Source organism: Solea solea, chromosome 2 (genome assembly GCF_958295425.1).
Source record: "Solea solea chromosome 2, fSolSol10.1, whole genome shotgun sequence".
Classification (NCBI taxonomy): domain Eukaryota; kingdom Metazoa; phylum Chordata; class Actinopteri; order Pleuronectiformes; family Soleidae; genus Solea; species Solea solea.
The window spans coordinates 34566937-34692858 of NC_081135.1; the positions used below are offsets into that span (position 1 = coordinate 34566937).

The 125922-nt window shown below is 39.6% G+C and overlaps 6 protein-coding genes across 11 annotated transcripts; 4 read left to right on the top strand and 2 right to left on the bottom strand.

Annotated features, from left to right (window-relative positions):
* Positions 1–3728: 3728 nt before the first annotated feature.
* On the top strand, positions 3729–8282 carry gpr45 (G protein-coupled receptor 45). 3 transcript variants are annotated; one of them, XM_058622295.1, is made up of 3 exons: positions 3729–3872; positions 5620–5740; positions 7029–8282. In XM_058622295.1, the coding sequence occupies exon 3, from the start codon at positions 7140–7142 to the stop codon at positions 8280–8282; it is 1143 nt and encodes a 380-aa protein (XP_058478278.1). In that variant the 5' UTR covers positions 3729–3872; positions 5620–5740; positions 7029–7139. The 3 variants fall into 3 exon arrangements, with proteins under 3 accessions (XP_058478278.1, XP_058478279.1, XP_058478280.1); XM_058622296.1 differs by having other exon boundaries at positions 5620–5719; XM_058622297.1 differs by lacking the exon at positions 5620–5740.
* Positions 8283–13073: 4791 nt separating this feature from the next.
* On the top strand, positions 13074–16188 carry c2h2orf49 (chromosome 2 C2orf49 homolog). 2 transcript variants are annotated; one of them, XM_058623026.1, is made up of 4 exons: positions 13074–13208; positions 13371–13537; positions 14228–14468; positions 15382–16188. In XM_058623026.1, exons 1-4 carry the CDS (start codon positions 13098–13100, stop codon positions 15436–15438), a joined length of 576 nt encoding a protein of 191 aa, XP_058479009.1. In that variant the 5' UTR covers positions 13074–13097; the 3' UTR covers positions 15439–16188. The 2 variants fall into 2 exon arrangements, with proteins under 2 accessions (XP_058479009.1, XP_058479010.1); XM_058623027.1 differs by having other exon boundaries at positions 13096–13208; positions 13371–13528.
* Positions 16189–16836: 648 nt separating this feature from the next.
* On the bottom strand, positions 16837–20531 carry fhl2a (four and a half LIM domains 2a). Its single transcript, XM_058623025.1, has 6 exons — positions 20428–20531; positions 18439–18613; positions 18174–18348; positions 17431–17600; positions 17162–17348; positions 16837–17069 (listed from the first exon to the last, which is right to left on the bottom strand). The coding sequence occupies exons 2-6, from the start codon at positions 18592–18594 to the stop codon at positions 16918–16920; spliced, it is 840 nt and encodes a 279-aa protein (XP_058479008.1). The 5' UTR covers positions 18595–18613; positions 20428–20531; the 3' UTR covers positions 16837–16917.
* Positions 20532–34822: 14291 nt separating this feature from the next.
* nck2a (NCK adaptor protein 2a) lies at positions 34823–73189 on the top strand. The gene is made up of 4 exons (XM_058622089.1): positions 34823–35096; positions 61131–61372; positions 71159–71970; positions 72448–73189. The coding sequence occupies exons 2-4, from the start codon at positions 61147–61149 to the stop codon at positions 72640–72642; spliced, it is 1233 nt and encodes a 410-aa protein (XP_058478072.1). The 5' UTR covers positions 34823–35096; positions 61131–61146; the 3' UTR covers positions 72643–73189.
* On the top strand, positions 72746–91626 carry ecrg4a (ECRG4 augurin precursor a). Of its 3 annotated transcripts, none has more exons than XM_058622107.1 (5): positions 72746–72887; positions 78358–78538; positions 82604–82651; positions 82747–82916; positions 91306–91626. In XM_058622107.1, the coding sequence occupies exons 2-5, from the start codon at positions 78367–78369 to the stop codon at positions 91453–91455; spliced, it is 540 nt and encodes a 179-aa protein (XP_058478090.1). In that variant the 5' UTR covers positions 72746–72887; positions 78358–78366; the 3' UTR covers positions 91456–91626. The 3 variants fall into 3 exon arrangements, with proteins under 3 accessions (XP_058478090.1, XP_058478082.1, XP_058478091.1); XM_058622099.1 differs by lacking the exon at positions 72746–72887 and adding an exon at positions 75024–76058; XM_058622108.1 differs by lacking the exons at positions 72746–72887; positions 78358–78538 and adding an exon at positions 79051–80568.
* Positions 91627–92164: 538 nt separating this feature from the next.
* On the bottom strand, positions 92165–115847 carry uxs1 (UDP-glucuronate decarboxylase 1). Its single transcript, XM_058623201.1, has 15 exons — positions 115079–115847; positions 110803–110830; positions 110429–110477; positions 109018–109061; positions 107557–107617; positions 106979–107159; positions 103102–103206; positions 100433–100492; positions 99749–99870; positions 95801–95920; positions 95639–95682; positions 94042–94102; positions 93850–93907; positions 93600–93703; positions 92165–92840 (listed from the first exon to the last, which is right to left on the bottom strand). The coding sequence occupies exons 1-15, from the start codon at positions 115167–115169 to the stop codon at positions 92709–92711; spliced, it is 1260 nt and encodes a 419-aa protein (XP_058479184.1). The 5' UTR covers positions 115170–115847; the 3' UTR covers positions 92165–92708.
* Between the last annotated feature and the right edge of the window lie 10075 nt (positions 115848–125922).

A 125922-nucleotide genomic window follows, 5' to 3' on the forward strand; every position in this document is an offset into this window, starting at 1 on the left:
GTACTGCAGCTTTAAACACTTTTAACTGAATTCCAGAGCTTGAGCGCCCCCTGTGGTCCATCTGTGCACGTCCATGCTTAATTTTAAATGCACACTTGGACCGATTTAAACACACAAGTGTCCATTAAAACTGCTTTGGACATTTTCCTCCTTCTGTGTTTCCATCTCCCAAAGAAGGAAATAATCCACTCACCTTTTTTTACTTTTAAAGTTGTTGGGTTTTTTTTTTACGACTGCTCAGCAACCTTCTGCATTTCTCTCGACATTGTCCTGCTGTTGTAAACACATCTGACCCGAGAGGAGTCCCTGCTGTGTTCATCCTAAATGTGAACGGCAAATATCTCCACCCAATTCTACAAAAGATATAATATACACTGTTTTATGTATAAAACAAAACGTATTTAGAGCCTCTTTCACACTTAAATGAATGGGTGTACCTCGGTTTACCTGGGTGACGGTGGTCGTTCTAACCTGTGGTGTTCTTTTCATACCTGCATCACCCGTGCACGACTGCCGGCCACAGATTGGTCAGAGTGTGTCGTCACTGGAAGAGTCATGAGCGCGACGTCCAACACAAGGATCAAACTGAACAATGCCGAACTGCAGATCAGTTAAAAACGACTTAAAAATCCATGAAAACATTTGTTAATCTCCAACATTTAGAAAAGGAAATGTCTAAAATCTCAATATTTAACAGAGGAGTCTGGTGTATTTAGCACCAGTGTGTGTGTGTGTGTGTGCTCCGGTCGTCCAGGACGTACTGAACGATTCTGTGAACAAATCTATTCAATGAACTGATTCTAATGATTCAGTTACACAAAAAACAACTGCTTTACAAGTCCCGAGTTTGTGTCTTTGTGTCACGTATAAAAATGATGTCACGACAGATTCATGCAGCCGTGCTATGATGACTCCGCCCATGTTGAGGAGGTACTTTATAGCAATGGTAAACGATTTTATCTCAAGTGGGCCGGAGTGATGAAATAATAGCATAATAACCTATACACAACAAGAAATCCAATTTTTTTCCCCACTATGTTTTACATTTAATGAAGTAAGTTCTTACAACTTACAGGTCACAGGTATCAGCAACTGAAAAATATAGTATTCATTTTAACAAATTCATCTTGCGGGCCAGACTGGACCCTCTGGCGGGCCGGTTGTGGCCCTCGTGCTGTATGTTTGACACCTCTGGTGTAGAATCGTGTTGTGCCATGCCGTGCCAAGACTATATAGTAGAAAAGCCCCCCCAACATCAAATTCATTTTAGGGCCCCATAAAGGCTTGTGCCGGCCCTGGCTTCCTGGATCCGGATTATTTGAATCAGCAGCAGCAGCCTGCGGAGCCGAGGCCTGTGTGGCATCCACGTGTTAGAGTACAGATAATCGTTTCTTACCGTTACCCATTTAAAAATGTTATTACCTCCTCCTCCCGTAACAACTGCTAATATAATTGCCCGTAATTGCCCTTAAAGCTCCTTCTGTAGAGGGTGCTTTACATAAAGCAATTACTGCTCGACGATCCCGTCTGCAGTGATGGCTGTTTGTGTCTCAAGGTTCACTCACACACACACACACACACACACACAGGCTCAGAAATGATTCAACAACAGCAAAAGTTTTCATCTATTGCAACTCTTGTCACCGTGGCTTTGCACGTTATCCGTTTCCAGGGTTTGCTGTTAATTATTTTCACGTCGGGGAGTTTGGTTAGCGGCGAAAGTCTAACACTGATTAACACGTCGCGGCTTCCTCGGTGTGAACACAAACTCAGGAGACGCTCGCACTCTGAGCTGCAGTCAGACACACAGAGCAAAGAAAAGGTGCATCTCATGTGTCACACCTGTTAAATCTGAACGTGTCTGAGGTCTTAACCCTCTAAATCTATCCATCTTCTTTTTTTTTTACACTTTTCTGGTGAGAACATACTCATTTATGAAGAAATTAAAGGAAACATCTGCAGAATAATGGACAGTGTGTGTGTGTGGGTGCCAGTGAACGTGACGAGCATGCATGTGCCAGACTGGTGGAGTGGAACTGGTTTGATGGGCATGTTCGACACACGGGCATGATGCCAATTTAGACAAGCGTGTCCACGTAGGGAACCTCAGCCCTGCATACTAAGTCTGTGAAGACGCAGCGTGTGTGTGCGTGTGTGTGTGTGTGAAGACTGAGAATGCAACAGATTTCACTGTCGTCTGTGAATTCGTTGAATTTCCTGTGAGGACAAAACAAAGCTGCGCTCACAGTGCGTGACTTTCTCAGTTATCTGTATTTATTTTTATGGACAGTTAGAGACGCTAACTGCAGCTTTAAATCAATGTGACTCAAACAAACACCTTTACTTATAAATACCATAACACGTGACTGTGGCTCACAAAGTACATGACTTAACAGTGTGATGCTGCCATCTGCTGGACCTGTTAGCTAATGCATACTGATCTGAAAAGTTGAAACTCTAATTGGGACAAATGTACACTGGAAATGACATCAGCGGCACATATTTGAGCTATACTTAGGCAGAAATAATATTCATTTACAACAATATTTGTTATTGTCATATAATGTACATCAGTTAAATCCAGTGACTCTGAATCCTACACAATTTTAATATTAAAATGTATATATATTTATACAGATAGTGTTGAGCTGAAATGATGTGGGTTTATTTTGAAATTGTATATTTGCTAATTTACTGCACATTTAGGTCACTTTTGTGACTTTAGTGTCCTCCATGTTTAAAAAAAAAAAAAGAAGTGTGACGCTGGTTTGGTGTAAATAATACAACTGTAATTAAGGCAATTTATCATGTTACATGGTGGTGAAAGGGGGGCCCCCCAAATAAAATTAATTTTAGCGCCCCATAAAGGCTTGGGCCGGCCCTGGATATGTACCTAACCTCAGTAAAGTCTATGCATTTATGGAGTTTCTACATAAATTAATCTTTTTTTTTAAAGTTAAATCCAACATGATTATATGTTTCCAGCATGTTACCCTGCCAACACACAACATTCAAGAACGTTCCCCTAAGGTTCTCCTAAGGTTAGTTACAACCAAACCAAACATTTAGAGAATGTTCTCTAAAGGTTTTATGAAGATTGTAGAAAAGTAACATTAGGGGAACCTTCTGGGAACCTTCGGAGAACGTTCTCTAAAGGTTGTAAGAAGTTTGTGGAAAAGTTACATTAGGGGAACGTTCTAGGAACCTTCGGAGAACGTTCTCTAAAGGTTGTGTGAAGTTTGTAGAAAACTAACGTTAGGGGAACGTTAGGAGAAAGTTCTCTAAAGGTTGTGGGAAGTTTGTAGAAAAGTAACGTTAGGGGAACGTTAGGAGAAAGTTCTCTAAAGGTTGTGGGAAGTTTGTAGAAAAGTAACGTTAGGGGAACGTTAGGAGAAAGTTCTCTAAAGGTTGTGGGAAATTTGTAGAAAAGTAACGTTAGGGGAACGTTAGGAGAAAGTTCTCTAAAGGTTGTGGGAAGTTTGTAGAAAAGTAACGTTCTGGGAACCAAATGTGCAACCAAAAACGAACGTTGGAGGAACGCTAGGAAAACTTTCCATATCAACTACAGGACAACCTAGAGGAGAACGTTCAGGAACCCAAAAGGAAACGTTCTGGGAACCAAAATGTGTCTGCACTGCTCCTTTAAATGAGCGACCACCTGCTCGTGTGACGTCAGCAGCAGCAGCATCGTCCTCCTCCTCCTCCTCCTCCTCCGCTGGCGGCCCGGTGGTGGTGACGATGATGATGATGATGATGATCAGTGTACGGCAGTGAAACGCTCTCAAAGTGGGATTATTTTTTTTAGGGAAAAGCGCATTCACTGACGATGAGTGACGGGATTAAAAACACCTGCACTGGGATTAAACGTCAAGGTAAGACTGGAGATTTTCTGTATTTCACACATGTTCACTGACAGAGAAATAAAGACAGATTATTTACGTGTGTTTTAACGGAAATTTGCATCGACCTGTTTTTATCCCCCTTTTGGGATGGTGCAGAGGGAGAGAGAGAGGGGGGGGGGGGGGGAGGGAGAGAGAGCATTGGAAACACAGGTGTGAGAGACTCATGTGTGTAAATGTGAGGAAACACAGTGTCACAGTGTAAACAGCCTCAATGGAAAGACTCTTTGATGTCACCACATGTAAAAAAAAAACAAAAAAAACAACCACAAGGTATGAACTGGTTATTATGTGTCTCACACACACACACACACACACACACACACACACACACACTCACACACACAGCAAAGGCCTGTTTAAATGTTACCTCACCATACTCTACACACGTCGTTCTTCTTCTATTGTCACACCAGCCTCACACATCAACACAAATCATTATTTTTTGTAATTAAAATGAGCAGTTCACAGCCTCCTGCAGTGCAAACCTGACTCATTTTCATTTGTTAATTATTCATTTAATTTAAAATATGAGCATACTAGAATAACAATATCTCATTTATCTCATTCATTTCTCCACCTATAGCTGATTTCTTCTTACATTTAACTTTATAAAAGCCCCGTGTGATTGATTAAAGCGTGATCAGAATTATTTTGATAATCCATTCATAGGTTTGAGGGTAACATTTTCTGGTATTTCCAGCTTCTTAATGTCAATATTTTGTAGTTTCTTTGCTCCATATAACACAATAAATCTTTAAAATTGATACATTTTAGTTTGTGTACAAAACACATCATCATTCCTGAGGTTTGGCAAACGCTGACCTGCATTTTTCATCAATTTATGATGGAACAAACGATTCCAGATTCATGGATGATGACAATAATAATTGTTAGTTGCATAACTCGAGTCAGCATCTACAACATGTTTGATTTGGTGTCAATAAGAATAAAAAGGCTTGTGGTTTAAAGAAAAGCAGCTTAAATTTGGAAGAGTAATAATATATGAAACATTTCCAAAAACAGACACTAAAATATGAAAACAAAGCTCATAAAATAAGAGAATTATATACAGTTTACACCATATACTTTGCACACACACACACACACACACACACATGAATATCTATATATGTGATGCAGTACAGAACATAAACTGTGTGTTTTGGTCGATTTAAATTCCTTCGTCAACGCTGTGAAAACATTTTGTGAAGACACTTTGCACAGCGGATGAGAGTATGTACACCGCCTGTTACCATGGAAGTGGTGACCTTGTTACCATGGCAACAACTGGCAAAGCCATAGTCAGCAAAGCTTACAGGGGGATTTTGGTGCAAGAATGTGGCTTCATATTCTGTTCACTCTCATTACCTGTGTTTGTCTCTTTTAATTATTGAAAGGTCAACGTTTCCTAGACTAAAAATACAGTTTATAACCTGTTTTTGACACAAATTAACATCATTTAATCAGTGTTTTTGTTATTACTTATGTTTGTCTCTTTTTTTTGTGAAAAGTCCAAAATTCCTGCACTAAAAATACATTTTACAACCTGCTGTCGACACAAAATAACAGAATTGAGTCAGCGTTTTTGTTATTATCTTTTTCTATTGTGAACAGTCCAAACTTCCTGGATTAAAAATACCTGGTGGTGACCCATATAGTACAAATGCACTTTATCTGAGACCATGTTCCCCTGTCTCACCACTAGGAGGAGGAGGAGGAGGAGGAGGAGGAAACCATAGCAACAGACGTGTCCAGTGTTTGTGTCCCAAAGATGTCCCCCTGTTTTATGGAGTGTGAAGTGAAGGAGGAGGCAGCAGGTGACGACGGCGGCACCATGGGTGCGTGTGTGTGTGTGTGTGTGTGTGTGTGTGTACTCTCCTCTCTGCTGTCTCTGAGTGTGTTTCTGTTCATGTGTGAAACACAATGAGCTCAGCTGTTAATCATTGACCCTCACACACTCACGTCTCTGTGTCTCTGTGTCTCTGTGTCTCTGTGTCTCTGTGTCTCTGTCCTCCATGTCCGTGAGTGAGACACGGACACGTCATTGTTTCATATTTATAGAGCAAGTGTCGACGAGTAATAGATCACAGAGCAGACACTTCTTTTTAATGTTTGACTCATAAACACAGAGTTGTCAAACGGGCGGCCCATGGGCCACATGTGGCTCCCTGAACAGCTACATGTGTCCCACCATTAATGAAAATATTGTCCCTTGACCTTTAAACCCAACACATGTGACCAAGGCAGATTGTGGTCGGAATATAATACTGATTATGCAATATTTTTTTACAATTGTTTGTTACATTCAACATTAAATGACATATATATATAAGCTTGTTGTCCACATTATTACTCAATTTTTTTATCTCTGACAGAACGAGACTCAAAGATGTGCAGCATCTGCCTAGAGGTTGGGTTGAAAGGGAAAATGGGGGACAGAGGAGAGGTGGGGGACAGAAAGGACAAGAGGGAGGCGAGGTAGAGACAGAAGAGAGAGAGACCAGGAGCAGAAATACAACAATTGTATCAAGTTATACGTTTAGACAGGACAGTTCTGGATGTGGATCCTGCAACCTGCAAGATGAGGACACAGAGAGACAATCTCTGACACTGTCAGTCATTTATACTCATATTGTCATTATTCTATTTCATGTATTTCATTGTTTTATCCTGTTTAAACTCGTTTAAGCACTTCCTCTGCTTTGAAACAGTTGATATTATTATGATTATGATTTATTGAGTATTATTATTATTATTTGAAATGATTAATAGTTTGGCCATATCTAAAACCTTTGGTGATTTGCTGTTTTTCTGCGTTTATTTGGTCTTCTGGTGAACAGAAATGATTATTATTTGTATGCTGCCTTACATCTGAAAACAGGCTCTGACAAGCAAAACTATCAGACCCGAGTTTTCCCTCTTCAAACTGCTGAAGGAACCAGGTTTTTTTTCGCAGTAGAATTTACTTCAGAATCACTCCATTAAGCTTTTTTGGGATAACACTCGTCAGCATTCTGTGAACTCATGATAATGATTTAAAAATAAGGTCACACACGACTGCACTACTGTTAAAGTACATTTTTATTGAAATGTTTTGGTTGAAATTCTTCCCCTTCTCTGTCTTAGATATCACCATGGCAGACCAGCTGCTGAAAAACAACTCCATGTGCACACGACAATAACAGAGAGCCATGTAGGCGACGTCTCCTGGGCTGAAATCCAGTCAAAATCGCTGCCATGGCGTTCTGTAACGAAAGCCTGCTGGAGAACTGTGACTTCATGGAGCCGGAGGAGAGTCTGCCGCCAGAAGCCGCGACCCCTCTGATATCGGTCACCCTGCGCGTGACACTGGCGGCCATTATGATCTTCATGATCACCATCGGTTTCCTCGGCAACGCCATCGTGTGTCTGATCGTCTACCAGAAACCCGCCATGCGCTCTGCCATCAATCTCCTCCTCGCCACGTTGGCCTTTTCAGACATTATGCTGTCCCTGCTCTGCATGCCCTTCACCGCCGTCACCGTCGCCACCGCCGACTGGAGCTTCGGCAGCGGCTTCTGCCGAGCCTCCATCATGCTGTACTGGCTCTTTGTCCTGGAGGGCGTGTCCATCCTCCTCATCATCAGCGTGGACCGCTTCCTCATCATCGTGCAGCGGCAGGACAAGCTGACGCCGCACAGAGCCAAGCTGCTCATCGCCGGGTCGTGGGTGTTGAGTCTGTGCGTGTCGCTGCCGTCTGTGGTCGGGTGGAGGGCCGGCGCGGCGGGCATCGGTGGCGCCTGGGCGCCGCAGTGCGTGCTGGGATACAGCGAGTCCGTGGCAGACCGTGGGTACACGGTGCTGTTGGCAGTGGCCGTTTTCTTCGTGCCGTTCACTGTCATGCTTTACTCTTACATGTGCATCCTGAACACGGTGCGCCACAACACCCTGCGCATCCACAACCACACCAACGAGCACTCGTGTCTGCCGGCCCTCAACCAAGTCAGCAAAATGAGACTCACCGGGCTGCAGCGGCCCCCTCAGGTCAAAGTGGACATGAGCTTCAAGACCCGGGCCTTCACGACCATCCTCATCCTCTTTGTGGGCTTCTCGGTGTGCTGGCTGCCTCACACCGTGGTCAGCCTGCTGGCCGTGTTCAGCCGGCGCTTCTACTACAGCTCCATCTTCTACCCGGTCAGCATCGGCGCCCTGTGGCTCAGCTACCTGAAGACGGTGTTCAACCCCGTCATCTACTGCTGGAGGATCAGGAAGTTCAGGGAGGCCTGTCAGGAGTTCATCCCCAAACGCTGGAGGCTGTGTCCCAGAGTGCCGGGCCGGAACCAGAGGAGAGTGAGGCCGAGCAACATTTACGTGTGCAGCGAGACGCAGTCAGCTGTGTGAGAAACAGGGAGGAACACGCAAACCAGCAGCTTTCACACCTACAGTACTTTCAACTGTTTTTAACTCAGAAGCAATGAGAGGCCACTGAAGTACCTTAAAAGAACACAGTATACAGGTTGTTTCCGTCTCAACTTTTAAAGCGATAGCTCAGGTTCTTTGAAGTGTGGTTGCATCAGGCACCGACAGAGACTGCTCTTACTGAAAACATGGCTTTTAACCACTTAATAAAAGAATAATTTAGTATAATACACGCCTGCTTAAGCCTACAATGTCATAAAAATGTGTTTGATGCCCTTTTCTGACCAGAAACTGAAGTTTGTATCATTTTATACCAAAGTTCATAGAGAAAATCAGTGATTTTACACCATGGCATACAGGAGTCGTCGAAGCACTGCCGCCTCCATTACTAAGTTCAAAAGTGGTATTTTGTCACTTAAATGTTTGAAACCCTTTGTTAAGATTTACTTAAGTGACACAAACCTGACAAATGAGGCAGCAGCAGACCGGCACCTCCTGTTTACCCGTGAGCTAAAAGCGATGATTTTCTCAATGGACTTTGGTGCGGGAGAGTGAGCCTCGTACAAACTTCAGTTTCCAGTTAGAAAATGCTAGTTAAAGAGTGCATATGCAAGATATGGATCATGTTATCCAAATTAATAATTTGGAAAAGTGTTGTCGTACAACACATTAATTAATACAAACACATTTATTACATATGGCACCTTTAATGCCAAGATAAAGACGCAAACCTACCACATGTCAAACAACCACACTTTAACAAGCCTGAACCATCCCTGTGATGCACTTAGAGACACACTTAAAATAAAGGGTAACTACTACTTAAAGTTATGCACTAAGCCTTTAAAGTGTTTACAGAACATCATTCAGAATTGTACATAGCTCCATGGCAACGCCGTCTGCCCAGGAAGCTTGTATATGGAACAGCCTGAGAGCTCCAGTAGCTGCTGAATGGACCTCTATGGTCCCATTGTTTTATGTAAAATATATGAGCCACTTGGCTCGTACTCGTTTGAAATGTGTTAATATTAAGGTAAAGAAATATCCATATATCCATATTGTAATTGTGTTGCTTCAGACTGTTCAGTCTTTGAGTCGTGGTGATGAGTTCTGTGATGAGTTTAAAACACAATGTTCTCAGAAGAAAATCTTTTAAAGCAACACATTATATATATATATATATATATATATATACATATATATAAAAAAATAATAATAATTGTACATAAACCAAAGCTTTTGTCACTTGAAAACTCTTGAGTGTGTCATTAAAGTTACAGTTACTGAGTGTTTACTGGACTGTACATAAATCTAGTTCTGACAGAATGACGTTGCATCGATGTGTTCGCTCTCGTCAGCAGGAAGCTGATTTTATATGGGGTCAAAAAAAAGAAACAGTTTGCATTTTGACTATATATACAGTAAAAAAATGTTAAATACTTTATTGTCGTATCTTTCATTGTGTTCAATCTTAATGTCTCGTTACACACTGAAATTTTTTCTTTTTTTTTATGTGATTAGGTGCGTCACCTAGTGAATACAGCACTACTTTATGAATAAACAATAAATAAAGATAACAAATTCAGCAGTTCATCGAGGAATTACCAGTAATATTCATGGTACAAACATATAGTGAGTATTTGAGTTCATCAGGAGTTCGCAAAAACAAATATTGCACACATGATAAATTTACCAACAAAGAAAGAAGACCCAAAGGCAATAAAAGCAAACCAAAAATAATAATAATGATATAATTATAATGGTAACAATAATTACAATTATGAAGCCAAGATCAACTTCTGTTTCATTATGTGTCTTAACAATACTAATATAAATATTAACAAAATAAGGTCCCTGTGCTTTTGACAAGACATTATTATTTTTCCATTTGATAGTAATAGGATAAATTTAAGTTAAGTGAGATAAATTAAACAATTTCCCCTTGGGGATGAATAAAGTATTTCTATTCTATATCATATTACTGATGTATATGTTGGATCATGTCTCTCCATTTGTCTATTTGTGTGCCAGTGTCTTGTTATCTGTTCCAGTGCAGTTATACACACTATTTTTAGCGATCACTCTCATTTTTCATGACTATATATTTACATTTATCACAGCATTCCCAGATTAATCAGATTAAGATAGTTATCTGGATAAAACGCTGCCGTGTAGCAGCGTTGTTCATGATTATCGTAACAGGAATACAGTCATTTTGGATAAGACGTAATCAGATAAAGACGTAGAGTGCCGAGTATTCTGATCTGAATCAGATTATGTAGACAGGCACAAGTCTTAATCAGATTTTAACAGGAGTAAAACATTAAAGGAATATTCTATCAGCTCGTCGTTATCTGAATAAAGTCTTAATTAATCAGACTAATTCAGTTACGATGGAAACATCTCAAGGACACGAGGAGTTTTCTTCTTTTATTATCGATAAATAATCTCAACATTGTACTCTTATTTCTTTTTACTGAGACTCACATGATGTGACAACACATGCAGGCAGCTTCAGCTGTGCGACCACACGCAGGCGCTGTAGAGCTCAAATCAGAGAGAGATGGTGCTGCTTAAAATAATTAAATCAGTGCCATTTAACTCTGAATTCAGACTGTGTGAGTGAATAGACATATTGTTTCTTTGAAGTAATTCACTTAGATTGAATTACAGAACACGGATTGTTGCAGGTTACATAACCCGAGGTGGAGAAAAAATCCCTTAAATGGGTTCAAAGCTCAGCTGACTCAGAGTAGATCAGTGAAGGCACCATATTGATTTCTTTTAATTTAATTAAATTAAATTAAATTTAATTAATCAAATGTTGCATTGAAAGCAGTGTAATTAAATATGTGTCATTGTTTTCACTCCTTCTCACCTCCAGACATGTTTTCATTCAAAAAAAGGGAATGTTGTCTCAGAATATGTCGATTTCTTTGTTTAAATCAAGTCTTTTTTTTTTTTTTTTTAAATCAGATCAGTTTTATTTATGCTTACAGCCTCGGTTCGGGTGAGAAGAACCCATCATTTACTCGGATCACTTACATAATCTGAGACAGTGGTTGATCCTCAGAAAAGCAGACATGGTTCTCTTGGTCTCTGCCTATTTTAGTCAGGCACGATCTCTTTTCCATGAAAGCCCTGAGAACAAAGAACAAAGAGGGGGAAAAAAGTATAAGTGAGGGCAACAGTGTCAACAGTCTGTGTGACATTTATCCTTTTTCACTTCATACATGGAATTGCTATGAACGGTTTAATATTATTGTTTTGTTGTCGACATAACCCCTTTATGTTGTTTGTCTGCTCTGATTCTTTGCAGCCTCTTGACCAGGTCGTCATTGGAAATGAGAGTTGACTCATCTGGTTAAACAGAAGGTCAAATAAACGGCACAATACAAATAACAGATTTTATGACAACCGTCATCATTTTAATTTTAATATCTTATGTTTGAGTTCACTCCATTTTAACAGTGGATAGTAAATGAAAACTGGTTATGTGAAACCACTGCGCACATGAGTGTATACCAAAGTAATCCCTGGATCTCGTACTGTAGAAACTGGATTAAAGTGAGATTAGAGATTGTTTGGGAGCTAAATAAACCTGCTTTCACAACTTCTTTGAGACCGTCCGCTCATACTGTTGGTCATTGAGGGCAGAGCCTTCAGGCATAGGTGTTTGTATAGGGTGCCATCTATTGGAGGAGGCTGGAAAACCACAATATATACATATATATGGGGGGGTCAACAAATCCCAATCTCGCCCAGGGCACCAAAATGCATCAGACCGGCCGTGATCGAGACGAGAGGAAGGAAAAGCTGGGGTTGTTATTCTTTGAAGTTGTCTGATCTGGTAACACAATTACATCAGTGTTAGAGTAATGTGATATAACAGATCTAAGTTAAGGACAGAAACACCAAAAGTTTTCTATCTTAAAAAAAGTCACGTTTTTTTCATGTTTCTGACTTTTTTTCCTCAGCATTCTAACTTAAAATCTCAGTATTGTGACTTAAATCTTAAACTTCTGACTTTTTTCTTAGCATTCTAACTTAAAATCTCAGTATTGTGACTTAAATCTTAAACTTCTGATCTTTTTCTCAGCATTCTGACTTAAATCTTAAACTTCTGACTTTTTTTCTCAGCATTCTAACTTAAAATCTCAGTATTGTGACTTAAATCTTAAACTTCTGACTTTTTTCTCAGCATTCTAACTTAAAATCTCAGTATTGTGACTTAAATCTTAAACTTCTGATCTTTTTCTCAGCATTCTGACTTAAATCTTAAACTTCTGACTTTTTTTCTCAGCATTCTAATTTAAAATCTCAGTATTGTGACTTAAATCTTAAACTTCTGATCTTTTTCTCAGCATTCTGACTTAAATCTTAAACTTCTGACTTTTTTTCTCAGCATTCTAACTTAAAATCTCAGTATTGTGACTTAAATCTTAAACTTCTGACTTTTTTCTCAGCATTCTAACTTAAAATCTCAGTATTGTGACTTAAATCTTAAACTTCTGATCTTTTTCTCAGCATTCTGACTTAAATCTTAAACTTCTGACTTTTTTTCTCAGCATTCTAACTTAAAATCTCAGTATTCTGACTTAAATCTTAAACTTCTGACTTTTTCCTCAGCATTCTGACTTTAATATCAGACGTCACGCTGTTTTATTTATTCATTTAGACACGTGGCCCTCGTCCCTTTCCGTAGAAAACAAAGATTTCAGTTGCTGTTTATTTTTTTGTAGCTGTCACGGGTTGTGACCTGGCGCGGTGCATGCTGGGAGCACTGAAATATCCAATATGGCGGGTCCCGTGCTGAAGGATGGTGAAGGTGTTTCTTCGCCGAATGTTGATCTTTTACTTCACCCTGAGCTTTTGTCTCAAGACTTTATGCAGCTCATTTTAAACCAGGTGAGTCAGTGCTCGCAGATTACGGTCGTTGAATGTGGGTAAATGGTCCGTGTACGTAGGTTTAAGCTGGCTGTTGAGTCTCACTATGATACTCCGGTGTTTTAGTGTTTCTAACTGTTTACCGTGTGACAACACTGACCGTTATTTCTGTGTCTGCGTCAGAAAACTGTCACTACCGGAGAGTGCCGGAGTCGGGACCGGCTCACGGAGCTCTACCTCCAGCATGTCATCCCGCTGCCGCAGAGGAGTCTGCCCGACAGCCGCTGGGGCAGGAGGGTGGCGAAGAGCCGGGGGTCAGTGACAGATCACAGGTCACACAGGTCACACAGGTAACCTCTCTCATTTACATGACTGTGTTAAAGCTTAGGCTATAACTGTCATATTTAGATTATCATCAAACCTAGAAAGTGTATACTTTCAGATTTATGTGTAGTAAGGCTGCAACTAATCGATTAATCTGTCAATGTTTTTCTGGATTAATCGAGAACTTGTTTAGTCCTGATAAAAATGTTGAAAAATGTTGACCGTTGTTTCCCAAATCTGGAAATGTCGGGTCAGTGGCAGATAACAGGTCACACGGGTCACACAGGTAACCTCCAGCATCAACATTACTGTGTTAAAGCTGTGATTTGGTGATTAGTCTATTGTCCAGTTTATACTATTTAATGTTGATGTCTTGTTTTGTCCACAAACCAAAACTATTCAACTATTGACTTGTAATGATTTATTTGTTTATGATTTACAAGTGGCAAAATACACTGATGTGTTACTGATCGTTGACCTGCACAGAACAAGTCCTGAGCTGTTTTCACACACAAACACAGGAGAATGTCCACTAAATTAGATCCAACCCTTTTCCAGAGGGATCTGGGTCAAGCAGGCAGAAGGCAGGACACGTGTACACTGTTCGTTCTTATTTATCTTTAGGAAGATGTCTGAAAGCAGACGTAGACAGCCAGATAGCTGACAGTGATTTCCTTTTACAATTAATAATCTCATGATTGTTTATTCATCTCTAGTTCCAATAATGACCATACTCGGAAGAGGCCTCTAATCGTGTTTGATGGCGCTTCTCATTCCGGCCCGATAAAAGTTAAGAAACCAGAGGGAACCACTTTGTCAGTGGTGATCTCCGACAGGTTAAAACCTCCTCCAGCTGCAAACGCGTCCAACCCCGTCCGCAAGCTATCGGGAAACTCGTCCTCCTCGGCCAGTCACAGGACTGACGCGACAAACCTCAAACGAGAGGCTGACAGCACGGTAAGACAAATTCTTTAGTACATGGAAATGTACTGCTTTATTCAAGTAAAGTCAACATGTGGCTGATATTAACTGTTTTGTTACTGGAATTGTAAATAAAAAATAATAATACCACACTGTCATTATAGAGTTTTATATAATTTCATATGTTTACATTTCAGACTTTATATTGTCATATGTTCCCACAGGCCTTGAAAATGTATGAATTTGAAAAAAAACATGAAAATAAAGGCCCTTGAAAGGTTTTGAAAATCACCCTAAACAGACACAGGTCATTGAAAGTGCTTGGATTTTGAAAGAAGTGAAGTGGATTTTTAGGTAAATGTCTCTCTTGTTTGTTACGACGCCACCTACTGTTTCATGCCCTGCATTGCTTGATGTACGTAGTCTAGGCCTACGCAGAACAAACGTGGACACTGTCCACTGTCTTTCTCTCCACCGTTGACGTGAGATTCCACGCAGAACAAGTAGCGAGTAACGTTAATCAAGAGAGAGTAATTGACGACGACGTGCTGTCTGGGAAATGAAAATTCCAAGATCTCTGGCTCACCAATGAAAATTAAAAAAAAAAGACTGACATTTGACCAAGATCCCAAGGACAACCACTTGTCCAGATGCAGAGGACGCCTTGGGCGAAGCGGCTCACACAAGTTGCCCTCCCATCTTAAACTGTGTCGGCGCATTAAGTCCTTGAATTTCAGGGGAATTGGTCCAGGAAAGTCCTTGAAAAATCATTGAATTTGATGTGGACCAAGGTGTGTGAACCCAGTTTATAGTTGCAATTTTGTATTCTAATCTTGTCCACCTTTTAGGTCACAGTGTAACCCTAACCAAGTCTGTCTGTCTGCATTCAATGTTGCAGTAATCATTAGTCTAATATTATTTGAAATCCCTGTTGTTTGATTTTTTTCAGGGTGCAGTGAAGTCTCCAGATTCGAAGAAAAAGATCCAGCATGTGACGTGGCCCTGACATCTGACCCCTGCCCTGTTTTAGAGCGTGTGGCTCCAGAGGACAAACTGCCGTCTCTAAACACTCAGATGAGATTTTTCATTTTCTTTCTTTCTTTTTTTTTTTTTACTGCCTTTGTTCTTCCCATCTCAGTGTTTTCCAGCAAAGAAAGAGGTGAACAGAGTTTACCTGTGCCGCCTCCTAAGAACTCACATGGTGGAGCAGTGTAACATTCCACAACCTCAAGTGCCCTTAACCTCAATCATCTTCTACAAGTCATGGCTGTCTGTATGACGTTTATATGATAACAGGGCCTTGAATACTCGTGTGCAATGATTTTAAGGGTGGATTTCTTGGATTGGTTTCGCTAAGGACTCGGCAGCAGCTCACGTGGCAGCGTTACAAACACATCTGCTCTGTTTTATGTAAATAATAACACTGACTAACACCAAGTTTATGTTAGAAAGTATGTGTTTGCTTGAGATTTTTTTTATTTATATGATCAATTCACTTTATTGCAACAACACACAAGCTGTTCAGGGTTTTCGGGGGGAAAAAAAAAGCAGGTACGTTTGTTATTATTATCTTATAATGATTCAGAAAAAACAGAACAAAATAGAAAATCATCTTTGTGAAATAGATTTATTTGGAATTGAGGATGAAAACTGTTGACAAACAAGGTTCATCACAAAAACACTGTCACGATGTTTTGGAATCTCGTGTCGTATTTGTACTAACAGTGTTTTCTTTTAAATAAACCATTGAGTACAATGAATCGCTTTTTTTCTATTAATTTAATTGAAGCGCAAAAGTAATTTGTGATTATGCACTTCCCTTAAATTAACCACGGCGTGACCATTGTGATAATAAATAAATCTAAATTCCTTTAATCATGCTCAGATCCAGCAATCCGTAATGGTTTTTTTTTTTGTTTAATTTAAATGTATGATATAAATTTCTGCTACAAAGTTGCAAACAGATACATATTTGACCTCGTGGTTTTTTCTTCTTTTCTTTCTGTCTTTCTGTAATCATAGACGATCAATCCCGACATTTCTTTCTTTCTTTACGCACAGCTACGATTAGCATTTCTACGAGTAAAGATGCAGCTCTGATATTTCTCTGGTTATAGTAGAACTCACTCACACACCTCATACTTACTACAGCATCAAGCTAATTCATGCACAAAGCAGTAATTCTGGCAAATTTCACAAAAACGAAAAGCGACATTCGGGGTGCAGTGTTGCTGTTTCACGGGCAGCTACTCTGTTAGTTATGGCCTCTTTTTTTTTTTTCCTCAAAAGTGGGAAAGTTTAACGTCAATAAACCTAAATTCAAATAACACCGTTTGTAGTTTTGAGTTCAGTGTCGTAAAACAATTCACATTCGTTACGTAGTAACGCTACAACGCTATAACTCTGTGCTTGGATAGTATTTATTGCATGTTCGTCCCGTGTCCGATCGGGGTGTTCGTATTCGTCTTCTCTCTCCGGGTTTGAATCAGATGTCCTTGCCGCACTCCGGGCACAGGATGTCATCGCGCTCGGTGAGGAAGCCGCGTCCGACCAGAGACACGGAGCACTTCTTACAGTTGAAGCAGTCGTTGTGCCACTGGCGCTCCTCAAAGGAAATGTACTTGCTGCCTCCCAGACCTGAAAGAGCAAACGGAGTATTAGTCGGCACACGATGCGAGGATGTGAGAGGTCACTTTTTTTTTTAGCGGGAGTTAGTCTTTGGCGATTACCGCTGATGGGTGTGGTGCAGGAGGCACACTTCTTGGCGTACAGGTTGCAGAAGCAGTTGAGACAGTAAGCGAAGTCGTCTCTCGAGGTGAACCTCTGGCCGGCCAGCTGCTGCTTGCAGCTAGTGCACAGGAAGCAGTCCTTGTGCCAAGGCTGGTCGCGGTAAGTCACTCCACCGGTGGTGATCGGCTGCCGCGAGAGACGTTTGTTAATGAAGTGAACATGGAGGAGAGTTTAACATTTTAGGATGCGTGAAGTCGGGCATTTGTACCTTCTTGCAGTGCACACACTGCATGGCAAACTGCTTCTCGTAGCAGGGCACGCAGTAGTTGTGGGTGTCCTTCGGGATGAAGCTCTTGGTGCCAATGGGCTGCTGGCATCTCTGGCAGGTGAAGCAAGTCTCATGCCAGCTGTTGCCCTTGTGCTCCATTTTCCTGGAGCCTTGAGAGGAAGCAAATGTTTAGAAAATGAATAGAGGGAAATCAGACTCGGAGTAAAGGAGCTTAATTAAGTTCTAGTGTTGTTTTGTGTGATCTCCTAAAAACAATTAAACATTAAGAACAACCTGTTCTACCTGGTAGAGCAATTCAAGCTATAATATACAGCTCTTTTAGTGTGTCTATTTTGGGCCATCTGCAGAATTGACACAGAGGTTGTTGTTTTTTTTGTAGCTTTAGAATCTGTCTTTTACATGTTTCTAGCAGCCCGAAGAGTTAAAGCAATACTTTGCAAATGAAGAAAATATGTGGAGGCCAACGTAGTACCCTGATGTAGATGGAAAAGGGTGTGGTGTGCAAAAGAGTACTATTTTTTACCACTTTAACTGTTAGATGTCACTAAACTGGACCTTTTAAAAGGTTAACTTGTTCTGTTCTGCATAAACCTGATGCAGAACAGAGCCAAGAATCCCCTTAACTTGTAGGACTGGTTATGTTCAGGAGAATCCAGCGACAGAATGGTTGGACGCCTCCTGTCTTGGCCCAATGCCTTCTGTGTTTCCCCATCTTTCCTTACCTGGCATGATGGTTTTCTTGCAATCATGGCACTTGGAGGAATACTCGTTGGAGTAGCACTCGGTGCAGAGGAGCTGCTCGTCCTTGGTGGAGAAGGGCTTGTCCACCAGCGAGCGCTTGCACTGGAAGCACTTAAAACAGTCCTCGTGCCAGTGGCGGTCCTTGTAGGACAGATCCTGCAAAGAGCATCGACATGATGAGTTTAAAGACAGTCGCTGGCAGAGAGACAGTGTGCGGAATGTTGGGAAAATGGTGACGTCTCCCACCCTGGTGTTGCAGCCGATGGGCTTCTTGCAGTCCTCGCAGGTGTTGGAGTAAAGGCTCTCGTAACATTTCACACAGTAGGGGTTCTCCTCTCTCAGGACATACTTCTTCCCAAACAGGGACTCCTTGCAGTAATGGCAGTCGTAGCGCTCGGTCATTTTGTCCCAAGGTCAGGTCCTGGATGAACAATAAAGAGACAATGGACATATTTCTGTCAAAATATGGGCGTTTAAGGACAATTTCACGTCTACATTTGTTGTTTTTACGATTTTCCAGGCCACAGCATCTGTGTCCACTATTACCATTAACATTACAGAATTTCTTCCAACGTTGCATTTCCGCCACTTTCATCCCCCGCTCCCCATCTCTCAACAGGGCCTTCGTTTTGTGTCAGTGTCAGAAGTTGGAGGGTGACCGATGAGGAGGCTATAAATATCTCCTATCAGTCCTGCTTGGAGACGGGTCAACTTTTGACCCAGTGCATACCAACACCCCAAATGCCACTGTAGCCTGAGCCCATCCATCGCCTCACCTCCAGTTGTCAGCGCCAGATCACAGTATCCCTTGTCATCGTGCGAGCAGGCGAGTGAGTGAGTGAGCGTGCCTCTGTGCGTAAGCAGGTTTGACGGGCACTTGTAATAATGACTACACACAATCTGCAGCTGTCTGCGGTCTGGCTGTTAAGCCCCCTGGTTATCCCAGCTGTGCCTAAATACTCTCGACTCTTTTTGGACCAAGTATAGCGGAGGCTACATAGTTGACTGTGTGCGTCTTTGTGAGTGATTGTAAATGAGAAACACGGGGAATATAAAAGTGCGGTTGTCCAGTATCTGTGTACGTATGGGCCTCACATACGATCAGCAACGCTTTGACCTTATAAGGAGGCTGGGGGTAAATCAGTCCCGTTACACCCAGTTTATTTATCTTATTTATCAACACTTCTTTTAGTGGATCTATTTGTGATCGCAGCAGCAGATCCGTGCGTGATATGTGACGTTCAAAAAGGTTATTATCTTCCCTCTGGTCGAAGTTAAAGACATTTAATCCCGTCCTGTCCCCCTCTCTGCTCAGAGCCTTTCGCGACCCCTCCCACATTCCCCCCTACATTGTCTGTTGCCCCCCCACAATGACTCACTTTGCTTATACAAGGATTTATCCGAGCCCTAAAAATAAAAAACGATAATCTGAACTGCTGCAAATAAAAGCTCCAGCCATTCAGACGTGCCACGCAGCTGTTTTCCCAGCTTCTTTGATGCCTCGAGCAAAGTGCACTACCTATCCCTAAAATATTACACAGCTTATTCTGTATAACACACTTACAGCACAAAAATGCGTGTTTTATTACAAGTAACTCATTTTAAGGCAACCTAGCAAGGTAATCTCCTCATCTCGCAAAGTTTTACACAACAATGTCAAGAAATGCAAACTATTTAACGACAAGATCTTTTACTGAAGCAAAAATGCTAACAAAAAATAAGTTTATACAACATGTAGTCCCTCAGCTACTGGATTAACACGAAGAAAGAGAAGAAAGAAACCAGTTTGCCAAAGTTACCACTGTGTAATGCATCACCTCGTAATGAGCTGACACCTTCATAATCACAGGTTTTCTAAAGGGAAGTGTGAGGTTGATGAGGAGAGATGAAAGAAGGATGGAATGCACTCTGGGGTCAACAAGGGCTGGGCTGTTTCTCCTGATGTTTGACAGAACGGAAAATGAAATGGTTTGGACGACAGAGGAAGACAAAACTGTCTGTGAGACAAAGACGTGATGGTAGAGGAGTGAAGGACACTGTGCAGGTGGGAAAGAGGTAGGACGTGAGCAGGTGGGTGGGGACGCAGACAGGAGGATGCAGCGAGCAGCTGTGCACCAGGGGATGGAGGACATGGTGAACGAGGACCAGTGAGGAGGAGGGGGAGGATGAATGGAGATGACAGATGGAAAAGGGAATGGATGGAGAGTGGAACAGCTGAGCAGAGTTTGGTCTTACCTTCCTGTGTGAGGAGTGTGTGGCCTGTGCGGAGTCTGTGGCAGACTGAGGGAGGGAGCTCTGGCCGAGCTGAAGTTACTCCTGATTGCATTACTCCACCCATCGTGGGCTAATTGAAAACGGGGGAGGTGCCGTGGAGGGAGTGGTACCAAGGGAGCAGGAAATCTTTTTTGAGACCATCTATAAATACAGCAGTGCTTCACAGAGATAACCCCGAGGCCCCCTTTCACTTGGTCACTCAGTCACCAGTGAGGCCGCGTGGCCTTTTAAGGCCACTTACTTGTTCTTCATTCACACGTATACTCACCCAGTGAATTGTTTTCTGACTTTTTTTTAATACCTTAAACTACACTAAGTAACATTTCCGCACTAAAATATCCAAAACGACAAGACTAGTATTCTACAGCCAAAAGGTTTCCCGACACTCTTGAAATCCAGTTTTTCCAATCGATTGCAAAGCAGCAGCCCATTTTATTATGGTCAACTTTTAATGATGTCATCAAATTTTCCAATCTCTGCTGTCACTTTCAGGGCAAAGCCCCCATGAAACGTCAAAGTGCCATGTTTTTTTTACATGTGGCCAAAGCTCTCCCTGCAAAGTGCAAACACACAGAGGAACCGAAACAAGATGACAAGACAACAATTCCCATAATCCCTTGCTCATCTCCACTATCATCAAAGTATTTTTTTTTTTTTTTTGAGACCACATAAATTTTAAGTTTTTATTTCCCTCAGGCATCAGAGATGCCACATTATCCCGTCTGTTACATAATGCCTCGCTATTCTTGTGGCCTTTCATGCCAATGGAAAGGATGCCAAGGGTCAAATGTTAAAAGACCATAGCTCCTGTGAGATTTGTGCATACTCGTGTGTCTCATCTGTCTCTACCTACCTATATTACTTCCCCCTGGGGAAGAAGCTTCCAATCCCCAAACATCCAGAGTGTTGGATATGCTATCTGGGCCTGGTAATGACAGACGTCCACATGGATTCTGAGAAAATTGTGGCACTATTTTCCGCCCCTCCACACTCTCTTGTTCACACAGCTATATACTGCAGTGCAACTCTTTATCGTCCCCTCACTGCTCTCAGCTCTTTCTTTCCTCACCCACCTTTCCCCATCCCTTCACCTCTGCCTCTCTTTGAAGCTGGTTTTACTAACCTGGAAACAATCCAGTGAGAAAATGCGTCACCAGCGGTCTATTAAGATTCGCTCTCACACACACACACACACACACACACACACACACTGTCTCGCTTTCTCTCTCTCTCACCACCCACTTTATTAGGTACACTGGACACCCAGGTCTTCTGCTGCACCCCGTGTGCGTGTTGCACGTTCGAAGATGGCCATCCACATACCCATGTGGAGCAAGGGGTTATTTGAGATACCGTTGCCCTTCTTTCATTTGATACGGCCATTCTCCTCTAACTTCTGGCATTAACAAGGCATTTCTGCCCAGAGAACTGACGCTCACTGGATATTCTCTCCATTTTGGATCATTCTCTGTAAACCCTACAGATAGTTTTGCATAAAAATCCCAGTAGATTTGCAGTTTCCAGTTTACCAGCCTGTGTATGCCATGGTCAAAGTCACTTAAATCAGATTAAATCCAGATTAGCAGGTTTATTGTACATGCAAAACTCGGTGCACATGTGTAGGAGGTCAGGATGAAGCAAAAATTACATTATGACCGTGATCCAAACCCAAAGAAAGGAAGGGAAAGCCACCGTTTTGAAATGAACGTTCACTTTTTGGTGATTTCTGCGATTTTGCACCAACGGTATAATAGAACAAACAAACTTGTCCTAGTTATTTTTATAACCTTTGTTTAACCAGGAATAAAAACTCACTGAGATTAAAAATCTTTTTTGCAAGAGCATCCTGGCCAAGACAGGCAGCAGAACATACAGCAACATAAAGACACAGACACAACCACTCAAGCACACAGCATACACAAAAAGTATAAATAAAATAAAATATACAGCAAATTATTAAATAAAATCAGAAGTAGGAATAAGTCCTGTGATCAAAGAAATGCCTAAATGCTGCTGCCAGGTGATTGGCTGATGGCCGGATGGAGAGTGTGTATGGATGGATAATTGTACATACAGTCACGTAGTTTTCTGCCTACACTGTACTTTGTCTTGTTCAACCCTAGATAATAGCACAGCAATGGCTCTACGAATACCTCCCTAACCAGATTTAAAACTGGTAGCTGGGAAAAACAGGAAGCTGTGTCAGCTGGACTTGTGGACCCAAGATTCAATTAGTCTGACTGAACTGGACATGTGGCGTCTTTTCATTCATGTGTCCAGTGTAAAAAAAAGGAATTTCCCACATGAGACGTGGGCATGTGCAGTAAATGAATCCTTTGTGTACACCATGGTAAAAACAACATTAATACTGTATTACTAGCATGTCACACGTCCATGCTCAGGGTTGCTTTTGGATCACTTTAAAAATCAAACTTTGAATTTTAAGTTTTACACCACCTAATGCAAATAGAATGTACTTAGCATATTTTACATTTGTGTGTTAGTCAATGAGCTAAGACGCTAACTGTAACCTTAGCTAATGAGCAAAGCCATTAGCTACGGTATTAGCTGATTTAATGAGCCAGTATCAACCACATACGCTACTGTGGTGAAAATGGGTTAGAACAACATTTAAGCTAATGGAAAAACAAAAGCTCAAAAGCTCAAACTCAAGCTAAGAATCCCATCCAAGATTGTTGTCTGTATTGTTATTAGTTGGCAAACAGAGAAAGAAACTTTAAGCCAAGAATTTGAGGCAAAGCAGCAGCTTTCAGCTTGCTCACACGGCATCCATTTTATACTCTATACTTTTAAGAATGCCACAAAGGGAGCACTTTGCTACGTAATCCTGTTTTAAGATGAACCTTTCCTTAATTAAAGGTCCAGTGTCAAAGAATTAGTGATATTATAGGGTGTCATAAGTGCAAAGTCTACCACAAGAATCAAAGTGAACAATGTCAAACTGTAGATTAGACTAAATAGACTAGATAAAGACTTAAAAATCCTAAAAACGTACGTTAGCAAGGACATTTCTAAAATCTCAATATTTAATAGAAGAGTCTGGTGTATTTATTAGCAACAGCACTGCCGAAAACTGGCAATCGTGAGCCGAATCACAACCCGCTCCGTTAGTTAAGGCGGTACTGGAAAACGACGTGCCTGATACCAAACTCACTAGAGGAGAGCCAAGTAGTGCGAGAACTGTATATTGTAAAAGTGGCATTAATGGTGAGACTGCAGTTTGTCACAAATGGAGAACTTCTCCGCAAACTTCTCCCTTCCCCAAGCACATCAGCAAACTAAGCATGTTGGTCTTCTTTGCAACCAAATCATGGAATTCATAACAACTGAATTTGGGTAACATACTTTTTGTAATTTTATTACATAAGTCAGGCATTTGTTATTATTCAGTCCTTATAAGTGTGGGAAATAAACTTTCCACTCCCCTTAATTTCAGACAAGTGGTCTAATGTGGTACTTGGAGGGAAATCAGAAATAGCGTTCTACTGTATATACCAGGGAATGTGATCTGAGTGGAGTAATAAATAGAGTTATCTCTTGCTCCATCTTAATCTAATTTCACTATACCAGTGTGTGAAGTATATGTGAGGAAGAGGAGGATGTACAGTCTGCCACTGTATTTAACATTGGCAATAATGGTGTTACTTGTTACTCTCAGATGGTAGTTGGTATAAAATTTTACTGAATTTTACTACTGGAATCCTTAAGGGACAAATCTCTTGAGACATTGTCAAAGACAGTCCCAGCCTTTGCCTTTGCTTCCCCCCACCTTCAGTTGGCACACAGTCTTCCCTCCCCTCCCCTCCCTTCACTCCACCCCCTGGACCGGGGCCTACCACTCAGCTGCTAAGGCCGGCGGATAAAGGTGCAGCTGTCCGGGCACTGGACGGCTATCGTGATGCTAAAGCCCGGCGCTTACTTCTGTTGCAAATACAGCCATGTGGAAAGGTCAAGCCGGGCAGGCCCCATCATCACTAGTCAACCGTTAATCATTTATACCGCAGCAACCAATTGGACTGGAATTTCTCTGAGTCACCCAAAACCCCTATGATCCTGTGGAAGAACTTCAATGCACTGCCAGGGAACCAGCCCAAAATGGATCCTAGCAATTTATTACAAAATATGTGCAACGTCACGATGGAGATCTCAAATTAGACGATTAGTACTGATGATAAGAGTGAACATGCAGCTTAGCAAGTGTACAGTGTTAGTCCCTGTGAGATGATCACATGTCTCAAGTTGGACAATTAATACTCAAATTATCTTAATTAGGGGACATTTCTGGAGATGATTCGCTTCCGTGCTGGGAGTTGGGTACCGTGTTTTTCACATTAGTTTAGTCTCGCAGCTTAGGTCTGTAACGTGGGCATCGTTCCTGATGCATAGGCATAGCTGGGATAGTAATGTTTCCTCTGAAGGGCCATATACTTTATGCAGTTGCTTTTAGCCAATGTCCTCTCTCTGAACTGCCACCAGATTGGATAAAGTTTTCCATCACCCAGGTTCTATATCAAGACTACTTGTGGCTAAATAGTACTAAATACTGTATGTTGCTGTATATTGATTATTGAGTTTTACAGGCAGATTTATGTTTGCTTGGTTTGGTGATTTTTTGTTATTTCTGGCACATGGGCATAGTTAGTGGGATTGATCCCACGATATGTTGTTCTTAAGGACAGGGTAGTCCTTGGACAGGTCGCCAGTCCATTGCAGGGCCAACACACAGAGGCGAGCAACCATTCACTCTCACATTTACACCTACAGGCAATTTCGAGTGTCCAATTAACCTCTTCATGTTCTTTGGACTGTGGGAGGACACTGGAGAACCTGGAGAAAACAAATATACACTCGGGGAGAACATGGGAAGTCCATGCTGAAAGCTCCTAATTCTGACCGGGTCTTTTTGCCTAAGACAGTTTTGCATTCATTCAAATTAAATGAAATTTCTACAACTTTACTTGTTGAAACATTCATAGCTAGAGTGGAGAGAGGTTGGTCAACTTTTGAAAAGTGTTTTTTACAACTTTTTTACTTCTTCAGATCTGATTTTCTACCAGAAGGCAGACACATTTCTCTGCTTTCATACAATGTGACTGCCAAAGTACAGTGACTTACAGAATTTGTGTTAGTTTCCTTGAGCTTTAGCAGCAGTACCCCTCTCTCTTTGACGTGAGGGACAATTACAACAAAGTTTGAAAACAAAAATGTTGGCGAGAAAATTGTGAGCATCACCGTCTACGCTTTGGTAGTCATGATTGACAACTCTTTGCCCCGATGACCTAGATTGTTCGCGCCGTGACACAAACGATGGTCGGTTAGGGTCATCCTTGTTGTATTGCCAGTGCCCCGAACAATACACGGCAGTAATCTGTGCTGCTGTGATTGATAATCTGACATGGTGACCATTGAGGAAGACAAAAATATGAGGTAGTCTGATCTCGGGTTGTGATGAATTAAATAAAACATGTGTACTGCACTGTATGTCTAGTGGATTGATAGTCACAACAAAAGTCAGTTGAGTTGTGGTAGTGAACAATGGTAGACACCAAGCAATGGCAGTCACAGAGTGACACAATATGTTGTCACAGCTTGTCACACACTGGTGCTATTAAAGGGACACAGCGTCTGTTTTGTAATACGAGGTGACATCATATGTGGTTGTGCGGTATCTTGTCCTCCCCTGCTGTAGTCTCGTAAGTCCTTTTTGCGATTACATGTGTTCAGATTTTGGATATATGCCCTCATTTCAAACACATTTTCTAAACGTTCAGACTTAATTTCATCATTTGAATTTCTCATTCTTTCTAGTTCAGTGCAGCATGCCAGGCAGCACTGTGATTTTTTTTATCAGTAAATGCCTTAAAAAATAAAACTACCATTCTACTCTGTACTGACACTATTCTAGCCGGAGCTACTTTTAACTGCTCTGTATATGTAAGAACATAATCCTGCAACAGGGTCCGGCCCTTCCAAAGGTTCACACGATAAAACATTAACTTCATTGGTTGAGGAGAACAAAATAAATGCTATGTTAAACTTCAATACTGGATCATTTCAGAAAGACAGAAAAAAAAATCCTTAAAAAACACAAATTAAAAGTATATATGTAGCTACTTTGTCACCTAACTTTGTATTTATGACAAAGATTAAAAGCCTCCTTTGCTCATTCTCACTCTTTCTTCGATCGGTGCCACCGCACTGATGTGGGTCTATATATGACACCGCAAAGCCTCAGTCATTTAGGCTGGTGTTGTGTTCCCAGGCTGCTAAATCCCTGCTGAGATTGGTGACATGCTTCAACCCCAGCCATCACTGGAACATTTTATTTAGATGCTGAAGTTTCCTTTTCTCTTTGTCCTTAGCAGCGATGGAGACAGTACAGAATCCCAATGACTTTCTTTTCTTGAGAATCTTATTAAAACAGCTTGGCACAGGCCTTGAGGAGTGCAGCAACATCCGATGTTCTTCTCCTCCCCCTTACAAGTTAATTTCCTTCTCCCGCCCCTTCTCTGATCATGCTTTAGTTTATAGTCCGGCTCTTCTTAACGAGTTTACATGAAAATTCCCAGTCTTGATAATTTGGTTATTCTGCTCTGACTGTTGCAGTCTCATCTGATCTCACTTATCTGGACAACAACTGGGCCCCTCTGTCTCTGGCTGTGTTTATCTTGCTAATTCTGTCTGCTGCAAAGCAAGGACAGCTGTCATGGTGGCACTTTGGCCGCTAGTGCCAAGTCCATGTGTCTTAGAATACAGATCCAAAGGATCTGTGGGCGAGAGGAAAGATTGAGACTGGAGGTGTGGTTGGCAGCTGGGAGCCAAATGTGCACTGTAATTCCTACTCTGTCATGCATGCTCTGCAATAGTATGCTCCTGGATATTTAACTATTCCGACGTGGAATGGTGGAGGGGTAGTAGTGAAAAGCCTGTAAAAATAAAAGAAGAAAAAAGATGCTACTTGGCAGGTATATATATATATATATAGAACATACCAAATAGTCAAAGGTTTAGTGTGTAGGATTAAGTGACACGCTACGTTGATGATGCGTTTTATAGCCAGTTTAATACCTCTTGCATTACCCTCCCAATCCAAGTGGGAGAACCTACAGTGACCTGGCAGGTAGCCAGCCAAAAAAGCTGCCCTCTGTAGAGCCAGTGTTTGGTTTGTCAGTGCTGGGTTACTGTATAATGCTTACTGCAGGATTTGTTTTCCCTCTGGCTGCTCCCCACCACAGCAGATGATCCGCATATTTGATTTGGCAGAGACACAATTCCGACACAATTCTACCATTTATCCAGACTTGCCGGGGTCAATTTAGAGTGTCCGATTAACAATGAGCAACGGGGATCGGGTACCTTGCTCAGGGGTACCCCAGCCCTTGACCTGGTGGGGACTACAACTTGCAACCCTTCAATTACAAGCCAAGTTCCCTTTCCACTGGGCGGACAAAGGCCTTACTGTAGGATAACAAAACCAAAAGGGGTCAACATGGGCGATCGCATATGTTCTCCCCCTACACTCCCCCTTCCCTCATAGTCCTGTAGATTGGGGTTTGTTTGATGGACACTCCAAGGCCTTAGATGGTCCACAGAGACCTGCCATATATTGCTCAATGTGCATACATGGCTGCCATTGAGTCCACGTCAGAGAAGCTAACATTCCTATCCGGTGGACTTCGGTTTCTCACCAGTAGCTCAATGGCTTGTACCGGTGAGGGTAACTTGCTTGACATGGGTAACTTCAGCATGAACAGTCAGCTTGTATGATCCAGTGACATGGGTTGGATGATGACCTTTTTACGCGACACTTACGTAATGGTGGTTTGCCTTTGTAGCCCCGTGATTGACTTGCAATCTGTCTAGGGAGTGAGCTGCCTCTCTCCAACTTTTCCCTGAAGCCCGCAAGCGATAAGCCATATAGATTATGGATGGATTTAACCAGCACCATGTTGAGGTTTCGCAACTGGAGGTTCACAGAAGACACCTGCAACCAGACACCTACTGGACAATGCTTTCTGTCAATCACACTGGTGTCCATTTGTGCTTTAGTATCTATTTTCCTCTTTATGGGAACATCATTTACAAATGTGTCATTGTGTTCTGTTGAAGAAGACCTGAAACTAGCTACTGGGACCATTGACTTCTTAGATAAATGTTTACTGATGTTATTAATCAAGTGAGAAGAAGCTCATGGAAGCTTTTTCCTTTTGTTCCTACTTTCTGATTTGCCTCAAACCAAAAGTCTATGTTTACTTTTTATATTTGTTTTATGGTCCACGCTGCTCTCTGAAGGTGCAAATATTATTGAGAAGATGAGTCGTGCAACACTTCAAACTCTTCAAACTTGAGGTTCGTTGTTTTAAAATGTGAACAAAGCATAAATTATGTTTTTTTTATTTCCAGTAACCTTTAAAGCCCCACACACACTGTCCTCCCTGATGGGCTACAGCGAGGAAAGAAAGGAGGAGATTCTGTTTTATGGTGTAAATTTGGAAGACCATGCAGGAAGATTTGGCTAAATGCCCTTGAATTAATGCGAAACTGCCCTTGAAATAGTTACATTTGTCCAGATAGGCATCCACAGCACACTCAACTATTACCCCTTCCTCCTATTATTGCCCACGGCATTGTTTGCACTGAGTGCCTATCTCAATGAGATCATTAAAATGATGCCTCCAGCCAAGGATGAGCAGGCCTTCTCCTGGAAGAATTGACTGGAGAAACAAGCTGAAGTGAACCTTCAGAGGTTTACAGCAGGACTTACAGCCAAAACACTGGATGTGCTCAATCATACCATATTGCAAATGACAATCGACTGTTGGTGTAATACGTCCTTTAAGAAATAAAATATGTATATATAGGAGTCATTGAATCCATGCTGATTCTCTACGATACTCTATAAACTGTTATGGTACTGCACTTGGCCCTGAAGGTGATGTTAATAGATGGCATTTAAAAGTGTTTCATTTGATTTGGAGAACCCCAACCACAAGGTATTTTCCAACATCCCTGGAAATGATCCAAAATGTCTTTGAAAATCATTCTTCACGTGGGCAATAAAGCCCCTTTAAAACAATTTTAGATTCAAATTAAAAAATACACTGTTGTAGATACAAAATATGCGTTTAAGAGCTTTGGTAATTGGTTGTTTAAATTGGTTAGCAGCGCACGTGCTGAACAGAAAGTCTCTAGCTGTGTGTGTGTGTATCATGTGGTCAGAATCAGTGTATTTAAGTCTGCCTTACTCGTTCATCCTTCGAGTTTCCACCGTGTACGGTAGAATAGTATGATAGTGTTGACATAATCACACAGTTTCTCTGTCTTTTATTTTTGTTTTAGTTCTCATTATCTACTCGAAGGAATAAAAGGGGAAGTGCGTAACGAGTAAAGCAGACTTAAATACACTGATATACAGTATTATGGTACTCAGTATCAATACAAACAAACAAAACCATATCCCATTTTTTTACCCATTGAGTTTATAAGAATGTGCAATGTCCTATGTCCTTTTTTTTCAGCACAATCTAAGCAATCTATATAAACACACCTGAGCAAAAATACTCAAAATGTTTAAAACCGGATTGAATTTGTGAAATGTGGAAATAAGTCACAGTTCAAAGTTCACCTGGCTCGTTTTTATGAACAAAAAGAAAAGGAAAATGGTCTCATTTTGTGACTTCTGCACAATTATCGCTACTTTATATCACTACTAAAAATGCAATATAAAATGAATCATAACTTTGACTCAACGACACATAAGAAGACGCATTTTTAAAGCCTGAATATGTGACCTATAAGCACACACACACACACACAGGTTGTCCATATAAGGAGATCTGTGCTGAGCACTGTGTGTGTTAAATTACAGGCTCCAAAAATAACAATAAAACTGAATTATCATCTTTATAAAAGAGTTTCCATGAATTCTAAATATATTTTGGAATATTTCTTTTTGCAAAAATAAACACACTTTTCACGTCACAGTTCACAGGCCATAGGACAGCAAACATGGGCGTCCTCGCGTACATCATCACCTCCAGTCACGTGCACGTGGAAGGCCGTGAACGCCTCTCCTACCAAAGCAAACATCCGGTTTGATCAGCGCTGTAACCGTAGAGCTGCCCTCAGCCCTCAGTGGTCACTCAGTGGGAGCCATTTGCCGTGGGAGTGGCTCCATGACGACGGACAGCCCCGGTCACAGTGAGAGCGCGCTGACAGCCGCAATCAATAATACTTTAGCTCCCATATGAGAAAGAGCACGAGGAGCATCCCGGCAATGTTGCACTTTTCACAGCAGCTCTTAATCACTTACACTCAGCTGTTGTATTCATTTATTTCTTCTTCTTTTTTTTTTTTAATATACTGTAACACAACCTCAGTCACAAGTCAACAGAAAAAACCTCCTGGTTGTTGTGTTCAATTGAATTTAACCATGAAATCCAATAATCCCAGATTCTACGTCTAGTAGTGTAAACACGGACCTCAGCTCTTTCCAATTATCCCCCCGTGTTCAAGTGGGCTTTACTGTAAGAATGTGAATGTGCATGTGCCTGCAATTACACTCATCATCCAAGCGCTTTTTTAATCAAGGGTAATTGTCGGGGTTTGCGGGAGTTGAATGAGAGTCACCAGTGAGTTGGTTATTGTAACATCCTGACAGCACAGTAGTAATGGACTGGAAAATGTGTGACATGCACATTTAGGCTCTTCTGCAGGGGATGCTCTGCCCCCTGGTGACCACACACACAACACGTCAGTGATACAGTATGTGCAAACAAATATGACTTTACTCTGTTGCCTCAGACACAAATGAATCATCTCACCTTTAAAATTTGTATAGTTTCAAAAACAAGATTTGCAGTTACGAGCCATAATATGTTTTACAAGGAAGAGTAATTAATATGATTCATAAACAAGGCTGATGTATGTATACATATATACATATATATATATATATATATATATATATATATATATATATATATATATATACATACATATATAATAGACTAGTTTTGGCGAGTAGTTTTGAAGTGTACAAAATACAATTACGCTTCATAATTTGAATTATGCATATGTGTATGATATGTGTAAATATCACTGCATATCACACAGTATTGCAGGATAATTAAGATATTTTATATGGTAGTGTGGAGTAACTATAGAACTTTCATTTTTATCATATTTATTTACTTTAAATGGTCATTTTTGTTTGATTGATTTCAATATATCATCTATTTTTTTTGTTTTGATGTTTATATTCTTTTAGGCAGCCCGTGGCCAAGTGGAAAGGGAACTAGGCTTGTTGCCGGTTCAAATCCCCACCAGGCCAAAAAGGGCTGGGGTACCCCTGAGCAAGGTACCCAACCCCCAGTGCTCCCTGGGCGCTACTCAGTGTGGCAGCCCACTGCTCCTAATTCTAGGATGCGTCAAATGCAGAGGAATACTTTCCCTAAGGGTATTATAAAATTAAATTCAATAATTTTACCGATGAAACACCCTAATCATTCCTGAAAGCCAAAAGAATCTGATTGAAATCAATTTAGATTTATTAATTTAATTGATTTCAATACATGAAATCTATTATTTGTATTTGTATTTTATTTAAATTTTATTTGGTCATGTTGCTGTTATATTTGTATTATATTATTCCTTCCATGGCTGATGTTAGAAGTGTCCAGCAGATGAGACTGCATGTGGAGAAACCTTGATGATCTCACAGACGGTAGAAGACGCTCAGACAGAAGAAGAAAAACATGAATTATTGAATTGTTCACCCGCGTTGCCAAGACAACCCTCGATGTTGATCTCAAATGATGGACCCGGATGATCATTGACCTGGACGACGACATCGAACGCAAACACGCTGACCTTCAGCAGGTGGAGCACAGCTATTGATGATGATGATGATGATGATGTCATCCTGGGGTTCACGTCGATGTTTTATTGATATTTATTTTGTGTTTTACGTCAGTGCTTCATGAAACGGTGATGTGATTATTGACCAACGCCGTGAATGCAAATATGTTTTTCAGATGTAGCTCTTCTTTTTCCCATGTCTGTCTTCATCTCACCAGTTTAAAACCAGTGTTGTAATGTAATGAAGTACAAATACTTTGTTACTGTACAAAATTCACATATCTGTACTTCTAAAGGACACGTTAGACTTAGCAGGAATTGAACCCTCTTACTTTTACTTAAGTAATATTATAAAAAAGGGACTTCAACTTCTACCAAAGTCATTTTCTGGTAACATGCTTGTACTAGTCATTTCAAAATAAAAGTGTTTTAATACGTATACAGATACACTACATGGATGAGTAGTTCAGGTGTTTCATCAGGCCCCTTATCTCCAGTGAAGGACAATCTTAACACTTCATCATACCAAGACATTTTTGGACAATGCTATGTTTGTTTCAAGAACTATAAAGACATGGTTTGACTTAGAGTCTGGTGTGGAGGAACTTGACTCCTGACCCTTAATCCCATCATGCACGTTTGGGATGAACTGGAACATGAACTTCTTGTCCAGCATCAGTGAACTGACCTCATCAATGCTCTACAGAATGAATGAATGGACAGAAATTCACATATAAACACTTTAAAATCCTGAGGAAAGGACAGTGGAAGCTGGTATAGCTGCAAAAAGAGAGACCAGCTCCATGTCAAAGCACTGTATATGTCTTTGAATTTGAGTGTGGTAGAAACCATTCCATTTACCCTGTAGGACACTCTGGCTGCTGAACCTCCTTATTGTCCCTTGGGGACATTTAGAAACAAAAGTTATTTTTGCTTTTGCCCGGTTCGTGTGTGTCCACAGAATTTAAAGAACACCATTCCCTTTTGTTTTTACGATCATGCAGCAGCCTCTCTGTCTGTTTTTATACAAGCTTTTTCATCACCTTAAGCTTTTAGTGTCTGTTTGTGTTTATTTGCCTGTGTTCTTTCTTTTGCCTTGTTTTTTTTTATCTATTTGTTATTGTTTTTATTGCCTTGTTTTTAATGTTTGCACACACATAAGGACAATATAGAGACTGGGTGTTTGAATTTTACTCTTTATTACTTACTATTTATTATATTACATTATTAATCAATGTCATGAATGTATTGACTCAGAAAGAAAGAGTTCATACCTCAAAATAATCACTTGTACTAAGTGTTATAGTCTGTGTTTATATATATATGTATATATATATACATATATATATACAAAAAAAAAAAAAAAAAAAAATATATATATATACATATATATATATATATATATATATATATACAGTATATATATGCATACGTGTGTGTGTGAAGTTTTCATTGTGGACAGTAAGGGGCGACATCGCTGTGTCCCTTTTTCCTCTGCTGTTGGCCTGGACCAGTCCCGGTGTTGGTGACGTCACACGCTGGACCGGCAATCAAGCCGGCGACAGGACAAGACTCTACCGGAAATCGTGTAGTGTTTCTTCTAAATAAAAGTCCAAAATCTGTGTCATCTGAAATTGAGCAAGGGACATAATACCCTTAACCAGGATGATATAAATGATTATTCTGCCTTCATAAAAGTGTTTGAATATTTTTGCATGAATATATGTACTAAAAGACAGTGGAAACAGGAAGTGTCATTCTCTCTTAGATCACATGTTTGATATTATGCTGCAAGGTTGTTATTTTGATCAACAAAGCCAAAAACAGAGGGAAATGTACCTTTAAGCAGAAATATAAACCACTCATTGACATATAGTAATGTTTGTGTACATGATGTATAAATGTCATGTGTGAAAATATGGGAACGAGTTGAGACTTATTTCACATGTTCAAAAAATGTAATACCAAGTTATATAAAAAAAATTCTTTAAAAAAATATAGAACTTATACTTTGTAGAAAATTATGTTTATATACATAAATTATTTTTTTATGTGATAATGTGTGGACATTCTTACAGTGTCCTGAATAGACTACTTCACAGCAAAATTGTTGTTTAGGCACAATCTAATAACATGTTTCTTAAATGAGTATAGAACAAAATGATATCAGGATATTTCGGCCTGTTGTTTCGCAACTATTTCCCTTTTAGCTTTTGCTATTGCACTACACTGTTTGTTCTAATTTCTTATTTTGTTGTTGTTGTTTATATTTCCATTCAATTGTGCATTGCTATCCTCTGTCCTTCAACCGCTGTAACGTGTGAATTTACGTGACTCGTTACATAAATATGACTCCTTTGACTACTAACCATGAGGAGGTTAGTTTATGAGGAGGTTTACGCTTTCAGGTTTTATTCTGAAAGCGTAAAGCGGAAGTGCTCACTGCCATGTTCCGGGCTTGTAGTGAGTGGTTGAGGTGGAGGCAGTTCGTCAGTTAGTCAGTCAGAGAGAGTCAGAGTGAGCCTGCGACAGAAAAACAAGCGAGGAGAGAGCGAGTATTACACGCTCCGTCCGGGATTGTAAAGAAATAAAACAATAACGACACAGAAGGACATGTGGATTTAAACGTCACTCGCGTCGCGTTAGCTGCTCAGTTTTTTTTGGCTAACTGCTTTGTTTTTTTATGTTAAATTTCTGTGGCGTGTTGAGTGTGTCGCCGTTGGTCCATTCTCTCTGGAGTGAACACTAAGGTAAGAACATGAAGTGTGTGTAAGTTGCTCCACCAGTCATTTAAGAGTCAACACGAACCCTTTTAAAGAAGGTTTTATGTCATGAAAATGTACATTTAAACTGTGACTAACGCCGGGACCAAAAAAATGGCACCTTACTCGTGTCACTTTGTTGATTTTGACGCCGGGTCTTTGTCCGCTCACTTGTGGTTTGATATAACTAGACATTGTTCGAGAACCTCCCGTTTGCGTTGTTATTGCGGTTAAATAACGCAGTGTGCGTGGCTTAATTATTATTATTTTTTAAATGTGTAAACGGATACATCTTATTTAAATAATTTCACTCACTATTTTTGATAACACGCTCAGTGTGCTGGAGCAGGTCTTCACACATCTGTTCTGTCTGATGACTTTTGCCTTATTCATGTTTTTTTTTTAAACTTGAAACTTGCTTTTATTCATAATTAACATTAATAGAGACCTTGTCATTTGTCGTATTCTTTGTTTTAAAAAAGAAGAAGCTCTAGCTCGCCCCAGGAATGTATGATACACGATGTCATTGCACATTGCAGTTTAAATCACTTAAATTAAGATGATGGTGGTGGTTAATTTCAATTATTGGGATAATTGTGAATGGGAAAAGTCATCAAATCTTCATGTGAGTGACTTGAAGATTCTGCCACACTTGCTTATGCTGTTTTGCCATCATGGCACGGTTATGTTTGGTCCAGTCCAGTACAGTTTGGAATGGTAAAGATCTGGATCAGGCTTTGTGCCTTATGGGTTCGTAAAGTGACAATCAAACATCAAACTCGATTTTTCTGTCGCCCAATCGCTGACTGTTGTGGGTGGAGTCAGTCTATCTCCACCCTGACCATACCATACTCTGGTACCGCAATAGAAGGGTGCCAAAAAATGGACCAGTTGGGGCTGGTTATTTTGGTACTGTTCCTAATAGTAATGCAAAAAAGAGAACTGTAACAAACCAAACCTAGCGAAACACGGCTTTACAGTACTATCGATTTATTCTTAAGTGCCACAAGGGGGAGCCTGCAACTTCTCGCGTTTAATGTGTAAGAAGTAGTGACACCTATTGGAGAAATTGCAGATTGTCCCGGTGATTACATCATTATTCTTCGTATGTCAAAGTACAAAATGCACCCTCTGACTAGTTAGGCTTAGGGTTAGTGGTCATTTTGATTTGTGGACATAACGAGACATTTGAGAACATCATAATTTCCAGGTTTGGGTTTCTCACATTTCATGGGCCGAACAATTACCTGATTTATCAAGGAACAGATTTAGCGATTATGAAAATAATAATCATTAGTTACAGCCCTAATCTGTAAACTTTAAGATATTTTTTTTTTACAAGTATTTGTGAACATTTTGTGGACAAACCTTTGTATCTGTGCACACTTTCTCAAAGCTTTCAGCCACAAACCTAATGGTGGTCCAGAAATGAACAGAAAGCTCTGCTGTGTCTAAAATAATGATTTTTTTTTATTCTTTCGGACAGAGCAATTGAGAGAGAACATTTTCATAATCGTCTTATGCCTCGCTCGCCACAATTGACCACATTTACCAAAAAAAAAAACACCACATTGGCAAATGGGATCACATGCAGCAGAGCTTATACTAGGCTCATCACAGCAACTTAACCACGTATACTTCTCTTCATGTGCCGCACTGCATGATGGGATGTTTCTATACGTGTTCAAATGTTCCCCCCTGAAAATTCAAATTTTTATTTGAGTATGGAAAGGCATAAATGAGTGTGTTTTTCCTCCAGCTCTGTTTTCTGCATATGATACAAGTGTATTTCACTACTTGCATGGCACACCTATGCTGCAGACACACCCTCTTTTGAGGGAGCCATGGTAACAGAGTAGAGTACAAGGTTCACTCAGAATGACAGGTATGTGGAAGTCACTGCTCGGCCTGTATTACAGAAACCTTTTTTTTTTTTTCTCTTTATCTTGCATCATATGATAGGAACTCTCAAAGCAATAAAAAGTTAGTCAAAGTCACTGTATAACTCATAATTATACACTTTGAGTGGCTGTGAGTTACTACTTAAACTACTAGTACTTCAATCTTTGTACTTAAAAGTACATTTCTTTTGTAAGGAAACATGCTTGTTATTTTGCAGTCTTTGCTTTTACATTTAAAAAATACTGTACAAGTTTAGGTTTTTAATGAAAAGCCATTTATTTTAGCGCCATCAGATATTAAGACAACAGTTATTCAAACATGAATCTATGTTGTAAATTTAAGTCTTTCCTGATAGTATGCTGAATATTTTTAAGGCATAACCAGCTTGTAAACCATCCCTACATTAAACATTAATGGAATATCTGTATTATACAATGCATATCTACTGCTTTTAGCTCTACAATAAGTCTAAAGGTTTAAGTCTCAAGACTCGTTTGGCTCTAAACCACTTATTCATTATTGTGTGTAAACACTTAGACTCGGGGAAATTCACCGTTCACTGGAAAACGTTCAATCATACAATACAAGTAGTATTTATTCAATAGTGTTAGCACTTATCTGCAAAATGTACTTTCTGCTATACAGTAGATTGATTGGATTACTGTGCTACCAGAAATAGAGCTCATTGATAAATGAGTGGGGACAACTTTTATTAGTATGACTTATCATTTCATGCCAGTTAATGGTTAACTAACTGAAACACCCTTCATGTTAAGATGAACAACATGTCCGGGCTGAGTAAAAAAATAAAAATGTAAAATGCCTGTTGCTCATAGCCACACTTTGAAGTGTCCTGTCCTTTTAAATTGGTCCAGTACTTATGGTGTTTATTGTGTCCTACATATTACGATATTTTCCCAATTCTCCACCGTGATGTGAAGGATTTGAATGCACCGTCATTCAGTGGTTTGTTTTTCAGGGAGATTAGGTCAGCACAGGAAACTCTGCTAGACTGGAGGATGAGGCTCTGTGTTATCTATTGGTAGATTCCGGCTGTTTAAAAATGGATGACAAAAAAGGTTGTCATTGGTTCTCATTTCCATTCACTTCACACACACAAATTTGCAATTTGGGCCCCACATCTTATTATTCACGGATGAGATAACGAGCCTAATCTCTTATCTCCTTTATGTCTGATTGCACATTTATGAGCTGAGACAAACTGCTCTGCTTGTCTTTGGCTCATATGACGCTTAATGGGCCTCAAATGTCCTCACATGCTGTGTTTAAAAGTCACACAGTGGCCAGAATGTTTGGTTCAGCCGTTGGTCTGAGAAGGAGGAGATGGAGAAAGATGTTATCAATGTCATTTTTGCCAAAAACTAGGGCTCAACATAGCGTAGTTCCAGTGCCAGACTGCGTCTCAATCTCTGGCAAGGGTGTCGTCTAGAGCTGCAATGTTTATTTGATTAATCGATGACTAATTGAGTAATCAGCTATTTTGATTATAGATTAATCGTTTTTTTGTTTGTTTGTTTTTCAATAATTATAACAAGCTTTGGGATTTTTTAGCTTCTTGAATGTGAATATTTTCTTGGTTTCTTTGCTCCATGTTAACAAAGAAACCATTAAAGATGAATATTTTTTGATTTGTGGACAAAACGAGACATTTGAGAACATCATTATTCCAGGTTTTGCTAAACACTGATCAACATTTTCTGACATTTTACCAACCAAACAGGTACTCGATTAATCGAGCAAATAATTGACAGATCACAAAATCGTTAGTTGCGGTCTTAGTGTAGTTACCTCCAACTTTCAAGAGGCGTGATTAATGGATTTAGATCAAAATGCCCCTGTATCCAGTTGTAGTTTTGGCTGTCTAGCAATGGTATCCAGACTTTTGTACAATTATATATTTTACCCAAATGGGCAAGCCCTGTTAAGAATAGATTCTGATTATTCAACCTGGTTAAAATGGATCAAACATATGGATTTGCATTTTTTTTTTAATTAAAGCTCAGTGACCACAAATCTCTTATTGTAGCTTTTCATTAATGTTCTACTCACTGAAGGCAAGGGCAAAAGAAATTGAAATGACGATGACTGTTGACGACGCTGTTAACACACACTGTGAATGGGAATGAAAAGTCTTTTAATTAAGTATTTATCTTTTGTGAAAGTATTAAAGGAAGAACTGAAAAATGTTTTCGGCAACGCGAGTTAATGAGTTTTCAGAATTGGCCGACCGCTGTGTTACGCAGCGTTCTGTGACCTTGTGCAATAATTCCAGCAAAAACACCTGCGGTTTATTTAATTGGTATTCACAAAATGATCAAGTAGAATTAATATTATTTTCACTTTTTTGTTTTTTATGTTAGTGGTCGTGGCGACTGCATCTGCAGCATAACATGCCCCCGAAGTGAAGAGCAACACTATTTTCCTCTGGCAGCAAATGGAACATTGAGAGAGGAAATGACAGAGAACATAGAAAAAACATGCATTGTCTGTGGTTCAGGTTTGATAGTTAATAATGATTTTCTCAAATCTGTTCCATTTGCCCTTCATTTTCAATGAATGTTCCTGCATCTTATATTAGATCACAGATTTAACTAGAGCCACTGATTTCTCTATTTTGCTATTAATTGTACAATCGTGACGTCTGAAAAGCATCTGAAAAGGGATCTGTGTAAATATTTCTGGTTCTTCAGCATAGATGGCGAAAGATGGAACAAATACCGCTGGCTTAATTGTTACCAGTGATTGTTATTTCCGGGATCAGACTACACAAATTCATGCATTTTCGTAGTGACCGAAACATTTCCAGATTAAAGGGTTGGGAATGATGGACGATGGACATGTAGTGTAACATAGATTTAGCATCTGGGATGCACTGCGACACCCCAACGAGAAGTCCAGCATGTTACAATTTTTTATATTGTCTTGCCTAGTCTGACATGCCCTACGATGTTGCTCCTGGACGTTGACCAACAGGATAACAGAGTGCTCTGACGCGGCGTAACGTACAGATGTAACCATGGCGTATAGAGAAAGAGGGATGCTGCTACTGCTGTTACCTCAGCTTCTCTCTGAAGGACAGACGTCCCCTTTGTGACACCCAGGAACTGGTCCACAATTCTTTTTTGGAGCGTCACCTGCTACTCTTCAGTAGCCATGATTGACAACTCCTTGCCACGCCCCCACCGATGACCTATGAACTCTTGTAGGGTCGTGAAAAATGATTGGTCAGGGTCATACTTGTGGTGTCGCCAGTCCCAAAAACAAGACACTGATTGATAATCTGACATAGTGACCATCATGAAAGACAAAAATATCGCTTGGTCTAATCCCGGCATTAGTTTCACTTCACTACGATAATCTGAAATTAGTGCAGGAGATACAGCATATAGTGAAAGATGGATAGATCTAACCCAGCCCTTGTTGTAATTGTCTGCTCTGAGCAGCTTCTTTTTGTTCCCTTAGTTTTTCTTTACCTCCATCATCACCTCAGCCCCCTGCCACTTCTGTCTGAGTGTTCCTACATCGTGGCCAACAACTGAACTAACAGTGAGTTGGCCTCAGTTTCCCTGTGTCACCACTGGGCACGGCGCCTAATCCTTCTCTGGGACACTGAGGGTGAAAGTGTGAAGGGAAGGAAAGTGGTGAAACGGAGGGATAAAGGGAGGGTGCTGGTTACAGCACAGTGGTACAGTATCTCACCATTACACTCGCTCCGTCAACAAAGGCACAGCTGTGGACTTTGTTATCTGTGGACGTTGTCAAGGCCTGAGATAGTATGAGAGGCAATTACTGAAACAAGAGAGTTGAAGCATTTGAAACATGATCATGAGGAAAAGGGCAGTGCGGACGTTAAGGGTGTATTAGCCATTGATCAAGTGAATTCCGCTCTCTAACTGGCTTTATCTCTTAATTTGTGGAACGAGCCAAGACAAGATTTAAGAAAAACTGTCTTGAAGTGTTCGGGAAGATCGCTTTGGTGATTAAGAATGTGATTTGCCCTCCCACCAGAGAGAGAGGCATGATTAGAAATTCATAAAACGGACTGAGAAGTGCTCGTTAATTCATAATCAAGGGTCTGCTGCTCCCCTTCCCTATCCATTTGTCTGTTTGAGATTCATGTTCCATAGCCGAAAATTGGTACTTTGGGCCATTAGGAGAGACAGAGTGAGCAGTGAAACCCCAGCATTTCTGGGGCTGAACGAAGAATATAAAATGTGTACAGAAGAGTATCACACAATAATAAAAATACACACAGACACATTTAGACACCAATCAGGAAATATACAGAATCATTTTGATGTTTGATCGTATTTTTATTCAACAATTGGGAATATTCCCACCAACATATGCTCACTTTGTAGTTGGTTACACTGCTAATTATGAGTAAGCTGTGATGTATTTCCCCCAAATGTTAAATGTATGTGTTGATAAGTAATTCTTAATAAAACAGGCCATTGAGACAAAGAACCTCTTGTCAAAGACACACAAAAAAGCTCCACCAAGTTGCTGACATTGAAGACGACACTAAACAAAAACATTTGAGGAATTTTACTTAATGACTAGCTCAACTTAAAACAATGACGTCTTTGGGAACCCATATCTGTTACATTAAATCAACAGCTTAACCACAGACACAGCCATTGCATAGTTTGTTTCTTTCGTCTTCCTGTTTAGTGACCACATATAGACTGAGAGGCTATGACTTTTACCCAAAAGTCCAAGTTCAAACTGGATATGAAATTCATTCATGCTCACCACAGTGTAGCGCGATTGAAGGTGTCAATTAAATGCTAATGTTTAGAAAGACTAGAGGGTTCATCCTTTGTCACGTTTGCTTGCTGTTACTCAGAATTCCTGGCTTCACAGTATCTGAATAAATAGCAATATTTAAGTGAGTGGGTCTTTGGGCTTCTTCAAGGTGAATATTTTTCTGGTTTCTTTGCTCTTCTATGAGATTAAGTTTTAGATTTTTGAAGTTTGGGAAACACAGGTTGACATTTTTACATTTTATTGACAGAAGAGCTTATCAATTAATTGAGAAAATATTTGACTGGATGATAAAAACTTATTATTTGTTGATTTTGTGATGCTTGAATGACACCTTCTTTGTCTGATTTGGTCAATGTTGGATCAACATGGGTGCCTCCCCAGAAAAATAATCATCAGTTTAATTTATGAAGATGTTAATAACAATAAGTGAAGACAAGTTGACAAGTTGGCAAATAGTCTAGCAACTTGTTTATGAGGCTTTATAGTTTCATAAACTGAATTTTAAACAGAGCGGTAGTTGAGAGTCTGTTAGAGTCTGTTACTCCAGAATTGGGCCAAACTATTGTTGGTGTGTGTGTTTGTTTGTGCTCGGGCTTTGACAAGCCCTTCATGCTCTAATTGATTTAATTAAGTGGACGGTTTCCCCCGTTGGCTGTGGTGATGCTCAGAATGGCAGTTTGCAGACAAACACTTGAGTTATCTCTAGCAGAGTGCAAAAAGCTGTGCTTATCTGTGTTTCACAGAATGATTCATTTTCACAACTTTCCCTTAAGCCAGTGTTATACTTTATGCATCTGTGAAAATGCAATGAGTTCAATGGGTTTAAGCGAGTCTCGATGCAGCATCACTAATTTAACTGTGTCTGTTCCATGAGGACGGAGAGGTCGCGTCTGTTACGCCACTTTCCTAACACTGGCAAATCGTCTTATAACAGACGATTAGCTAAAAAGCTAACAAAGCTGTTGTTGTTTCATGTACAGCATGTTGACATTTTGATCTGATTTGTACAAATGTAAGGTATGGTGCGAATCCACTGCACATGTTTTGAAATGTGCGGTGTCCAGGTGGAGTTTAGTACAAGCATAGCCGTCCATTGTATCTGCAGTTTTAAGTTAAACTTTGTTTCCGTCATGGTATGGTTCAGTTTGGTACAATGTGATACGGTTTGGAATGGTAAAGCCCTGGGTCATTGTGTGACATCATACCAGTGTAATGACAACGAACGATGATGTTAAATTTGTCTCAACAAGATGTCAAGCTTTGTGTGAAGATAGACTGCAGCGTTGACGAGAAGAACAGCAAAATATAACACTGTCGTGGGTGGAGCCACACCTTATCGTACCATTTTACTCTGGTACCCCAAGGGAAGGCCGCCAAAAGAATTGAATGGTATGGGCTGGCTATTTTGGTACTTTTCCCAATGGAAATGCCAAACCGACCCATTCCACTAGATAGAAACACAGCTTAAATGTGTCTGCATTGCAGTGGGACTGAGGCTTTATAGATCATCACAACCCTCATCATAAAAATCTCTCTCCAGTGAGTTAATCAAATAATCATAACACCTCTCTTTTGTCATGTCGGGCAGACACGTCCACTTGTTTCCTTGATTTCCTTGAAATCCTCGTCGCATCAATTACACTCATATTAATATTAATTTTAGTCAAGTTATTTACATCACCTCTTTTTCAGGGTACCTCAGTTAAACTGGGTTGATAATGCTTTGTTGTTTCTGCTAATTGTATCAAATTTTTCAGGTTTTAGCAAAGTGAACAAAACAAGAGTAAGCATTAGTATGACCCTTTTTTTTTACAGTGGGAAATGGCTTTTGGTAAAGAAAAGAACAAAGTTTGATGCTGAACTTGCTCTGTTTTGTAAGAGCAGTTTTGTAGGGATGTGTATTACACTGGAACAACTTTTAAAGAGGTTCAGTAACTTCAGGTGAATTTTAAGTGATCTGAAATTAAATCTGTGAGATTATTTGACTGCAGATCGATTCCCTAACAGGGCTCTCTGTTCTGCATTGCATGGTGCAAAAGAGCTGTGGGTTACAGAATCAATGTCCAGCAGCTTGCTTATTTTGAAGTTCAGGTGTTGCACACATTCAGTATATAATTATGACACTCCCTTGAGGGCATGCTCATTTGGTACTCGTGCATCTTAACTACCACAAGATTAAGGAACGTTTGTGCCTTAATGGAAATGCCTTTCAAACCACAGAAAATGAGAGTGACTTCTCATGGTGTATCAATAGTTGATGTGTTTGCTAGGACATGTATTATAAGAGGGATGGAATTCAGCTCTAGTTAAAACCTGCCACCGGCTCTGTTGCTTCCCTTTTGATGGAGATAAACAATGTTGATGGCGTTACACAATGAGCAAGACGAGACAGAACACAGAGCAGCTCGCTCATAGCAGCTGCATATCTGAATCAAAAGGCCTGACATCTGAACTGCCAGGCTGTCTGTCATCTATCACTGGATAGTCAGGTTTTCTTATCTGTTTTTGTACTGTAAGCAAAGACAGTGGAAGACTACATTCACACTGACTTCGCCCACAGTTTTGCTTCGTCATTAATCCGGCAATGGTGGTAGTTGTAAATCTAGATTGATGTCTTTGTAGACACAGTTATTATGGAGGATGGAGGTTGATAATTACATTTTTTGTGGCCCATACATTTAGCCAATTTACCCTTTTCCCTTCATAGAAAAAAAGTCTACTGGTCTGTTTCTCCACATTGCTGCACATTTTGATCATCGATTAATTGGTTTGAGTGTTTTTTTTCTGTTTTTTTTGCTCCATATAACAAAGAAATCATTAAAACTGAATTATTTTGGTTTGTGGACAAAAACAAAACACTTGTGAACGTCATCTTTTCCAGGTTTGGTCAACACTGATCAATTGTTTCCAGCATTTTATGAACCAAACAATATCTGATGATCGGCCAGATTAATCGATTGTGAAAATAGTTGTAGCCTTAGTGATGAAAATCAATAAAGTTATAGTGATTTGTGATAATCAGCCCATTAATAAATAATAATTGGCCAATGCCAGATATGAAAAAATTACAAATAATGGTGGGAACAGACACCAAAGATGCTTTGTTTAAATGTCACACCTCTGATTCCTGAACTCCTACGCGATATGCAAAATCACACAACGTAGCAACATTCTTCTTTTCCGCCCGTGTGTTTTGGCTGCTCAGTATCAGATGAGCTGCAGTTAGTCCTCAATCATGGGCTGTCATTCATTTACAAAGTCCCCAGGTGATTGTCCTGACTTGAAATATTGACAGAAGAACAAAGGTCCACATTTTCTCATTTTCGAAACCGTCTTTATCTTTTGTGCCTCGAGATTCCCCCGCATAACTTACTGTAATGTTCAGATTGTCACATTGATTTGTCTTTCCTCCTTTGACGGTGCTGACTGAGCCGCTACTGAATCTAATCGACCTGTGGAATAATCAGGTTGCCACTGTGGTCCAGTGAAGAAGTGCACAATTAATCACAAAATAGCTGAAATTAGGACCGAAACAATTACTCAATTAATCAATTACTCCATTAATCGTCACCTATTGTGATAGTTGATTAATCGGTTTAAGTGTTGTTGAAGAAATACAATTATTGTTCCGGTTTTTCAACTTCTTAAATGAGAAGACATGTGAGAACTATGGGATGGGACAATACTACTTTTTTGTGTCCGACACCGATATCACAAACTCGAGTATCTACCGATACCAATATCAGTCAGATACATTTGTCATTTCAATGGCATAATTCTCCAATGTGTATAACAAATATTGTTCTCCCAAAAAGAATCAATAAACAGCACCAAACATGACTCAGCTAAAATGCTTTTGCTGATTTTTATTTACATTTTTACAGTGGATTGTCTCAGATTCTACATTTTTATCTGTCCGATATCCGACAAGACAGTGAAGATTATCAGTCATACCGCATGTAAATCATATTTAATCTCAACCTCTTAATCTTTTCCCAGGCTCCTGTCTTATATTACATCATAACAAGCCGCATTCAAACAGAACGACCGCAGTTGAGCACAAATATATTGGTGATCAACAAGGACGAGTCATATGACAAGCTTCCATGAACTTCAGTCAGCATCAGTTCACACCAACCATCTGGACAAGTTTGTGTCTAATCAAACCTGATAATTCACGGCTCATGAATTTTTATGAGGACAAATGAATGCTTGGGAAAACAAGCTGAAGTTTAATATTTCTGCTCTCGATAGTTCTCCAATTATTTATGGAGGACGATCAAGTGAAAGAGCCACAGTTCATTTAATCTGCAGACCGTAAAAAGCGTGCATTTCCCCCCAGTAAGTGTGTCCTACTGTTGCGTGCCGCGGAGTTGCTGAATAAAGCAATACGATAGTCTTCTTCTTATAATCCATTTGCACCCTTTCCTCTCTGGACGTTGTTCTCTCTCACACGCACACACATGACTGCAGCCCAAGGAAATCCTGCTTTATTTATGAGATGTATGGCTCAGAGTACCACAGGCTTCCCCTGAGAACCCAACACTGCACACATGCACAGTATTTGGCCTTTGGAGATTTTGTTTTCTTGGTCTCTCTCTCTCTCACACACACAGTTATATACACTAGACATCTGTTTACCCTATCTGGTGTTCTCGGGTCTGCAGTTGTTTTAGTGTGACCTCTTGTCTTCTTCGGCATCTTTCGGGAGTGTGGTGCTTTCACTGTTTTATCTTGCAGCAGAAATGCAATCCGGTGCTCGGGTCGCGCTAAATCACGAGCAGCATCCGAGTGCATCTTAAAATGTCAACCTCCAGAAAAATCACGATAGGTAGAAGAGGACTCAGGCACGGGAGAGAGAAGTATTTAAATAGTTTCAATTATCTTTGAAAGCATCACGCATGCAAGCTTTGTTTTAAACCATCAGCTGAAATGGATGAAATACCATTACCGTATCATGATTGGTCACAATAAGCCGTAAATCACGTCTCGCCTGTTATTGGTTGCAGCAGTTAAATCATTACTACACTACATGACATCATTTTCTGCCGCCAAGGAATGACATCATTCCTTCCACGCGATCATAAATGATATATTTCCATATTTAAAAGCTTGGAGTTGCATGTGTAGTTCTACATTATTCAAAAAAAGGCAATTTTTTTTGTGTTGACCTTGACCTTTCGTCGATCAGCTCCAAGTGCTAATCATCTGGAAATAATATTCCCATCGAGTTTGTCGAAGTCGCTCATGTGTTGTTTAGCTATTTTGGACACAAACTCGCAGAGACAGCGATGAAACCGCCGCTTGTCAGTTTAATTACACCCTCTTTTAAAATATGTTTCCAAGAGGAGATGGAGAAACACAGTACACACAGGGAGAGGAGAGAAGATCTTTTGGGGTTTGTTGTTTCCCTTTTACACGTTCCCATAACTTTTCTGCTGGTGGAATGTCATCGCAGAGGTCACCACCAGAGGTTTGTTTTTGATACTGGGAATGAGCGAGAGCAGTGAAGCGGTTTCATGCAGTGCCTTTAATTAGCCCCGGAGTTCAAACTTTGGCTCCCAGGATCTGACGTGTGGACCTATGTGGTCCGCAAGAAAACCCGTATCTTTTACATTTGCCATTTCCACTTTCAACACAAACTGCTCCGGCCCCCCTGAACAGCTCTGACGTCAGCACGGAGGGTTATGTAACATAGACAAACAAACATGTGCAAGAAGGACAAGCAAAGTAAAAAAAATCTGCTCATGCTCCTTAGAGAGTGTTCCCATGTGTCCTGGAAAACTTGGGTAAATTTAGATTAGCTGATCGTGGAAAATAACACAAATTCATGGATGAATGTTATGGAAAAATGTCATCTTCTCCTCTTTGTGGCATTTAATTTTCAGTGAAGTTCTATAGTTTTTAAGCCAACAATAACATATTTATTACATTATTTTGCAAGCTCTTCAAAGGTGTGCGAAGAAAAAGATAAAACTAGAGTGGAATGAGTGTCTGCCCCTATGAATCTGGATGAGGATATGCAAATCTACTCTATCTGCATAGTTACAGTATCTTATATTCATTTGGATGTGATGGACATGATTTAGTTTGCGGCAGCTGAACCATTCACTGTGACTGAATGGAAGTAAACGGCCTGAATAAATGGTCCAGATATGCACTTGGCCGAGCACCGAGGTTGAACACATTCAACAGGTCAACACGGAATTGCCCAAGTCTTCCCGCATTAACTTTTCAACCGAGCCATGCGTCATTTCTCAAGTTTCTCAACTTCCTCAAGTGCCTTGAGGAAGTTTGCGTGTGATCAAAGAGAATAATTCAGGTCTGGAGCTGAGAGAAAGGGAGCGAGGAGTAGAAGGTACAAAGAGAAGCTAATGCTCAAGGTAGGATAGAGACTCAACAGTGGTTTGTGTCACGCGGGGAAAAAAAAAAGGAGATTCTGCATTTCCACATGAGCTAACCACACTTTTACTACATATTCTTTCACAAGTGGAGTTGTTCCCAGTTTTAAAAACAAAGCAGTGACTCTATTTCCTCGTGTGATGAAACCTTTTTGAGACAAATATGTAAAAGTCTACTAATGCCTCAGTACCCTTTCAGCTCAATAATGGCATCCATTCATTTCTCCTGAAAAGTAAAAACAGCCAGTGAGTTGATTAAGGTGCAGACCTCCGAGCTTGGAGTGGTAAAATAAGACATAACTGTCTCTCTGTAATGAGGTGTCATCCTGAGCAATTGAAGCAGCACAAGTAAAGTGATTTGATATTGATTCCTCTCGTCTGTGTTTGTGTGTAAGGAGGACAAATGCCTCCCCAACAGAACACATTTATTCCTGGATGCCGGGAAACTAAAGTGCCTTATCGGAACACCCAGCCAATGAAGAATGACATGACATGCTTGATTATGATCCATGTTTTTGTCAAGAGGTTTTTTGATGCTAGTAATTATTATATTTATTTATTTGTTCTTACACTGCAAATGCTGTGTTTTTAGTTTTTTTGTTTTTTTCTTGAATTAAAGCAGGTTTACTAGTTTTTATTATTTTTAATTTTTTTGTAAATTCTTAGTTTTAGTTTATTTTTTATTTTTTGTAAATGCTTAGTGTAAAAGTGTAGTCTCTAGTTTTTATTTTTATTTCAGTTAACGAAAATGTTTTTTCAATTTTAGTTTTTGTTATTTTGTGAGTTTTCATAACTTTAATAACCGTGCTCCAAAATGCACCTGCTCTCTACTTTACGTTAGTGTTTTAGAGCTCCAAAAATTAAAAACCTATAATCTCCATTTTAGTTTGATAACTCACTTGTCTAGATGTAGAAAACTATAAAACTGTGTTTACTCAGTGGAGGGTAAGAAGCTGAAATACACATTTGTCCTGTTTGGCTCATGCTTTTTTTGTTTTTGATTCCACAAGCGGCTCCATTTCAACAACATTTACAGGCCAATAATAATATTATACACTGTAAATAGTACATGTTTCACACTGCAAGTCTCACAGTGCTCGATACAGTATAGTACAGTACAGTATACGGCTTGTTCTCTGCACCTCTTGCTGCACAAATAACTGCAGTGAGAGAAAACTCCAAAACAGCTAACGTTTGTTGTTCTTCTCAAGACCCGTATTCACACGAACAGCAGAAGAAGTCAGTACATCTGCCAGGGGGGTGGGTCAAATATCTATTTGGTGGTATATCATCGTCCTTCCCCCAGGCGCTCAAAAGTAAATGGTTGTTATTTGATGTCTCCTTGTGGCGGCGCTGCTCAAATGAATGAGTGTAAACTTGGGTGGAAGTTGCCTGAGTTAACAGCGGGATAATGGTGGAGAAAGTCTACGTTAAGAGATGCTCCATCTACCTTCAATACATAGACTTACTGCACTTTGTTCTCTATGTTGTGAATAAATGCGAGAGAAATCCTGCACTTTTAACTTTTCACGGACGTTTTATTTTCTTCAGTTAGACAGATATCGTGAAGTATCGTTAAATTGATTGTCACAGAATCGTTGTATCATGATATTATTGGTGTTGTGGGCCATGTATCATGTACTGTATCATATCGTGTGGTACCCTGTGATTCCCTGTGGTCATTGCTGTTACATAAGTAGAAGGACGGCCATTACGTGTGTCAATACAGCTGAATAAATGATGGAGTTGTCATTTTTTCAGTTTCTGCTCTCAGACAACTAAACAACACTTACCTTTGTGTTAGTGACACAGTGTTTCCTGGACTGCTGAGTTGACATGTCAATCAAATCTTGGCAAATTTTGAATGGAAAAGACAACTGATAAGAGAAATCACAACATAAAGATGGCTTTTTGGCTGTATGTTATTTTCTTGATCAATCTGTGATTTATTTTGTCCAGAAAATGTTGAATAAATTCACATTTAAGAAGCTGAAAAACCAGATAGCTTGTTTTGATGATTAAAAAACACTCAATCAAAATCATTGATGATTACTTTAGTAATGGATTCCTATTTGATTGACCAATTAATAGTTTTTATATCAATATTAAAGGGTAAAACATTTCTGATGCAGATCTGTCAGCAGAAAAGTAATAAAGACCACATAAGCAAATGTTAATGTGCTGTGCAAACGCATTTTGAGATAAAAACGCATCTATATTCATAGAGAGGGAAAGAAAAGATGGGCGTTTGCCTCCTTAAAGGCAAATTCTGACCCTAAGCGAACTTTAAGCATCATTATTTTCTCCCCCCAGAAAAAGCTCTGTTCTCACCGGCATGTGAATAGATGTGGGATTTTTAAACCCCCAGTTTTGGGGGTGTGAAAAACAAACTCATGGGATTATAAACGCTTGGAGACATGCTTTATAATGAGGATGTAGAAGAGTGAGTTCATGTGAATAAAATAATGGAGCTCATAGACACAGCTGTGGTTTGTTTTTTGACCTGAGATTGACTCTCTCTCTCTCTCTCTCGCTCTTTCTGTCTCCCTCCCTCTCTCTCTCTATCTATCTATCTGTAACAAATACACAAACACAACATCACCTCAGGTATTTCCTCTTTTCTGCCGTTGAAGAAAAAGCCGAGCAGCACTGTGTACATCAAAGATGTGTTCACTGCATCTGCCCTGCTCTGCTTTACAGTGCTTGTCTTTTGTTATTCCACCATGGGACATGGATACTAAACTCTCACATATAGAATAAAAAAATATACAAATTTTACTTTAGAATGAATTTGTTCTTAAATTATAAAAAAAAAAAAAACCCTGCTAATAGTTTAGTACAGAGAAGTCTTGTCATGTGATGCACCTAGGCACATTTTTGTGTTTTTGGATTTTAATTTCTAGCACATTTCATCCTTTTTCATGCATATTGTTGATAATTAATGCTAGGTTGTGCGTTTGTTTTTTTTCATGTATTTTTATTTTTTGTTTATTGTAACATACCAGCCTGCAATAATCAAACCAAAAATAATCCAGTTTGCATGAAGTATATTGTGAATATATACTTTATTGAATTTTTAGACCATAGAATGAAGGTTCTTCGTGACAAAAACATGGCAATTTAAGGGTTAAAAATTAATATGTATGTGCTTTTTTTTAAGAACATGTTCTTGTACTTAAGGGACATTAATGTGAGTATTTTATGAATGACATATGACATTGCTAAAAATTAATTTAAATGTTTGAAAAAAAAAAAACAATATATACAATTTTAAACCCATTTTTGTGCATCTAAGGGTTAAGAGTGGAAAGATGTGAAGAGTAAATAAACATTGCTTTGTCACAGACAGGTGTAAAAGGCACATCAAGAAGAAGAGAAATTACTTTGTATTCCTACTTGGTAATAAAGACAAAATAATTACAGAGCAGTCATTGTGACAGGGGGAGGGAAAAAAAAATCTAATTTACATGATCTACTACCCTGTATCTAGGTTAAGCAGATGAATTAAATGAAATGGCAACTCAATAACATGATTGCTGACAAATCAAGGACTGGGCTTTGATGCCTGAGTTGCCAAAACAAACCACACCTACCATCTGTCTTCACAGAGAATGTATGTAGAACAGATTAAATAACATGCGTGCTACACAGTCACACCCTGCTGTTGTCAGAATAAGACGTTAAATGCAATTTGTCAACATTCTGTACATAAAATATGTTGTTAATGTCTTTTTTAAAAAGGATATTACCGTCATACCAAGGAGATAGTAAAACGACTATTGGCGATAAAGGCTGTGGAAAAGGGAAACCTTTGTGTAAATCACCACTGTAAATCACCGCTGTGGCTGCAGAGTCTTCATTCACTTCTGTGTGAAGTGAAATTTCTGTCAGAAATTGAAGAGCAGAGACATACAAAGTGAGATTGTTTGGGTAACGCCCCCGTCAGTGAAAGTCGGACCACCCACTGACTGTTGTCAAAGAGACTCACTCAACAATGTGGACCCTTCCCAAGAGATTAATGACAGAAATTGAAAGTGAGCTGAGAAATTGGCCAGGGGTCATCGTCTACTTAAGGGGAGGAATCCCTCATTTCTGTCGTTAAACACTTTATACAGAGATTATTAAGGATTTTAATGACTATTGTTTTTGTATTTGTAATTCCTTCTCAGCATTTAACCCTTCCTCTACTAGAAACCTTCCTAGAAGTAGGGGCAGTGGGCAACCACTACTTCTAGGAGCAATGGGGGTTGGGTACCTTACTCAGGGGTTCCTCAGCCTTTTGACCTGGTGGGGACACGAACCGGCAACCCTCCAGTTACAAGCCAAGTTCCCTTTCCATTTGGTCCCCGGTTATGAAGCTTAGGATTCTGCTGGAGTGTCTAACATGAGCGAACCATTTCCATACCTACTTTGTTACATTAGAAAGAAAAACAGCAAATGATCACAGTTCAGATACTAGATGAGGGATGTGTTTGTCCATTGGCTAACTCATCATGAAAGCTTTGTTGTGGTTGGCTGGATAGCACATGTTTTTTGACTATTGCCACTGCAAGTTTTCCACTGGTAAATATTGTCAGAATTACCATTATTTCCCAGGATTGGTCGATCTAGTAGAACTAGTGCAGTACCCATACAATTTCTGCTTTTTGTGTGTGTTTTTGTGCTTGCAGGAGGAGAAGTGGCTCTTTTAGTGATGTATTAGTCAGGTTTAATGTCAAAGTAGGCGCTGGACACACTGGCGCCCTTAGTAAATCACCTACCAAGTTTGAAACCTGTCCAGCGAACCATTCGGCAGATAATGTGATGAGAGGCTGTAGAAGTGGCTCTTTGCCATCGTCATAAAGAGTAATTGATCACAGTTTTGGTAGATCTAATAATACTTGTGCAGTACCCGTTCGGTGTGTGCCTATTTCTTTGTGTATTTTTGTGATTGTAGGGGCGGAAGCGATTACATCTGTTGCTTCTCTACGGATAACTCTTACATCTCTTATCCAAACACCACTACACGCCTAGTAGTAAGTCACCTGCCAAGTTTGAAGCCTGTCAAGAGAAACTATTGTACAGTTATGTAATTAACAGAGAGACAGAGCAGACTTTTCTTGCATTTATAGATGGGTGGTGGCTGGTGTAACTGTCACAATTTGACCAGGATAGAATGAGCAGATAAGGCAAATCGCAAGGTGAACCTGTGTGGAAACCGTTCCTTAATATGGCAACAACTGGCCTGTGTTAATGTTAGATTTATTCAAGCTAATATTTGCTCAACATGAGGGCGACGGATGAAACTTCTGAGCAAAGTCCCCAAAAGAGACGTACAGTATAAGCACGCTTTCTTGCACATTCTGAGAGGCAGGAGCAAAAGAGAGGACCGGCAAAAACTGGTTTGTACACAATAAAAAAACACACATTCTTTTGCACAAATTATAAAAACATAACTATGAATAGAAGGGAGGACAGATTGTTGGATGTGTATAAAATTGTACTGCACGAGTTAAATCATGACCTTGAATGTCTCTCAGCTTGAAAGATGTCTAACATGGCTCTGGGGGAAAGTATTTAAGTCTGAAAATTAACTTTACCATGGCATCATCGGTATCTTGAGACCTTAAATATTTGGAGCCAGTATTTTTGAGGTTCCTAACTGTTGGGATGTCTTGGCCTCTGCTGCTTTCTTTTAATTGGTCTCTCACATTTCTTCCAGCTGAGATGGAAGTGGAACACTGCTTACTCGAGTGCTTCTTACAAAACCTCAGACCTGAACTGTAATTTTTTTGCCATCAGTAGTGGACACTTATATGTTATTATGAATGTCTGTTGGTCAGACTGAATGTAAAACCTAGTTTTTCAGGGATATTATTATTACCATACTTGGTCATGTTTGCCCTCTGGTTTGGTTTTGTGCTTTGTAGCGAGTTTGAAATAGTTGAGCCTTGAGTTGAGTACCAGAAACAACAATGCAGACGCTCACGTTTGTTCCCTGATTTGGTAGGTTTTTTTCATGTAAGCATTGCTTGTTTTGTATTTTTTAATGCCATCGTACACTCATGCTTAAGCCCACCGTTTGGTGCGATAAAAATCTTTTTTGCATTTCCATTGGGAATAGTACTGAAAAATAACCATCTCCAACCGTTCAAGTTTTGGTATCCTTCCCTTGGGGTACCAGAGTAATGGCACAGTACAGGTGGAGCTAGACCCACGACAGTCAGCTGATTGGGCGACAGAGAAACATCACTCTCTTGCGACCGTTATTTCTTCAACGCCAGCAGTGGATTCTCACACAAAGCTTGACATCTTTTTTGAGCCAAACAGCCACAAACTGAGCAGTTGCTCCATTGTTGTGTTGCGTTCAACGTCGTTGTCGGCGCACCGGTACAACATCACGCTACGTATCTCGCTGACGTGGCCATATTTCTTACCTCATTGTCGGACTCGCAGGATTTATAATTTATAATTCATGTTTTAAAACTGTAACAACATTAATATTTGACTAAAGCTTTGTCTAAATAGTTTTATCTCTCTCTATATGCTAGATATCTTCTCAAAATCCTTCAGCCCCATTTAAAATACTAGAGTGAATAAACATTGATTTTGCATCATTGATGTTGTCCAGCGTGAGTGACAGGACATATGTGTCCATTCATTGCCTTTGAATTTACTTTGTATACATTCTTATTCCCCTCAACAATACTTTGCATGTGCTGTGAATGAACCAGTGAGAATAATTATGATAAAATATCATATTTGCCTTTGTTTGGAACACAGGGGAATGTGGCAACAGCAATAACCATGTTTTTTTTTTGTTACAAACCGATCGCGCTGTTGAGAGAAACCCGGGCCTCCTAAAAATCCCAGAAGCTTGTCCACAGTGGCTAAAACACTGAGTCTGACTCCCACATGTTTCCTCTGTGTACTTCACTCCAAATGCTTCACTCACTGCCAGTAGGGAGTAAAGCAGTCCTCGTCCTTCCTGTGAGAAAACTACTACTGCAAATAGTGTGAAGTGGAAGGGGGAGGAGGAAGTTTTTCCCCATTGGTTGAATCGTGGCTGTCTTTGACCTGAATGCCAAACACAGAATGCTTTGCCAGACATTTTTTTTCTTCTTTCAACATCCTCTTCTTTTTTATAATCCTCTTTTTCTCTTTGTGTCCTATTGGATTGAAAGAGCCTCCCAACATCCCCCCCCCAGTGTGGGGAGTTGTGAAGTGGTGGTGGTGACGGCCAGCTCAGCAGTCTGTCACTCCTTTTTCCTCTTTTTAACTCGCTCAGCAGTGGAATCAGGAGGTCATGAGGAGCGTGAGCTCTCAAAGCTCTTCCCTTTTTCCAAAACCAACTATCTCTCCCAAGATCTGTTTGTGCCATGTTGTGTTTGCGTGACCCGTCATGGGGAAAAGCTGTGTTTGATAAACCGCCTGATATTTATTTTTTAGTACAGATATCACGGAAAGAGTTCAGTGTTTTGTTTTTTGTTGTTACTGTTATCATTCTGCCTCTGTTTGGTCTTCATGCACAGAAATTATGTTACATTATTTTAGGGCTGCAATGATTAACCACTAATTATTTTGAAAACTGATAAATTAAAACGAGTTCTTTGATTTTTCTGCTTCTTAAATGTCAACATTTTCTGGTTTCTTTGCTCTGTATAACAAAGAAATCATTAAAACTGAATCAATTCGGTTTGTGGGCCGAACAACAAAGCAGTTAATTGGAGAAATTAATACACAGATTAAATTAATTATGAAAATAATCACCCTGCATTATTTTTATGCTGTGTCCATCTGGAAATGGGCTCTTTCAGGCAATACTATCAGACCTGACCAAGGGAGCATTTGTATGTATACGCCAGCAGCACAGTGTGGGCGGGGACAAGAGGCTGCGGAATATACACATTTTACAACAGTACAATTCACTTCTGAAACGTTTTGTGTTTGGAGCATCTTGCTTTGTCTCGACATGAAATTAATCACTTCCTGTGTGCAGCGTGGGAATGTCACCGGGTGACATGAGATCTAAACTCCGACATACTGAGAGTCGTGTGGAGTTGACGGGCTTCATCAGCATCGTGTAAACTCGTTTGACACTGGTTTTGAATGTTAATATATAGAACTAATGTTTTAAAGAACAGTCGGGACATATGATCTTCTCTTCCACGGCTGATAAAAAGAAACAAAACAAGAGTTTGAGATTGATTTCTGCGTTTGCTTGATTTCATTTGCATGTTTTCCGAGACTGAAGGCACATTTTCGGGCGGCGTCTGAATATGAGCAACGGTATAGCTGCCACGCTGGCATTCATGATATCCCACAAAGAAGGATCAACTTGAGTTGGAGTGGCATTCCCATCAGTCTCCCTAATGAGCAGGGTTGTCATGGAAACAGAAATTGGTATCATGGATGAGGGGAGAAGGAGAAGGAGGAGAAGAACTGGTAGGAAAGGCGTTATTCTGCTGATTTCCTTTTTTTTCCCCCACCAGGGAAAAGAAGTGTCTGTCAGGAAGATGGTTCGTCAAAGGGTTTATTGTGTGGTGAGATATTTTTAGTCGACTCTTGAAACTGCAGTATTGGTTTCCACAGTGTGTGCTGCATCATTTTCATCTAGGAAATTATGATCAGATGGACACTGAGATTAAGGCCCACAGCTACTGATTGAATTTTAAAATAACAATGTCCTCAAATGTCTGTTTCTCTTGCTACATATTTTATCTTTGTTACATGGAGCAAAGAAACCAGAAAACATACACATTTAAGAAGCTGAAAAAATTCTAAAAAAAATTGCCTACGGAGGATCTTGGACATTTGGCTGTCTTGATATTCCAATTATTTTACTCCCTCAAACCAAAAAAGATAACCTCAAAAGCTTAAAGAAGAAAACTAGACTTCTAAAGGCCTGATCATCAGTTGGGAGTGGCTCAGGACAAATAGCCTTGATCCCAAAATGTGCAGCTCTTAGAACCGTCCCCCCTGTAATTCAGTAAAAGTTGTTTTTGTTTTATAAATAGGTCTCCAGGGTAAAAACGCCTTCACATGGCTGCACAAAGTGCTTAAGATTCAACGGTGCAGTCGGCAAAGTGTCCAGTGAACGAGGAACCTGTCAATCCATGTGACCTCATGTTCACAGCTCTCTGGTCTGTGAGTGAAAAAGCCAGTGTGAACATAAACACCCATGTAATTGCTTCTACTTTGGTCCAGAATCGAGCTACAGGTGTGAAAGTGACCTTGAGCTCAAAGGTAAAGTCGCTCCTATGTAGAGGAGGAAAATGAAAATGGCAGGATTATGACCCCTGAATTTTTTCCCGGCTGCTTTATTTTCCAATACCTCAAACGCCATGGAGCATATTCCTGAACGAGCTGCACCAGATTGTCTCATCCATCCGTCCACACCAGGAGGAATAAATGTAATGAAAAGAAAAGAAAGAAGTAGCCGAGTGTAATCCAGCAGCTGAGGCGCCCTAGGTGGATAGAGACTGCAGCGTGCTCGCATACCTCCTGTCTCCAGGAAGAGTTGACGTCACCGTCGCTCATTTAGTCATAAATCTGCCCTTCCATTTCTGCTGCATGCACATTTCCACACAGTCACAGCTGCTGCGGTTTTGTCTCTTCATAAATGTCCGACTGACCCCTGCGTCATCGCTGTTGTGCTGCCGTTTGTTGCCGCAGTGAAAGTTGTCACATCTCAGAAATCCAAGTAAGTTCACTGACAGCCAACTTAACAAGAACGCTCCTAGTGTTGCACAAGCTCTCTCTCCCTCCCTCCCTCCCTCCCTCCCTCCCTCCCTCTCTCTCTGCCTCTGCTGTCCCTGTCCTGGCCTGCGAAGAAATCCAGTTTGACAGCTTTATTGACGGCAAGCAGAGGCACATTCATAAATGCCATGCTTTACTCTAGAAACTGTTGCACTTGAGTGTCTTTGCTCATGGTAGCAATAGAAAGTTACAACCCTGCTTCTTTGGACCTGCTGTGTCTTCAAATGTGTTCAGAATGTCTGTGCTGCCTCTGTGGTTGTGCTGTAATTGAAGCAGCATTACAAACAGCTGATGATAAACAAAAAAAGCAGATGATAATAATCCCCCCATGAGTCATATGGAGCTTTTCCACTGTACAGTTCAAGCACGACTCGGCTCGGCTCAGCTCTACACTACTTGCTTTTCCATTCGAGATAATAATTGGTATCTTTTTTCGTACCTGCTCTGACGAGATTCCAAGTAAGTTGAGAGCCGATACTAAAATGTGACGTCAACAGACTGCTGGCCACTGAGGAGTCTGGTGTATTTAGCAACAGCACTGCTGAAAGCCGGCCATCGCGAGCCGAATCACAACCCGTTCAGCCATATTTCAGTTCTGTGACATGCAGGAAGTACTGAACTAATCTTTTTAATTCAACAACTGCTTTGCTCGTCACTAGTTTGTGTGCTTGTGTCGCATATAAAACGACATCACAGCAGTTTTAGTGCAGCCGTGCTATGACGATCCCGCCCATGTGTAGGAGGTACTATAGTAATGGACTTAATGAATAGTAACTCACAGAATTCTAATTTTTCGATCATTAATGTTTGCGTACGTGAGTAAACTTAACCAGCGACGACTCTCCTGGCACTAATGCTAACCACAACCAACTAACAACAGTGTGACCAACATCTTGAAACAAGTGAAACACACAGTTTTGGTCCTCGCACTCTCACCAAAAACTCCACATTTTTCCATATTTGTCATTCTAGATCTGTAGAGGTCACAGTGACAGTGAGCGTGATGACGACCTGTGTAGCTCTCACCTCCTCCTCTCTGCGCCACTGTGGCGGTTAATACGGAAACCCGTCCACAACAACTTTGTTTCTCAGTGGAAAGCTGCTGCTGTTCTTGTAACGAAAGCCAAATATGCGTCCCATTACTGACCCCCACCTGCTTCCTGGATGTTTTAATGTGGAAACATAAAATGAGAAATCTATAAATGACTATTATACCCTCATTGAACAGTTCCATTGTGTGAAACTGTGCTGTGGAGGATGTTTTAAATATCAGTTTTGCCTCCTGAAGGGCATTTTTGCCATAAATCAGCGCGTCAGCTTCTGAAAGACCTGCATGAGATGAGTTAGATTATTCAGGCTGAGCAATACGCGAGACAAAAGCGTTACTATGTGCCACTTCCTTCTGTTTCTGCTCTACAAACTCACCCTTATTTTCACCAAACCTTTATTTATTGTTTCTTACTTGGCAGCAGGCTAAATATAAACTGAATTGCTCAGATGGTTCTCATACCGCTTTCATCACAGGTGAGAAAAAAAAACTATAATCCCAGAATAGTCTGTTTCTGATTCGACTTTCTCTCCATCATTTGAGGAGGTGACCCTGCAAACCCGCGCTAAATCACCTCACCTAAGGCCCGGGTGAAATAGAGCATGCAACGGCTCACTGTTTGTCTCCAAAACTAATATGCAAAGCTGTGTGTGTGTGTGTGTGTGTGTGTGTGTGTGTGTGTGTGTGTGTGTGTATACACCAGCTGGGAAAGCATGCAGAATGAGCACATAAATTGATTTTGCATGTTTGTGCTGCTCTCGACCAAATCACATTTCCCAGATTCTTTGTCATTATTATTATTTTGAGGGTTATTTCAGTGCTGCTGTTTGCCCTTTGTGCTTGAACACATTATCTGCTGCTGTGTCTCTTTGTTTACACAAAGGTGTGATCATGTGGTCAGCATTTCTTTTTTTTAATCTTAATCCAAGGAATTATCAGTTTTAGTGCCAGTCAAGGCACTGCATTTTTAACCTTAATCTCATGTTTAGGTTGGTGATGTAAGTTGGCCTTGTGGTGGTGAACTGGCAACCTGTGCCAAATATAAGTATCCAGTCTAATGCACCATGTGAGCTGGGATTAATGGTTGGATATGGATTATTTTGGAATTATTTGTCACAGCAGTTGATCCTCACATGTACACAAACACTAAAACACGTTTTAAACATCAGTTTTCTGTCGGAACGAGATTGAACCGGAGGAAAAACTAACCCCATACATGCTCCAACATGAGCCAGGCTAACTAAGTAACTCACTACTACTACTAACCTAATAACTGAACAGGCCATAGACAGAAAATCTATCAGTTTTATTTGTCAAAGTCACTCAGAAAGCTGATAACCCAGCCAAAATGACTGAACACAGCTCAAACCTGAATATAATCTCAAGAATTGTGTCCAAACCCAGCTTCCATTGGCTCTTAATTGACTCGTTTTGAAATGTTTATTAATATGCATTGTCCCTTTTCCACACGTCCACCCTCGAATACACTCACATTACTCACAATTACTCTGCACATAAGAAACAAGACAGTAATGCTTGCATATTTCATTATTGTTTTAATTGGCATATTGTTTGTCTTTTTGTGTCTTTTTCATATTTTCACATCCTGTAGTAAGGAGCAATTATATGATTCATGTTAATCATCGGATTCAGCTGTCGATCTATTTTAAAAGCTCAGGCTACAATGATTGATCACTTACTGAGCAATTCTTAAATTAATTGGGAACTATTTTGTTTTATTATCTGGTTTCTTTGCTCCAAATAAGAAAGAAATCATTCAAATCGTAATAATTTTGGTTTGTGGACAAAATAAGACATCGGGGAAACACTGATCAACAATTAATTCAGCCTTATTTTGATTTCTAACAATTACGATTAATCAAGAAAATAAATAACAGTTTAATTGATTATGAAAATAATCGTTAGTTGCGGCCCTATAAAACACAACATTTCTTATTTAGTCGATAAAAATACCCTTTATCTAACAATTTGCCACCGAGTGGCCTGTTTGAGGACTGACAATGTCTGTAATCGGCTACAATTGACACTAATTACCGCGCTGACACTGCTTTACCTCTCACCATGACGCTTTACGAGCCGTCGTTTGACTTTTACTCACCCCCGTCTCCTTCCTCTCCACAGGGGGACTCCATGAAAGATGACAGAGGAGGTGATTGTTGTAGCCAAGTGGGACTACACGGCCCAGCAGGACCAGGAACTTGACATCCGTAAAAACGAGCGTCTCTTCCTGCTGGACGACTCAAAGACCTGGTGGCGCGTCCGCAACGCCGCCAACCAGACGGGCTATGTGCCGTCGAACTACGTCGAGCGCAAGAACAGCCTGAAGAAAGGCTCGCTGGTGAAGAACATCAAAGACACTCTGGGTAAGAACGGCCGCGCCCTGCTCGTCTTGTGCTGTCAGTGAATCTTTTTCAGGTGATAAGGTGGTAAGATGTTGGTCAGAAGCAGCAGTTAGTGTGTGTGTGTGTGTGTTAATCTGACTCTTCTGAGAAGTAAAACGATCTCCTCGCTGTGTCTCTCACTCCCCACTGGCAGCTTTCACTCTGCTCTCCAGGGATCCTGTCGAGTTGGCCGCTGCTCTCGGCTGTTAGCTCTCAGTGCCCAGTCATGACTGCAATATAAAGGACAGTGTATGTAGCCATGGCTACCGACATGAGAGGAGTATGAGTGGATGTCGCTCAGGAAGTATTTAAATTGATCTTAAATTGATAAAGATTGAAAGGAGCAAAACGGGGCTTTTATTGACGCGGGGGGGTAAAATAATCAGGATCAATTTGCTTTCACTTGCATGTAGCGAGTGTCATTTAGACACAGACACACCCTTCATTGTTGCCTCGGAGGTATACATTTCTGTTTAAAGCCGTAAAAAAGACATAAAACTAAATCAGGAGCAGGATTTCAGGCACGTATCTCCTCCAGCATCTGAAGGGTTCCATCTTTGACCGTGACCCTCCTACACCTCCAGAGTTAATTGTGCTAAGAGACGGGGAAAGAAACGACGGCAATGAAAGCATAACCTCCTAATCCTTGCCCCTGTAATATCATTGCAGTTTAACCTTTTCCTTCAGTTCAAGGCTGATCCGAACACATGACTCACTCCCTCTGAAGCACTTATTCTTTGATGCCGGGAAACCGTGACGAGCCCTTTGCTATCATTTCCTGATATTTTATTCATCAAACGAAGGACATAAAGAAGTAAAAAGTGTAGCTGTAGCTTCATTCTTTTTTATTAGCAATTAATAGTAATAAAGATAATCCAGCCAGCAGTGGCATCATGTCATAAACAAACTCTCACTTGTCAGTGAGCAGCGGCTTCAACCTTTCCTTTACTGGTATGATGATATTTTTTTTTTGACATTTTGTTCATCCGTCTGAAGGAACACGTTGCCTCTGAGCCTCTGACTATACTACAAAATAACTTCAAGCATGTGGGGCAGCGTGGCACAGGCTGCCACTGTCACCCTCACCAGGGCTCATTGTGTCAGAGACCACATGCATTTCAAACTTCGCTCCACTGCTTCAGGACAGTTCCATTAGACCCTTCTCCACACAACTGTCTGACTTTTTTTGAAATATGGCAAAATAGAAGGTATCGTTGAGCTGTAATGAACAGATAGGAGTAGATTTAGTAATTTTGACCTATCCTTATTACACACAAGCTGGGCAAAGGAGCAGTGGGCAGCATTTACTTGTGCCTGGGGAGCAAAGGGGATTGGGTGCCTTGCTCAGGGGCACCCCAGCCCTTGGCCCATCGCAGGATTGAACCAATAACCTTCCGGTTAAAAAACCCAATTCCTTTCCTCTTGGCCATTGCTATAATAGAAGAAAAAACATCTTTCTCACCAATTAAAGGTCAAGTTTTATTATTTAGGATGGTTTCATGGCAGAAATTGGATATACAACTCATGAGAATGTTTAAATTACTGCTTTATCACTTAAGAATAAAAACAGTTTGGCTTTTAGCCTCAGAAAAAGCCTTTTATTTTGACCTTAGACAAAGACCTTGCTTTATACACCATCACGTTTCTACGTCTTTTCTGGTATATAAAGGGACACACAGATGAGTCTCCATTTCATATAATCTGCAGTCTCACATTAGATGTCTTACACTCAGAACCTTAAAAAGAGACTTGTGTTTGTCCAAACTGAGTCTCATTTTAATTATTAATAATAATAATAATAATAATAATAATAATAATAATAATAATAATAATTAATAGTAATGAATCAGATCTATGTAATATTTTCCAAAAAATAGCTTCATAAAGACCTGCACCTCTCTTCTCCCAGGCTTTAATGCCCAGTCCTACTTTAAGCAGAGGTCCTTCAGGTTGCGATCCGTCCCTTTCCTTAGTTCGACAGTACACACCGAGTGCAGATGCTCCCTGTAGCAACACATTTACCTGTCAAAGTAGGTAGCACGCCCTTGAAAGAAACTTGCTTGAGGTCATGTGAGTCGGTCTGCCAGTGCCCACACATGTATAACTAAATGCCCGAGGAAATACAAAATAAAGCAAACTTCTGAGTGAGAAATTGCCACTACTGGAATGTAATGTGAGATCAAGAATACACAAGCACGTAAAGTGGAAACTATGTCTCGGCACTATCTCGAAACATCCTATTCAGTCTGTGTGTTGTCTGCATTTTCATAATGTGACAAAACAGAGAATCAAAACACTTGAAAGCTGTGATTTCTCTTTTAGGGAAGTTTGTGAGATAATCTTTACTGTCAGATTATCTTCTGAAACAAGTGGCAGAGCTGAAGATGCTGGGATTTTGGTTTGTTTTTGGAGTGACCAGGATGAACAGGATTAGAAATGAGCATATTTGAGAGACAGCTCAGCTCGAGCGGTTTGGAGAGTCAAGGTTGAGGTGGTTTGGTCACGTGCAGAGGAGGGATAAGAGATTATACTGAAGGTGGAGCTGCCGGGCAGGAGGAGAAGAGGAAGACCACACAGAAGGTTCATGGAGGACAGTTGTTGTAACAGAGAGGACAACAGGGGAGAAGCTGAAAGAAGAAGACTCTTTATAGACATTTTAATAGCACAGGATAATATTTTTTAAGCTGATGTAGCGTCGCTGCTTTCCTGTGATCACTAGATTGATTAGCGGGAGAAACCAGCAGCCTGCACTGGAGTGATGGATCACCTCGCCGTCCCAGACTATGTTACACATCGACTACAACATTATGGCCTAGTTTCATTTTCAGTCTCAGTAGTCTGATTCCAGCCGGTAGCTCTGCGTGGTGTTGAAAGCCCGAGTAAATCCAATAGGCGAGAGAACATTTTCATGATGAGGCGATGAGCAATAGGTGAGGTCATGAGGCTAATGGAACTTACTCACACGCAGGAGTAGACAATGTGATTGGCAGAGAGCGTGATGACATCACCCCCCCCCCCCCACCACCCATCTCCAGTCTCCCTTTGTCCCTCTTTCAGCGCTCCAGGAAGTCAGTGTTGTGATTATGGACCATGCTCTGTGATTAGTGTTATCTCCAGCCTTTTCTTTTTTCCCCCCTCCTCATTTACGGTGCTTTAATGTGGCCTTATCACCCACATTCATCCATGACAGAATTGAATTGTAAATGGCTGCATGCTGCTTTGTGTCCCAGTTTCCTCGCTCAGTGATGGGCAAAATAATTCAGCCGAAACTGGGCCAGTACGACACAATGGCAAGTTGGATTTCTGTCCAGCGATAGTTGTTTTTTTTTGTTTTTTGTTTTTTTACATGGCAGCTGTGTGACTGTGAGTGCATGTAGGTGAGTATGACGGTGTGTAAAGCGCTTAATCATGTCCTCCTGTCAAGAGGAGTTATATACCTGTCTACCCGGTCTATTTTTAAGTGTTCCGGAAAATACCCACAGTTCCATCTCAAAGAAACTCCAAAAAGAACAAGCAGTTGTTTTAGAACATAATGTAGTTCAGTCAGAAAGCAGATTTCCTGCTTTAGTTGGAGCCTTTAAAATCCTTTCTATCTGTAAAAGAACAGATTATTCAGCTGTGTGTTAGAACTGCAACTACCATAAATTCCATAAAATGTTAAAAAACTTTGCTCAGCGTTTCTCAGACCTGGAAATGATTAATACTGAAACTATCGATTGTTTTCCCTATTAATCCTGAACCCTAGAAATTGCGATTTTCTTGAATTTCATGTTTTCTCAAACCAAAATTATTCAGTTTTAATGATTTCGTTCTTACATGGAGCAAAAAAAACGGGAAATATTCACATTAAAGAAGTTGAAGAACCAGAAAACTTGTTTTTAATAACGAGAAAAACCCTCAAATTGATTATCAAACTAATGTCGTAATCGATTAATAATGGGTTAATCGAGTCATTGTTTCAGCTCTACTGTGTTGTCCCTTTGGAACTCACACTCCACTGGTTCAGATAGACACTGTTGATGTTTAGAGCTGCAACTAACCATTATTTTCATCATCGATTTACGGAGCAAAGAATCCAGAAAATATTCACATTTAAGAAGCAGAAACAATCAGAAATCTTGTTTTAATCATGAGAAAAGCGTCAAACCGATTTGATGATGAAAATAGTTGACGATTAAGTAATTCTCGATCTCTATGAAACACCAAAATTCTTTTGAAAGTATTTTAAATAAACATTTATTTATAAGTGTATTGTATAACATAAACAGAATCTTTATAAATGGTAAACAAAACATTTTTTTCGGGATATAAAAGTAGAATAAAATGAGCCTTCAAGAAAGAACCCGTCCAAAAACTGTGACCATATTTCAAGCGATGGACTATGAGTGTGTTTCATCCCTAGTGTAAGTAAAGATCTGTGTTGTGACCCATATGTAACAGCCTCTGCAGGTGTTTGTACCCTGTGTGGTACAGGTCATGGTAAAGGCTCTGTGTTTGTCTGAGAATTCACACACTCCATACAGTTCATACAGACGGAGATGGTGCTTTTTTTTTGTCTGTGTCGATAGTGGCTCCTGTTAACGAATCCTCAGTCTCTGTTTAGTTATTAACAAACACGTGGGAGCGCTGCTGCTGTGTGCAGGGAAATCTGAATATGTTTTTCTGTACTGGTATTTGTTTTGAAAGGAGATGCTGAGAAAGCGATTGGATCAGTGGCGCCACAGACACAGAAAGCAATTATCAGTGTAATCTGGTAGCTGTGTGCAGTCTGTGCAGCCAAAGAAACTCATCCGTTCATCTGCTTCTCCTCAGCAAAGATGAATATGAAGGAGGGAAATCAAAACAAAATCTTCCATTTTTTTATAGCCAGATTCAAGCCCCTGCTCTCATTGACTCATATTATCTTAGTGGTTTTAACACAGCAGTGCTGTGAAAGCCTGTGGTGTGCACTCAGGGAATGCGCCACTGTTATTAGGGTAATTGCTTTATTTTAAGGGTTGTGTTGAAGCTCATCTGTTCATTCACTCTGCACACACACACTAATGCTTCATTCAAGAGCCAGGGTTACGTGTAATTTCATTACCCTTCACTCAAAAATCTCCCAAAAAAGCCCATCATGTGGGTGTTATGCTATTGTACAGAATCATTTAATACAGAGCCACACACACACACACTGTAAACCCAGAGAGTGAAGCAATGTGCTGCAACACGGAAGCCTTTCATCAAATCACTTCCCTCTGAGTTGACGTGCTCTGGGCCCGAGAGTCTAGTGTCCTTCTGCGAGGATGAAGAGCTCCAGTACGTGTGGGATGGGAGTGAATGTGTGGGAGGGGAGACAACCAGCAGGTCAGTGCCTTGAAGTGGAAATTAGTGGAGAAGAAAGATATGTATGAGACTGTGCATCTGTCAGTGTGTGTGTATGTTTTCCCTCTCTTAAGGAAGTGTGAGGCTACGTCCACACGGAATGCATACATTCTCCTCTGGATATGTCAGTTATCCACACGACCTCTGCATTTATAGGCACGAAAATGGAGTATATAAACTATGATGAACACTGCAGGCTCTGTTTTAGTTTGAAAACTCCCGGGCTGTGTTTTATTCTGAAGGAGTAAAACTGTAGACCTTTGAAAACGATGATGCAGTTACACATATTCAGCTCCTCAGCTGTGTATGAAAAGCTCTTACACTTACTTACTTTGAGTCTTTACCTCGTCGCCGTTGTTGTTTCTAGTTTGTAATCCTCTGTGAGATTATGTAAACAACTGCAGAGGGAAGAGTCAGTTTACATGTGTAGTTTACCTGAACGGTTATTATAATACCGTATATGTTTTTTAAGGGTACACAAATGGCTCCTAAAATGGAACTAAAACACTTCTGATGCAGATTGTTTTCATTTAAATGGAAATGTAGTGTGCATTAGGGCTGCAAATATCGATTGATTAGTACTTGTTTGGCTCAAAACGTTTACCAAACCTAGAGATTGCGATTTTCTTGAATTTCTTTTTTTCTCAAACCAAAATGATTCAGTTGTAATGATTTCTTTAAAAAAACTGAAAAGATTCACATTTTAAAAGCTGAAAAATTAGAGAACTTCTTTTTTATTTTATTTTGTAATCGATTAATAATCAATTAATCGAATAATCACTGCAGCCCTTGGGTGCATGTAGCCTCAATTTAACTTCTGGTGTCATAAAAACAACTCCTGCTCTTTCTTTTTTTTTTTTAATGAATGTTGTTTCAAGTCAGTCATACTTTCTAACAACTACAGAAGGATTACATTTCCTGTTTCCACTGACACGAGCATGGCATGGAAACACAATGGGACCTGATGAGAAACGACAGGAAGGGTCAGGTTCAGACAAAAGTGATCATTTCAAGTTTTTGTGAGTGAGTAAAATTAAAAGTTTAAATTTAAAGGGCATTGAAAATATGGTGTAACGCGTAAAAATAGGTGATTACCCTGGTGTTTCTGTTTAGAAAGAACTCAAGGTTACAATTTACGACAGGACAGTGAACACAACACACAGCTCAACATAAACCATGACGGCTGCTTTATGTAAACAATCATTGGCGGTTACAGTTCAACAAGAGCCAGTAAAGAAGAGACAGACTGTCGTTTAAAAGTCTGACATTTTATTAAACTCGTAAGTGCTGGTGATAACTCGTAAGGTCTGTGACTTGTGTGTATCTGTGTGTGTATCTGTTTGTGTGTGTGTGTGTGTGTTTTTCCCCCTGCATGCAACAATAACTTGTGTCATTTTCCGTTAATCATCGATAAAGGCTACACCCACCTGTGAGACCGTCTGAGACAGAATACACTGCAGTTTACTGCAACTGTATTTGTCAGGTTCGGACAGAAGATTGCACCTGAATGGTCACGTGATATAAATGTTTGGGTGTCTTAGTATTGACACAGCCTTTCTGCATGGAGTTTGCATTTGTGTGTGTTGGAGTTTTCTCCAGGTTCTCCCAAAAACTTCCCCAGATTTGGCTGATTAGGCCAATTGGACACTCTAAATTGACTGTGAGAGTGAGAGTGAATGGTTGTTTGTCTCTCTTTGTGTCCCTGTGATGGACTGGTGACCTGTCCAGGGTGTACCCCGCCTTTCGCCCAGCTGAGATTGGCACCAGTGCTCCCCTGCGACCCTCATGTGGAGGATAAATTAGTCGAAGATGAGAGTCCGAGCTCATCTGGGTCACAAACAAATGAAATGAGAAAGCAATAACATAGTTGTAGTTCATGCCTTTGTTTCTCTCTCCTCTGCCCCATGGCAGCCATGGGTCAATTTTATTTTTCCCCAAGCGAGCACCTGAAGTCGACCCAGGAGTCGGCCTTCATCTCTGGCTCAAGGCCAGAGAGATACAGACTCTTCTCAGGCCACGCACACACGCACACGCACACACACACACACACACACACACACACAGAGCGATCAGATATGTAGGATACACGCCGCTATCCATAAACATGATCTGCTTGTTATTCCCGTCTCATCCCTCGTCTTTGCGTTTTTGTCAGCTGTGGCCTCTGATGTGCTCCCTCCGCTGTTTGTGTGGGAAACAGCTGCCAAGGGACCCCACATCTTTTTTCCTCTCCTCCTCTTCCTCCTCTTCCTCCCTCTGCCAGCAAGTTTCATGCTACTCCGTGTGAACCCTGCAAACAGAATTCTTTTTCTTTCTTTTTTTTACAAACAATGCAAATGTTCTTTCTCAGCAGTGACATTTCTGTGGCATTTCCACCGGCTCTGAGGCGCAGACCCGGGGGTGATTAGCTGTCAAGGAAGACACCTTCAGTCATTATTACCTCACGTGAGCACACGCTGACTCCAGCCTCAGCTGTCAAGTAAAACGCTTTAAATCTTGTCAGCCACACAGTGAGTCATTATTATTCCACCGTGGAGACCTCCTCACTCTCTTCTCCAGCTGATATGCTTTGGAAACGTACTGAAGTGTGCAAACACGTGTTTTAAAAAGGCTCTTACTTTGAAAGTACACAAGTCAGGTAAGACGGCAGCCTGACTTTGATCGTGGATATGCCTGTCATTATCAAGCCCATGGTGCCTGCTCCACTTTTCATCCCCCCTCCCACAGCCTCCTCCCCGTCTGCGCCGCCTATTTTCAGCCTTTTGATAAGTATAGATGTTGTGTGTGTGCAGATGGTGTCGATGGAATACCAAGGAGATAACGAGGTTTGATTTCAGCGAGAGGAAGGGGAGTGTGTGGAGCTTTCAGGCTGAGTGGATGTGTGCACCTGTGTTAATGCAGCCTTCCAAACGCATCGATCTACGCTCACCTACTGAGATTTCTGTATCCTTGGCCTCCAAAACTAGTTTTTTTTCCCCCCCTTTTGCTTTTTCATGGTCCATGAGTATCAATTAGTGTCCTGCTGACCTGAGCTGCCTCCTCCTCCCTCTCCCTCTCTCTCTCTCTCGCTCTCTGTGGAGTTTTCTTTAACAAGATTCCTGTCGTCACAGTCTCTCACTGCTGCTTTATGTACCGACGTTCCAGGGCTACAGTCAACGATTAATCGCATTAATCGGCTTCTTAAATGTGAATAAGAACTGTGACAAAGGCATGTGAGAAGAACAAGGTTAGGGGGAAACACTGATCGACATTTTCTGACATTTTGTCGACCAAACAAGGAATCGATGTTTGATTATTCCTTTTTTTTTTTTGGTGCTTTTCAATAAATCACAGTTAAGTCTTTAATATCACTTATCTTTAAGCAACTTACTAAAAAAGAATTGGCTCATATTTGTTTATTAATAAGAGATAATACGTGTCAGGTGCAGGACTTATTAATTAATTAATTTGGAATCAACCATTAGATATAGATTTTAAAATTTATTTTCAAATTTGTTTTGTTTTCTTTTTCGCTAAAAACAAGTTCTCTGATTTCAGTGTCTGAATATCTTCGCTTTTTGGAAACAAAAGACATTTGTGGGTCAACCACGACTATTAAATCGCTTGATCAAGGAAATAATTGATCGATTAAGGACAGGAAATTGCACTTCTGTTTGGGGCTGTGCACTTAATCGAAAACTTGTGTATGTTACGAAAAACAAAACCCAAAACAAAACTGAAAATGACACTTTTAATGTCGTAATGATGTCTGACTTCCTGTCCCACGTTATAAAACATGCATTCAGTGGAACACGCAAGGCGAGTAAAGATATACTGTATACAATACACTAAAATGTTAACTTATTTTAAGGTTAATTTTAAGGTAATTTGATGTTCAAACTTAAAACAACTTTTTTATGTGCAATAAATTCAGTAAGTTAAATTTTGACCCAAATTATCGTGATTATTATTATAATTTTTTTCGCTACTTCTGGTATAGAATTGTGCGTTTCTCCTCAGCTCTGTTGAGGAACAGCTCGTTGTTTTTGATTTGACAATAACTGTTGCCGCTCCTCGCCATCATCGCCCACCGTTTAATAAACCAGAAACAAACAGCAGGTGCACTAAATGAACAACAGCACGCTGAAACACTCAGCAGCTACAAACACTGAGGTTTCCCCTCAGAAATCTGGCGGCAAGAAAAAATAAAGGCAGAGTGAATATTGGGACTCATATCAGGTAAACACAGCTTCAAGTTTAGTTTAACACATTATAAACAACAATTAGGTGCAGATATGTCAGGGTTGTATTTCACTGTTTGCTGGATTACCTCAAGTAAAGCACTGTTGATTTATCTATGAGTCAAAGTGACAAGAAATATGTAAATATAGAAGTGTAAATTGTAAAATCTCTTCATCCTTGCAGGTTTGGGAAAAGCCAAGCGGAAGCCGAGCGCCCGCGATGCTTCCCCAACACCGAGCTCGGACACAGAGTATCCCTCCAACGGCAGCGGAGGAGGTGGAGGAGGAAGAGGAGGAAGAGGAGGAGGTGGAGGAGGTGGAGGAGGTGGAGCTGAGAGAATCTACGACCTCAACATCCCCGCCGTGGCCAAGTTTGCCTACACAGCAGAGCTGGAGGACGAGCTGACCCTGGTCAAGGGATCCCAGGTGGTAGTGATGGAGAAGTGCAGTGACGGCTGGTGGCGGGGCAGCCAGGCCGGCCACGTGGGCTGGTTTCCCTCCAACTACGTCCAGGAGGATGTGGGAGGTCCAGACGACGGAGGAGAGGCAGATGCCTCGCGGGGCTTCCATGCAGGCCCGCAGGGCACTCTGCTGGCCAACGGGCGCGCGGGCGGTCACGCCGCCGTGCTCCACCTCGTTCAGACGCTCTACCCCTTCAGCTGCGTCACGGAGGAGGAGCTGAACTTTGAGAAGGGAGAGGTCATGGAGGTGGTGGAGAAGCCCGAGAACGACCCGGAGTGGTGGAGGTGTAAGAACTCTCGTGGCATGGTGGGCCTGGTGCCTAAGAACTATGTGATGGTGGTGGACGAGCTGCCGCCCGGCCGGCCCCCCACGACCTCCAGCTCCCCGAAGAACCGCACCTTGGCGCCGGCGCGCTCGGGCAAGTTCGCCGGCAGGGACTGGTACTACGGCAACATCACCCGGCACCAGGCCGAATGTGTGCTCAACGAGCGCGGGGAGGAAGGCGACTTCCTCGTACGAGACAGCGAGTCATCGGTGAGTCAGTGGTCAGGTGGTGGTGACATCACAGAGCCGGGACAGGAGGAAGAAGAAGAGGTCGCATTAAGTTTGTTAAAGCTTTATATTTTAGAAAACTTTACGAGCGACACAAAAGGAAGACATTCAGGATTATAAATAAATGATTTTGCAAAGCAAGAATCAAATATCTTAAGTATTACACAACTGGCAAGAGAATCAGTTTGTAACGGGATGAAAAACATCACTGAATCATCTAAATGTTGCTGATTAACTTAATGTTGATTAAATAATTATTAACATAATAAAAATAGTGATGAAATAATTGATGCTGGCTGAATTTAAAGCAAAAGGAAAGTGCAGCAGTTTGAGGGTGAGCTTCAAATATATAGAATTTGAGACTATACTGCCCTCTGCTGGCGTAATTTAAAAGTGAGGAGAACCTCTGTGTTTTCCCACGTGTATATTCACAGACTCTCTCTCTCGATTTTTTCTCAGCCCAATGATTTCTCCGTGTCCCTGAAGGCAACGGGGAAGAACAAGCACTTTAAAGTGCGTCAGACGGAGGGAGTTTACTGCATCGGCCAGCGCAAGTTCGGCTCCATGGAGGAGCTGGTGGAGCACTACAAGAAAGCCCCCATCTTTACCAGCGAGCACGGCGAGAAGCTGTACCTCGTCAAAGCGCTGCTGTGATTCCCGCGTCCTCACACTTACACTGGATCACACACACACACACACGCAAACACACGATACTAACACCCGCTCCCTAACTTGTCTTAACTCCAGCCTGAGCTCTGACTCTTGTTCGTCTGAGGACGTCTCCGCGGCCACGTCCCTCCCCTTGTGTGACGACTGAGGCCTTGGCGAGGGTCCCGCTCTCCTTCTGATGTCATAAAAACACAACAGAACAGAAACGGATGCTTTCTTCCGCAGACGTTGTAAGTTGAAACCATCGCTCTTCATCCCACACAGACATTATTAGACGCTGGCTATGGTTTTTACTTTGTCCACTTCTTCTAAATGTATGTTCCTGACGCTAACTTAAATCCCTCTCTGGAGGTTTTTGACTTCACAAAGTGACCAGAATCGCTCTCTTGCCTTTTATTTTTTTTTCTCCTTATTGTGTTCACCATTCCTCATAAAAAAATATAATTTCTTACACGATGTCTTATCTGTCACCGTCTCCACTCATCATTATGATTCTTAATAAAACCTGGTCACAGCACTTCAATCATTCAGTGTGGGGAAAGTGTTAAAATGCAATAGGGGAGAAGAGCTCTTGGTTTTTTTCTGTCAAGTTTGAATGTTAATCGATGTAACCAAATGTGCCGCCCTGTGCCCGTACCTGTACGACTGGCTCCAGGTCTGCACTGCACTCACCGCACTCCACCGTCATTCACAGCTCTGTGCTCACGCCTTTATATTGTGTCACGTTGAACATGTTCTCCCGTTATGTGTCTGTAGCATGGACTGTATATGAAAACGGGGCGTAGACTTTCTGTGGTTCGTTTTCTTGACGCGTTAATGGTCCAAATTGCTCGTTTTAGGTCCTTTTATCCGTGGAATATGATGTCAAATTTGCAAATTATGCTCACGTTTAGAGTCATCTGAGTGGACGCCAGTGAGATTGACGGCCGGTATCGTCCAGTAGAGCTCCGGGTGTCAGGTTTTTGCAAAAGCCTCGAATGTTCACCAAACACTTTTAATCCCCAGAGATCGGGAAATAATATTGATTGAATATATCGGAGCGGACGTTATTCCAGTCCAGTTATTCCCCTCGACTTTGGTTCGTTTGCAAATCTCAAAACACTTTAAAGATGGGAATTATTGTGTGTGTTTTTATATACAGTCTATGGTCTGTGGCTGTGTGAGGATGCTGACTGAAGAATAACGTAAAGGAAATCACTTTTTTCGAGTATATACACTTGGATCTACTTCAGCTACCGTTAAAAAAAGAATTAGGACCTTTATCGATGTAGTTTCTGTTAACGGTGATTCTTTCTATCTCACCACTCCACAGAGTTTTGTTGGAAATATTAAATATATTCAATTTAGTGATTGATTGACATTCTGAAAGTCTGCGTTTATTGATTTGGGAAAAACTGATTAGTTTGTGAAGCTGGATGCTAACTTTTGCTAAGCCCCGCCCCCCGAGCAGTGACCGTCCAATAGTAGCGAGGCATTACACCAGGTACAACCGCTCCAATCATAACAGCGATCTAAACAATTTATAGAATGTTAGGTTAGATTTTGTCCTTTGTCCAAAATCAACAAATCACTCTTTCTGTAACTGGTTTAAAAAAATTAGCTTGCTTTAGGGGGAGGGGCTTAACAAACGTTAATCCATTTTTAGGTAATGTCCTCTCTTCACTGTTCGAGCAAACCAAATAACCAGGTTTGATAATGAAAAACGATTGAATAACCAAACAATTCCCTGTTTTTTTTGCAATATGCGTTTGTTTACCGATGGAAGTGTTGATCATCATTGAGTCCTCAGCTTTTATATGATATGTGTATATATATATATCTATATAGATATATAGATATATATATCTGAATGTTATTGAGCATATTGTTATTTAATTCTTGTCTCCACTGTATGTATATATTCAAAAAATAAGATGAGGTGCATATACGAATCGCCGAGATCCAACCATGGTACTGTATCACCGACAACATGATGAGAATTTAAATACTTTTGTTCAATAAAATCTTTTTTGAAGAATACTAAGAAAAAAAAGAAAAGCACTTGTTTGACAGTTAATTGTCTTTGAATGGTTCATTTAATCAGAATTAAAGGGTCAGTGTGTAACTTTTTACAACAGTTTACTGACAGACTTTCTTAACCATCATGATAATGAGTTGGCTTGGATTTATGTCGATTTTATGGCTGTAAAAATGTTCAATGAGTGAGTGTTTTTGCCACTTTTAATACCTTTAATAACTTTCACTTTTTCCATATCTGGTAGTTTTTCAACCGTTTAGGGATCACAAGAAGCTGACGTCACAAATGTGTGACGTGCCGGTGAATCTGGTCGTTCCAAGGAATCCTGAGGTTCTACCGTAATGACAAGTATATGGGTGCAATTAAAGCTCTATTTCTCTCCTTTCCCGTATCCATCCATCCATCTTCTACCACTTTATCCTCCACATGAGGGTCACAGGGGCGGAGTCACACCCTAGACAGATCGCCAGTCCGTAGTTTTTGAATTTTCTAAATATCACAAACGGTCTTAGGAGTTATGGTAATGAGAGGTGTGCATGCCGGTGACGACAGGATTGGTAACAGGGGTTAAATGTCTTTGTATAGGTGTTTAATCGCTTTAAAATAAAAAATTGTTTTGTTTTTGTTGCCTTAGAATCAGCCTTGTGTGTACTGTACTGTAGGCAAGGGCCCTGTTCTACAGAGGTGGCCATCTACAGTAGCCTGAAAGGACAAAACCAGAACCACAGATTAGCATTTCAGTTTGAGTGTTTTCTAAAGAATTAAGCCAAATTTTCTGTTTTTGTTTTTTTCAGCTTATTAAATGGGACTATTTTCTTGGTTTCTTTGCTCCGTATAACAAATACAATCATTAAAACTGAATCATTATTGGTTTGTGGACAAAATAAGACATTATTTAACTTCATCATTTCCAGGTTTGGGACCTAACCATTACTCTATTAATATGGAAAATCATAGACAGATTAGTGCAACCATTGGTACATTTACTTATTTATTTGTGTATTTTTCTGTCATTTGTCTCATTCAAAACAGTGTGAGCTGTGGTAGCTTTAGATGTCCACATGGGGGCAGTGTTGTGCCTCTTGTCTTGTCAGTGGCTAGTGTTTGTTTTTCAACGTCACAGCAGTTTGGGTGTTTTTTTTCCAGCAGAAACTGTAATATAATTATTTATAATCATCCTTTCTACATTGTAAATAATTGCACTTGAGTCTTTATTTATTTTTCCTCTTTCATTTTTGCACCAGTGACCAGAAAAAATGTTCCTTATGTGATAAAAAACAATTCTGACTGTCGTTTAAATCGCAGAGAAACACAAACGCGTCCGGCTGATTGGACTGCAATGGGAGGAGGTTACTGTGACAGCTGGAATTCAAAAGCCCCCCCTGTAAGTGCGGCCGTGTTGACCGCAAACCGGGTTCTTACTGATTTATTGACGAGATAATTTTATTTGTCCGCTCTGCTCTATTCAGTCGTCATTAGCTTTTCACCTCGGTGGATCCGCTAAAAGCTCAGCATTCGCACAGATGTCACACGTCCACAGCTTATACTGATGGAAATGCTTTAATCTCGTCTTTTCCCCTTCATATAAAATGAAATGATGTCTTTCTTACAAAAGCACAAGGCTGGAGATGCTCTTCACTTTTATTACTGTGAGCAAATCCCCTGAAATCTCCAGTTGTCTCTTTGTAGTCATGGCTTTTGGTCCTCCACCGGGGCTTCAGATAATCATTACTTTTCATTCTAAAACCTCCCGAGAACACGAGGCGACGTCTTCTTCTGTTTTGTTTCATTCAAACAACACTTTCGAGGATAAAATGTGCAAGAAAAATACATTTCCTGTGTCACTTCTGTTTTAAAATGATTCATTTGTTAAAAGAAAAGTTGCCGATTGAGTCATTTTTGTCTAATCGATCATTAATTAAATGTTATTTTTCTTTGTATTATAATGGTTATTACTCTCATAGGAGTAGGAGTCACGTATAAGTTGTAATCTTTCTGTAAAAATAATAATACTTTCAAATCTTAAAGGGACAGTTCAGGCATAATTTGAAGTGTGTATTTGAAAACTTGAAAATGTATGATACTGTTCTTTTAAAGAAGATTTTGACCATTTATTTGGCATAAATAAAAAGCTAATTTGCGTGGGTTAAATTGCAAACATACACATGAAATAACTCTTTACATGAAAGTGAAAATAGTAAAAATGAGTTCCTTGTTCTGATTTGATTCACTGTATATCGCATCAACAAACATGGCGACCGTTGAAGAGGCCGTTTTACTGAAAGAAGTCTAAAAAGCGGGCGGATTTCGTGGCGCTGGGAATGTGACACTAATGTGAAATGCTTCTAATGAGAGAGTTTAATGACGAGCGGCGTTTTCTTGTTTTAAACGTCCGTATACAGAGACCCTTTTTTGTCGTTTTCCTGATTATTGACTCTATACTGCCCCCACGACTTCCGGTGTGGTATTGCTCCGTATCATACATCATAGTAAAATACGTAGAACATGCGTAAACCTTTGAGTATAGAAACAAGTAACATAATCTTTGACATGAGAAATTGTTTTCCAGGGAAGTTTTTGACGTAATTTTCTGCTCTGACTGACGATGTTTCCTCCAAGTCCCTGATTCCCACAGTGTCATAAAAACATACAGAAGACTGAAAACACATATGATGGGATTATATTTTATTCTGCCTCCTCTAAAGGGTATTTGTGGGCAAATAAAAGAGAGCTTTGTGTCTGGACACACACACACAGCTTCTGTGTAGCTTTGCATTATTTTTCATCTCAGTGTTTTGAACACTTCAATTCTTCATCTTGTTCAAAATGCCATGTCTGGGATTTTCATGATGATGATGATAGTCTGTGTGTGTGTGTGTGTGTGTGTGTGTGTGTGTCACAAGGTGTTTTCACACTTTAAAGCAAAAGCTTAATAAATAGGAACCGACTCAGAATAGGAAAAACCACAGAGCTTGATATACAATTCAAATAGTTACATTTAAGAAACTGAATAAAGTTAAATACTATAATATACAGTGTCTAAAGAGTCTCTAAAAGTCTACAAATGTTGTAAATCTGCATATAAGGCAGTTGGAATGCACAATGTAAGAATGTAAATAAATGTAATACCATTATAACGGGATTATATTGTTCCAACAGTAATAATTACGGTCTTATTTAATGTGTCTGACACAGCGAGGGATGAGGAGTTATATACAATGTGATCTGTGTGACACTAAACTCCTTTGTCTTCAATTTCAAAACTTAATTTGTCCCCAGGGGACAATTCAAGGCACAGAGAGCAGCTGTCAACAAACACAAACATGAAGTCAGCTGAGGTCTGAGAAGTTATGTCAGCGCTGCCCGTGCTTGTTATTCTCTGCTCTAAAATAAATGTTGTTTTTATTTATAAGGTGCAAATGGTTTGAGGTTTGCTATATTCAGACGTGGAATAAAAATAGAAAGAAGTGTGTTGGCAGCAGTCTTGTGTGTATTAAGTACGTTAACGGTGATACTTGAGTAAAAGTACATTTGAAAAGAAAAGAAAATCACTTTGGTAGACATGGAAGTTACTTTTTTATAATAGTACTTAAGTAAAAGTCTTCAGTACTTCGGTTTTAGAAGTAAAATTATAATAAAAAAAGTTTTCTTGTTCATTGTTTGTCTCGTCTTCTTTCCTTCAGTAATTCTTGATGCAGCGCCGCCTCAGGCGAGGAGGGGAACACGTTATTCTGAAGGTTCGGCTCGTTTCACTAACGTGTGAAAGCAAACTTGGACCGGCTGAATGTTGCAAACCCACAATTGAACCGAGTCTAACGGACTCCCACTCTGAGTTCTCCCAAGTTCTGGTTCTACAGAAATCAGGTATATGTGTATATACACCTGTATGCCACGTAGACTTGAAGCACTTATCTTCTGCATTGAATACAAACTGAAGCTTCTGCAACACACTTAGAAAGGAAAGGAAAGGAAAGGAAAGGTGAGGCTTCAGCACACATCACGTGCCTTTTAGTTCTCCTGATAAAAAAATCCATTCACTCATTCATTACAGTACACCAAAGCTCCTAGCATGAACACGGTGCGTGACTTGTGTGGTGAACGGTCTGCACTGTTTATCTCATCTTAATAACTCGCAACACTTTACCCCGCGTGTCAATGCCACCGCTCATACAGTGCTGCACTTAAGTGAGTGCTTCACACATCGTCTTGGACAATATGAGGTTCAGTATTTTGCTGAAGGACACTTAGAGATGTTGATCTATTCACAGATTCTGATAAGTGGACAACATGCCTCTACCTCCTGAGCTGCACACGGCTTCCAGATCCCCCTCTGACATCTGCGTTTCTTCCTCTTCTTCTTCTTCTTCTTCTTCTTCTTCCTCCCCCCCCAGTAATTCATTCCCCATCTGCAATGGAAATATAATCCAGATGACTGAGCTGTGGGTTAGACTCTCAGAAGGCTGGTAGGACTCAGCCTCCTCCTCCGTCAGTCGCTTGTTTCTGCTGAGAGTGAGGGCTTGTGCCTTTCACTGAGCCATGCAGGTGTTACGCGCGTGCGTGTGTGCGTGTGTTCCGGTGAGAGCGTGCACAGCTGTTTAAATGTGCTCTTCACGCAGAGCCCACCTCGGCCGGTTAAGCGAGGAAAAAGGCTTCAGAGCATCTTCCTGCTCTTATGCATTCAGCTGCGTTTCTCGCTCCCACTTTCTTTCTGAATTCCATCATGAAAAGAGGCTCCGACATCTGCCGGCTCTTAGTTCCCCACATTCCAGCTGTACTCACGGACACACACAATTTCCGACCATTTCTGGCTAAGTGGAGGATATAATGTAACATTTCTGCATTTAAATGTTGAAAAATGTAAAATAATGTCATGTATTTTATTGAATCGGCTCAGCTCATGGAACCTCGTCAGAGCAGAACAAACACTCTCTTCAGGTAGTTCGAGGTCCACAGAAGTATGTTTGTATAAGTGTATAATCACTTTAAAATAAGACTCATTTGGTTTCTGTGACCCTAACATAAGACTTTTACGTGAACCTTAGGCAACAACCTTACAACATCCTTTCTGGTCTTTAAATATTAGATAAATCTAAACTCACCAGACGCTATCATCATATTTGTTGTTTTGCTGCAGCTAGAGCTGCAACCAACTTACTTTCTCGATTCATTGAGAAATCGTTTGGTCCATAAAATGTCAGAAAACGTGAAAAAAAACGTTGATCAGTGTTTGTCAAACCTGGAAATAATGAGGTTTTGTCCACAAACCAAAATGATTCAGTTTCAATGATTTCTTTGTTATATGGAGCAAAGAAACGAAGAAAATAATCAGATTCAAGAAACTATAACAATCAGAAATCCTGTTTTTCAAACCCATTCACTGATTATCAAAAGAGCTTCTGTCACCCGGTGACACTGCTGCACAGGCAGCAGCAACACTGAGCCAGTAAAGCAAAAGAAAGTGCCCACAAAAAGTTCCTCACTTCTGCCCCTTGTGCTGCCACTGTATACAGCCCGCGCTGATAGTTTTGCCTGATCCATCACCAAAGGTTACACACCGCAGCTTTAATGCGGCACATGCAAATTATATTCAAATCCTTTCATATTGTGCTGTTTTAAAGCTGACGCTCCAGTGTCGTGTAGGTGCAGGAGACGGGAATAAGTCTTGTCTCTGTAGGCTGTCAGAGGTAAAGACACATTCCTGAACCACACGCCAGTTTCCACATGGAAACTTTGTGTTGCCGCCCACTTCTGCTGCAGTTGTGCGAGAGTTGAGCCGCGGTTGTTCCCTTCACACAGCTCTGTGAAGACTCTGAGTGGGCACAAAATGGCTCCGGGGCAGCTCCACCTGAGGTTAATAGCGCTGACAGTGGTGGTGACACTGTTGGCTCTCAGAGGTGAGATCATTCCTGTTATCTTTTGCTTTGCTTGCTTCAAATATTGTATTTTATATTCACCACTCGCTGCCCGTCCTTCACATCCATCAATCAGGCTTTGTGAAGTGCTCACTAGTTATCTTTAAAAAGAGTTTCTCTGCCTCCAACCTCTTCTCTCTCACTCCTGCACGTTCCTGAATTTAACAAAGACGAGGAAAATGTAACGAGAACAGAAACTCATCTGTCTGCACTAATACTTTTTGGATGAATTAACTTATAAAAGTGTAATTTCCATTAATTACTCTCTCTTTTCTGGGAATTCTACTTCTGTAAATGGAATGAATTCATTCAAAACCTTGGCTTCACAGACTTTAATCTCACTCTTGAATGACAAATCCATCCTTTAAGCACCTGCAAGTGACTTTTGCCACATTTCTTTAACACGTTGGCAGCTTCAGTTGATGGTTATGTTGCAGATATTTACTGGGTGAATCATCTGGAGACCAAGAATGTCTGTTCAGAGGCAACTTTTGCACATTTTGATTAAAGTAAAAAGAATTTGTTTAAACCCCTAAATCTTTTGTTCATCCTTTGTAGGATTTGACCTTTTCTAATTTCATCTTTACACATACTGTGTGAACTATATGCAGTACAATAATGCATTATGCCCGTTTATCTCTGACTCATCTTTCAGCTCATTAAGTATGCAGAACATTGTTGATTATGCAGGAATGCGCTCGTCATAGCTCATTTGGAGAAAAAACTAAACACACGCAGCCAATTGTCTCCTGAAGTTTCCTTTCACTCCAAACCACAGTGTTTTTTCCTCTCAAGCTGAGAGAAGGTCGAACTTAAAATATGGACTGGATTCTCAGGCGTTCAGACAATTATCTCGTATTCGTAGTCATAATTTATCCATACCTCAGTCATGAACCTCGTGTTTAAATAAATGCAATCAGTTGCTGCCAGATGATCCCAGATGATTTGATTTAAAGACGCTATATGCAAGATATGCAACCAGAGTTTAAGACGGTTACTGCAGTCAATAATTAAAGTTTAGGGGTTGCCATGACGTTTGAGGAAGCAATGCTGCACAAACTGAGAGAATGATGTGGAAAGAGCTATTCTTTTATCCCTTTTCCACAAAATAAACATAAACAGTCTATGCAGGATTTTGCAATTTCAACATGTTTCTTTCATTTCCGGTGAAATTTCATAAACATTTTTTTTTATTTTGAAAGCTGTAGTGTTCCTTTAAACACACAAAAAACACACAATTTTGCTGTGTTGTTTTCATGTCTGTGGAGACACAGAGTCATGAGATTATTTCACCAAGGATGAAAGTACAGCAGAAGCAAAAACAGCTGTGCGAGTCAAGTGAGACAGCAGAGAACTTTAGGTTAATGTATTACTCCCTCCCAGTTCTCTGAAACTTGAGTGTAGTGAAAAAAAAGTTGAAAAAAAGCTTTAGGTTAAAGAATTAACCCCGGATCTCTGAAACATCAGTGGATTTAACTCTGGTTCCCTGAAACAGTGAAGTGGAACGAATGTTAGAAGACAACTTTAGATTAAGGATTTAACCCCAGTTCTCCGAAACATCAGTGGATTGAAACTAATTTAGAAAAAGAGCCTTATAGTTCTATGAAACACAAGTTCTCAGGGAAGACGTATTATCTCTAAATAAATCATCTCCCTCAAACACACAGTCATTGTTTATGATTGTGCATCATATTCATCGAGAAAAAAAACCTGGCAACCATTTGTATTCTTGTAATCTCTGTGTACATTTACAGTATAAGGAGTATGTGACTCTTGTTTTATAGACGTAGTATGTATGTATGGGTCTTTACTACTGCTCCGGTTTTGAAAATGAAAAATTATATATTTTTTGAGGGAAATTTATTATATTGAAGTGTCTTTTCTCCAAACCAATTTCTCTTGTATTTGTATTTTTTTTGATTTTCAACATAAAAAAGAAAATATACAGCAGAAAACCGTTAGAAATTTGTGAGTATTTAACAGTAAATAAATCCTGTCTGTTGTTTCACATTCACAGATGCAGCAGGTGACAGCAAGCTGTACAAGATCTTAAAGAAGAGAGAGGGTAAAGTGGCTCTACTTTCACTACAAAAAAAATCAAAAAAATCAAACCTTTTATTAAATGTGTTTCATCTCCTCTCTTGTTGTGCTTCCATCTAGTGGCAGGACCTGGTACTACTCTGTCAAAGTCCTCTATCGCCGTCCCTCCCTCTAAGGCTCGGGAGTTCCTGGCAAAGCTGAGCAGAACCAAGAGGAACATCTGGGACCGGAGTAGACCCGACGTGCAGCAGTGGATCATGCAGTTCATGTACATGGGCTACGACGAGCAGGTGAGTCGCCTAAAATGTATCTATAATCCATAAAGACGACATACTATGACTTTTTTGTGACATTTTGGTGACATACTAAAGTATTACTTTTTTGTCTAATTTTGGATGACATACTAACCTATGACTTTTTTGTAGCATTTTGGATGACAAAATGCTACTTTTTTGTCTAATTTTGGACGACATTCTAAAGTATGACTATTTTGTCACATTTTGGACGACATACTAAAGTATGACTTTTTTGTCACATTTTGGACAACATACTAAAGTATGACTATTTTGTCCAATTTTGGACGACATACTAAAGTATGACTTTCTTGTCACATTTTGGACAACATACTAAATTATGACTATTTTGTCACATTTTGGACGACATACTAAAGTATGACTTTTTTGTCACATTTTGGACAACATACTAAAGTATGACTTTTTTGTCAAAATTTGGACGACATACTAAAGTATGACTTTTTTGTCACATTTTGGAAGGTGTACTAAAGTATGACTTTTTTGTCACATTTTGGACGACATACTAAAGTATGACTTTTTTGTCACATTTTGGACAACATACTAAAGTATGACTATTTTGTCCAATTTTGGACGACATACTAAAGTATGACTTTCTTGTCACATTTTGGACAACATACTAAATTATGACTATTTTGTCACATTTTGGACGACATACTAAAGTATGACTTTTTTGTCACATTTTGGACAACATACTAAAGTATGACTTTTTTGTCAAAATTTGGACGACATACTAAAGTATGACTTTTTTGTCACATTTTGGAAGGTGTACTAAAGTATGACTTTTTTGTCACATTTTGGAAGGTGTACTAAAGTATGACTTTTTTGTCACATTTTGGACAACATACTAAAGTGTGACTTTTTTGTAGCATTTTGGATGACATACTAAACTATGACTTTTTTGTCACATTTTGGACAACATACTAAAGTATGACTTTTTTGTCAAAATTTGGACGACATACTTAAGTATGACTTTTTTAGTCAAAATTTAGAAGACATACTAAAGTATGACTTTTTTAGTCAAAATTTGAAGACATACTAAAGTATGACTTTTTGTCACATTTTGGATGACATACTAAAGTATGACTTTTTTAGTCAAAATTTGAAGACATACTAAAGTATGACTTTTTGTCACATTTTGGATGACATACTAAAGTATGACATTTTTAGTCAAAATTTCGAAGACATACTAAAGTATGACTTTTTTGTCAAAATTTCGAAGACATACTAAAGTATGACTTTTTGTCACATTTTGGATGACATACTAAAGTATGACTTCTTTGTCAAAATTTGAATGACTTACTAAAGTATGACTTTTTTGTCACATTTTGGATGTCATACTAAAGTATGACTTTTTGTCACATTTTGGATGACATACTAAAGTATCACTTTTTTGTCAAAATTTGAACGACTTACTAAAGTATGACTTTTTTGTCACATTTGGACAACATACTAAAGTATGACTTTTTTAGTCAAAATTTCGAAGACATACTGAAGTATGACTTTTTGTCACATTTTGGACGACATACTAAAGTATGACTTTTTTGTCAAAATTTGGACGACATACTAAAGTATGATTTTTTTGTCTCATTTTGGACAACATACTAAAGTATAACTTTTTTGTCATTTTGGACGACATACTTAAGTATAACTTTTTTGTCACATTTTGGACGACATACTTAAGTATGACTTTTTTGTCACATTTTGGACAACATACTAAAGTATGATTTTTTTGTTGCATTTTGGACGACATACTAAAGTATGACTTTTTTGTCACATTTTGGACAACATACTAAAGTATGACTTTTTTGTCACATTTGGACAACATACTAAAGTATGACTTTTTTAGTCAAAATTTCGAAGACATTCTAAAGTATGACTTTTTTGTCACATTTTGGACGACATACTAATGTATGACTTATTTGTCAAAATTTGGACGACATACTAAAGTAGACTTTTTTGTCACATTTTGAACGACTTACTAAAGTATGACTTTTTTGTCACATTTTGGACGACATACTAAAGTAGACTTTTTTGTCACATTTTGAATGACTTACTAAAGTATGACTTTTTTGTCACATTTTGGATGACATACTAAAAAGTATGACTTTTTGTCAAAATTTTGACGACATATTAAAGTATGACTTTTTTCAGATTTTGGACGACGTACTTTAAGTATGACTTTTTTGTCAAAATTTGAACGTCTTACTACAGTATGACTTTTTTGTCACATTTGGACTACATACTAAAGTATGACTTTTTTAGTCAAAATTTCGAAGACATACTAAAGTATGACTTTTTTAATCAAAATTTCGAAGACATACTAAAGTATGACTTTTTGTCACATTTTGGACGACATACTAAAGTATGACTTATTTGTCAAAATTTTGGACAACATACTAAAGTATAACTTTTTTGTCACATTTTGGACGACATACTAAAGCATGACTTTTTTGTCACATTTTGGACAACATACTAAAGTATGACTTTTTTGTAGCATTTTGGACGACGTACGAAAGTATGACTTTTTTGTCACATTTTGGACAACACACTAAAGTATGACTTTTTTGTAGCATTTTGGACAACACACTAAAGTATGACTTTTTTGTAGCATTTTGGATGACATACTAAAGTATGACTTTTTTGTAGCATTTTGGATGACATACTAAACTATGACTTTTTTGTCACATTTTGGATGACATACTAAAGTATGACTTTTTGTCACATTTTGGATGACATACTAAAGTATCACTTTTTTGTCAAAATTTGAACGACTTACTAAAGTATGACTTTTTTGTCACATTTGGACAACATACTAAAGTATCACTTTTTTAGTCAAAATTTCGAAGACATACTAAAGTATGACTTTTTGTCAAAATTTGGACGACATACTAAAGTATGATTTTTTTGTCTCATTTTGGACAACATACTAAAGTATAACTTTTTTGTCATTTTGGACGACATACTTAAGTATAAATTTTTTGTCACATTTTGGATGACATACTTAAGTATGACTTTTTTGTCACATTTTGGACAACATACTAAAGTATGACTTTTTTGTTGCATTTTGGACGACATACTAAAGTATGACTTTTTTGTCACATTTTGGACGACATACTAAAGTATGACTTTTTTAGTCAAAATTTCGAAGACATACTAAAGTATGACTTTTTTGTCACATTTTGGACGACATACTAAAGTATGACTTATTTGTCAAAATTTGGACGACATACTAAAGTAGACTTTTTTGTCACATTTTGAACGACTTACTAAAGTATGACTTTTTGTCACATTTTGGATGACATACTAAAGTATGACTTTTTTGTCACATTTTGGACGACATACTAAAGTTTGACTTTTTTGTCACATTTTGGACAACACACTAAAGTATGACTTTTTTGTCACATTTTGGACAACACACTAAAGTATGACTTTTTTTTGGCATTTTGGATGACATACTAAAGTATGACTTTTTTGTAGCATTTTGGATGACATACTAAACTATTTTTTTTGTCAAAATTTGAACGACTTACTAAAGTATGACTTTTTTGTCACATTTGGACAACATACTAAAGTATGACTTTTTTAGTCAAAATTTCGAAGACATACTAAAGTATGACTTTTTGTCACATTTTGGATGACAAACTAAAGTATGACTTTTTTGTCAAAATTTGGACGACATACTAAAGTATGACTTTTTGTCAAAATTTGGACGACATACTAAAGTATGATTTTTTTGTCTCATTTTGGACAACATACTAAAGTATAACTTTTTTGTCATTTTGGACGACATGCTTAAGTATGACTTTTTTGTCACATTTTGGACGACATACTAAAGTATGACTTTTTTGTCACATTTTGGACGACATACTAAAGTATGACTTTTTTGTCACATTTTGGACGACATACTAAAGTATGACTTTTTTAGTCAAAATTTCGAAGACATACTAAAGTATGACTTTTTTGTCACATTTTGGACGACATACTAAAGTATGACTTATTTGTCAAAATTTGGACGACATACTAAAGTAGACTTTTTTGTCACATTTTGAACGACTTACTAAAGTATGACTTTTTGTCACATTTTGGACAACACACTAAAGTATGACTTTTTTGTCACATTTTGGACAACACACTAAAGTATGACTTTTTTTGGCATTTTGGATGACATACTAAAGTATGACTTTTTAGTAGCATTTTGGATGACATACTAAACTATTTTTTTTGTCAAAATTTGAACGACTTACTAAAGTATGACTTTTTTGTCACATTTGGACAACATACTAAAGTATGACTTTTTTAGTCAAAATTTCGAAGACATACTAAAGTATGACTTTTTGTCACATTTTGGATGACATACTAAAGTATGACTTTTTTGTCAAAATTTGGACGACATACTAAAGTATGACTTTTTTGTCAAAATTTGAACGACTTACTAAAGTATGACTTTTTTGTCACATTTGGACGACATACTAAAGTATGACTTTTTTGTCTCATTTTGGACAACATACTAAAGTATGACTTTTTTGTCACATTTTGGACAACACACTAAAGTATGACTTTTTTGTAGCATTTTGGACGACATACTAAAGTATGACTTTTTTTGTCACATTTTGGACAACACACTAAAGTATGACTTTTTTGTCACATTTTGGACAACACACTAAAGTATGACTTTTTTTGGCATTTTGGATGACATACTAAAGTATGACTTTTTTGTAGCATTTTGGATGACATACTAAACTATGACTTTTTTGTCAAAATTTGAACGACTTACTAAAGTATGACTTTTTTGTCACATTTGGACAACATGCTAAAGTATGACTTTTTTAGTCAAAATTTCGAAGACATACTAAAGTATGACTTTTGGTCACATTTTGGATGACATACTAAAGTATGACTTTTTTGTCAAAATTTGGACGACATACTAAAGTATGACTTTTTTGTCACATTTTGGACGACATACTAAAGTATGACTTTTTTGTCAAAATTTGGACGACATACTAAAGTATGACTTTTTTGTCTCATTTTGGACAACATACTAAAGTATGACTTTTTTGTCACATTTTGGACAACACACTAAAGTATGACTTTTTTGTAGCATTTTGGACGACATACTAAAGTATGACTTTTTTGTCACATTTTGGACAACACACTAAAGTATGACTTTTTTGTCACATTTTGGACAACACACTAAAGTATGACTTTTTTTTGGCATTTTGGATGACATACTAAAGTATGACTTTTTGTCACATTTTGGATGACATACTAAAGTATGACTTTTTTGTCAAAATTTGGACGACATACTAAAGTATGACTTTTTTGTCTCATTTTGGACAACTTACTAAAGTATACATTTTTTGTCATTTTGTACGACATACTAAAGTATAACTTTTTTGTCACATTTTGGACGACATACTTAAGTATGACTTTTTTGTCACATGTTGGACAACATACTAAAGTATGACTTTTTTGTTGCATTTTGGACGACATACTAAAGTATGACTTTTTTGTCACATTTTGGACGACATACTAAAGTATGACTTTTTTGTCACATTTGGACGACATACTAAAGTATGACTTTTTTAGTCAAAATTTCGAAGACATACTAAAGTATGACTTTTTTGTCACATTTTGGACGACATACTAAAGTATGACTTATTTGTCAAAATTTGGACGACATACTAAAGTAGACTTTTTTGTCACATTTTGAACGACTTACAAAAGTATGACTTTTTTGTCACATTTTGGATGACATACTAAAAAGTATGACTTTTTGTCAAAATTTGGACGACATATTAAAGTATGACTTTTTGTCAAAATTTCGAAGACATACTAAAGTATGACTTTTTTAATCAAAATTTCGAAGACATACTAAAGTATGACTTTTTGTCACATTTTGGATGACATACTAAAGTATGACTTTTTTGTCACATTTTGGACGACATACTAAAGTATGACTTTTTTGTCACATTTTGGACGACATACTAAAGTATGACTTATTTGTCAAAATTTTGGACAACATACTAAAGTATAACTTATTTGTCACATTTTGGACGACATACTAAAGTATGACTTTTTTGTCACATTTTGGACAACATACTAAAGTATGACTTTTTTGTAGCATTTTGGACAACATACTAAAGTATGACTTTTTTGTTGCATTTTGGACGACATACTAAAGTATGACTTTTTTGTCACATTTTGGACGACATACTAAAGTATGACTTTTTTGTCACATTTGGACGACATACTAAAGTATGACTTTTTTAGTCAAAATTTCGAAGACATACTAAAGTATGACTTTTTTGTCACATTTTGGACGACATACTAAAGTATGACTTATTTGTCAAAATTTGGACGACATATTAAGTAGACTTTTTTGTCACATTTTGAACGACTTACTAAAGTATGACTTTTTGTCAAATTTTGGATGACATACTAAAGTAGACTTTTTTGTCACATTTTGGACGACATACTAAAGTATAACTTTTTTGTCACATTTTGGACGACATACTAAAGTATGACTTTTTGTCACATTTTGATGAGATACTAAAGTATGACTTTTTTGTAGCATTTTGGATGACATACTAAACTATGACTTTTTTGTCACATTTTGGACGACATACTAAAGTATGACTTTTTTGTCACATTTTGGACGACATACTAAAGTATGACTTATTTGTCAAAATTTGGACGACATACTAAAGTATGACTTATTTGTCAAAATTTGGACGACATACTAAAGTAGACTTTTTTGTCACATTTTGAACGACTTACTAAAGTATGACTTTTTTGTCACATTTTGGATGACATACTAAAGTATGACTTTTTGTCAAAATTTTGACGACATACTAAAGTATGACTTTTTTGTCACATTTTGGACGACATACTAAAGTATGATTTATTTGTCAAAATTTGGACGACATACTAAAGTAGACTTTTTTGTCACATTTTGAACGACTTACTAAAGTATGACTTTTTTGTCACATTTTGGACGACATACTAAAGTATGACTTTTTTGTCAAAATTTGAATGCTTACTACAGTATGACTTTTTTGTCACATTTGGACAACATACTAAAGTATGACTTTTTTAGTCAAAATTTCGAAGACATACTAAAGTATGACTTTTTTAATCAAAATTTCGAAGACATACTAAAGTATGACTTTTTGTCACATTTTGGATGACATACTAAAGTATGACTTTTTTGTCACATTTTTGACGACATACTAAAGTATGACTTATTTGTCAAAATTTTGGACAACATACTAAAGTATAACTTTTTTGTCACATTTTGGACGACATACTAAAGTATGACTTTTTTGTCACATTTTGGACAACACACTAAAGTATGACTTTTTTGGCAAAATTTGGACAACATACTAAAGTATGACTTTTTTGTAGCATTTTGGATGACATACTAAACTATGACTTTTTTGCCACATTTTGGACGACATACTAAAGTAGACTTTTTTGTCACATTTTGGACGTCATACTTTTATGAATATTTTATCAAAATTTGAACGATTTACTTAAGTATGACTTTTTGTCAAATTTTGGATGACATACTAAAGATGACTTTTTTGTCACATTTTGGACGTCATACTTTTATGAATTTTTTATCAAAATTTGGACGATATACTTAAGTATGACTTTTTGTCAAATTTTGGATGACATACTAAAGTATGATTTTTTTGTCAAAAATTGGAAGACATACTAAAGTATTTTCTATCATGGCAGACAATACAGTTTCTCTGATTCTGATTAAATCTGATGTAAAAAGAAAATAGTGTAAATAATGCACATAAAAAAACAATAAAAGGTATCTGTATATTTATATATGACTCAATATTTCATCTATGCAGGAGGAAAATGTGGCAACTATACATTTTTTTTACGTCTGACTGAATGAATGAATTCAAGTGAGATATTCATGAATTGTCTCTCACACACAACAAGAATATAATACGACAGAGGCGGTGTAAATTTTCCTTCAGGACAGTCTGTCATGTAGAATCCACCAGGGACAGGAAGCAGCAGATAAAAAGGGGAAGAAGAAAAATAACTCCCCACACTCAGGGTTTGTGACAGCTGCCTGTGTTTGCGTTTTAGTCCCTGTAGCCATGTTCCTCCACCACACTGGTACACGAACGACGCCCTGTGCTTATACCATTTGCCGTTGCTTCCCTAAAAGGCCAGAGCTGTCAACGCACTGGCATTTCCACTGATTGCCTGTGTGTGTGCCACAGCTGTGTCTGCTGTCTCAGCAGGAGCCTTTATCAGCTGCTCCACATCTATTATCAGCCTCCTAATGAGTCACGTCTGTGTTGTGCTTTTTTTTTCTTCTTTTCTCCACCACCACCAGAGGCTGGAGGCTGACCTGTCCTACTGGATGGACCAAGCACGCTCCAGTGACCAAGGGCGCCAGCATCATTACGATGAAAACGCCCCCATTGGCCCACGGGACCACAGCACCTACAGACACGGAGCTAATGTCAACTATGACTACTATTAACTGGAGTCCAGATGCAAACACTGGATTTCTGAGCGATCAGTTTCTTCATGTAACTTTGTGATGGTTGAGTTGTCACATCCTCCTAAAGTAACACAGTAATCTCTGTATCACATATTAGAAACAGACAGTCTCAGCTTTTATCTCATTGTAAATAAAAAAACAAGTACCGAATGTGCTTTTTTTTTTTTTACACTAAACAATCATTGAAAAACATGTTTCTATGTCTTAGTGAGGACGCATCATTGACATTAATGCATTCCCTACAACTGACACTGACCTTAACCATCACAACTAAGTGCCTAACCCTTAACTCTAAAACCAGGTCTTAAATCAATGGGTAGATCTGTGGCACAGCGAGTTGTCCTTGCTGCCAACGTGTCCCTGAACAAGACACCTGAACTAAAATGACAGGTGTGACGACAGCGTGAGTGGGTGAAGGTGTGATGAACGATGGCTGCACAAAGATGCAACTGTATGAATGTGTGAAAGTGTCATGTAACGCAGCTTTAACTGGTCAAGATCAGAAAACCACCGTATACAGAACTGTTTTTTGACGCAGTTGTGTCCACGTTGTCCGACAAAATCACTGCCAAGAGAATGCTGTTGATCTGAGGGCGACTTACCCTTAATCCTCACATTACAGAAACAAAGACAAGTGAACATAGACACACACAAGCTTTTCCCTGCCAATTATCACATGTCCACAAAATATTGAAAATATTTTATTAAAATAGCATCTTCACCTGAAACTGATAATGCACATCTTGAAATTTGACAAAAGTAAAACACCCGACAAAGGCGACGATGATGATGATGCTGATGCTGTAACAGTCTGATTGCACGAGCGTGACGCGCCGATGACGAGAGGACGAAAACATCCAGAGGAAAAAAAAAATCAAATCAAATAACAAAACAACCTTGAAACTGATCGACACAAATCACTGCGAGATTCTCACATCTGCGATTTAGAACAGCAAGAGCACAAATTCACAAAAGGCTGTGTTTTAGATTTTTCTTCTTCTTTCTTTCTTGATTCGGGTTTGTCCGTCCAACAAACAGCAGCAGCAGCAGCTCCAACACAAGGCAACACAAACTTCAAGTTTTTGAAAGACGCAGAAGATGCCTCTGCTTCTCGCAGAGACTCCATATCCCAGAATGCTCTGCTTTGCAGTGTATATAAACATGTGTCTCCTCAGAGGAGCCTGTGACGTCCTTCTGTGAGGTCCGTGGTGGAGTCAGACAGACACACGGACTCAGTTGTGTCTCGGTCTGCCCTTCTTCATGCGCGCCGCTTTGGGTTTGGGGATGTACTGGTTGTTGGCCTGGTGCTCCAGCTCTCTGCTGAAGTACTGGATGGTTTTGTTCAGTCCTTCCTCCAGTGGCACCTGTCACAACATGTGATGAGTTAGTTACTGAGTAACCAGGTTAATCTGCTCCGATGATGACAGAGTTAAACTCATGTATTCGTGTCAGCGGAGCCTCTCGCTGATATATGATGACGTTTTAACTAAAAAAATCATGAATACTTGCCGTATTTTAATCTTTTTCTTTTTCCAGGTATTATGTGAGGACGTTAAGGATGAGCTGATTAAGAATAAATCTGTTTTTCACCATTTCTGAGGAATAATATGCACATGAGCGTGTGCATGTGAAGGTGCAGGGACGGCAGAACAATGTCCAGAAGGAGGTACAGCCCAAGAAGATTCATTGATTAATCGAATATATACCGATTACTAAATTAATCTTTAATTAATTGTCTCTCAAGTGTCTTTAATAATTAAAACAAGTTCTCTGGTTTCCCCAGCTCCTTAAGTGTGAAAGAGTTATGGTTTCTTTGCTCTTTATAACAAAGAAATTAATAAAACTCAATAATAATTTTAGTTTGTAGATTCTATTTTCAACATTTACGGACATTTTATGGACAAAGCTAATTGATTAATTGAGAAAATAATTGACAGATTAATTGATTTTGAAAATAGTTGTTAGTTGCAGCCAGACTGAAGAAACTATTTTTGAACAGATGTGAATCTTCCTGTCAATCTCAACACATTTTTAAGTGAACTTAAATATATTTCCAGTCAAATCTTTTCCCCCCGTTGTGCTTGAGTTTTGTTGTGACACGTGACGGTTTATCTCAAACATACCACTGGCTCCCAGCCGAGCATCATCTTGGCTTTTCGGATGTCGGGTCTCCGCCTCTGTGGGTCGTCCTGCGCCTCTGGCAGGAACTGGATCTGACTGCCGCTCACTGTGAGTGTGTGAGTCACAAGAGCAAGCAAACAGAATTCCTGTGAGCACCGACTGAGCCACACAACATGCATCCTGAACAGTTTCCTGAACAGTTTCCTGCAGCTGGAGTCGCATGGTAACTGCCATGATAATTGTGAACCTTACCGACGAGACTTTTGATGAGACGGGCGAACTCCAGGATGGTGTGTTCCTCTGGGTTGCCCTGGAAACGCATGATACACACTTTTAATCACAGCGCGGTCAGCTGGAGACTTGGGCTCAATTTACATGGAAACACAACTTTCCTTGTTATTATTTATATTTAATATATAAAATAAATGAATGAGATGAACTTACCAGATTGACTGGACTGCTGATGTTACTGTTCATCAGCAAAACCAGGCCGTTCACCAGATCGCTGGAAAAAACAAATGAATGTGACATTAACATAATGTTTGTGGGAACATGATGATCATGAGACTAAAGGAGAAAAGAAGAAGAAGCTCTGTATTTTCTCCTGGACATCAGTCACGTTAGGCTTATCAATGAATCGGTTTGAAGATTTATTTATTTTTCATAATTAAAACTGAATCATTTTTGGTTTGTGGGCAAAACAAGACATTTCCAGGTTTGGCCAACACTGATCAAAACTTCGCGACATTTTATGAACCAAATAAATACTGGATTAGTCGAGAAAGTAATGGACGGATTAATCGATTATAAAAGTCATTGTTAGGTGCAGCCCTAAATAACTATACTTTTGTCTTTAAGGGCCCTCCTTGAAAATGAGATGGTTCATCTCAAGGGGTTCTTCCTCAAAGTTTAACTCGAAAAACAGTTAAATGTTGAGTTTCATTCTGAAATGATTGAATATCTATGTTTTAACAATGATTGTTTCATTACAAATGAAGAGTCCACACTGTTGTCCCAACATGAGGACGTGAGAGAACAGTAGTTACCTGCATTTATTTCCTGATTCGTATCGGTCACGCCTGGACTATCAGCTGTGAAAATAAAGTTTAATTTTCACCTCATTGTCAGTCAAATAAAACATCTCCTGTTGCTTTAGGTGTTTCTGGAAATATGCTCAGTTGACCTCGCTGGTTTTGAGGTTTTAATAACTTGTACACTCGTAGACGCAGATCGCTTCTCTCTGAAAACGCCTGATGATGTTCTCAAATGTCTTGTTTTTGTCCACAAACCAAAAATTATTTAGTTTTAATGATTAGTTTCTCCCTCAAGACATAATGAAAAACAAAGGTTTCCTTATTTTTGCACAATTTACAAATTCACATCCACAGAATTCACAACTGTGGATCATTCACGTGTCACATGATTCTTACGATGAGTAGAGTGACTCAACTCTCACTGCACCACATTCACTTCAGTTAGCTCCACGTTCTGCCATACCTCACATTTGCATGTGTGCATATATGTGCAGGTATTACGTCCACATACCAACGACAGCGAGAGTCTCGGGGGCAACGGGGGGAATAAATTATAAAAATACACACACGTATATATATATATATATATATATATATATAGTATAATATATGTATGTTGTAGAGGGTTATATAAATCAATACCATCAGAAAGTTTAGTTTTAAAAACTTGTGTTGTTTTATTTGGTGTTTATTAATTAGATATTTTGTTTTTAATCAAATTGAAGCAAAAAGTACTTTCAGTAAATTCAGGGTTTCTGAGTTTGAGTGGAGGCAACTTCCCTTAAGGACTCTGATATTTAAGTGTTTACAAAATGATAATCGCATGATTCCTCCATCATCAAACGCTCGGAGCCTCTGGACTATTTTCTCCCCAAACTAATGGAAATAATATCATTATCAACTGTTCATAAAGCAACAAATACAGAAACTGGAGAATTATTTGTTGGGTGACCAACAAATAATTAAATGTAATATGACATTTGTAGTCATATCAGTTAACGTCTTACCTGACATACTGAAAAGCTCGGGTTTGGGAACCACTACCATACACCTGTAACAATAACAACAGGACAGTTATCGTCAATTTTGTGTCATTTTACATGATTATGTTCCAAGTTTGTTTTTTTCATGAGAATCAAGACAAAGACAAGAGGTGTTGTGATGCGTACAGTCAGAGGTTCTCCCTGCAGAGCCTGCAGGATGAAGTTGCTGACAACACGTCCGTCGTTCATGTGCATACGGGAACCAAACGTGTTGAAGATTCTGGCCACTCTCACCTCCACTCCTTCCTGTGAGCACGGGAGAACTCAATATTAACTTTCACCACCTTATTATCCAATACTTTACACTTGTATTGTTAAGTTCAGTTCTAGATCGGCTTAGCTGTTTCTTTTGCTTTTCCATTAGGGTTAGCACCTGGTACCTGAGCCAGTCAACAGACTGCCGGTCACTGATTGGTCAGAGGGTGTCGTCACTGGAAGAGTCACGAGTGCGACACGAGAATCAAACCGAACAATACTGAACTGTAGATCAGTTAAAAAGATTTAGAAATCCTGAAAACGTGCAAACGTGTGTTTGTGTCGCGTATTAAAACGACGCCACGGCAGTTTTGCACAGCCCTGCCATTGTGACCACGCCCACATCGAGGAGGTACTATGAAGTAATGGAAAATGACGTGACTGATACCAAGTAGAGCCAAGTAGTGCTAGAACTGTATAATGGCAACGCGCCATAAGTAAACCTGGAGGATCCTACAGTTGAATTTTAGTGATAAATGTTAATATATTGTATATTCTACAAAGTGTTGAATTGTGCAGTGAGGAGCCACGACACGAAAATCAGGATGTATGCAAGTGTTGCGTTCATGGCAGAGAGAAAACATGTGCTTCTCATGTAGCGACATGTCACTATGTAACTTCAATATCAATTTATAAATAAATAAATGTCAATATTTTCTTGTTACTTTGAAATGTTAAGGTTTGGGAAACGCAGATAAACATCTTTCATCGTCTCATGTTTACTCGATTCAAAAGTCTAAAGCAACATATGTGTACATTTTCCAGCCTCCACTTATGAATTATGCAACTGTTGTGATTTATCATATGATCCCCAAGTTGCCTTTTAACATAAAGCCTGATGGAAAACTAGCCTGCAACAGTGACCCATTTTCCCCACTTTTTACACTTCTAGATTAATGAGCTGAAGTAGACTTTATGGTTCTGTACGCACAGAAACAAGGAATACGAGGAAATAAACAGGACCAACACAGAACCCGCAGATATAGAAAATAAAAAGAATCCATCCATGGGCCTTAAGAGTTCCAGCAGCACGGTGCGTGCATCAATACATACCACTTCAGGTGGGATGTACACTCGTTTCATGTCAAAGGACATGAATAAAAACATTAGAATTATGCAGACTGCCCCATTGAAAATGAAGGACATGAATTTAAATGGACAGAAACAGCAAATATATTCAAGAGAATGAGGCACAGGGACACAATGAGGACAGTATGATGAATAGGGCCTGGGTCGTAGGTGGGTACAGATACCCTCACTGTGTAGAACTGTAAATGACGGTGTGTTACATATACACATATTAAATATGTTAATACACATGTGAGTGGTTATACCAATGTATTTTATGACTGAGGAGAATAATGTGTCAAAAAAAAGAGTTAGAATTACGGCTTATTCCCCTCTAATTAGAATCCTAATTAATGTGCAATAAATCCAGTGCATCTGGGTGATTATGTAAAGCTAAATGGAGTGGTACGTTATCCATTTAAACTACATTAACGTCTGGCATTTAAATTCATAACACGAGTCTGCTCACATCAGATATGGGACTAATAAAGGACCATCTTATCTTATAGAAAGAGAAAAACACTAATTGTATATATGAATGCAAGGAAAATGATGTCAAAGGCCGTGAAAACAAACGTTAACAGCACAAAGAACAAGACGACGAAGGAACTAAACTATTGTTGCTGTTCTTTAGAACTTAAAGTTCTATAATATGGTGATAGTTTAAGGTTTATTTATTTCTGTGACCCTGTAAACACAATGATTTATCTTTGTGATTGTGAGTCACCATTTTGTTTTTATTTCACTTCCAACTTTGGTATTTGAGCACAATTTTCAGTCTGTTTTCAACACTACAGTCTGCATTAAACACCACATCAAGAGTGTGTGTAAACTTCCCACTAGGGCTGAAACAATTACTCAATCGATTATTAATCGATTACTAAACTATTTTGATGATCGATTAATCCGCTTGAGTGTTTTGAAGGAATGAAATCAGTTTTTCTGATTGTTCAGCTTCTTAAATGTGAATATTTTCTGGTTTCTTTGCTTAAAACAGAATCGTATTTGGACAAAAACAAGACATTTGAGAACATCATCCTTTCCAGGTTTGACAAACACTGATCAATATTTTCTGACATTTTATGGACCTAATGATTACTCGTTAGGAAAATTATCGACAGATTAATCGATTATGCAAATAATTGTTAGTTGCAGCCTTACTTCCCTCACATAATTACGTCATATAGGCTATGTATTTTTTATTTTTATTTTATCTTTTTCGTGCTAACTAATGAACTTGTGTCGTCATTGTTCTTTAGCCTGATGCTTTTTTCCAGCGAGGTTAAGGAACAGATGACAGCGCCTCACATTTTGACTTCTTCTCCTGATATTTACATGTGGTTGATGGTATAATTAATAGGGTTGTAAGAAAATATCGACTCGCTAAAGTATCACAATATTACACAATGCTGTACTGATGAGGAAGTACTTTTTACAGTGGTTTTCTGACGGCGCTTTTTGTTTGAATCCAAGGTGCCGAACCACAAGTCTCCCTCTCTTTCCACACCTCTCACTGTATATTATTATTTATGCAAATAACAGGTATTTTTCCTATATAGCCTATTTTCCATCACCTTGATTATAATATTCCAGTACGGCTGCAAGTGGTAATCATTTTGGCCACAAACCAAAATGATTCAGTTGCAATGATTTCATTGTTATACAGAGCAAAGAAATCAGAAAATAATCACATTAAAGAAGCTGAAAAATCCTAAAACTTGATTTAGTACTGAGAAAAAGCCTCAAACTGATAATTGATTATTAGTAATCGCGTCACAGTTTCAACTCTTTATCTATATCGTATTGACACCCCTGTTGGGATATGTATATTTCCACCAGTGTCTTACAGCCATAATAATAAGTTTAAATTGTGATGTCCGACATTTCTAATTCCAACAACACATAAAAAGCTGGTACGTAGTTTGCTCTCTGCATGAAAAGAAGGCACAAAAAGGCACTTTTTTCCTGTCCATTGTATAACCTACACTCATCACTCTGTGAAGGTTAATCAATTTTGATTACATGACTGCGCATTAGATGTAAATGTGTGATCTTCGTTCTCATCGGCACAAACAACTGACAGCTGGATATTGAGGAGCTGTCATTTCCAAGAATTCTCCCCCGTGAGTGTGAAAAATAAAATAATGGGCAGCTGAGGAGAAGCAGGAGATGAGGCAGATAAATAAATATCACCTGCCTGAAGGAAAGGCACGGCAATTCAATCATGCGAGATTATCAAAGGCTGGCGTCAATCACGTTCATAACGGGAAGAAAGAAGACATTTTCATTACACTTTCGCTTTTCAAAAGTGAACTTTTTCCTGGATTATTTGGAAACATTAGCTTTTGCTTGCCTAATACAGATATTACTTAATACCTGTAGGGTCACTGTCTTAAGAAGCAGCAGTAGCAAGACACTGGTAATAACACAGGTAGCCATAATTCAGGTTTTCTCTGCCATCGTCTTAAAGGCATAAAGGGGATCTACATAAAAGATGGCTGGAGTCATTTTTCCATCACCTTAATACATTGTGATATCATAAAAATTGTAAAAAAGGTATGTGGTAGTCTAATCCAGATTTAATTGAGATGATTATATTTTGGCTAAAGGCAGAATTTGCAGTATTAAGTGTCTTATCAAGTTATTCTACTCATGTACCTTGACCTTAACATTGACATCAATTATACCAGTCCCTGTAGCAACAAGGAAAAATAAATCATCAGCGTGAATGTGAATGAGGAATGATGATACCTGTTTCATGTAGGCGTAACACATAGTTTCTGCGACGCGTTTGCCCTCATCATAGCAAGCTCGGGGGCCGATGGGGTTCACGTGGCCCCAGTACTCCTCATTTTGTGGATGCACCTCTGGATCTGGAACAAAAAAAAAAGAAGAAAAAAACGTTTCAGGCTAATTTCAGTCTCCAGAGTGAGAGGAGCATGTTCACCAGGTTGCAATGTAAAATAAAATATGCAAGAACACATTCCCTGCTTATCTGTCACTCTCAACACCTCCACTGCCACAAAGCAGAGCTGCACAACTAAATTCAATGACTAGCTCTCGATAATTGTTTTTCACACACTCTGGGTGATTGCTCGGGGGGAAAAAAGATTTGGTATGTGCTGTCATACACTGAAACACTGTCTCACGAAATAGAAATGATTAAAAAAAAACACATACAACAAACATTATGATGCATTATGAACAATTTCATTTTGATTGCTGGGTATAATTTCATACAAATAAACAATCACAAAGTTGGAAAGAGGTGGCAGACAGCTGGATAATTGAAACATAAATACAACAACAACAATGAATCGAAGAATCAATGACATGGGGTGCATGTGCTGCAGCAGTGGAAAAGCTGCTACACATCTGTGATCAAGTATTCTGTGTACAGACCGAAAAATAATCACTGGACGGCATCTTTCTTACCTCCATAAACCTCAGACGTAGAAGCCAGGAGAAGTCTAGCACCCACGCGCTTGGCAAGACCTGAGAGGCAAACGACAAAAACACAGCAGTTCTCTTTAACGACAAAATATCAAACGGAAATCCAACAGTGGCTGCAAAGTAAACAGAAACAGATTACAGAGAAGATGGCACAAACAATGGCAAGAAACACAGGATGAATCCTGTGGAATGACCTTTTTTCTGATCTTTATCCAAGTCAGAAGTATTGACAACACAATCACAGTGCGCACAAGCTAATAACACAAACATCAGCATTTAATATTTTGTGCCGCGATTGAATGCATCCAAATAAGTCCAACTTTTATTGTGTTTAATAACACGTCAAAACCCCCCTTGGGCAAAAGAAATGACTTCAACCAAGCCGTTCCTATAAAAGAAGATCAGAGGTTCACATTCTTCATCACTGAAGTGCTTCAGCTCTGCCTTATTAAAAGGTCATTCCACAGCATCTCTACTGGGATTAAGGTACGGACTTTGACTGGGGTCACTCCAGAAAGTAGATTTACTCAGTTTGAAGTCAATCTGACCTGGATTTGCTTTGGCATTCATGGTCTCGCCCCTGCCACACCCCACAGCTCCTGTTGAGCTTCAGCTGATGAGCAGCAACCCTGATATTATCCACCAAGATACCTTGATAAACTTAGGAATTCTTATTGCCCCAGATGATGCCGAGCTCCCCGGGCCCAGAGCCAGCATCTCAAACCACGATGCTGAGGGGGCATCAAGTTCTTACTTGTTATTGGCTTTTTATCAACGTTTTGAGAGCCTTAAAAACACTATTTTTGGCAAATGTGTCCCAGAGAAAAAACTAAACTGAAAGTTCCCCCTTTGCGTTTTTATGTATATGACCAATACGTAACTTTAGGAAAAAATGTCATAGTCTCACCCATCGAAACCTAAACCTTTACCCTGGTAGCTTTTTGTGCATGCTCCATGTCTCTTCTCTATTTTGGAGTATTTATATGGCAAGATAATAGTGCTACATAGAGGCCTGACATACTGTATATACTCCAGCATCGTTTGTATGTATACAGAAAACTTTTATAAAGATTGTATAGATTTTGTTTTTACCCCTGTTTTTTTCCGCAATGCCCCAGAATATTATCAAAGTTTGTGTGCATGCTCCATGCGACGGTTGTTCTGCTGAAGAACAGCATTGCGGAGATTAAAATATAAAGGGAAAAGAAAAAGTGGGCAAAGAGTGTATAATTAGTAATAGATTTTAAAGTATGTGTTGCAGTTGAAAGCTTAATGAGTGTTATTAGTGAGATGGAAGAAAAGACCTGCCTCCCACACTAAATGTTCTCCTCAATTTCATTTAATGCACAGGTAACTCTGAACTAGTACACTGTTCAGGATCCACCATCTCCCATGACCTAAAGTGGGCACCAAACATCGACTCCATAGTCAAAAAGGCCCAGCAGAGGCTTTACTTCCTGCGACAGCTCAGGAAGTACAACCTGCCCCAGGAGCTGCTGATCCAGTTCTACACAGCAATAGTCCAGTCTGTTCTCTGCACCTCCATCATCGTTTGGTTTGCATCAGCCACCAAACAGGACAGAAACAGACTGAATTGCACCATCAGGACTGCAGAGAGAATCATTGGTGTCAAACTGCCCACCATCCAGGACTTGAACACATCCAGAGTCAAGAAACGGGCAGGTAGTATCTCTGCAGATCCATCACATCCCGGAAATAACCTGTTTGATCTTCTTCCCTCTGGCAGGCGTTACAGAACACTGTACACCAAAACTGCTAGACACAAGAACAGTTTCTTCCCCCAGGCCGTCACATTACTGAACACTTGACCAGTTTATTTGTTTACTTATCTATTCACTATCTGCACTTTATCGTTTATATATATATATATTTAAAAATAAACCGGACCTCTGGTCACCTTTTTTATTCACTCTTGTCAAATGTATGTTAAGTTATGTTGATGTCTATGTTTCATGTACAGCGTGTGTTTGAAAAACCAGAGTCGAATTCCTTGTATGTGTTACATACTTGGCCAATAAAGCTGATTCTGATTCTGATTCTGTTGAAAACAAAAGCTGATAATACAATGGAGGGAGAGGACTGGTCTGGTAAGCATTGTGGTTCCCTCCCTTTTCAGCCACACCAACTATAAAGCGAAGGGAAGAAACAAAATATGATTGAATACATTTTTCGAAGCCTGTCAAGTGACCCGCTCAACAGTTATGCGAGGGAAGAGGAGTTGGTGCTGCACTGTATCGCACTCTGGGAGACAGGTTGGAAGTGAGGATTTTAGTGATTTCTACGGTGGCCGACAGGGGCAAACGCACTGCAACGACACAAAACACATGCAGGAGGAGAAATGAGCTGAATATTCACAAACGCTGCGGATTCCCAAAACACCAGCAAGTCTCAAAGCATTTGCTTTGCCCCTCCGCAGCGTTTGTGAATATGCAGCTCAATTGTGCTCCTGCATGTGTCGGCCACCGTAGATTTCTACTGATATCTCTTGCATGTTTCATCCAAACACCGTCAGAGTCGGTGCTTACTAAGTCACCTGCTGAGCTCGAAGCCTGTCAAGCAAACTGTTGGGGCAGTTATGTGATTAAGAGCCAGACAGACAGACAGACTTACATTTATAGACTGATACTCACCGAGCATGTTAAGAGTGCCAATGGTGTTGGTCTTGAGAGTTTTAATGGGATTGTACATGTAGTTGGGAGGAGAGGCTGGAGACGCCAGGTGATAGATTTGATCCACTGTGGAAAACAGGTTAAAAAAAATTAATATATATATATAACAATTTTTGAAAGTATATACATACACATATATATATATATATATATATATATATACACACATATATATACATATACACACATATATATACATATACACACATATACATATATATTATTATTATTTCCCCTCAAAACAGGAGAAAGGGGAAAAAACCAAGGGGTGACATCACGGCGAGTTGCCGTTTGTGAGGCAAATGACTACACCTGACTGATTCACTCTCTTTTGTTTTTCTAAATGCTGCAGCAGTAATGTCCTTGCATTACAGTGACAGTGAAGCATAATAAGAGAAATGCTGAATGAATCTGTAACTGAATATAGTTCAGCGCAAAGACACTTCTAGAAAAAACAATGATCCGTGAAACATAAATGTCATTACCCACCCATGTCCTCAACAATGGACTCAGGGACGCAGCATGAACGTGTTAGTGAATGTGAGAGTGAGTGCTACAGGGAGTATTGAGGTGTATGAACTTAGAAGAACACATTAACACAGCTATTGTTTAATCCTCAAATGTATTAAGTATGGACATTAACAAGTAAACATGAGACAATAGGGTATTCTGGACAGATGACATTCAGACGCGCTTTGCAATATGCATCCTGTATATAACAGGAAGCTTGAGGGTCTGTTCTGGACATGGTGTGTTAAGGAAGTATAGATGTCTCTTGTTTGACTAAATGCTGATATTGTCACAACTTGTTCCATACAATTTATAGATCATGAGACAGTTTGGTATATCCAGACCCGACTTGTTTTTCAAGTAAACGTTGCCCCATGGAAACAGGAGCAAAGCGGGTGTCGGAACATGTGATGCCTACAATGATAATGCTCGATAATCTATATAAGGTTAGTTTTGCTTTACTGAGGTAGAATTGTTGTGAGATTCGGCAGGAACACATTCTCCCAAGCTGCTGCAGAGCTTGGTCTGATGCCTGACTTGTAACCAAATAAATAATAATAATAATAATAATAATAATACATCACATTTATATAGCGCTTTTCTCGATACTCAAAGACGCTGAATAAAATCCCTTTGTACGGTACGAGTCCTGTGTCAAAGGGGTTTCTTTCCACACCATCAACTCATCACCTATTGTCCGTAAGAAGGAAGCCTGACAAAAACGACAGTATTGAATAATTTATCCAAGGTTTACTTTTGTATTCACCTTTAAAACATGTGGTGCTGTGCTGAAGAGCGAGAAGGACGATGTGATTGATTTATTGGATAATTGTCACATAATACACACAATACTTTCACTATGCAGTCGCCAACCTTCAATGCCAACATGTGTGGACTGGGCATGCTCCAGGGCCCCTGTTGTTGAGCAAGAATGCATCCACAAAAAAGACAGGAACATGAGTCCATTGTCCTCTACAACAATATAGAACGACTTCAATAACTTCTTCCGCCTTTGCCGTCACATGTTCTGCCACTAGATGTCATCTCTCTGCGCTCTAAACCATTCCATTCATCACTTCATGTTTCCGGGTGAATAAACACCTACTATAGGCTTCTGACCTTCTGATTCATAGCTCAAATCATTTGTCACTTTCCATAGCTAGTTCCAGCGGTTCTCTCGAAATTTCTCCTCTATGTGAATGGACTAATTTTTTTTTGCCATGAAAGAAAAAATATAGGAGACCATGACATCAGATTGTCATAAAAGAAAGAGCACGCACCAGAGAGTGTGAATTTGTATGTATCCAGGTTTTTCCATTTTTTTTACTCCACTACCACTGCTGTGTCTTTCACCTTATCTGCACGAATCCATCTGCAGTTGGTGAAACACACATTTTATATCAGGTATTATGTTTAATCTCAATGATGCATATGTGGTGCATGCGTAGGTTTACTCTGGGTTCCCCAGCTTCCTCCCACAGTGCAAAAACATGCCATATGGGGATTAGGTAAATTGGGCACTCTAAATTGGCCGTAGGTGTGGGAGTGAACGGTTGAATGGTTGTTTGTCTCTATATGTGGCCCTGCGATGGACAAAAATGTGTTTAAAAATACATTTACTAAAAAATACTGTGGTCCAAAATGGCAGCCTATGTAGAGCAGACCCAACTCCTGGTATAGGTGCATTATGACACACAACCTTTAAGTGGGATTACATGTAATACATTTGAGATCAAGTATAAAAGATGAAATTTAAAATGTGAATTCAATGTAGAATATGAAAATATTTTTGGACAATATGATCACATATTAGGGCTGCACCAACGTAAAATCGCAATCTCGCTTCAGAACTACACGTGATCTCATTTCTAAATGACTCATTTCATGAGCTGCATCGCAAATAAACAATCCTATTTTCCTCTCTGAGTCTCTCACCCCAAACGCAGCCTTGTCGCCTTCTCTCTCAACACATGACGGGCATTTAAGTCACATGATTCAGTGGAGACGGAAGTCCGTCTGCAGTTGAGAGTTCACAAGCAGCGGCACAAAGTGAGTGCGGCTCGGAACATCGGAGAAAGTGCGCGCTAAGGAGAAATAATTACAAAATGGATGGTGATGAAAACCCAGGTGGTAGTGACGAGAATCACACACCCACCCCACCCGAGTTTGTGCTGAAAAAAGGTTTGCAGGCTTTTAGCAGTGCTGTCGCAAAATACACCAGACTCCTCTGTAAATAATGACATTTTAGACATTTCCTTTGCTAAATGCTGGAGATTAACCCACGTTTTCAGGATTTTTAAGTCTTTTTAACTGAGCTACAGTTCGGCATTATTTCGGCTTGATACTTGTGCTGCAAAGGTTTTTTTTTTTTTTCAAGTGCACATTAGCATGATAAACTGTGTGTTCATCACAAAATGAAAATCTGACTTCTTCACCTGCAAACAGTGTAGCCCTTATTACCCATGTGCTGTGATATTTACAGCTGAAGCTATAGGCCCGATTGTTGCATAACGAAATTCCCATGTCTATTTACGGCAACCCATAATTAACGTATGCTGCAGGTTTGGACCTCACTATCAACCCTCAGCTTGCACCGTTTCTCTGCCTTTGTCGAAAACAAAAAAGATCCGAGATGGAAAAGGGCTTTATCACAGACAATACATATTCATCTAAAAAGAAAAATGTGTTGATCGGCCCATGGCAACCCCTGCATAACAGGCACTGTTTTCACTGCTGCCACAGAGGTACACCACTTGTTTATGTTCACAAGGACAACACCTTTAGCGAGTGTGAATGGACAGGCGTGTCCATTGTCATCGTGTTTATGCAGTTGCACGCCTGCGTCTGTGTGTCAGCGGTAGTGTTGTGTGAGGAGAGAGAAGAGCAGGGAGAGGCGCTGAGAGAAAATCAAAACTACAGATGCAGCTGTAACAGGGGAAAAAAAGAAATCGTGTTGTTGACCCATCTTCAAATTTGTGGAAGTGGCCACAAATAATCGACCTTCATGCCCTGACAAGTAAATGGTCTGTATTTATATAGCGTTTTTCTTGTCTTTAAGTTTTGTCATTCACCCATTCACTCACTCTTTCATACAGCACATCTTAGTGCTGTGTGAGTGGTCAAGCAAGAGTGTGTGTGTGTGTGCGTCTGTTAACATGGGTAAATTGCAGTTACTAACACAGTTACTTCTTCAGCTAAGCCTCAGGGGAGTCAAAGGAGTGGGTGATCGGATCTAAAGACTATCACGTCTGAAGAACAGGGCCAAAGATACATTCAGGACAGGTGAAAGTGAGTCACTTGTGTGTGTGCTTGTGTCATTGTTACTCACCCTCTATATAGAGAGGCTCCACCACATCATGATTGATGAGCTCAAAGTTCTCGTGGCCAATCCAGTGCTCCACGTTTCTCTTCCTCCCCGTGAAGAAGTTGTCCACCACCGTCACCTCGTGGCCGTCCATCATCAGTTTGTCAGTCAGGTGGGAACCCACGAAACCGGCACCTCCAGTAATCTAATTGCAGGACAACATGCACGTTTTATGAACATGACTGTATGTCCAGCCTTTCCGAGGAGTAAGTAAATGACCTTTAAGGCTGTTCCAAAACCCTGGTTTCAGTTCAATACATGAGTTACACAAATAAGATCTAGCATTTTCTTTGAGAAACTAAACTACCTGAAAATAACTACAAGAGTCTTCAAGGTCATTAATAGGTCCAGAACTGACCCTTAAGCAGCCCTTGGGTCTTCTGATGCGTTTCAATGTACACATTCAATTAAGCCATAATGATACGGGAAGATGGTAAACGTGTAAAGTGCATTTCATACAGAGAAGCGGCTCAGCTGTGGGTAATGACCTCAGTATCGCAGTTATATTAAGTGTGAGTGTGATATTGGTTTTTTTTGCATACCAAAATTCTCTTCCGGTCCTTTTCTGAAAGGAATTTGACAGGTGGGTATTTCTGAGAAAAACTAGAGGAGACAAGAGAAGAAGCAAAGACAAACTCGTTAGTGGTAAACATTATGCAAGAAATGCAGCATGGTAGCTTAACTCATTGGCTGCCAGCCATTTCCAACGCAGTGGCCGAATTTAACGTCTATAGCAGACTGCTATAGACGTCAAATTCCCCGAGGAAATAAAGATATTTTTCCATGCCTGCTCTCATATCGCGCATCTAAGGGGAACTCATTTGCCTCACCTGTCTGATTTCAGTGCACTGAAGCATTATGACATCTTAACTGTATCCAGAGTGAAGAAGGGTGATTTCTTTCAGTGATATAATTTACGCATGAGTAACATGAGTAATTATATCCTGGTCAATTTTGATTTAGCAAGACCTCATTGAAATAATGATTTCTATGAAATAATAAAGAACACACAGTAGGAACATGAGGTAGGAACTAGAAGCCTTTCCTCAGCCTCTATAGGTGACAGTGATGTGACACTTATTATCTCGGGCAGAACGTCAGTAGCTGCACTGATGAGCCTGTGCCTGCAACACTCTAAGATGGTTTTGCAGGGGAATTTCACTGAAATGCGTCATCATGAGGGCATATATAATGGAGTACAGCACGGTAACAAAGGGCTCATGATGGGAAATGATGAGATTTCATTCACAATTCCAAGTGAAAAGCAGTTTCTTGCAAAAAACAGAAATGATGTACGTATTTGCATGCAGGTGTGAGATCTTTTCACATGGAGATGCATCCTGATGCTTGATCTGAGCCAATATGCCCATGGCTGTGATCCCATTGTTTCACACTGAAAAACAATCTGCTTATGTTAGAATTACGGACGTTCTCTCAATAATTACAAAAATGATATGTGGTTGAGAGACGGTGGCATGCAGGGTGCAGAGTGTGTTCAACACAAGGAACTGTGCATGCTTCCACACAGACGTGATGTTACAGACAGTACAGTGTCTCACACATGTTGATGAGCTACTTGTGTAACTGTAACGTACGCGTCGGTGACCAGAAATTCAGGCGTCACCTGCAACCAGGCAACTTCGGGACTGTACCAGCTGTCGATCACGCTGGTGTCCACTGATGTGTGCTGTGTTATTAAACTGACGTCATGTACTATTTAAAAAGACCCGAAAGAAGCTCACAGCCTAAATGACTAGCACCTAAATTACTTTCTTCTTGCAAAGAAGCTATATTTTGGATGACTTGCTCAATTGATATTCCTGTTGTCAGTCAACCATCTTGGCATTGACCGATGAGGAATATGACTCAGTTTTTCAGAAACAATGGAACAGTAAACATCTGGTTTGTTTCAGGGTCACATGACTCTTTAATCTGTTTTGAGCCAACTAGAGAGCAAAGCCATGCAGATCAGTCCGACTCGTTTAAAAATTGCAGATACACACCTTTGCTCGAGATCGCGGATCTTCTCTCTTAACGGAGCCACGGCCTAAAGACAGATGACAAGAGCACACGCCAATAACAATATTAAATGGATCATACAATGCATCTTGAAAGACATGTTACTGCGCCTGAATGTAGATTAACTTCAAGTAGGCTTGAGGCTCAGTTCATTTTCTTGTTGACTTTTTTAAGTAGGCTTTAACCACAAATGCTTATGTGATATTGTAAGAAAAACAATCCATAGCTGGTGTCAGTTCACTGATGGAGACCTAGAGACAGTAACCAGGCTTGAGAAATAACCTATTAAATATATTTCATCTGGGGGATTGAGTGCTTTAGTTTTTCCTCGCACAGCTTTCTGCATTATTCAACACCCAGGACTCCCAGAATCAGAGCCGTCACTTTTCTATAATTAGAAATAAAGTGGGGACATAGAGCAGACTAGATCTAAAAAGGTGTGACAGGTGCAACAGTTCCCGCTGATACTCTGCAATCAAGTTACCATCCCCTCCTCCTCCTCCTCCCTCTTTGGCTAGATCCACCCCTGACACATGAGAAATAAATGAAAGACTGATCCAATGGTCATCTGCATGATCCACTTCATAGTCTTGTAGTCTTGCCAACTGACTTACAGTTGAGTGGAAGCCAGACAAAATTCTGCACCCGACCCTCCTGGTTGAGGAGTTGGACGTGGGGATCAACAACACCGCCTACCAACTAATCACAGGAGCTACAGCGACTATCCCTTTGGCCCAGTTCATTCTTGGTAGCACTAACATGGGCATGAGACAATCCGATCTACACCTGGCGTCAGAATACGCCTCCAGTTGTGAGTGGATCTCCTTTTCCTACACTATATATACAAACCAAATGTGTTGATGCTTTTAACCAGTCGTGCTATGACACCAGTCAACGCCTGACATTTAAATATGCTGCTTTTAAATAAAACAACCTGACCACAATAGGTCGCTCAAGAAGACACACGGAGGAACACTCTAAAACCCAGGGAAATGCCACAGTTCATGGTGAGCAGATGGAAGCAGGTGATTACAGACTCCAGATACAATGTAGTGGCAATAATCTCATAATGAGCAGCAATCGGAAAGAACCAGCCACAAAAATGTGAACAGTAATAACAGGTGAACAGATATGGCCAGCTTTAGAATTATGAACAGCAGGTTTGAAAATTCTGGTTTGGTTTGATCTGGCAAAAGTCTGAACCCACACAACGATTCTTCTAGGTTAGGCTACGAGGGGGGGGGAACATTCTGGTAAATACACATTATTATTATTTCATTAAGAAAGACAAATACAGATAAATAACATCCAACACAGCTCATACACAGAGCATACACACACGCATAAGACCTGCAAGGGTCGACAGATTATACCAGCCTTGTTGGTCGAGCTCACCTCATCGATTCTCTGCTCAATCTTGATTTCTCCGTGTTCCTGTAATGATCTGGGGTCAAAGTACAAAGAGAAGAAGAGGGTGATGACATGATGGAAGAGATAATTACAAGCCCAGAGAAAATAACTCGCCATGTCAAGCACACTGGGATTTATAAAGAAAATAAATAAAAAAAAAATGCCAAGGTACATGTGAATTTTTTTATCTCTGAATATAGCAAAATCTAATTTGGCTATATGCCATGCGTCTGCTTATAAAATATAGATATACTACTATTATACTCTAGTATATTCTACTATGTCTACTGTGTGCCAACTGGCCGTGTCAAATTTAAAAAAAACTGAGAAATATTTGCATGACTAATGTTTTACTGTACCTCATGTTTGTGTATGTTCCCCAGACAGCTGGAAGAGAAAAGCACAGGATTCATGTAAATACACAGTATAGACCAGTGACACATGCTAGTATACTAGTCTGTCTAATGTCACAAATCAATACTGCTAAACTAGTCAAACGAGGGCAAAGAAACTCCAACAGCTGTGCCCTTCAATGAGAAAATTGCAAATCAGTGAGCAGGGGCCCGTTTCAGAAAGCAGGTCTAGTCAAAACTCTGAGTTAGTTAACCCTGAGATGAGGGAAACTCTGGTTTTTCGGTGGGGGGTTGCGGAACCGGCGCTTGCACGTGCCTCTGAGCGAGGACTTGGTGAATTTCCACCGGCTGTACTCACCTCGGCACGGCACAACACGTTTTAGGTTGCATCTCCACTACAAAAAAGTACATACTCAACTCAACACATCCATTATTACAAGCCTGTACGTCTACTTGCCTTAAGTCAGAACATATCGCCACATATCCAACCTCCACACACGCATCACATCTGAATCACATAAAACAATATTTTGTCAATATCTTAAGAGACGCCCTCAAAATCTCACAAATCATTAACATCATAGTGTTCATTTATTGACTCCTGTCTTCACTCCTGTTTTTGAAGATAAATGTCATGGTCACTGACATGCGTGAATATTTCTGCTCAACTGGATTAAAATGGAGGCTGTGCTCTTTGTTTACCCGTTGCCATGGTGAATTGTAGTATCAGAGCTCCATTGATGATGGCTTTTTTCATTCCCAACGCCAAGTTAATAAGGTTTTAACTCAAAGTTTGCTGAACCTGCTTTCTGAAACGGGCCCCAGATGTCTGAAGAATGATGATTTCCATACTGATCCTTTAGATCAGTCCTCAGTCATCAGCAGCCAGAGGAGCCACAGAAGCCTCAGCAACAGGTTTCTCCTCCCAAAGTACAGGACCAACAGGGGGACACATTTGTCCCAGGGGGGGGAGGAGGGCAAACAAAACAAACAGTATGAACTAGGGTTACCCTAACCCTAACCCTATATATATATATACATATACACACATATATACACACATATGTGTATATATATATATATATATATATATATATATATATATATATATATATATATATATATAGCATAGTTCATTTTTATCTTATTTAATTTTATTCTATATTTCATTCTATATTGTATGGTGTTTGATACCTGGGGTGGTTCTCTTTCCGGTCTCATGTAAAGTGTGACTCTAACTTTAACAGTGCTGTGTGTGGATGTTGGCGCTGTTAATTTCCCCGAGGGAACCTCCCAAAGGGATTAATAAAGTTGTCTGTCTGTCTAGATCAGATGTGACATTAGATACCTGGGTAATATCCTGTCTCACAAATCTAGTTATGCACGGTCATTTTACCACACCATCCAAGTTCATTTGTTTTAATCGTCACACAAGGGCTTATTGTCACAATCGATGAATCTGACGATTACTTCCTTGTCTAATTGAGCGCTTGATTGCATTGAAAAATGTTGATCTTGAAATGATGACATTTTTTTCTTGTCTTGTTTTTTCCACAAACCAAAATTAATCTGTTTTAATGATTGTGTTGTTATATGGTGCACAGAAACCAGAAAATATTCACATTTAAGACACTGAAAAAAAAAAAATCAGAAATCAGGGCTGCATCGATTATTTAATTAATTGTCAACTATTTTGATCATCAATTAATCGGTTTGAGTGTGTCTGATTTTTCAGCTTTTTAATTTTTTTTTTTGGTTTCATTTCATTTTGAGGTTTGGTTAAACACAGATAAATATTAATCAACATTTTCTGACATCTTACAGACCAGACTAGAATCTTCTAGATAATCAAAATAGTTGACAATTACTTTAGTAATCGATTAATAATCAATTAATCGAATGACCGTTGCAGCCCTTTATATCAGGGAATTAATTAAGATGACACAAGTCATTGAAACGCCAGCCTTGGTGGACTCAACAAGTGTAAATTTTGTACCATTTAACATTTTCTACAACACAAATTCAATACCTAAAATCTTCCCAAAATTAAAAGGAAGTTCAATGAGAAGACAATATATACAATATCGTTCAAAATCGAACATATCATTTAATAAGTTAATGAACAAACAGGTTTGTTTAATTGACAATTACATTTACGATTTAACTGCGATCATTAAAAAGACATTAAATCTAAACCTGTTAATAGATTTGAATCATTGGCCACAACGCTTCAAAGTCATTAAGCTCTTTGAGGCGCTTTTAGTTGCAACTCGTCTTGTGCGATCTATTCAACATCCTTTAATTCACTGTGAATTCACGGCAGTCAATGTGGGAGAGGAGTGAGCCCCACACCACCACCACCAACAACAAAGCTGGCCATATGGTGTCACAGACTGCTGAAATGGAGGCAAGGCCAGTGGACAAAGCCAAGACCAATATGAACTCAGACAGCTCATTAAGACGTTAAGACTCAGAACAGACAAATGATACAGAGGAAAATATACATACACCAGGTCAAAGGAGAAGTCAAATTGATACAGAGCAAAGCGGCTGAGAAAGAGAAAGTGCTCCGTCAGTTTATTTAATATAAATGATGAATCGGAATAATTTAGCAACCATTATAGTATTTAGCAGGTGTATTTGTAATAACATCTATTAAAATAGGTATGTACATTACACCACGGTGCTACAATTTAAACCTACAACACGCCAAATATTCAAGGGTAGATTTCATTAACATTATGATGTTAAATGTGCACACACAATTAATTATGTGATAATAACTAATGATGAGCCAATACAACAATCAGTATTGTGTCTCAGGTTGCAAAATACCAGGAATTGTCATGTGTAATAACAAGAATAAACTGGCAATTTTCAACTTGGGAATTTGTAAGACAGTTGGTAAAAAAAAATAGTTTGTTGCATAACCTTGGCCAAAACAATCAGATGTGATGCAAAAAAAATAGTGCTATTGCCCAATAATGTCTGTAAGGAATATTTTAGAAACACATTTCACTCAACATTTATGTGTTTGTTGCTCCGTTTAGGAATTAAGTATTGAAAAGGTTCTACTCACAAATTAATCTAATCATTTGTTTTTAATTTGTATTATTTTGCATGCATGAATCTCTGCTTGTGACAGTACATAAATGTTTATATTTGTATACGACTCAGTTTCTTTTAATTATCCAAAAGTTCCAGTTAATACTCATTAATCCACATCATGCCCATGGGAAGTTTCCAATTTGGAATTAAAGGTGACATAGACCGGAAGCTCCAATTAACGCTGCGTTTTTTGTGTGTATCTACGTCATTACCTCGTTTATGAAACCCTACAGTTTCAGAACAAACAGTTCAGCCACTGCTGAGAAAATAGTGTTGTATTGTTTTCCTGGGCTCTGCGAAGCGGATCGACACTTCCTTAATTTGATGTCGTCATCAGAAATCCTCACCACCGTAGCGCCTCCCGGTGCGGGCACTAGTCTGGGCACATCCGGTTGCGTACATTCAACCGCAGAAGAAGAAGAAGAACTAGTCTCGTTGTAGCTGCTGAGATGCAGAGCATCCACCGTGCCAGAGGGGGAGCTGTGTATCTGAGCGCTGGCCTATCTATTACGTCACTTCCAGGTACCTGGCCAATCACAGGACAGTAGGAAAGCTCTCAGCGCGGCTGACGAGAGCGTCAGCGAGGAGATATTTTGATCGGCTCGTTTGCAGCGATTAGGAGGTTTTTAATCATGAAAACAAGTTAATATATGTAAGTAGACCTCCATAACTAACATATATGTGTGATACAAGCATTCTATGTCGCCTTTAACTAAAGTTTGCATTGCATGGAAAGGTCCTGGAAATGTACCAGGCACTTTCCACCCCTTTGCAATCCTAGCTGAATCAATATATATCCCAAAAATCCTGAACACCGCAATACTTTGCTAAGCCCAGATTGTAAATATATTCATACAAAGCAGCAACAACATTTGACTTGAGTGAGTCATATTGATAAAGAAGTGGAATATTTGCCAGACAGGTACAGTGTTGTAAACCTTAAATGGCTGATGATAAAGTTTGGTAGTTTAAGGTTCATACTGATATCAGTTGACAATCAAGGGTGTGTTATAGGACATGGTACAATATTATGGAGCCACAATAAATGGTTTCATGTGTGACCATTAAGACCTGGAGAGAAAAGTTATTTTTTTTCCCCTCTAAATATGCAGTGTTCTTCAAAAAAAAAAAAAAAAATACCAAAGTTATACTAGGAATATGTAAATGTACTTACAGGCAATGTAGGCGACCAAAGCTAGGACAAAAAGTAGCTTCATCATTCTTCTCTTAAATCCTGATATCAGCCAGATGATCCGCTTCATCATCCAGGAAACAGAACGACTAAGCAACGCTCTCTCTCTCAAGTCCAGCTACAGCATTGTGGGTTACAAGTGCTCATGTCCTCTGTGTTTGTAACCTTTAATTTTTCTTTCTTTTTTGACGATTGACAAACGATAGAGGTGGCGAAGTCATGTAAACAAAGTCAATAGCTACAGGCAACGTTAGCCGCTTCTGCTACGTCAACAGCAGCAGGGGCAGTTTACGTGGCTAGCAACGTTCACACAGCACAGGTAGCAAAATCCAGTATCAGATGTCAAACTACCGCTGCGACTGTCAACATTCACAATGACGTAGCCCGGTCCGTCAGCGCCATGTATCACCCCCGACATGAAAGACACACGTTATATTACGAAACATGTGTGTCCTACGTTGACATGTTGAAGACACATTCGACTCGCGACGACGGTTAGCATAGAAACTAGCACTTGGCTGCGTCAGCTAGCGAGGCACTGGCACTGTGTGTCCCTACCGTATATAGAGTCCGCTGGGATAAAAAAACAAAAAGAACACACGCGAATTGTGACACTTGAAAGCACCGTGTAGAGTTTGGAGGACACGCAGCAGCTGTTCGTTGTGTCGTAGGACACATAACGGTGTTTGCTCTGTTCTGTTGGGCCGGAGGGATAGCATGTGAGCGATGCGCTCATCGCTTGATTTAGTAGCCTGGCTTCTCCGACTCCTGAGACGCTCGTTTGTCTCGGCGAGAATCTTCCGACGACAACAACAACAGTCTTTATTTTTTGTCTCTTCTAAGTCAACACACCACTGGTACTTATCATTTCTACAGTAACACAACGCTGTTCTTATTCTTGGTTTAATAAATTATTATTTTTGTTTCTCAAAGTCGTTTTCAACATTGACACAATGACCCATTCATGCATCCATTCATTCATTCATTCCACCACAGCAAACTTTCCACGGTGAAGCAGTGAAAGCAGCTTCACACTGTAAACCCTTTGTTTACTCAGATGTATTTGTATTTGTCAAATGTGACTTCTTCCTCCCAGGTATTTTTTTTACCTCAAGGGTTCGTATTAATTTGTTTCTTTCAATCAACCTTTTTCTTTCACTTTAATTATTTTATTATTAATAATAACAATAATAAAACATCAAAGTTCTATAGCTCTTTTCAAAGACACTTACTAAATAACAAAAGAAAAGAGTAAAAAATAAATTAATAAAAAAATGACTGGTTTAACCCTTTAACCCCGAACACAGAGCATTGAGGCAATATAGTGTTTTAGATCCTTTTTTCAGCACATCCTATTTTTTTTTTTTTTACCAACTATATAAACACTCCTGAGCAAAATGTACTCAAACAAAATGGATTGAATTTGTGAAATGTGGAAATGTGTCTCATTTCAAAGTTCACTTGGTTTTTTGTTGAACAAAAATAAAATAAAAACAGGCTATTTTGTGAATTGTGCACAATTATTGCTACTCCGCTTTTTTTTTGTTTTTTTTTAAATATGAATATGAAATGAATCATAACTTTGACTCAACAACACATGTGACCTATAAACACACACCCCCCCCCCCAGAGAGTCCATTCTGTGCCACAGGTGCACTAAGGGTTAAGCTATAGGAATGCCATTGAACAGGTCTCGAACAGTGATTTGTAGATCTGTAATTATGAGTCAGAGTTCATGATTTCCAGAGGGTTGAGGCAGCGGTGGCGAAGGTTTTGGTGTTTGGTTCTGGTGATGAGGGTCAGGAGGTTGGAGTCAGCAGATTGGAGACAGCGGGTGGGGGGAATGGCGGTGGAGAAGGTCAGTGATATAAGAGAGGGCAAGGTTATTAAGGGCTTTGTAGATGACGAGGAGGAGTTTGTACTAGATAGTAACGTTAGGGGAACATTCTGGGAACCTTTAGAGAATGTTCTCTAAAGGTTGTGGGTTAGGAAACCTTGTCAACCACAGGAGAACCTGGGAGGAATGTTTGTGGGAACATTCACGGAATGTTCCCACAACCAAAAGGTAATGTTCCCAGAATGCTATGGGAACCAAAAATTGTTAGCTGGGAGTAACATAACATTTGTATTGTTACTATTGTATTATATTATTATTACTCTGCCTCTGGTCGCTCATTTTGCATGCTGTGAGATAACATTTCCTCTGCTCCTTTGCTCCTTTTTCTGTGAGGTCTTTATTCCTGTGTATGTATTTGTAAGAACTGGTAGGGAATTGCCCCCCACAGATTGTTCCTGAATAAGTGCCTTTCTAGTGGAGATAGAAGTGATGCAGTGTCCTTTAAGATGCCTTTCTTTGCAACTTTGTTTTCCTTAATAAAAAAGGCTGCCGTTGTGAAGTTCCCTGCTGCCTCAATGTGATAGTGTCACAAATGGTGTCTTTAGAGGAGATGATATTCAGTGCTGGATAGAAAATACCCATCTCGGTGGAAGAAATGAATTAAACAATAATGTGTGGAGCTCGTAATAGAGGTCCACATGAAATTCAGGCCCCAGGTCTCACTTTGGACATGCATTACCTGCCTTAAGCGTAGTCGTTGCACAGTTAAAAGGTGTCCTTTTCACTTTCACTCCTGCCCTTCTAAATGTTAAAGCATGGTAGTGTGTGTGTGTGTGTGTGTTACAGGTATTACTCACATTATGGTGACATTGTGGGGACTTGTCTTTCTTATGGGGACAAAAAGCAAGTCCTCTTAACATAAATTGTTACATTTTAAGGTGAAGACATGTTGTATGGTTAGGGTTGGAATTGGGTTCCAGGTCAGGGTGAGGGATTTAGTTGCGATGATCAGGGTTAGGGTAAGGGAATTCATTATATCCATGATGTGTCCTCACTAAGATACAGTATAAAACCAAGTTTGTGTGTGTCCTATACAAATAAAGTTTGATTTTATATTTAATTTTTTCTTAAAATCCCCTCAAATCGCAGAGAGTTCTGGTCAAAGCTGTCATTCACGCCCATGTTAAAATGTCTGCTTTGGAGTTTTGGAAAAATCAACCCGAGGGTAATTTTAAAACTGTGATTTCTCTGTCAATTCACACCCGTTTGTCACAAATTTAATTGTGGGAGTTGCTGAAAGCCTCCTGACGCTCACAAACCAAAAATTATTAAATAAATAAATGATCTTGATCATCAACCGTTCTTGAAATGTGACAACTTTAAAACATGCTGCTTTCTCTGCTTCTCAGAGGTTTTGGACAGTTAGGGACAGGTGTGTGTGTGCTCTCTCTCTCCCTCTCTCCTTTGGTGATTCCACCAAAATACCACTTTGTCTAAATACTTTTAAAAGTTCAATCCACATTTTCAGATTTTATAATGTTCGGAAGGGGGAGGGGGCATCATCTTTTAAAGGTTCAATCCTTTAATCCTTTACCAGCACAAGTCCTGCACCCGACGACATATGCAGCAAGGACAGCAGGCACGCTCGAAATTTCGCCACGGAATTGCCGATCTAGTAGATCTTAAGGTTTATTAATATCCGCATATGCCCTTTAACATTAACACATTGATTTGTCCACATTCAAACAGACAAACATCAAAAGAACACACAGTCTTACAAACATCGCCTCTGATTCAAAGGTAAAGGACGATCAAAGGATGATGAAACTGATTTTTCGCAATTAATTTATTCATGGTCAGATCTTCCCCTCAGATGATTATGGTCTCTGTTTATGATAGAGACTGAAAATACAAGTAACCTTCTGGCATCGAAAGGACAAATGTAACCCGAATGATCGTCTAAAGCAGTGGTGTCGATAAAGTTGACTTCTACTGAACATAACATTAATTATATTTGACAAAAATGGACAAATCATTTCACTTTCTATAGCTTCCTGTGAAATTTTCTGCCATGTTACAGAAATATTCTCTAGCAAATAAACACAAGAGATGGACGACATACTGTGTAAACAATCTATATGGTTTGGTTTAACTCCCGACTGACTAAGAATGCAGATGGTCAGATGGTGACACGGCAAACACGACTGCGCGTATAATCCCAAAGATTAAGTGAACGTGACGCTCAGTCCACACAGCACACCTGCACAGAAACGAGAGGTTGTGTAGTCCAAACAGTAAACAGTTAAATGTAATGTTTCTTGACAATTCTCTCTACATTGTAGTTTAATCTTACTGTGCTGCATCCCATATATTAAAAGGTGTGTTGTGTAATATGTACGGTAGTATTGGCAGAAATACTCCCCATAAAAATGACTGCCTGAGTGTGTAAATACAGTATGTATACTTGAAGCAGCCCACGCTGGGAAAAAACTCTGCATTTCGACCTTTGAAGAGGAACTTTACAATGCAAACAAAGAAAAACATTGATTCTGATTCTAGTATGTGAAAGCCAATGTAGTTGCCTGGGAAGAGGACGGACGCCAATCTCACCAAACCCATATTTATTCAGAAGGGCTTTAATACCCAGTAATGCAGTTTATTCTTTTTATTCTTGTAACCCTTTTTAATACCGAGCGTATCGGCTACAACACGTTTGCACAAGTGCATTATTTGTAATTTGTAATTCGGAAAAATTCCGACAGATTCTGAAAGCACCAACCTGTGGTTATTACGGTAATTGCACGCTTGACTGTTTCAGGAAGCCGGCAAATCAGCGTCTTTGTCGCCAGAAAGGAGAGAGTAAGTTAGTTTTTGGCCTGTTTTTGCACAAGACTCAATTTCTTTTATTACGATACGATACGATACGATACGATACGATACGATACGATACGATACGATACGATACGATACGGAACGATATGAAACGACACGACACGACACGACACAAAACCATACCATACAATAGGATACCATACCATACAGCACGACGCGCTACGATACAAAATGGAACAGAACCATACGATACGGAACCATACGATACGAAACCATACGATATGATACGATGCGATACGATACGATGCGATACGATACGATACGATACGATACGATACGATACGATACGATACGATACGATACGAATTTGTAAAATTTGGAAATACGCTCGCAAATACTGTCACATACGTCACAGTTCAAAGTTCACTTGGCTCATTTTTATGAACAAAAAGAGAAGAAAAACAGTCTAATTTTGTGACTTCTACACAATTATTGCTACTTTATATCACAACTAAAAATATAAATTGAATCATAACTTTGACTCAACAACACATGAGAAGACGGACAAAATGCATTTTTTAAAGCCTGTGACCTATAAACACCCCCCACCCCCACCCCCCCACCCCGAGGATGTCCATATAAAGAGTCGTGTATTATTCCCACGGCAAATTACCATTGGTGCACCTGTGGCACTGATCCGTGCCATAAGGGTTAAAGAGCTTCTACATACTGGTGTATTAACCATTACAGAAATAATTGTGATCATTACCAGTGCTGGTAAATTAGCACAGTTGTGGCTTTTGGTGGTGGTTTGCAAAGCACCGCCCCTCCCCTTTCCAAACTCCGCCCATAATAACCTGATCAATTTCATCTGTGAAATGCTACAAAGCGGAGCCAACATAAACATATCTGCGATGGAACACGCTTCTTAAGCCAACTGTTTTATCTGAAGACTGTAAACAAAACACAATGCAAACATTCCGAAATCCACTGTCACACAAAACCAAACACAATTGGGCCTTGACTTCAGTCACAGTGTAAATATTAGTGAGGAGGTCTTTTTTTTTCATTTTCCATTGGAAAGTTTTGTATTTTATTTAATACAATAACTGCATTGTATTCAGTGTCTTATGTGTCTTTATTTCAATTTTGTTTGCAGAAGAAATTTATGATTTACATTTATGACACATTACACGTTCATTTTCTCTTTATTCCTCCGAGAAACCGTCCAGATTAAATCCATCTGTCAGGACAGAGATGTTTGCTAATGAACCATCTGACACAAACACACACACACACACACACACACACGGCTGAAAACTGTGTAATCAATGAAAATAACTGGACTATGCCCCACTACGGCATTGCTTTGATTTCTAATTTCGCAGGACGTGACTGTGTGACGTCAGCTGCTCAAACTTCATTATCGTCATCATCATTTTGTGATTCGATTGACATTTGCCAAGTGCCCCGTGTACACCAGGATATGACCTATAGCTTCTCTGAAACATAAACCAAATCACAATTTCCATCCAGCCTGACCTTTTTAGATTTAGAGTCACTAATTAACCTGCATATTTCTCTGAGACGCATATGTAGAGGCTGCAGAGGAAACCAAAGCAGGCACAGGAAATGCCAATAGAACCAAACCATTGGTAATGTTATGATTATACCTGTGCATTAAAGGCCCATGTCGAGCCCTCCTGTGAATCTTCTCTATTTCAGTTAGTCTCTTATTTAGTGGTTTTAGTTGGTGAGGTGGTTGGCCGCACCTCCACGGGCTCTACATAAGAAATGGAGCCTTTCAGTTTGAAAGAAGATATGATGGATATAGCACCAGGTGGCGACTCCTATGCCTTTTATTCATTAATCTACCATTTTAGTTCCCAGCTCTGAAGGGAGGGCAACATAAAAACAAACAACCATCCACTCACTCACATCTACGGTCAATTTAGAGTGTCCAATTTACCGGAGAAAGGTTATTTGTCTCTTGGCTCTCTGTCTGTCCGTCAACCGGTTTCAGGACCACTTACTCTCCTGGGACTGGATCAACCTCACTGCACAGGCCTCAAATGATGAGCAGCAGAGATAAGCAATGCAGAGTGTCCTCTTATTCCACCACTGTCTCTCTCTTCATCTATACAGAACTGTCTTTCATCTGAGGTTGTCATGCAGAACTAACATATATGTTCAATAGAGATAGAACATACAAAGCCACAAGTGGAGGAGGAGTCAATGTCTCTGCGTCTCATAATGAAGACGCTACACGGGCTGTTGTGTTCCAGTTGAATAGTTTGTCAAAAGGTGGTCAGATAAAAAATGTACACGTCTGAGAGGATTAAAGTGTGGATGCCTGAGGCTCAGTTTTTCTTTTATATCTTAAATATTTAGGGAGGCCAAGGACATCATCTGTTGGTTTTAGTATGTGGGGAGGAAGGAACGGGGGAGCAATGCTTTCCAGCATTTTTAATAGTGTAATCTTATGTCCTATCTTACATATTTACATTACTTTTACCGAATTTACTTAAGGATATGCAACAGAATGTGTGGTGGGTTATTACCACTACATTCTTCTTTTGCTGGAAATTGCAGTTTTATCCCATTCTGATGCTCAGTTTTTAAACTTCTAACTCATGGTTATCGACCATGTCCACAAGTTGCTGCCCTGTGATTGGTTGGTGTGATATTTGGATTCAGAAACAGTTGAATGTGTGTACCTAATAAAGTGGCGAGCAAGTGCAAGTTCCACCGGCAGTGCTGTAACTGAACCAGTGAACATGTCGCTCATAATAACCCTGCTGTCAGGGGGGGAAAATAGGACACACACACTTTAGTGCTTCCCTCATAGACATAATGCATTCCCTAGCCCCAGCCAATTCAAATGGCGGCCCGTGGGCCATATGTGGCCCATAGCCAGCTTCATAGTGGCCCAGCCTGTGGTCCCACCAGAAATAACTGATAAAAAACTAGAGAAACAATTTTCACTGTCCCTCAAAGATAAAGATAAGGTTTGATAGCATTGATAGTTCTTTAGTTCTTTTGTATACTAAAGGCAGATACTTTGCCTTCTTCCGCTCGTAATCCGGTCTTCCCAGAGGGACTGTTAGTTCCACCAGCACCACTTGCTTTGAACTCTCAGATGTTAAGACCATGTCTGGCCAGAGTGTTGTGCTTGTGATGTGCTCTGGGAACTTCAACTGCCTCCCAAGGTTCCACCTTCAGCTGCCAGTCATGCCCAGCTGGAACCTTTCGCTGCGACTGAGGTTTCTCTCCAGCCCTGAGGAATGTGATGTTCGGGCTTCTTGGGGGCTGGTATCTACTCTGCTGGATTCCAGTGCAGATGATGTTCAGCACCTGGTCATGGCTCCATCTGTACCTCCCCTCTCCCAGGGCTTTTGAGCAGCAGCGTAAGATGTGCTCCAGAGATCCTCTTGCAGGGCACAGTGGACATGCTGGTGTTTCTTCACAGCAATGCACGTTTGATGGACTTGGGAGGACATCATACACTGACTGAATCAGGAACTTGAGTCTTGCTGGTTCTGACTTCCGGCGTTCCTCCGCCGCTTCTGCAGGGATCTCACCCTGGATCAGCTGCCGTCTCACTCTCCCCCATGCAGTGTTGATGTAAAATGGGTTGTGTTATCTGATCAGAGTTGTTCTTTTTTTGTCTTGTTTTTTGTTCTTCCTTCCAACAGTTATTTATGTTTCATCTTCATTCATTCATGTTCATGAGTGATGGTAGTGACTATATATGAGAAGCACAATGGTAGATGTTTGTTACTAGACAGAGATCTGTGTGGATGGTGGTGACAGGGGTGGGGTCTGCTTAATGGGGGTGGGGTTACTCTGTTGACGTATGTTATAAATGAAAAAACAAGATAAAAGTGTTAATCATAAAAAAGACACTCAGAAATCTTGTTTTAATCATGAAAAAAGCTTCAAACCAAATTATCGATTATCAAATAACTGCCCTATAGCCCTTAACCATCACAACTGAGTGATCTTTCCTTACCCTTACCTTTACACCAGGTCTCAACCCCCACAAAAAGCCCTTTAAAGAAGTGAGGATGCAGCCAAAATGTCCTCGCTTTGCCACAAATACAAGAACGCATACTATTTGACTACACTGTATGACGAGTGCAAGCCGAGGATAAAGCTGTGTCCTTCACTGATGACAAATACAGTGACACGGTGACTGTACAGCAACGTCTCCCACTCACAAGTGTAAAGATTCATTCATAAAAAACATAAATCTTTTTTTTTTTAAAGCACCACTGCTAAATAATAATAATATATTAGATTTTCTATCACTGGCTGTGAGGTCACTCATTTATAGTGTCTGTCCTCACCTTAAAGGTAGAGTAAGCAGGATTTCTTTTTTTTTTTGATCAGTGATCTCACAAAAACACTTTCAGCACCACTGAGGTTAGTGAAGAGAGGGGAATGAAGTCATTTTCTGCACCTTTTCAGGTCTCACATCTGAGGCCTGGGACATTGTCTCTAACACACACACACACACACGCACGCACGCACGCACGCACGCGCACACGCTGCGCCAACACTGGCCGAAAAGAAACAAGCAATCACATCCTGTGTGTGAGTGAGAGGAAACCACTTTCCTTAACAGCAGGGGGCAGTAGTCTGTTGCCATCAAAGGTGAGGCTGCTTTGTGCCGTCAGCCATCAGACAGCACCGTCAGTTAAAAGACTTTCTAACTTAATCTCAGATGACACGCTTTGCTTCTGCATTTTGTTTCTTCTTATTATTATTCATGTATTTTTCCTTCTCTACCCTTTGTGCTGTTGTGTCAATTTGAACTGTGCTGCTGTGTGGCATCAATAAAAGTAATCCCTCCCCCTATCTTAGGGAAGGCGAGATGGAAACCGCCCTGCTGTCCTGGTGTCGTCAGCCCTTAGTGATTTGTAATGTGGAAGAAAAAGAAGAAGAAGAAAAGTAATCATTTACTTGATTTGTCATTTCTGTGTCTCTTCTTTTCTTCTGAACTGTTGGCAATGGTGCCACACACACACGAGGAGTATTGACTGCCCATCACCTGACCGTTAGTGCAGTTATGGTCGGTAAATATACAGTACAGAGCTTTTCCAGTCTCCAGTCGATGATCACTCAAAGCTGCGTTACACTACAGTTTCTGCATCGCTGACGACGCGCTTTCACAAGCGCTCGTTGCAATCGCCGTAGTTATGCAAACAGGAAAAAGTTTCTAAAAGCTGAGGAGTAGCACGTCAAAGCCAACGTGTGGTTATTATGGTAATTTCACTCGAAGCAGGAGAATCAGCATCTTTGTCGCCAGAGAAGAGCGAGTGGGAAGAACGCCTGTGCATAAATGTCCATTTTTTTGCACATTAAGAGACAAAGAAACATTGACAGACTCAAGTTTCAAATGTAACATGCGACATCTCGAAACTCTTTTTATTTTTCTTCATTTTAAATTGTTAAAACTGTATTTTAACATGTAAATAACTGCCAGATATTGGAAGTTAATCTGGAAAAATGGATAAAAGCACTTAGTTACAGGACATTCTATGGCCCTATGATGGTTAAAATAAGTCCAGGCGGACATTTTGAGGGTTAGGTGTTAAAGGGTTAAGTGTCTTGCCTAAGGATACTTGGAGACATAAATCAAACCCACAACCCTCCCGTTGAAAGATGAGCTACCATTGGCCCAAAAGCTTGGATCGAGAGCTGACTTTCAATAGAAACTCGTCTGCGAGTGATTTAGCACCAGATTCTCCACAAATACGGGTTTCAATGAAGGAGAGGGGCGAACGAGAGTTCCCCAACCCTGTCACCGACTGAGGCCCAGCTATCCAAAGATCCGCAGTACTACAGTATCATCACGTCCAGGCGTTCAGTCCTAATCCACCAGATGGTATAACTTCCCACCATTGGCTCCTCAGCCAAGCACATATGTACTGAGCAGGATCACAACACAATCACCATTAGAGTAAAACTGACCTGTCTCAGAGACTTAATCTGACCAAGTGTCATGGGACATTACCATTGGCTGTTCTGCTACAGCAGCAGCAACAACTGCCAACATTTTTTAAAAAGAGTGGAAAGAGAAAAGGACGATAAATAAAACCAGCATCAAGAGAGAGAGAGAGTTTCAGAGATGAAGAGATTCCCTCTGTTTTAC

What these genes read in the sequence shown, in the direction of transcription:
- fhl2a (XM_058623025.1), bottom strand. Translation starts at nt 18,594, where the DNA reads ATGACCGAGCGCTACGACTGCCATTACTGCAAGGAGTCCCTGTTTGGG. An exon ending in CAAGAAAACCATCATGCCAG is followed by an intron (nt 17,601 to 18,173) that starts GTAAGGAAAGAT and finishes CTTCCTCTCAAG; the next exon opens with GCTCCAGGAAAATGGAGCAC. An exon ending in CTGCACCACACCCATCAGCG is followed by an intron (nt 17,070 to 17,161) that starts GTAATCGCCAAA and finishes TTGCTCTTTCAG; the next exon opens with GTCTGGGAGGCAGCAAGTAC.
- c2h2orf49 (XM_058623026.1), top strand. Translation starts at nt 13,098, where the DNA reads ATGGCGGGTCCCGTGCTGAAGGATGGTGAAGGTGTTTCTTCGCCGAAT. An exon ending in TGCAGCTCATTTTAAACCAG is followed by an intron (nt 13,209 to 13,370) that starts GTGAGTCAGTGC and finishes TGTCTGCGTCAG; the next exon opens with AAAACTGTCACTACCGGAGA. An exon ending in AACGAGAGGCTGACAGCACG is followed by an intron (nt 14,469 to 15,381) that starts GTAAGACAAATT and finishes GATTTTTTTCAG; the next exon opens with GGTGCAGTGAAGTCTCCAGA.
- nck2a (XM_058622089.1), top strand. Translation starts at nt 61,147, where the DNA reads ATGACAGAGGAGGTGATTGTTGTAGCCAAGTGGGACTACACGGCCCAG. An exon ending in GAACATCAAAGACACTCTGG is followed by an intron (nt 61,373 to 71,158) that starts GTAAGAACGGCC and finishes TCATCCTTGCAG; the next exon opens with GTTTGGGAAAAGCCAAGCGG. An exon ending in TACGAGACAGCGAGTCATCG is followed by an intron (nt 71,971 to 72,447) that starts GTGAGTCAGTGG and finishes ATTTTTTCTCAG; the next exon opens with CCCAATGATTTCTCCGTGTC.
- ecrg4a (XM_058622107.1), top strand. Translation starts at nt 78,367, where the DNA reads ATGCAGCGCCGCCTCAGGCGAGGAGGGGAACACGTTATTCTGAAGGTT. An exon ending in TCTGGTTCTACAGAAATCAG is followed by an intron (nt 78,539 to 82,603) that starts GTATATGTGTAT and finishes TCACATTCACAG; the next exon opens with ATGCAGCAGGTGACAGCAAG. An exon ending in GATCTTAAAGAAGAGAGAGG is followed by an intron (nt 82,652 to 82,746) that starts GTAAAGTGGCTC and finishes GCTTCCATCTAG; the next exon opens with TGGCAGGACCTGGTACTACT.
- gpr45 (XM_058622295.1), top strand. Translation starts at nt 7,140, where the DNA reads ATGGCGTTCTGTAACGAAAGCCTGCTGGAGAACTGTGACTTCATGGAG.
- uxs1 (XM_058623201.1), bottom strand. Translation starts at nt 115,169, where the DNA reads ATGATGAAGCGGATCATCTGGCTGATATCAGGATTTAAGAGAAGAATG. An exon ending in TTGAGCAGAGAATCGATGAG is followed by an intron (nt 109,062 to 110,428) that starts GTGAGCTCGACC and finishes ATCTGTCTTTAG; the next exon opens with GCCGTGGCTCCGTTAAGAGA. An exon ending in ATCCGCGATCTCGAGCAAAG is followed by an intron (nt 107,618 to 109,017) that starts GTGTGTATCTGC and finishes TGTCTCCTCTAG; the next exon opens with TTTTTCTCAGAAATACCCAC.